This window comes from Aulostomus chinensis, chromosome 2 (genome assembly GCF_037954235.1).
Source record: "Aulostomus chinensis isolate RoL2024-O1b breed Wild chromosome 2, RoL_Achi_v1.0, whole genome shotgun sequence".
NCBI lineage: Eukaryota > Metazoa > Chordata > Actinopteri > Syngnathiformes > Aulostomidae > Aulostomus > Aulostomus chinensis.
Window position 1 is genome coordinate 21,698,658 of NC_141321.1, and position 135,269 is coordinate 21,833,926.

General features: G+C 40.8%; 6 protein-coding genes and 3 long non-coding RNA genes across 13 annotated transcripts in view; 5 read left to right on the forward strand and 4 right to left on the reverse strand.

The window, feature by feature from the left end:
* The first annotated feature begins 2,074 nt into the window (after window positions 1-2,074).
* On the forward strand, window positions 2,075-17,766 carry fes (FES proto-oncogene, tyrosine kinase). The gene is made up of 18 exons (XM_086184689.1): window positions 2,075-2,384; window positions 3,055-3,228; window positions 4,184-4,280; window positions 4,392-4,575; window positions 4,715-4,852; window positions 4,958-5,077; window positions 5,184-5,306; window positions 8,194-8,389; window positions 11,142-11,222; window positions 12,550-12,759; window positions 13,084-13,206; window positions 13,348-13,401; window positions 14,429-14,547; window positions 14,678-14,772; window positions 14,903-15,026; window positions 16,395-16,552; window positions 16,674-16,796; window positions 16,904-17,766. The coding sequence occupies exons 1-18, from the start codon at window positions 2,160-2,162 to the stop codon at window positions 17,044-17,046; spliced, it is 2,487 nt and encodes an 828-aa protein (XP_086040815.1). The 5' UTR covers window positions 2,075-2,159; the 3' UTR covers window positions 17,047-17,766.
* LOC147269426 (uncharacterized) lies at window positions 10,695-18,343 on the reverse strand. 3 transcript variants are annotated; one of them, XR_015109996.1, is made up of 3 exons: window positions 18,028-18,343; window positions 13,093-15,000; window positions 10,695-12,669 (listed from the first exon to the last, which is right to left on the reverse strand). It is a non-coding gene; the product is annotated as an uncharacterized LOC147269426 (long non-coding RNA). The 3 variants fall into 3 exon arrangements; XR_015109995.1 differs by having other exon boundaries at window positions 13,054-15,000; XR_015109997.1 differs by lacking the exon at window positions 10,695-12,669 and having other exon boundaries at window positions 12,772-13,200; window positions 14,857-15,000.
* A 6,665-nt stretch (window positions 18,344-25,008) lies between these two features.
* Window positions 25,009-29,823, forward strand: rhcga (Rh family C glycoprotein a). The gene is made up of 11 exons (XM_086184716.1): window positions 25,009-25,308; window positions 26,196-26,388; window positions 26,741-26,891; window positions 26,977-27,124; window positions 27,222-27,388; window positions 27,513-27,650; window positions 27,919-28,055; window positions 28,204-28,328; window positions 28,780-28,853; window positions 28,965-29,038; window positions 29,124-29,823. The coding sequence occupies exons 1-11, from the start codon at window positions 25,083-25,085 to the stop codon at window positions 29,155-29,157; spliced, it is 1,467 nt and encodes a 488-aa protein (XP_086040842.1). The 5' UTR covers window positions 25,009-25,082; the 3' UTR covers window positions 29,158-29,823.
* Window positions 29,824-42,353: 12,530 nt separating this feature from the next.
* Window positions 42,354-52,659, reverse strand: LOC147269428 (uncharacterized). Its single transcript, XR_015109998.1, has 3 exons — window positions 52,387-52,659; window positions 50,836-51,050; window positions 42,354-43,441 (listed from the first exon to the last, which is right to left on the reverse strand). It is a non-coding gene; the product is annotated as an uncharacterized LOC147269428 (long non-coding RNA).
* Window positions 52,660-54,569: 1,910 nt separating this feature from the next.
* On the reverse strand, window positions 54,570-68,929 carry kif7 (kinesin family member 7). Its single transcript, XM_086184736.1, has 20 exons — window positions 68,752-68,929; window positions 66,904-67,312; window positions 66,067-66,264; window positions 65,568-65,967; window positions 65,124-65,471; window positions 64,714-64,906; window positions 64,090-64,257; window positions 63,311-63,469; window positions 63,018-63,148; window positions 62,748-62,869; window positions 62,280-62,435; window positions 61,863-62,068; window positions 58,692-58,889; window positions 58,246-58,371; window positions 57,882-58,058; window positions 57,566-57,781; window positions 57,229-57,435; window positions 56,870-57,068; window positions 56,082-56,243; window positions 54,570-55,288 (listed from the first exon to the last, which is right to left on the reverse strand). Exons 2-20 carry the CDS (start codon window positions 67,232-67,234, stop codon window positions 54,894-54,896), a joined length of 4,092 nt encoding a protein of 1,363 aa, XP_086040862.1. The 5' UTR covers window positions 67,235-67,312; window positions 68,752-68,929; the 3' UTR covers window positions 54,570-54,893.
* LOC147269430 (uncharacterized) lies at window positions 59,418-63,050 on the forward strand. The gene is made up of 3 exons (XR_015110023.1): window positions 59,418-59,925; window positions 61,956-62,088; window positions 62,213-63,050. It is a non-coding gene; the product is annotated as an uncharacterized LOC147269430 (long non-coding RNA).
* Window positions 68,930-72,226: 3,297 nt separating the features above from the next.
* Window positions 72,227-79,882, reverse strand: LOC147269431 (fibulin-7-like). Its single transcript, XM_086184810.1, has 8 exons — window positions 79,710-79,882; window positions 77,023-77,176; window positions 76,771-76,941; window positions 76,131-76,256; window positions 74,920-75,108; window positions 74,700-74,837; window positions 74,352-74,487; window positions 72,227-73,624 (listed from the first exon to the last, which is right to left on the reverse strand). Exons 1-8 carry the CDS (start codon window positions 79,776-79,778, stop codon window positions 73,261-73,263), a joined length of 1,347 nt encoding a protein of 448 aa, XP_086040936.1. The 5' UTR covers window positions 79,779-79,882; the 3' UTR covers window positions 72,227-73,260.
* A 2,172-nt stretch (window positions 79,883-82,054) lies between these two features.
* LOC147269432 (C-type lectin domain family 18 member A-like) lies at window positions 82,055-99,364 on the forward strand. 2 transcript variants are annotated; one of them, XM_086184790.1, is made up of 13 exons: window positions 82,055-82,215; window positions 83,141-83,232; window positions 89,541-89,774; window positions 89,903-90,000; window positions 90,395-90,516; window positions 92,426-92,533; window positions 92,645-92,737; window positions 92,974-93,080; window positions 93,623-93,752; window positions 93,880-93,976; window positions 94,103-94,194; window positions 96,689-96,722; window positions 97,575-99,364. In XM_086184790.1, the coding sequence occupies exons 1-13, from the start codon at window positions 82,101-82,103 to the stop codon at window positions 97,714-97,716; spliced, it is 1,464 nt and encodes a 487-aa protein (XP_086040916.1). In that variant the 5' UTR covers window positions 82,055-82,100; the 3' UTR covers window positions 97,717-99,364. The 2 variants fall into 2 exon arrangements, with proteins under 2 accessions (XP_086040916.1, XP_086040925.1); XM_086184799.1 differs by lacking the exon at window positions 83,141-83,232.
* Window positions 99,365-118,270: 18,906 nt separating this feature from the next.
* LOC147269433 (uncharacterized) overlaps window positions 118,271-135,269 on the forward strand; it is a 36,244-nt gene continuing 19,245 nt past the window's right edge. The window contains exons 1-2 of one of the 2 annotated variants that reach the window (XM_086184877.1): window positions 118,271-118,427; window positions 123,617-123,692. In XM_086184877.1, coding sequence (XP_086041003.1) covers window positions 118,406-118,427; window positions 123,617-123,692 — 98 coding nt within the window. In that variant the 5' untranslated portion in view covers window positions 118,271-118,405. The remainder of the gene's footprint in view (window positions 118,428-123,616; window positions 123,693-135,269) is intronic. The other variant, XM_086184870.1, reaches the window with a different exon arrangement.

Below are 135,269 nucleotides of genomic sequence, written 5' to 3' on the forward strand. Positions count from 1 at the left end.
TATGGATAAACACTCCATAGATCCTGCGTGACAACCAACTTTTGGTGCCAAAAATGTCAGAATGACAGACTGAGATGGCTGTCAATCAGAATGTGACCTCACAAGAAAAAAAAATACTGCGGACCAAAATTGAAATTGGTCCAACCAACCATCTTCAACCTTGGCACTACACTTTCTGGTCAGTGTCAGCAGTTTCTAAGTTTGCAGCCAATCGGATGAATGATTGCCGAGGTAACTGACGGACTCACACTCACACACACACACAGATTCCTCGCTTAATAGAGGGACAGCATAACAGACCTCAACATTAAAGCTCAGACTGCCTTTATTCTCTAAAAACTGTAGAGATGCATTGTTTGTTTTCATCCATCTTCTGTCTAATGAGGGTATTTGATGACAGATCTCTAGTGTAACTGAACCAAGGAGATGACCTCAGAAAAAGTTGCATTCATCAACAAATGTGTCGTCGATGAGAGTGATGACGAGAGAGTGCGTCTGCAGTCTGAGGGTAAAGTTTGGAGGTTTAATGCAAGCAGAACATTTAATGTGTGCATTTTATAAGATATTACAGTCTAAAGGTGATCACTGCTGTACTAAAAAAAAATAAAACGGCAGCCAAAGAGGAGAAAAGATTTCTCCTCACTAACTTTGATGTTAAAACGTACTGCAGTAAAACACTTGCATGTTAAGTTCATCAGTGAACCGGCGTTGAGCTTTCAGGAAGTTTATAGTCAGGCAAGAATATTCATACAGCATCGCTCAGACTCGAGGCTTTCAAGGGTCACAGAAATGCAACTACATTAAGAAGGCATTAAAAGACACTAAGAGCCAAAAAGCACAATCTAGCAGATGCAGTGTTACGGGTATAAATACTTTATTACTAGTCTTTTCTTTAAATGAGCATCATATAATGGAGCATATTAAAGGAACTTGCTCCACTTTTGGGAACCTATGGGAACTAAAAGCTGCTTCACCTTATTTACTTCTGATCTCCAAAAAATAAACGAGTTAACCTGAGGAGTCACGGTATGCATTTAGGCCCAAGACCATTAAGTGCTTTATAGACGGTAAAAAGACTTAAAAATCCATCTATCCTCAAACAGAATTGCGCAGCAGACATTGGCAGCATCTTGTTATATGTCTGTGTATACTGTACGTACACTAAAAGAAAAATAACGATTCATTTGAAGAATACAGATTATTTATATACCATAGCAATGCAACTATGTAAAAAGACTATACGAGTAATAAAAAAAATTACAATACTATTTTACATTCAAAAATATAGTTGCCAAAATGGTTTAAATCAAGGTGAACAGGGAAAAAATTGTCCCAAAAAATGTCCTAACTGGGTGTTACATTGTTATGTAATCTAATGAATTAGAATTGCTGCACTGATATAAAGGAAAGAGGACAAAGAGTAATTTAGGAGCCAACAAGTTCCACAAATGTCATGGATACAGTACGTTTTGTTGTCTGTGTAGGTTCTCATTCATCCAGGTCATCGTAGATCGAAGCGAAGTAAAATCTGGTCAACTGGACGTAAGTTTATCTTGAAGACGTTTCACCTCTCATCCGAGAGGCTTCTTCAGTTCTAGTGAAGAGTGTGGAAACTCCAGCTCATAAACCTATGTGGGAGTGGTCAGTGCTATTGTGGTGGAAACAATTTATTGTGGTGGATACGTTTTGTTGCTTCACTAAAAATATCTGTTGACGTTTCTGTGGCTGTGTGGTAAACTGCCTGTTGACACATACTTTAAGGTCTGTAAGGCAACATCCAGCCTGTGCTGGTTGGTGCGTTTCTATCTGATCTTGCTGGAAACATTCATTAATGCTGCATGTAATATTTTGGCCAATCACATTCCTTAATTTCAGGCGTGGATTTTATAGCTTAATCTGATCTGAGTTTTTGTGCATCTTAACTGTCCATGGACAGTTAAGATGCATGAATTGAAAGTGCAACTACATGTGCAAATAAAAACCACATTCAAACAGACATGAGGAAGTGCTGCCTCACATGAATGTAAAGCAGGGAAGTAACTGGTCTTTTTCATTGCAGCTGTTGCAACAGCTCTCCGCTCTGTTTCTGTCCCACTCATGAGTTGGGCTAACATTTGACAACAAACTGCGGGCAGGGAGGAGAGTTCACACAGTCAGGGATGAGTTTTGGGGAAGACTTGCGCTGCCCACAGGCTCATGCAGCTGTCCTGCGTTTGCTGGACTCAGAGCTTCATCTGATGGAGGTCATGAGGAAATGGATGGGTCAGCGGGCGAAGAGTGAACGAGACTTCTCAGTACAGCTGCATCAGATGACTGCCATGGCAGGGAAATTGGACCGGCCTCAGACTGGTACAGGACCGGACTACATCAGCCAGCTCAACAAGGTGAGAATAGCTCAGACCAGCAGCAGAAGAGGGAAAGCTCAATACAGGATGCCTACTGTGTGTGTGTGTGTGTGTGTGTGTGTGTGTGTGCGCGCGCGCAAGTGCGTGTGGCCCGAGCGCAGCCACAAGATGTAGAATGGGGTAGGAAATTGGCAAGAGGCCATTTTAACCACCCAGTTAACACCTCTGGCCCAAAATCGTTCTGAATCATGGGAATCATGGACAGGTTGTGATCAAATCTTGTGTGATCTGTGTAATGATGTAGCAAGTGCTAATTGCTAACTAACCACTACCTGCCACAACTGAAAAAGACAAAGTCAAATTGGGGAAAATACTTCCTTGACCAGTGCAACACTTGAGGATTTAATGTTTAAACACCAACATAGTTTAAAACAACAACAACAACCAAAACACATAATTTTTAGGGTCAAAGTGGCAGTTTATCATTTGTATTCGGTAAAAGCTCGATCCAGGAACCGTTAAGGGGCCTTGATCTACTTAGACCTGTTGAAATAGTTCAGTCCTATTCAAGACTGACAACCTTTTGCAAACATTTTTAATCACTGAAGAGTTTTAGCAGAAGTATTTGTGCTCCATTGACTTCCATGCATCATACCATGTATCATCATTAATTTCCTACTGTTTTTCTGACATCCCCCACGCTTGCCAGTCCTGGGGGGTCCTGGTCTCTCAGACAGACGTCCTCAGTCAGGTGATGAAGAGGCACTCTGAGGATCTGCTGAATGGTCCCATTAGCAAACTGACGCTCCTCATCAGAGACAAACAGCAGCTACGCAAAACCTACGCAGAACAGTGGAACCTGCTGAGACAGGACCTCAGCAAGGTGTGGGACTTACACGCACGCACACGCACACACACACACACACAAACACACACACTCATACATTTAGGCATCTAAGGCTAAATTAAAACAAAGTGTCTTAAATTCCTCTTAAAACCAGTTGAGCAGGACCCTGATGCATTTTTAAACAGTGATATACTCAGCCATCACCATCAGTATCTCAGTTTTTATGGGGCAATACATCTCCAACTTTCTAAAGAGTTGTGTGTCTGTTGCAGCAAACTTCAAGGTTTATTGCTATGTCTTTGTCTTGATTGTATTTTGGACTTAAACATATTACTATTATGAGGGAGAAAGGATAATGATCACAGTGGTAGAGAATTTATATGACGGAATTTTTATGGGAGAGCACAAGTTGCTGCTTTGAAATGTTTTGGTTGATTTTTCTCAAGCATTTTATTTTGAAATGCAAATGAGCGCGGTGCTGGCAGCTTTGGAAATAGACAGCAGTCAAATGAAATGAGGTTCAATAGACTGGAAAGAGGGAGTGCAAATGCATTTTGATGCTATCTCAGGCTGCTCCGCATTGCTTTTTATGACTCAATTACACCCAGCGAATGATGTGTTCTTTTCCAGTAGCAATCGGGCAGGTATTTGTTTGATTTACATTTTCCTCCTTTGCTGCACAGAGCTCATTTATCTGTTTGTGTGTGTGTATGTAAGGGAAACAGATTTTACAATGTGATGGCAGCTGAATACGAAAGTCAAAGATTTCATCAGGTATAGGTTGGAAACACTGTTGACCAACCAAAATCAGAGTATTTCCTCGTATTCTTTTTTTCACGTCCCTCTGCTCCTCTGTCTAATCACAATGATGGTCTTGTCCACTTCCTGTGCCTCACACAAACCCACGCTCTCATAATCTTCTGAGCTTAAGCTGCATAAATAGCTCTGAACTAGACGTCTGCTCGTTCTTATTTCCTGTGTTTGAGTGCAGGTGACCCAGACAGAGCTGGAGAGACTGAAGAACATGTACAGGCAGGCGGTGAGAGATGCAGCCCAGGCGAAGAGGAAGTTCCAAGAGGCCAGTAAAGGTGAAGATTCCTGCCTGCTCTCACTTCTCTCTCTGTTTTATCACACTTAAATCTGAAATATTTCACCAGTGAAACATAACGTATCATCTCTATCTGTACGTGTGTTTACAGATAAGGAGCGTGACAAAGCTAAAGAGCGTTACACAAAGGCTTCAGCGAAACTCTATGCGCTACATAACGACTACGTGCTGTCTGTGCGGGCAGCTCAAGTTCACCATCAGCACCATTACAGTCACCTCCAGCCTGCTCTCCTCGGAGCTCTGCAGACTCTGCAGCAGGAAATGGTGCTCATTCTGTAAGAGTAAATGTGCATTCGTGAATACGAGAAGCTTTCTTTACTTTCTAATCAATCTGACCGCTGCTGAAACATGCGCGTGTCCCGTAAGCTAACATATTCATTCTAAATTTTTTTTTCATGTTAACCTCTGGAGCAGAAAAGAGATCGTGCAGGAATATTTTGACATTTCTTCTCTACTTCATCACGAAGTAGTGCACATCCATCGGGAGATGTCTTCTGCTATAATGTCCATCGATCCTCACAGCGAGTATGAGAGCTTCATCCACCAGAACAGGTAGAGAGAGGTGCACCTTTCCCCTCAGAGGTCAGTCATGCTGTCAGGAAAGCAGAGCTGGCAGAACAATAATCCTGTGAGCTGTATGTGTGCTTGTGTTTGCAGGTCTGTAGGGGAGATTCCTCCCTGTCCAGAATTCGATTGTACGCTTCTTGAGGACACTGAGAAGCTCAAACCCGAAGAGGTTGAACTAAATGACTTAACTTTAGAGACAATCCAGCACAAGTGAGAACAAATCATGAACTATTTTACAGATGACTTAATTTCCTTTATTTCTGAAATACCTGAACAACTTCATCTCCCCTCCTATTTCCTAAAACTCCATCTGCAGGCTTACTGCAGTTGAGGAGGAGCTGCTGGAACTGGCTGGGACTCTGGGATCCCAGCAGTTATCAGTTGAACAGCTGGAGCTGGAGCTGGAGGCAGAGAAGGAAGGCGTCAAGAAGGGCCAGAGGTGAGCTGACCACACAGGCCAGAGAGAAGTGAATGAAATCACACAACCTTCAAATAATGAAGTTTGACTCTGTGTGCTAGGCAACAACTAATAACCAGTGTGGTCCCAGGAGGCAGTAAGAGCCTTATGAATTATAATACAGCAATATGGTCAGAGTTATGGAGCTCTGGCCCCTCATTTGTCTTGGTTGATGAGGCTGTCCAAAGGTGTTAGAGGTTTACAGTCCGGTGGGAGTGATGGGGTCATTAACAAGCTCCTGGAGGACAGCTGAAAACAGTGTGTGTGTGTGTGTGTGTGTGTGTGTGTGTGTGTGTGTGTGTGTGTGTGTTAGCAAAAAAGTTTGAAACTTTAACAGCAGCACATATTAACCTGGTCAGACCAGAGGTCGCAACACATTTAGTACTTGAGTAGAAATACAAATACTTGTGTTAAGGTACTTCATAAAATAAAAGGTATTTAGTCTTGTTAACAGCGATGACTTGTAGCAGGTAGAATGAGTGAACTTGAGGGAACTGGATATAGTGTCATAATATCAAAAACTCTCACATGAAGATTTGTCTTATTTGGATTTATTGACCAGGCTGCACAGTGGTGCAGTGGTCAGCACTGTCGCCTCACAGCAAGAAGGTTCCAGGTTTGAGCCCCGGCTCCAGCACGAGATCTTTCTGTGTGGAGTCTCCATGTTCTACCTGTTCCTGTGTGGGTTCTCTCTGGTACTCCAGCTTCCTCCCACAGTCCAAAGACATCAAGAGGGGACGAGGCTGATTGATACTCTAAATTGACCGTAGGTGTGACTGTGAGTGTGAATGGTTGTCTGTCTCTATGTGTTGGCCCTGTGATGGACTGGCGATCTGTCCAGGGTGAACCCTGCCTGCCTCATTCACCCTACCTCTCGCCTGAAGGCTGATGGGATAGGCTCCACCCCCCTGTGACCCCTAACAGAATAAGCGGAAGAAAATGGATGGATGGATGGATGGAGGTTTAGATTCCAATTTCTAAAGTAAAGATTAAAACGTCATCAAATAATCTGATCCCAGGACCCATTTATTCATTCATTCATTCTTTCTTTTCATCCAGCTAAATTACAGAAATCACCAATCAAAGACTTGAACTCTAAGTTCACTCCATGTTAAACTGTATTAATATATAGCGTATATATATCTATCTATATCTATATCTATATATAGATATAGATATATATAGTCTTTGTTTTCTCTTCTTTGCTATTTTTCGATAGGGAATCATTTATGTCTATTCTATGATAACAGTGCTGTGAATGAATGTTTAGGAGAGTGCAATTTCCCTGGCAGAACATCCAAAAGGGATTAATAAAGTAGTCTGTCTGTCTGTCTGTCTAATAATGTGATCAACTGCATTGTGTTGGGGAATTTTCACCGGTCAAAGATAATATTGTGTCAAAAATGTGTTTTTGTGATTCAAATGGAGTTAATTAAAACTAGATTTTAGTGCAGAGGATTTTTCTCCAGTGACAGGTTTTACAACAACTATTAGCACGTCTGCGGCCTACTTCATTGGTAGCGTTACGGCTATAAAACGCTAGAGGATTTTTTTTTTTTTGGATGTCACACAGCCCCTAAAATATGACTCGTTTCAGAATCTGATCGATCTGTTCTGATAACATTCACCAAGTCTAGAAGAACCGCACAGTTGTTGTTCATCAACCTTTAAGTTAGCAGAGGAAGTATCCAGTTCTGCCTGTGTGAGTTTCTGTAGCACAGCAATGTTCATTTGGATGAAAATAGGAATAACTTTATTATGCTGTGCTTACAGGAAAGATGTTCCTAAATAAAATATACTTGATCAAAGTCATATACAACTCTGGAGTGTCCATAGATTTTTTTTTTTTTTTATAGTGGGCAGAGATTGAAGAAATATATATTTACGTACAGTATTTTGAGGCCAGACGATGTAACTTGTTCCCTCAGTTTAACTTATTCATGAACATGAGGAAAATGTTGTGCTCTCAATTTTGTTATTTCACATTTTTGAACATGTTAAAGCTTGTGGTCACTAATTTATTAAATTGAGGGGAAACTTTCTCTCTTTTGGCCTCAAATAACAAAAGAGGGAGAACAGGTTATGTCTCATGGCCTCAAAATAACCAAACTTGTGTCTCGTCGCCTCCCGCAATATACATAAATATTTTCTTTATGCCCACATAATTTTTCTTTCTCTCTGTTGCTACAGTGCTCCATAAACTTACAGCAACAAATTACAGTTTTCATCGTGTATTTAATTACTAATGATATTTCTCTCTCATAAAACGGCAGAAAAAGTGGAAATGTTCAACGTTGATTAATTTCCAAGAGTCACGGGGGCTTTCATCATCGGAGCCCTAAAGCCAAACAGTATATCATTGTATATGTATGAATGCAAAGAACAGCAGCAAATCAGCACATGAAAAGCTGAAAATCTAACGAAGCGATTCATTGGCTGATCATTTCAGCTCCAGTTACCACAAACAGTAGTGTCATTCCAGGACAGGAGCACCGGTCGCACTCAGTAATTAAGCTGCCATGACTGTAGTTTGTCATCTCCATGGTTCCTAATGGGAACTTGAGGGTGACATCATGCACAATGCACAGAGGGAAGTTCACAGGGACCCAGTATTTTCTCTGGGGTAAATCCAGCCGTGCACTAACCATTACTGTTCTGCTGACCAGGCTTTTGCCGGAGAAGAAGCAGAAGCCCTCTTATTGATTGCATTTGTCAATAGGAACGTCTGAGAACCTATTTGCACAGGCTGTTTATTGACATCTGAGTTGTCTTCCGCCGTCTAACTGCATCTTTATTGACCCATTCAGCCCTTTGCGTTTCTTACTCTTAAAAAGACTGTTAGAAATATGTATCTGTCTGCTATGTCCAGGGTCTATCAGTTCAGCAAGAACCAGGCCCTGGAGGGATGTCGGCAGCAGGTTACTGTCTCTCAAGGTGCCAGAGCCAAGCTGGAGGTTCAGAGGGTGATCCTGAAGGAGAGGTTAGACCAGCTGGGCTCTGGAGATCCTCCCTCTGCTCTGCAGCTGGACATAGACATGCTTTCACCATCGGCCAACTCAAACAACGTACGTTCCCCCACAGTCTGTCATGTCTTTTACATGCTCTAAATCAAAATACCCACTCTGTCCAGCAGTGGAAAAAGGATATTTCATGAAGTGATGAGGTGGCTTTATGACTGGCAGAATTCATCTGCAGCACAGCTTCCCTCTGTTAATCAGACAGACTGTCGGTACTGGGCAGCTTCCCATGTGTCAGGAGGCCCGGGTCTCACTCACTTCATACTGATGAAATAATAATGGTTCATGAAGGCGCACCGCACTTTTTTCTTTTTTTTTTAACAAAAACATACAAATTATTTTTTCTTAGTTGTTGCATAATGTTTCATGTGATTATAAAACACAATGAGGGACTGCAAAGTCAGGATAAACTTTATTACTCAAACTGGGAAATTCAGGTTGATGCAAAGCAAACATAGAAGTAGATATGCTGTAGGTAAGCAATTAACAGACTTTCGTTTTACTTTTAGCAAAATGCAAACCAGTGTGTTCATGCAACAGCTTCTGGATGCAGGGGTGAGTGAAGGTGGTGTCCATAAAGAGAGAGATGGAGAAAGTTTATTCTTTTTATTGTTGTATATTCAGGACTATTCTGGGAAAGGAAATGACACAGCATGACAGCACTTTTGAGCCATTTGAATATGCTGATGACTTTGCAGATCACTTCTTTAAGAAAAGTGTACTATCTGATTACTTTGCAATGGTTTCTAAGTCGGAACAAAAGTGTAGGTTAAGTTAATTGTAAAAAAACAAACTTTTTTTTTAACCAAACAGACCTGTTCTCATTCTTGCTACTGTGTGACCAAGCTGTGGAAACTGTCAGCTATCTGGGAACACACACCTGAGTTCCACCTGATAAACTAGATTTTATTTGTGAGAAAGCTTGTCAGAAACCATTTAATTAGGAAATGGAGGGCATTCAGGGTCAGACTTGACGTTCTGGATAGTGTATGCCAGCCTGAGTCTGACAGAGGTCTTTGTTTATAGCACATCTCTGTCTGATCTGGCTACTTGGCTTCAATGAGTAGATACAAGCTGTCCAGGACTGTTAAGAGAGCAGAGACGATAATAACACAACAAAAATAATTAGATGACCTTTAGAAGCCATGTCAGTCGTCAGTGACACCCCCCCTCCCTCCAAACTGAGTTTGAGTTTTGGCTGATGCTAATACTCCTGCCAAGGAAAAAGTCTACAAGGGCTCTTTATCCCAAATGCAATTAACATAGTCAACAAACCAGAGTAAGCTCATAGTTCCCTCCACGCTTGGATTTTTGAAAATCATTTTCTCCTTGTTCCTGAGCTGTGGGTGGAATGGGGGTGGATGCCATTTTGGGGAACTTGCAGAGGTGATTGTACTTTGTCCTCTCTGGGTGTATCATGCCAGACTCACATGGCTGGTGAGAGTGGTTTCTTGCATGCCTTGACACACGTGTGGAGGTTGTATTTCACCTTTTTTGAGGAGTGTTTAAATGCACTGATGTTATTCAATTGTGCAACAGACATCTTGTAGGCATATTTATATCAATACTCATGTTTTCAGTGTGGTCATTCTGTCCGTTAACAGGATTATTCAAAAACTATTTAACCAATTTCTCAAGACTTAGAGGGAGGATGGGGCACAGACCAGGGAAGACCCCACTGGTTTGGAGTACATTCAGCATTCAAGAATACAAACTTGAAATTCTTAAAAATTGTTTGTTTGTTGGCACGATACATCAAAAATCAATTTTATTTTGATTAAACTTTCTTGAAAATGTTTCTAATAATGCAAGGAAAAATGTGAGTGACTTCCATTGGTGATCTGGATCAAATTGCGGATCCTGACACCTGAAGACCGTTTTAGATCATCAGCAGGATATTAGCGGTATTCTTCATGGAGGCATGTGTTCCCTGAGAGCTTTCTAATACTTTAATCCACCTGTGCGAGACCAAAGACAATATTTCAACTGCTGCAAGTGGACTGTATAATTTACTCTGTTCCATTCTAACTTTCCAAAATTTTTTAAATGATATCGTATCACTGAAGCTTTGACATGGATAGTGCTGCACGAGTGGAGGTGTGGAGTGTAAAACGAGTGCATACGTAGGCGGCACGAAGGTGTAATGAAAAGTGTAGGGCCCTTCCAAATCACTCTGGAGTTTGACTCGTACTGTATGGAGTAGAAGTACATGCCTCTTATGCCTCAATTTCAACCATTCATTTTCACAGTCATGAGTCACTGGAGTATCCTTGTCCAGTGCAACTTTTAATTACACATACTTCAATGAGGTATTTCCATTTTATACGACTTTGTTTAGTTTAGTTTAGTTTATTTAGCACATAAAATAAAATACATCACACAAATAAGTGCAATTAAAAGAAACTGTGCAGGGAGGAGCGAGTGTGTGCCATCACATTTCAAACAAAGAATGTAGGTATGCAGGTACAATTAAAGAGTCCCATCAGTGATAATGATCCAATGAGCCAATAAACCAATAAGTAGTATTACAATGTTGACAGAAGCAATAACACATCTGATGTAATTTACTTTTCAAAAATGCATTTACCTGATACTAACTTAGCTTTAATTAAATTAGCTTTTGTACTGCAGTAACTTCCGCAGCTGTCAATGTTGTCAACATTGAGAGAGAACATAATCAGTAATTCCAATAACACATTGTAACATGATTTATTAAATATATACAAGTTATTTTAATTATTTGCAGTTAATGTGTTGCATTTAAACTAAGCAGTATCCTGTGCTCTGATCTGTTTTACAGGACCACAGCCAAGCTTCCTCCAAACTCCTCAGGGACGGGATCATTAACAATCTAAGTAGCTGGTTTAAACCTAAAAGTGACGTAAGTTAAACACTAAATTACAAATAGAGAAATTACAGAGAGAGCTCACAACACAACACAGAAATGAATGACACCTGAGTGGGTGCCATGGTGACCTCACAACGTGATAACAAAAGGGTGGTGTTTAGCTCTCCTCCTGGGAAACCTGCTCTCATTTAAGATGGGAGTTGTATGAGAGTTGAAGGTCCCTCCTGTCCCACCCTAAATTCTATGTGTTGTATGAAATTTGTTGCTCTGAGAATGATTTCAACATAAAACATCGAAAATATAGAATATTTCAGAAATCATGAAAGCCTCAAAAGAAGCATAAAATATGGCAACTGGACTAACGTCGTGTAGTCCAGTTGCCATATTTTATGCTTTTTTGAGACTTACCATGACCTGGATGACTGAGAATATCCACAGATATGAAATCACTTTAACAAGCTTTTAAGCATGTGGTGAATTTTCTGAGAGTTTTGATGTTTGAATGGAATTTCTACGTTTAAAAATGTGCAGGAAGGGGCTGGCACAGTAATGAGTAGAAAAAACTTTGTATCGAGGCCTAATAATTACACCAAACAATGACTGACTAATTATGGCAAGACATTGTAAACGCAACATCTGTGGAGGTCTGCTGCGGGACATTTTACCAGGAAAAGCTTTTTCCAGGTGAAGGACGTTGCCACTGGAGTGCCTGTTATATGCACTGGTACCTAACAACATTCATCATGTTCTGGTGAAGGTGCCAGAGTGTGAACACTAAGCTCACTCGGGCACATGATCCTTCTTTGGGGTTGTGTGCTCCTGAAGGCACCATGGGCTTCAGATCGAATTTGTTGGTCAAAGTACTTCATTCAAAACTTCTTCTTAAACTAAAAGTTAATGTTCTTCTTGGGCAGCTTGATTACATTTCATCCTTTTATTGCTGCTGACAGATGATAGCACACACTCTTCTGAACAGAACAGAACAGAGCAGGACTTCTGCACAAAAGTCTGTGTGCAGTATGTTATTTATGTCTTGTTTTGTTTTTTTTTTATCTTTGAGACTGATAAACTCAGTCAAGGATCCAATATGAGCAAATAATATTCTGTAATATGCAGTTCTCCAATCCTCCATTATTTGCTGTTTTTTTATGTTTTATTTTTTGCAAAGTGCAAACTTCTTCTCGCTTTCCTGCCAGAATTCCAGCTCTGTGATGCCCAGGAGGCCTGGATGGTGCTGCAGTTTTATTTTAAAGAAGAGACTCTCCTTTGAAATATCTCTATATCCTGCCTGCAGAATCACCCTAAAATCCATCCACCAATTGTTTTATTATTCATGCCAACTCTGTCTTCCTGTTCCCAGGTGCTTCCAGTGCTCACTGCGATGCAGGAGCTGGAGCGCCCTCTGGGACAGCAGGACTGGTACCATGGCGCGATTCCCAGATTGGAGGTCCAGCAGCTGCTGAAGAATAGCGGAGACTTCCTGGTGAGAAAGAGTCAAGAAAAACAGGGGTATGTGCTCTCTGTGCATTGGGATGGCTCCTGCAAGCATTTCCTCATTCAGAATGCAGATGTAAGTACATCTGTTCAATAGCACTTGACCTTTGTGTGGAGGAGACTTGTTTAAGTACATTTGTATTTTTAGTCTCTACATGTTTCTGTGTGCATTTTAGATCAAAGTTTTATGACACATTTTTGACAGTAGTTCCTCAAATAATGACAATTACATATGACTTCCCTTTTTCATTTTAGAGTTCCTCCATTTTATGTATAGGTACATGCAAACTGATGTTTGACGTAAACGACCCAGCTATTTGTTTGACATGCTCATATCTGTGGATCTATATTGATGGGTTTTTTAGTTCACCTTTGTAAATGTTTCTCTGTGCGTGTGAAGAATCTGTACCGTCTGGATGGAGAGGGCTTCCGCAGTATCCCGCAGCTGATCCATCATCTATTCTCCTCACAACAAGGTATCACCAGGAGGTCTGACATAGTGCTGAAGAAACCTGTTCTGAAGGTACTGCATCATAAATGTTGCTCAATAAAATCTTAGCAGCTAAAATCTTTAAAAAAAAAAACTGTACGTTTACTAAAAATTAAATATTGATGTCATATGTATCATATGTAAAAAAAAAAAATTTCATTTGAACTCCATCAGGACAAATGGGTGCTGGAACATGATGATGTTATCTTAGGAAACCTCATTGGACGGGTGAGTGAGTGTTTTCATCAGGTTTAATTGAGTTGTTTTTGTATTTAATTGTCAATTTATTTGAATGAGACTTAGTTGGGTGTTTGGTTGCCATGACTAAAACCCATATAACACAACGGTCTGAGGGTTAGAGTGACTCATTAATAATAGATTTGGTTTTAGGCAGTTTACATGTAATCATCAACCACTGCGCATGTAGAGCACGAGAAAAAACACCATTTCCATGTTTTAAGACAGAAAAATCATATTTGTATAAAGGCCAGTAATTCACATGTGGCATATTAACAGAGTGAGCATTCTCACTGGTAACTGTAATTAAGAAAGTCATCAGTCCTTATCTGTTTGAATAGTGAAGTTCAAATATTCGCAAATTAGCTTCCACTTAATGCACAGTCATATAGCAGCCCTCTGTGCTTAGGTACTTTCAGCTGATCTCTAATGTCAACATGCTAGCATGCTCACAATGCTAAGCAGATATGAGATGAGGATGCTACAAGTGATTCTAAACAGCTTTGGAGTTGTTGTGCTACAAATGAGTGAACATGATATGCAGTTAAATGCAATGCAATCTCAGCAAATGAAATCTAACTGTCAAACAAATTTCTGAAACGTAAGCAATCACACGGACTAAGAGTACTGGAATCACGATCCTTTACTATGGACTTAAATTCTCCTTTGCAGTATATTAATATAAAATAACCGCAGATGAAGGAACAACATCCATTAGTTTGATGACAATTAATTTTCTTGATGGTGGTGAAGTCCTAGTTTGATTGTCAATGTAGTAATGTTACTTAATTAGCACAAAAACACAGTATATCAGAGGCAGATGGGAATTATTTGTCATAAAGTTTTGGATAAATGAAATTTTTGGCTTGATGTAGAGTAGAGGTGGACTGTATCAATTTCATCTGTGAGTAAATAAAACTGTGAACACTTTGTAGAAAATAATTTCTAATCAGTCTGGATGTATCTGATTATTTTAGTGAGTCTTTGGCTGAAGTGTGCTGATGTTTCTACTGCATAGGGGAACTTTGGAGAGGTGTACCAAGGATGTTTACGCTCTGGTAACACTCTTGTGGCAATTAAGTCCTGTAAGGAGAATCTGGCTCCTGAGCACAAGAATAAGTTCTTGATGGAAGCCAGGTTAGCACACGCACGCACGCACGCACACACGCACACACACACACACACACACACACACACACACACACACACACACACACACACACACGCTGAACCTCACAAGCCTTCACACACCTCTCTGTACATCCAGGATCTTAAAGCAGTACGATCATCCCAACATTGTGAGGCTAATCGGCGTGTGCACACAGAAACAGCCTATCTACATCATAATGGAACTTGTTGAAGGTAAATAAGATTGTGTGAAACACCTTTACACCTTTTCACAGCTTGTTTACCTGACAAATCTAAGACTTATTGTACCTTTATTACCTCTCTGCTGTGCTCCTCCATCATCTCTCTCCCTCCTGAAATGAAGGTGGTGATTTTCTTTCCTTCTTGCGGCACGAGGGTCCGAGTCTGACACCAAAGATGTTGGTCAAAATGACAGAGAATGTAGCAGCTGGCATGGAGTACCTGGAGACGAGGAAGTGCATCCACAGGTTAGGCGATCAATCGCACAAATAATTCATGTTCCAAGTATACCCTTTGTGAGGACAGTTAGGTTCGTAGAGTGTTACTCTTTTATCAAGTGCGTTTCCACATTTTATTAGTCGCATTTGTCAGTCGAAAGATGTCACTCCTTTCACTATTTGCTCTTTTGCACATTTGGTATTTGACAACCATCTGCCTTCACTACAAAGATGTGAATAAGGGTTTTTTATATACAATCATTCAATCAAAGAGAAGTAAGCGTTCTTAATTTAATATACTTTATGTCCTGGTTTACAATTTTATGGATCTAAAGAGAAACCCCAAACAACAGGGCAGTGTCTTCCACTAAATCATAGTCCAGTGACAGGAAATGGTTGCATCATAAACATGGTCCGTACGTGGTGGGGTCTGAGCGTCTCAGGACTCTAGACAGCTTTTATTCTGTCTATCTGTAGGTCGCATTGTGATCTGATGGCTTGCGATTTTGGATTTAGAAACCAGGTCAAAAGGGAACGGAAAGGAAAAAAACAAAAAACAAAAATGCCATAGCCACAAATAATTTGAATACCAAACTGACTTCTTAAGTGGAAGACAAGTTCAAAAGGTGAAGGAATTTACTTGAAATTGCATTTCAGGTATTTGTGGGTGGTTTTGGACGATTATGAGAAAATGTTGTTTATCTAATTACTGGTAGTATCGAAAGGAAATGCTAAACATTCAACCTTGTATTTGAGAAATAAGATTCCAAAATCTTCTCTAAACTAAGACAGTGTAGGATGCTACAATGGGTGTGGTGTTCTCCCTCTCTTACCTTACTTGAAATTCTAAGTAGTTAAAAGTCTGCCTGCTATATTGGATCCATTTTACATGAGCCAAGAGAAACGTTTCCTTGGAGGTGGATCTCAAACCGAGTGGGAACTGGATAGAAAGATCAAAGATGGGGGGGATTTGCTGTCAAAGTATGTAATCAGAGAACAATGAGGAGACACCAACGATGCGTAAGCTGAACAACAATTTTCCTTTTAAAACAGAAGCGTGTTTGAAGGGATGTGCTGTTGAAATAGGGAGCCTTGAGTGAGTGAGGCATCTGCGGAGGTTGCTGGTGCTCTGGTGTGACATCCGGCTCATTATGGTGTGATTTGCCCAGCGGGAGCAGATAGAGGAGGCTGCTGGTTGCTGCTCAGATTTTAACATGTCAAACTGCCTTACATGCAACAGCAGAGACATGACAAGAAAGCATCCTCTGCTCCTTCCTGTCCTGCTTGTTTGGTCACTGTTTTTTGCTTCAGTGCGTGATGTTTTTGTGTCTGGTTTGTATCCATATTTCATCAACCCCACTTATGTCTTTCTCTTTCTGTCATGTGTTGTTGTTTCAGGGATCTGGCAGCCAGAAACTGTCTGGTTGCAGAGAAGAATGTGGTGAAGATCAGTGACTTTGGGATGTCCCGTCAGCAAGAGGATGGCGTCTACTCTGCAGAGGGCGGCCTCAGACAGATTCCTGTCAAATGGACGGCTCCTGAAGCCCTGAACTATGGTAGGTCACCAGTGCCCGACTGTCACAACCCTTCTCCTGCCTGTCTACATCCATCCAGATACCGTCCAACTGACAGAAAGCGCGTGTCTTTGTCAATGCTGCCCCCTGCTGGTGCTCACAGGTCGTTATACCACAGAGAGTGATGTATGGAGCTTTGGTGTCCTACTGTGGGAGACCTTCTCTTTAGGAATGACGCCCTACACAAGCATGAACAACCAACAGACTCGAGAGGAGGTGGAGAAAGGTACGGACTTTCATGATGGGAAAATAAGTTCCTTCACAACACTACAGAGGCCTTTTTCATACATTAATGATATGAATATATTCTAGCTGTTGTTTGGTGTGTTGCAGGGTACCGCATGCCGGCTCCACATGGATGCCCCACAGGAATCTCCAGACTTATGAGCAGTTGCTGGCAGTACGAACCCAGAAATAGACCATCATTCAAAGATCTACAGGCTGAGCTCTGTGTTATTTACAACAAAATAACATAATGCTGGCTGTGTATGCTGGTGATTTATAGTGCTTTCTGTTTGACAGGTCGCTTGTGTGTGTGGTTTGAATTTCAGAGAATATGATAATGTATCATCTTTTCACTGAAATGGATCTCCAGGAAATATAAACTAAAAATGCGAAAATTCTTTTAAAAAAGAAAAGAAAAAAATCAAACAAAAAAAAGTAGAATATTATTTATTTTGACTGTTGACTGACTGGAATTAGATTAAAAATGAGTTTCATGTTCCGCAATATCTGAAGAGCAGCTGATGGCAGGATTATTGTTTTGTTCCTCCCCTGTTACCTGTTTTTCATTCTTTTGAACAGGATGTTGTTGCTGTCTTGTCGCTGAGACGACACAAATATGTGCTTTTATAACACAGTATGTTTTGTCATCGCCAGTGAAATGTGAAGGCAAGGGTACCTGCCTCAAGAAAATTAAACAAGAAAAAAGAATCTACAGTACATCTGCCTGTTCAGCCAGCCAGCATAGAAACAACAAGGACATGTTTGACCTTTATGACCGGTTTGTTGTGTTTTAAGTCCAATTACAGACCTCTTAATTTAGGATCTTTGGTCTGCAGGTTAATGGGAACATCACTGAACATTTCTCTACTTCTAAAAAGGAGAGACATTCTTTGACATGCAATTCAAAAAGACAAGAAGAAACCTGTCAAAGTTTGTTTGGTTTTTTATTACACGGTATGTTAATATTGATATTTTTGTGATAAAAATGATTTTAAAAAATCTTTGACTGTTGACGTGTGTTATGAAACAAGAGTCACAAGAAAGTATGTTAATCTTGGTTTAAGAAATCAGTTCAGGCTAGAAAATGAATGATTTACTTCAGTGCGTATAAACACTTTGCAGAACTATAGCAGATAAAAGATGTGGTACGTCGTCTTGAGATCAGGAGGACGTTCAAAAGCTACCGGGTGGAACGTTTGTCCCCATCTATTACAAACAACCGTGGTACTTACATCACAGGCTCCATCAAGTCCATCGTTACAGTTGTGGCTGGAATATGATGAAAAGATGCATCGTGCATCTGCCCATAGAGCATGCTCGATATGCATCCTCCTGGCAGCGGGGGATGTCGCCACGGATGCAAACTCTATCTACCGTGAGATGCAGTGAAATTGTGATGAGCTTGATAAGCGTTTGGCGAAAATGTCTTGCAATGGCTTCAGTTTGAGGGATGTTTATTTGTTTGAAAATTTGACGCACTGAATTAAGTGTGAATCATGATTAAAGGAAAAACAAAGTCGTGATCCAGCCAGAAAACCATCAGTTCATGTGCTAATCAACGTGTTGTTCGGACAAGGCAGGTGACATTGTTGAGTGACAGTGAGGAGCCGCCTCATGACAGCAGCGTGGGTGTGGAGTGTCATGAGAAGGTTACTCCGATTTAATCTATCAAAACACCATAGATGCTACCGTCTGGTCCTGAAAGTCAGTGGCTCACCAAGACCTGTGCTGGAGGGTTATTGTACAATATAATGTGGATTAGTGTATTTAGCACGGAGAATCCCTCCCGTATTTCAGCGATAAGACATTTCTACCTGCTGATGCCACATTTGAGATTGATGCCACAGAGAATGAAAAAATGTAATTTTCCATTCAGAGTTGCTGTGAAAAAATTACTTCAAATTCTCACATAAGAACACACCTATATATTAAGGCATTAAGTTCCCATTAAAATTAGAGACCAGTGATCTGCGTGGGTGGAACACAGCAAAATATTTGCACACTGCGACCTCATCGATTCATTCAGGTGTCATGGATAAGAGATTGCTGTGCTGAGGAAGGTGTGACAGTTGACAAGCTTCTCCATCCTTAAAAAGTTGTCTAACATAGCATGATTAATTTCTTTAAGCCTTTGTAAGTGGTTGCTCAACAGTTCTGTAATTGAGAATGCTTTACCGGTTGAGCATGTTTTGTAACTTCTTGTTGTCCCATGAGTGGAGTCCCATGATAGACCCATTCACTTTTATATGACTGTGGCATAACTTCAACCTGCCACATCAGATCCAGTTTGGGTTGCAACTATAAAATGGAGCCTTTATTTTAGTTAACCGTTTGACCAACCAATGAGTACAAAGCAGTAACTGAAACCCAATTCATGTTTTTGATTTTTGTTCTACCTGGTTTGTTTAACTTGTTTGGTACATTGAGGCTCCGTTAGGTCAGAGATAATTGAACACACTGGCAGTTACAGATGCAAACTACTGGAGTAGCCATCCCTCCATCCTTCCATCCATCCATCCATCCATCTATATTCCAAACCATTTATTCATTAATGGTCTGGAGCCTATCCCAGCTGACATTGGGCGAGAGACGGGTTCACCCTGTACGGGCCAACAGTCCATTGCAGGGCCATCAGGAGCAGTTAGGGGCTCAGTATTTTGCTGAAGGATACTTTAACATGGTCACCAGGGGAAGTGAGGATCGAACCAGCTACCCGCCACTCTACCTTTGAGCCATGCTGCCACTCAATTTAAATCTAGGCAGAGCAGAATTATTGAACATGTGACTTCCTCCCCCCATTTTTTGATTTGATCCTTGTTTGATCCTCACTTCCCCTGGTGACCAAGTGTCTTTGAGCAAGTTACTGAACCCCTAATTGCTCCTGATGGCCCGGCAACAGACTGGTGACCTGTCCAGGGTGAACCCTGCCTCTCATCCTATGTCTGCTGGGATAGGATCCAGCCCCCCTGACCATTAATGAACACATGGTTTGGAATATGGATGGATGGATGGATGGATGGATGGATACTCCATTAGTTTGCATCTGTAACTGTTTAGGATGTGTTCCCCTCTGCATATTGTTAAGGTTGGGGAAGTCCCTGTCCATTTGATCAATGTGCAATAGACACAAGTCAAAGGAACATTGCAACTTTTTGAAAAACACATTCAACTTCCCTCTGGCTGAGCAAGAAGATAGAGCCCCTTCTCTCCTCCATAGGGGCTGAGACTCACAGACATGCTGACTGCTAATTAGCTTAGCACAATGAATGGGCAATGGATGCTAAGTCTTAGCAGACCTCTGTCAAATGTCATTGAATGAGGTTCAGGATCTTGGTTTGCCTAGAAGTAGTTATCCTCATTGTAGCTCACAAAGTCACGCAGAGTTATGAGTAGCAGTTGCTCTTCTTGTTGTCGACTGCTCGTTAACAGTGTTGGTAGTCACTTCAAGTGTTTGTGAAATAATGAGCATATATGACTGGATGAAGAAGATCTGCATTAAACCGGACTATGAATCAATTGGAACAATTTGAACAGTTTAGGTGTTGTTAGTAGTTGGTATCATCTAGCTCCAGATTAATAATATATGAGGTGATTTCTTTTGGAGTCATGGGGGGGTGTAAAAATGTCTGCGGGGTCGAGACAGTTTATGACGAGTAGAAAGGCAATCTAAACTTTTTGGACAAAATATCTTTTTAATAGTTTGGTTTTCTCTGAATTACACAAACAACAAATAATTCACAAATGAATAAAAACAGAATCATGTATCAGTAACAAAAACTCATAATCATATTTAATAGTAAGTCTGATAATTGTATTACTGCTTATGTCAGTATTATAATTGGAAGCAAGCAAAATTCGATTAAATCGGTCCGGAGGTGTCACACCGATCTGCACGTGCTTGGAGTCACATGATGGACCATGTGAGGGATGAAGATGCTGTGTGACAAAATGAAACCTGTGTCTTCTCTTCAGATTGTAACTCGGAAGGTGCCGGTTATCAGAGCGTCAAATCGCTGTTAGAGTCTGCAGTAGTTTTCTGTCGACTGCCTGACGCTTTCATATCGCTCTGGCATCTGGCTGTATGCACTCTTCTGTGCCTTCTAAGTTCTTGGAAATGCTTCTGTGGTTAGTCACTCCTCAAGTTGCACTTAGCAAATACCCTTGACTGACATTTTGACTGTAAAACCATAAGGGCTATCAAAAACAACGCAATTGTTTCATAAGACGCGGTTGGGTTCGCAGCTTCTTCCGGGCTCGTGTTTCAAACATGACCAATCACAGTACAACGTGGACTTAGAGTGACATGAATATGAGATCCTAAATGAATTGTCTGATGTCTTTTGGAGAATGAGGGGAAATTTTCATATTTTTGTGAAGCACACACTGACAAGAGGGCTCAGTCGCTTCCTCATATGAATGTTTGTGACAAAATGACATTGCAGACAATCTGTAGATACAATAATGGAGGTCAGTTTTCACCGACAGCCATAAACCTTCCACACTAATGCTTGTCTCTGGCCTTACAGGATGCCATGGCTACAATATTTTTTTTAAAAACAATGCTGAAGCAGAGCAAAAGAAACATACCTTAAAACCTTTGTTGTTTGAATAACTCATTTTCACTGATCTGTGTCTCATTTTCACTCTGATTGACAGGAGCTCACTATATCTCCCAAGGCATCGTTCCACAGCTCCCTGCAGCGAAGGCAAGGCATACCAAACCATGTGACAGAGAACATTACAGGAATGTGGACATTAGATAACATCTGAAACCTCCGTACAGTCCCGATGTCACATGTGCAACCACTCAAGGTCTGAAACATTCAAGATGGGACTGTATCATTTCCACATCGATTAACCTAACAGTCATACCAGTGCAGTTTCCTATTCTTGCAATTATCTTGGTTTTACTTGTCTAAGTCTATTTTAAATTTAGAAAACAACCTTATTATTCCCTTCTCAGCAGCATAAATCGCTAAGTCTGTTTGTTGAAATATTCCCAAGAGCAGCATGTCTTTTGTGCTCAGGGGTATTTCATCGGGCCTCCAGCTTTGTAATCTAACAACAATCTTCCTCCATCTGTGCCACCCTGCTGTCTGCCTGTCAGGTTGGTGCATCAGAGGTTGGTTTATTAATGCCTTTATCCTGGAGGCAAAGCTGATTCCTAATAAAGCTGTTGAACCTTTCACTTATGTGCCTCTGCTGATGTTAAATGCGCAAACTAAAATTCCCAGTAGAATCATTTCTCTGAGACTCTTCCATTGTAGAACAACAGAAATCATAGAGCCACGAATTAAAAAAAAACAACAATAAGATTGATACCTTGCGGTAAGCAGTGGCGTATATGATCTGTATCTTAAAGCTGATGTGTTTTTGAAGCCAGAAAAATGAGCAAGTTTAAGGAGGGACCTTGAGGAAGACCAAACAGTGAAGCGTAGGCGACTACGATTTTTCACAAATCTTTTACATGTTGTTTTTTTTCTGCCATCAGTGTGTTTTTGATGACAACACAGCATAATGCCATTCAACATCAAAAAGGATCGTTTTTGAAATGAAAACGAAACTTTTTAACTTTGGATTGAAGTAACTCATTCATCTCCTTAAAAATGGGATCTTAATTTAAACTTAAACTGAATCAACATGCAACATCTTTTCAACAAAGTACAGTTCAATTACGTAGTGCACTCGAGCAAGCCTCAATATCAGACTCTTACATGATCAGTGTGGAGAATCGCATCAGTAATGTGTTATGTAATTAGTTGGACAGCTTGACTGTATTGAATAAGGAAGCAGATATGATCTGGAATGTTCCCTGCAGTGGGGCCCTGACATATGATGTATCCTAAAACTGGAATCTCTTGTTAGATAGTTATCTAGAACATAACCAGAAAGCATTGTACAAGTTTCCCTGGAGGAGACAAATATCATTGGGCATGTGATTAGAATATCCAAAGAACAATAATTACCACTGTGACTGTGGCAGCCCATTCATGCGTCGTATTTATTTGGTACGTTTTCCAAAACTTTAACTTTGCTTCTGAACTCATTTGGCAGTGGTGGATTAAATAAAATGAGAGATTTCTACCAAGTACTAAGTCAAGCCACCTATGACATCTTATTAAAATCCTCCCCATGATAAAATTTTATATATGTATATACGTATGTATGTAATAATTTCGTTTCATCAAATTATTCTTTTTTTTTTTAGCCAATTTAGAAGGTATTTTGCAGTTTTTAATAATGACCAGGATTAATTGTTGTTGTTGGTTTTTTTCGCATCATTTTTGTTGTAATTTTGTTTCGCACAGCGCTCATGATATGATGATGTGACTTGTGGCCCCATTTTTAATGTTACTGCTTCTACTAATGCCACAAAATATTGTGATTTACTCTAAAAACTATTTTGCAAACCTGTACTTTCCACTCAGCAGCTGATACAAACATTTCAGGTTGTGAAATAAAGCCACAACATCACACAAGTAATGACCTGGTGACCTGTGCATATATCATGCATACTTTGAGTGACCCTTGGGGAAGTACTCCAAATATGCCTGCAGCTGCAGCACCTGTGTCAAAAACTTTAATCCTCACTTACAGGCCCAGACAATCTGCTGAGACGCGCCTGCTGGGACGCTGGGATTAATATATATATAAATATATATACACATATATAATCCTTTTTTAAAATGCTTTTTTTAACCTGTGCATTCACACCATTCTCACGAAGAAGAACACCAGTTCTCACTATTCATTCCACAACCTCCTCCCTCTCCCACAGCGAATCCCCTAATAAGCTAATAAGTAGCCGTGACTTGCTCATCTCTGCTCCTGTGTTCTTCTTTTGTCAAGTAGCATCAATTTTCTTATATATTGCATGATTCCTATCATCTCTGTTGCTTCAACAGTGTATGTATGTGTAAAGAAATTAGAGCCTGACCGGCTTGGATCAGTAATACATACACAAACATATGATCAGTTTGTTATATAACATATGTGGTGTAAAAGATGTCAAAAGATGAGTTAAAGTTATACTACTAATATAACAGTCTAAATAAAAGTATTACACAAGTCAAGTCAGTTTTATTTGTATAGCACCAAATCCCTACCAAAGTTATCTCATGACACTTTACAGGTAGAGCAGGTCCGGTACCACACTCCTTCAATAAATTCGCACCCAACAATTCTCCATCAACAAACACATCCTGCAACAGCGGCGACGAAAAACCTTCCTTTTAACAGGCAGGAGCGTCGAGCAGATCCAGGCTCAATGGAGACAGATAATGGAGAGAGACAAATATAGAGAAGGAAAGAGAGGGACAGCGATAAAGAGAGAGATAAAGAGAGGAAACTGATGGACAGACAGGTGAGCGGGTGCATTCTGCACTGTTAGTACTATGACTATTGATACTTTCAACGCGTTCTGCTGCAAATCTTTATGCCCTTTTCTTCGTATTTAAAGATAGTGGCCAATTCTCTGATATCTTAATATTTTACGCCTGAAAATCTAGTATTGGTTACTGGTGTGCAGATATATATAAGTGGAAGAATTTATCTTTGTGGATATAAAAGTGATTCAAAATGTAAATTCTTCCCTAAAAAAAACATTCTTGATCAGAATACATCGATTTAAAATCTATCTTTGTATTTTATTTTCTATTTTAGTACTTGGCTGCAGTGCTGCATCAAGGGAGGGAGACAGTAAAGAAGTTATGTAATTGCATTGGAAACTTATTTTTTCCACTTGACAACAAAGCTTTGCAGAAGAAATTAGAATTCTGAACATGAGGTGCAGCATTATGAACTAGTCTGTGAATGTTGGGAGAGAAAAATACACAGTAAAAGGACATTTGAGTGAAAGACTGAAAGTCTATGCTGCTATACCAGATAAAGACAATAAACACATTTTTTTCTGTCACAAAGCACAAAGCTGACTCAAAAGACACTGAAAAACAGAATTAAGTGGACAAGCAGAACTTGTTTCATAATTGCATTTAAGTCCTGACTTCAGTCTCCAAAGCAATGACACATCGTTTTCTGCAGATAAAGATTCAAGATTTGTTTGATTGTGTCAGTGTTATTTGCTGGAAGAAGAATGTTCTCTGTAACTGCAGAATGAACATAAGGAGTGGTTTGTGTCTGACAGGTGTGTCCACCTCTATGTTCAAGAAGAAGAGGGTCACACCCCTCAAAAACTCAATATATACCTGCTTTGATGCAACTTTTGAGGCAGGGCAGAGGACAGTTTGACTGGAGGTAATCAGAGCATCATCAGCGAAGAGTCGTCACCATGGGGAACTGCTGTGATACCCTCTGTAATTCTATCAGCCGGGGAAAGAATACTAATGTGCGCGTTAGTCTGCCAGCTGTCTGCTTTGTCTGGCAGATTGCCATGATCATCCTGTTTGGAGTTTTCATCCGCTATGATGAGGAGTCTGATGCACATTGGGCAGAGCACAAAAAGTCTCACAACATCACCAGCGACATCGAAAATGACTTCTACTTCAGATATCCCAGTAAGTATTATAATTTGTATTCTATAAATGAATTATTATTATTATAGTAATTTTCTTGTGCTGTAGGACACATTGGTAAAGTGCGGTTAATTATGGCTCAGCACTTATTTGTACTGTCTTACTCAAAACCTCCGTTTATGCTAATTGGATGTGAAAAAAGTAAGAAAAGTAAGAATTTAAAAAATACATGCATTTATATTTTTATATATATATATATATATTTATATTTATATTTGTCAAATATAACTCTTTCAACTTTGACCGCTATGTTCAGATGTCATGGGTTGCAAAAAATCCAAACCATATTAAATACTGAGATTGTTTTCATTATCTATTCTTCACAAACCATCAAATATTAGCACTACTCAAGACAAGAAAAGGCATTTTTGATCACTGCTCTTTTTTTCACTGTCATACAGTTTGGCAGCAATTCAGCAATAAAATCAATAAGCAGTTTGATCAAATCTTAATGTGCTAACATAAATTAAATTATTTCATTCCTTAGTTTATTATTTAAATATTATTCATTCAGAGACCACAAATCTGCAACTGAAATGCCTGAAAATCCTTGATATGAATAGACGATGAAATTCAAGATTTTCACTGATGCCTGATTTGTTTCAGTCTGTTATTCTCGGTGCAACACTTTGTTAATTTGTCTGCCAGCAGGATTAAAAAAACTACTTTGAATCCTGGTTAAGGGTTGAAGCAGCATGGGTCAAGGATTGCTTTGCAAAATAGACTTTTTAAAATTAAATGATCAGGAAATATGATCAACTTTATGAAAATAATCTGCATCATTCTAGTTGTTTTGGAAATATATCCAGATTGCATATGTTATGTGATAGAAGAACTGCTGTGCTCAACATGAAAACATTTATTTATAGGCTTCCAGGACGTCCACGTCATGATCTTTGTTGGTTTTGGCTTCCTCATGACCTTCCTCAAACGCTACAGCTTCGGGGGTGTCGGTTTCAACTTCCTGATTGCCTCCTTTGGTCTGCAGTGGGCTCTTCTCATGCAGGGCTGGTTCCACTCCCTTGACCACACAACTGGAAAAATTTATATTGGAGTAGAAAGGTGAGGCTCCTCACAGCAGGCCCTGACAGACAGCTCTTGGCGTGTTGTAAATGTGAAGTAAAAAGATGTTTGGTGACCCAGGAGGGAAATATTCTTACTTTTGTCTTCAGAAAGAGAGAAAGAAAGTGGAGCTTTTTAAGTCGTTACAGCTGTTTTTGGAAAAAAAATGGCTTTGTGATGGCGCTTGAGGCAAAAGCTCATTCCACTCATAGCAAAGCTGTGTACAAAGTACAATTCTTCAATGTAGAATGTATACCATCCAGTTTGTCAATTCAAATGACCTCCAGTGTTGCCAGTAAAAAGTTAAAGTCCAATAGTATAAATTCCTTTTACTTGTAAATTTCCTCTGCAGCCTGATCAACGCAGACTTCTGCTGTGCTGGATCTCTGATTGCCTACGGTGCCCTCCTGGGAAAAGTGAGCCCCGTTCAACTGCTGGTCGTCACCTTATTTGGTGTCACGCTGTTTGCTGTGGAGGAATTCATCATCCTCAGCCTCCTTCATGTGAGAAAACCTTGATGTCTTGGAATTCAAACTTTTACGTTGCTGATATGTGTACCCGTGATTAACAGTCCTAATACATCCACAGTGCCGAGACGCTGGTGGTTCCATGGTCATTCACGCCTTCGGAGGCTACTATGGTTTGGCCATCTCCTGGGTTCTTTACCGACCAAACTTAAACCAAAGCAAGCGCCTAAACGGCTCTGTCTACCACTCAGATGTGTTCGCAATGATCGGTGAGTGACCGCCCACTCTTATTATTCTCAAGTGTATTCTGTTGGTGATGTAGATGGCTTGTTGTCAAACCTGCTTGATTGTTCTCTCCCCTCGCAGGAACACTGTTCCTCTGGATGTTCTGGCCCAGTTTCAACTCAGCCATCACTGACCACGGGGACGGTCAGCATAGAGCCGCCATCAACACTTACCTCGCCCTCGCTTCCTCTGTTCTCACCACCGTGGCTATATCCAGCATGTCTCAGAAGGGAGGAAAACTGGACATGGTAATGCTTTGTCCTTTATATCCAATGAGGTCATGTGAGGTCAAGGCAGTCAAGCTTATCTCCCATCATGTGACATTTATATGTTTCTCCATTTTCCACAACAATACTCTATTTCACCCTACAGGTACATATCCAGAATGCCACCCTGGCCGGTGGTGTTGCCATGGGAACAGCGGCAGAGTTCATGATCACCCCTTATGGTTCACTCATCGTTGGTTTCCTCTCAGGCATCATCTCCACCTTTGGTTACCTGTTTGTGACGGTGAGCCAAGTTTCACTCTGACATGTCATATGAGAGAATATGAACCTCACAAAACTGCTGGTGTCATATTGGTGTGTTTGGTCAACACGTTGGATAAATTCATGTAAAAAAAAGAAAGAAAAAAAGCGCTACTTAGCCACAAGCAGGAAAAAAGGGAATATTGCCAGATTCTAACTTTTAAATGGGGTGTGTGTGCATCAGGGAAATCACGGCTATGGGAAGTAACATTACACTGAATGCACGTTTTCTTTTTATCTCTCATTTGTAGCCCTTCCTGGAGAAGTACTTGAAACTCCAGGACACTTGTGGAGTTCACAATCTTCATGCACTACCAGGAATGCTTGGTGGTTTTACAGGGGCCATTGTTGCTGCCGCTGCCTCCGAATCTGTCTACAGCAAAGAAGGGTGGGTGGATGAAACAGGAATTTGGTCAAATCAGTTTGGTCAAGCTCATAAATGATTGAAATGATTCGTTTTGAAGTTAGAAGCAACAGTGCAGGTTTGTCATGAAACTCTGGCTGAGTGACCTTTTTTTTTTTTTCTTCCTCCTTAGGTTGATCAACACTTTCGACTTTGAAGGAAAGTTTGCCAACAGATCACCGGGAACCCAGGGAGGCTTCCAGGCTGCAGGCACATGCGTGGCCATCGCATTCGGACTTGTTGGAGGAGCGATTGTTGGTCAGTTTGGACAATGTGTTGCTTACTAATATGAGATGCAGATTAAAGGAATTAGTACAATTGAATCCATGGATATGATAAGAATGTAACTCATTTCTGAATTATACTGCTCTCACAGTTCTTCTCCCATGTAAGACTTTAGTCCACATTCTAGTAAATATTTGACCATTGACTCTGCTGCAGATTGTGCATTATCAAATGGAAAGAGATCTTAATCTCATTTAACCCCCCTGATAAACCCGGCGAAGATGAAATAAAATTAAAAAATGTATAACAATCTTTATGATGTAAAAATCAGCCATTCAAAAAAAGAGCCATTCATAATCATTGTTACTGAAAATGGGGAATCTTTTCAATGTAAAATTGTTTTTAATGAGGAAACAACGGCATTGTGGCTGAGAAATTAGATTATAATGAGGAGAGAAGTAACGTTTACTTCTTGTGTTGCCAGGTCTCATTTTGAGGATCCCCATCTGGGGCGACCCTGCTGATGACAACTGCTTTGATGACGAGGTGTACTGGGAGGTAAGCATGCTTTTCTACCACTAGATGGTGTTGTTGCTCTTTAGATTGAGTGGAAACCTTCCGTTCTGGAAAGACTCGGGCTCCAGCTCATAATTTGATTGTCCATCTCAGGTTCCTGAGGATGAGGAGATCATCCCTCCTGTTTTGGAGTACAACAACCACATGATCCACAAGCACCAAGACATGTACGATCACTCACCGTTTTCCATTTACCTCCCATCTTCTCTTCCGTTCTCATTCTAATTTCATATGAATTTTTCTTTTTGACAGATCTGAGTCAAACTTTTCTGTGGAGCAAAGTTAAAGCCACCCTGATTCTGCCTTGAACTTGATACAGCTGTGAAGCAATGATGATGGAAGAGCCCTAAACACTACCAGAGCGGAGAACTGTTTTTGACCTGTTTTTGAAACACTTGTCTGACTCCACTGTAAATATTTGAGAACATGAAGTTATGAGAGGACTGCACAAAATGATTACATATCTCATGAAAGGATAAATAATTTTGAATCACAGCTGGAGAAATGTCATTTAAACTAACTTTATTTACTTTACTTCAGAGGCATGTTCATGTAATTTGAGGACACTCACTGTTAGATACTGAAACCTGTTAAGAATTCATAAACACTGTGTTAATTTTAAAAAGATTATAATGTACAGAAAAAAAGCTTTAAGGTTTTAAAATGTAAAATTACCATCACTAGTAGCACATCTTTTAGCTTTAATGACCATAGAGATCTCAAAGAATTGTGTCATATGTTAGATTGATGTCATTTGTGTTTAAATATTGTATATTTAATGATGCATTTAGTAATCAAATATATTAGAGTTGCAAAGTTGTATCTCTAATGTGGCTATTTCTTTGAACTTACATACAGGTCTTTGAAAGCTATATGTACATACTGTATGAGTGCTTATTCTAAAGATAGAAGTTTGGAGTGAGTGTAATAAATATAAAACTGTTTCCAGTGATTGGGTTGCCTGTGTTGAATGTTAACCCCAGTAATATGTGACTGCATATGACTAATGGCTGGTTGTATTATTATGGTTTCTAATGTACACATTCACAAAACATATACAACTGCATCTAAACAGGAATATTATAATATGATTATATGTCTAAATAAATAAATAACTATATATATATATATATATATATATATATATATATATATATATATACAGTATACACACACACACACACACACACACACACACACACACACACACACACACATATATATATATATATATGTATTTAAAATGGTCTCTAAAGGAAAATGGAAAGTGGGTGTAGAAGACAAAAACTGGCGTGACGTGAGAAGAGTTACAGTCTTTTTTACCATCGTTCAGGTGTGAGGAAACGAAGGCCCAATAATTGTGAATAATTTTCTGTGTAATAGCAAAATTTCACACTTTAAAAAGTCAGCATTAAGTTTGCGAAATTCAGACTTAATTCAAACATATGAGCGGATAATTATGCGACATGCGATATGATTAATATGATTAAACACCTGTGCATGAGAAGCTTGAAAGATCATAGAGGTGCTCAACTCTCTGATGTTTAGAGCGTCGTGGTGGAAGAAAGCAAAAGTTGCTACTAAGAGGTAAAATACTGATGACGACAGTCAGCTAAAAGTAGATAATCTTCTTTTTCATGATCAATTTAAACAAAGTCACCGGCAACAGAGCAAGAAACCTCTCATACCATCAATGTGGTGCTTTAAGTGACAATCAATGTTGCACCCAGTAGAGGGCCCCAAAACTGAATAATGGCTGACGATGCACACACACTTGACAAGCCCTCGACAGTGTGTTGCAATGAAACACTCCATATTTAGCTAAAAAGTAATTGAGCTGTGATAAACAGATGCTGAATTGGTTTAAAAGACTTCAGGTTTAAGTACAATGTGGTAAAACACCTGACAACTAAATGTACGAATCCTTCAGCTCAGGTCATTCCTGTGAGCACTGGAGCAGTTTGATGACATCACCACCTGTCTCCAAACATCCTGATTGTTTGCGCATGTCCTTCCTGCACCTCTTTCATTAACCGCACTGTGCATGATGATGCTAAGAGACCCATTTGGTTCCGAACCACTGCAGCTTTGGTCATCTGGCAGTTTCGATCTGCTTTCCTATCACACTCATGTATGCGGTGCAAACGTTTGGGTGGCTAATAATACGAGCCCAGTCTTCCAAACATCTGTGTTCCCCTAACTGATCGTAGAGAAAAATACAACCATGTATTTTCTTTTATAATATTGATTTGATATGAACATGATATGGTGGCACAGTGGTGCAGTGGTTAGCACTGTTGTCTTGCAGCAAAAAGGTTCTGGGCCTGAGCCCCTGCTCTTTCTGTTCCATGTGATCCAAGCGGGTGGAGTTTCTATTTGATTTTAATATAATGTTAATTATCAGACTAACAGGGGTCCAAACTGCCTTCTGGAAAGCGCAGATGTTGGTTTGTTTTTATACACACACACTATAATCGTAATGAAGCTGTGTATGTTGCTCATAGTCTCCCGGGTCACTGTTGCTAATATGGATTGCATAAACTAATGAAGCTCACAGCGCGGGTCGCTCTTTGACTGCTTCCACTGCTTCCACTGCTTCGATACTTGATCGAGGCCGTGCTCTGTTTGTGACCTTTGGGATTACAAGAGCTAAACTGCTGCACTGGGGTGATTTTTGTGTCAGTTTCAAATAATCCCATTTTCTGAATGAAACTTGACCTCTTTCGTCACCACAGACTAAGGGGACGTCACTGGGGTCATTCTCACCAGGACTGTCATGTGTCTTGAGGGACTCACCTGTGGCATCATATTTTATTGCTGTACTTGTCACCACAACAAGTGCAGAAACATCTTTACCTCTGAGGAGAGTCAAAGAGGGTCAGAGTGGGACCAGAGGGCGTCTGCCTCCTTGTGGACCTGCTTGTTGCCTCGAGGCCTCTCCCGGCTCCCATTATTCTGATGGTAATGAAGTCTGGACAGGCTGGTTAATAGAGTGATCTCCTGACCAATCACAGTGACTTAATGAACCTTTAATACACTGAGTGGACATCTGCTTGGAGCTGCCCTCGTCCGGGTGGCTGCATGGTGGCGGCAGCTTTATTGGGTGGAGAGGCCTCTAATGGGCCTACTGGGGTCAAACAGGTTAACTGTCAGGTTAAAACACTGGTGGGGTCAGACATTTCAGACTCTGGGTTATTTATTACAACATTTACAGAGGTCACGCTTGAACTTAGAGCTTGACTTTGATAATATATGTGCCTTTTATATATTACATTCAATCTGACCTAATCTTGAAGTGTCCTATTGCACCTTTACACTTTATATAAGGAGTTCTGATCTGATAACCACTTGTGGGCATTAGGGTGTGAAGTGAAAATTGCAGTCTAGTGATGAGATCAAATTATACATGCTGCAGGTGTAGACCTGAGTGGGATACCATGGAGAACAAGAGAACCCCAACGAAGCCTTCATAATTGAACATGAGCACAAAGAGTGAACCTAGACGTGACAGCTCTGAGAGTTCGACACCTACACTCATACAATCATATGTACATACGAATTTTTCCAATAACTTTTCCAGCCTGGCGTAAAATAGCCAAAGTGGAGATATAATGATCCATACACCTACCAGTAATGTGACTTGGAATTGACTTTAACTTCATTTGTTCAGCATCTTTCACACTGATAATTACAACTTTTCTCCCTCATAAATATAAACTATAACGAAAGGGGGGGAAAAAAAACTAAGAGATTATGAATCCAACCCCATATTTCTTATTTAAAATTGGTTTAAAGCAGTCTTCTTGATTCTATAATGATGAAAGTGTTCATCACTGTAAGAGAGATGTGTCTCAAATGATTCAGCAGACAGGCTGGGTCAGGACATGATGCTGGAGGAGAGTGGATGTGGCTCCTCTTGTGAATCATATGACCCTGGGGAGAGTGTTTGTGAAACCACTTGGTCTGCTATTGTCCTCCTGGGACTGGCCTCCTCTGAAAAGCTGCAGAAGGCCTGTAATCAGATTAAAGGTTGCTGGGAAGGGGAGGAGGGATTTTGAGGAATAGTGAAGAGGCCGTGGAAGTTCTTTAACCAGTACCTGGCATTGAAGTGCAGAAGAACGGCTAAATAACGCAGCAGGGGGGGAAGGCGGGAGCCAAGATGGAGGGACAAATTGGCCTGTTGTTGGAGGGGGATAATGGAACAATGAGGGAGGGGAGTATAATCAGTGAGTATAGAGTTGGAGAGAATAGGTGCAATGGGAAAAGGAGGAGACTGAAGAACTCCAAAGGCAGTGGCCTCGTCCCATCCTTCCTCTGCAATTATATCACCTTTGTGAGCTGATTTGAGCAGGCTGCACAGTCCATCTGGGCTCATGGGTGGACGGAACAGGCTACATGTTCTCACTGGAGCAGCCTCTGATGGAGATGCAGCGGTTTTGATAAAACTCACCAGCTTCCTTGTGGAAGTTCACAACTTCACAGATTGTGACCTCAGACAACCTGAGGTCCTCCCCGCTAATAAGGAGGCCTTTTCCTGATGATACTTGAGTCGCGAGAAGAAACAAACAAAGTTGTAGATATCTATTGTTGCTCATTCATGAAATGTTCAGAAGCACAAATTTATTTCTAAACATTACAGGACTTTTTCTTTTTATCCCCCAGTGCAGTCAACAGGCTGGAAGCGACGCCTAATCGTTATTTGTAACTCCAAAAGAGGTGCACAGTAGATGTCAGTAGCAGGAAGTTACAAATAACCCTCAGGCTGCTCTTCTTGTCTGTAAGACTAAATTGAGGGCTGGAAAGTCCTGCAGAATTTAAGAACAAATCTGTGTAGAAGAAAATATGATGAAAAAGACCACGTGCTGTTATACTGACTTAATAATAAAATATTGAATGTGTGAGCGTGTGTGTGTGTGTCAGAAAGAGAGAGAGGGAGGAGGAGAGAGAGATAGAGAGAAGGAGAGATAACCTTGTTATCTAAAGCAAGCTCCTCTCTGTTCGAAGCTTGTAACGCTGATGTCATATCACAAGACATCCCACTGAGCGCTGAGCTCCGCCGTGTCTCTGTAGGGTCCTTTCTGTCATTGTAGTTACTCATCAAAGGTCCGTTGGCCACCACTAAAGGCCAATACCTACTTTTTATTCAGTTGACAAGGGTCCATTTGGTGGGGTCAAAAGGGAAAGTCTCAGGGGGGAAATACTCTGTAAGCACTAGTGAGAAAGAGCACCAGAAAAATCACTATTCATAGCAGGGGAGTGCTTTGATATGGGCACAAAGGCCAGTAGTTCCCTGCCTGGTCTGAAAGAAGCAGAAATCAGAGCTGCTTTAAACATATGCAATCCAAACTGAATGGTTTAGATCATTAGGAGCCCCACCTGCCCCTGGTCCCTAATTAGTGGATAAGAGATAGTGTTTGATTATTGGAATATGAATTGGAATAACCATTTTTGATTATTTTATTTTAACTTGTTGCCAGCAATATGTATATTGCGTGTATATAGTATCGCAGCGTTAACACCAATATGAACATTAACTGTGTGATGGATGCTGCACCAGCACTCGGGTCAGAATTTGCATCATCGCGTCCTAAGCTCTGAAAGAGCCTAGTTTTCTTCAACAACAATTTACGGAACTTTTGCGAATTAATTACCTGAATATGTCAGAAAAGTTGTTAAAGCCACTGTTGTCCTGAAGGATTCAACCTCAGCAGGGCTGCCTGCAGGTGTAGATACATTTTGACAAGGTGTGTCCTCAGGTTGGATGCGTTGCTATGGCCAGCTTGGGATTTTACAAGTACTGTGGAGAGTGATATGTGTATCAAGGTATGAAAATTGTGACTAAACTTGTGAACACTTTTGGCTAATGTACACCTCATTCTCTCAACCAGATTCAGTTACTCATAAATTTGGCATCAATTAATTTAATGTGAATCAAGAGAAAAAAGCAGAGAAAAATCCCTGCACTACAAGATTTTGAACATGTGAAAATATGCATTGCGCACACACACACACACACACACACACACACACACACACACACACACACACACACACACACACACACACAAAGAATAATATTGGACCAAAATCATAAACATCAGTATATTTTTGTAACTCCTTCTCTCACATAAAAAAATGTTGTAACTTTTATAATTGTTTTATATATTATAAACCTACAAATAAAATCTGTAATTCAAAGCTCTAAAAATGCAGCCGGAGGAAAACAAAGATTACCTGGACATTCTGTCAAATGAATGACAGTCATGAGGGAATTAACTTACAGTTCAAACTAGCAATGAAACCCTGCCTGACAGTATATGTTCATTAGATTTATTATTCATTTTTAAAAGAGGAAATGATCCAGTTCCATTTATACTCATTTATGTACTCAATGTGCGTGGAAAATATAAGTGTTACGAAAGAGGGGAGGGAAAAGAAGCAAATCAATGGGGTAACACGGTTGCTGTAAATATCACACAGGTCTGGTCTTCATATACGCACATGGCCAACACATTAACATACAAACACATTCACGCACAGACCCCCTGTCTGGAGAGCAGGAATTAAAAAATGAAAACATACCAAAAAAAAAAGTATAATAGATGAATAGATTACTCAACACAAAATGATTAAAGCAGAACTAAAGATGGAAAAATGTACAAGAAACAAAAGGCCTGCAGTAAGAAACTGTCTAGACTGGAACAAGATTTCTGCAAAGGTTTTGTTCAGATGTTCTGTTTTGGCAACACTCATTCTCTAATAAATAGATACAATGAAAAAGCAATCGCCACTCAGATTAAAGTAGCATAAGGTTCATACTATTCTTTGAGGACAGGAGGTTTTTGTATGTTTTTGTATTTTTTGGGGGGGGTTGGAATAATAAGTGTCTGGGTTTTATCGAAAGAGCAATAACGATGTACATAATGGGAAATAATGACAAGAATTGTGGAAAAGAGACAGCATAGATGTACAGCACAAGAACACATGCATTAGTGCACCCTCCTCTGAAAATTTCACATATGTCATTACCTTTTAATTTCGATTTAAATCGTAGAGTTTACAAATTATATTCATATTCTATCGAAGCCAATAGAGCACCTGGGGTTTGGGGTGTTGCACGCGAGACCTCGGTGGTGTTAATGAGGGAGGGACAAGCGCTGCCTCTTCACTCTCCCAACCCGGATTTATCCTGCTGGTCCTGAGATTCACAGTTAAGCTTCACAAAAACACCTTTTATGAGAAAAAAGGCGCCAAAAATTACTTTTGTAAATAGAAAAAGAATCTCGGAAAAGTGATACACTACAGCTGGAATGCAGTAGTATGAGTGGACGGAGGGAGTAGAGTGACTGAAGGTATCTCTGCACCAAGAGCTTGTGGTCATTTTACTGCAGGTGACATATTTCCACCAGAAAGCTTCAGTTTAACACTGATGAGACACAGTGACAGCGAGGTGGCAGTAACCTCACACTCCATGCCAGGACAAGAAGAAAGACATGAGGAATGGGAGGGGATGAGGGGGAGAGGAGTGATTCTCTTGGGAGGGGAGGGTGTTTGGGTGAAAAGCAACAGCATATGTATTGTTGGAGGCCCTGACTCGCCACCCTGGAGAGCTCCCTGTTCCCACGGTTTGCTCAACAAACAACGCACCCCCAACCTCACACACACCACCATGCACCCGCACGCAGTAGTGATGTCATTAATTACCATCAAAATGAGCATGACAGCAAGCAAGTGTGCGTGCGTTTGCCAGCGAGGCTTTGTGTGTGTTAATGTGTGTGCGCGCGCGCACGTGCATTTGTGTGTGTTTGTGTGTGTGTGTGTGTGTGTGTGTGTGTTGTGTGTGTGTGTGTGTGTGTGTGTGTGTGTGTGTGTGTGTGTGTGTGTGTGTGTGTGTGTGTGTGTGTGTGTGGGTGTAGGGAATGAGAAAGAAAGGGACCATTGTCCATTATGAAATAAAGAAATCTCCACTGAAGCATTGTAAATGGAAAAGGCAGAAAAATGGACCAAATTCGGGTATCTTTGAGTGCGAGCTGTGCTGTCACATCTTGTCAGAGCCTCACAAAACCTGATGTGCACACATTGGCCTGCCTGGCTACAGACACACACCGTGGCCCTGTGGTTGTGAGTTCTCCCGTTGACATTCAGCCTTTCCCTTGCAGCAGCGGAGACACAGGCATCCTGTTTTTATGAACACTGTGTGTCTTTGTACTCTGTGTTTGTGTGCATGTGTCTGATTTTTTTTATTGTTTCAAGAAAAACAAAAAACATTAAAGGTGGTCATGCTTTACCACTTGTGTGTATATTTGCACAGGTATTATTGTGTTAACTTTAATACCATCACTTTCTTAAGATAATTGCCCAAGTCAATTTGGCAAAAATATATATTTTTTTTGCCTCAATCAACTCCTTAGGATGTTTTCTCTCCAGTTTTTTTGTGTTTTCTGAATACTTAAAAAAATGATTTAGGCGATTATTTCAAGAAGGCGACGTTATTACCAGACATTTGATGAATTTTGTATTTTGTCTGCTCCTGCCAGATTTGGTAAGAAATTTTACTTAAACAAACAGATTGAAAATAAATATTTCTTTGCTGATCAGTGCAGCAGGGAGGGCAGAGATGTAGTGGGTCGTCTCACAGCAGGAAGGTTCTGGGTCTGCAGGAGGTCCACAGGTGTGCGGCTCTGAACTGTTGGTGTGTGAGATGGAATTATTGTCTATGTTTTTTACAGGCTGAGACGCTCATGTCTTGTTCAGTGTGAGCTTGGGGGTGATGGGAGTGCAGGGGCAGCACTTTACGTCCATCAGGCTTTTATTTAGTGCGCAACGATCTTACATAATTGGCATTTAAGTTGAAATAACAAAGTTGAACTTGAAGGGCCTCTAATGTATTGGCTATATTTTCGTGACACGAGAGAAGTGAGCTAATTTCCGCTGCTCCTTTAAAGTTGAATTTAGATTTAAATCAAATTATTTCAGCAGTGCATGTTCAAAAGAATTTAAAGTGCAAAAGAGTCCAAGTTGAAGCACAAAGCTCCTGGTCAGCGTTCTTTCTGGTTTGGCTGAAACAGCAGCGACGTGGCTTGGTTGTTAAAACAGGAGAGAAGAGAATGGGACATTCTGCCGAGTGGGCCTCCCTTAACTCCGGTTATGCAGTGAACCGCTCCCAGGACTGAGATTATTGTTAAATGTGCAGCCATGAATGCTTGGGATCCACCTCATCAAGGTTTGCACTGATAATTGCTACTATTTGATGTGAACAGAAACTGTGTTAATTAGAGGCTTTGATTGGGACATGAGAAGAAACAAACATGCTTTTGTTGTGCTGAACAAATCTCTCCTCTCAGGGTTTATGGATCTGCATAGCTGGGAAGTTTTTGTGTGTCAAACTTTGATGAGGTCCTTGTTATAGGGCAAGTCTCAACTATGTGTTTGGGAAAATATCCATGTGTGTCCTGTGCTCCAGGCTCATCAGCCATCCCAGTGAACTAAAACAATGCCCTGCATTGAACTATTTAGACCAGCATGTGAAAGACATTTACGTATTACTTCCATTATCCTTCAAGAGTTTATTTGGACGGGGCAAACATTCAACACCACCCCCACGCACACACACGCGCACACACACACAAAAACACACGTACACGATGGAAAGCAGATATTGAACCAGGTTTCAAGACGCAACTCTGAATTAAACACAGAGCATCCACACTTTTATTGCTGAATTTATAAAATGTGAACAAAAGCACAACCATCAAATTAAATTACACTCATATAAACTGGACTTTTCATTTTCAGAATATATGACCGACTTTTTAGGATGGATGTCAAAGTTGAGCTGTGTATCGCTGAAGCGTGGCAGGAAACTACTGTGGCTCCTAAATCAGTGATGACCACAACCTCAAACTGAGACGACGTACCTGGTCGTGGTGTGAACGGCGTGTAGACGCAGAGGAAACGAGGGAACCTGAAGAGTCACTTTTCCATCCAGCAGATGGTGCCACAGCTACAACGAGGCGGCCGGTCATCCTCACCACATTAATTAATATAAGTGGTGAGTCACTGGCGATAACACTGACATATTTCAGAATTGAACATGGAACAGGTTTGGCCTTTGACGGGTTTGACTAAATACTCGTGTCAAAGAGACTAAATAACACTGAAATATGTTCTGGGCTCTGATTACAACCATTATGAAGCATAAGTGATGGAGAATCTAACCCTGCATAGGAAGCCTCTTGTTAACGTTGACTTGCACAGATATCTACTCTTGTGCACTCTTACATGTTTGGTTCTGTGTTTAAAAACCTCTTTGAAGGACATCATTTATAGAGCAATAATGCATTTTATTTGCAATTTTTGTCTGTCTTTGCCTTTATAATTGAAATTACCTTCCCAATGAGTAATTAAGATGATAGAAAATGAATTCAAATAAGAATAATAATCCAGTGACAATGAGTATCAGATTTTAGATTTGTTTTATTTAAATTTTACTTTCATACATCATGATCCATCTTGATTCTTGTAGGTTTCCTGTTCCCCTGTTTGGGAGCCACTGTTCTCCAACATCATCTCATTCAATTATCAGTTGATTTTTGAGGATGTCAATCACGCTGCCTTCAGAAATCACTCAGCCAAATTTAGCATGTCATAAAAAAACACAGTGTTTTTTTTTTTAATTGAACATGTTGCCCTGCTCTTTGCACCAGAATATTCAATAAAACACAGACAGTTTGTGTCACGATCAGTGCTGCAAATGTCCGAAGAGTATTCACTCTTTTCAAGAGTGAGGGAGGGAAGATGTTTCTCTAGCGTTGAAGCTAAGACTGATATTTACTGTGTAAGAAAGAATCATGTCAGTTCTTCTTTTTGTAAATGTCATTTAAGCCTTTCGATTAATTAACTGAATTCAGGAAAAAAAAAAAACCTCATGAGAATGTTTTAATGAATCAGTCAGCCTGGATTTTATGTGTGACACATTTAGAGCCGATTTAGTTTTGCTATGGGAACACACACATTTGAATGATAACCTCTTCCAGACATAACCTTGTTCTATTTTGTTTTTCCTGTGTTGACTCTCCTGAAGAGGTCACTGCAGCTCCTGCGCACGCAGGAAGCTGCACCCCACCTGCTCCAACAGCCACCCTGAGGTCCTAGGTGCTTCTGATGATGAAAATTAAGATTAAATAATGAGCCTCAGTCCAACGTAGAGCAGGAAGGAATGAGGAAAAACACATGAAGCAAAAGAGAAAATTGTTTAAAAAAACCAAACCAAACCGTAACTGACTTGTAAGGTGTTTCCAGCAGTGGGGGTGCTGCCATCGTTGAATCCTGGCACCTGAGAGAAAGCCACAGTTATTCTCCACTGATGTTTGTCTTCTTTCTTCTGTATAAAAAGAATACATCAACAAAACTTTTTGTAATTATATGGAATCGTAGCTTACGTAGCTGCTGAAAAGGGGCCTGCAGTGCTACTGCATCCCCTTAAATTTGCCAAATACAGAGTAGCGCTCATAAGGTGGGGAGCACTGAATGCCTAAAACAAACTGTAATGGGGCTCCAGCAAAACAGCCAGAAGCTTAAGATATATTAAATTACCATGATTGGGACTTAAGGCATGGTTAAAGCTTGTTTGAGAGGCTGGGGAGCCTCAAAGCAGCTCTATTCATGTCTGGGGAGCTGGGTCAATAGGTTGAGGAAGTTCACAGGACCTGATTCTATTCTTATGCAAACGCAGAATACAAGAGCTAAAGCTCAGTGAGTTGGAAGATGTAAATGACAGGACAATCATCTGCAGCCCTCCACAGACACAAACCTGGTCTACAGTTCAACTGCACTCTCCACAGTATAATACTTTCAGGTGACAGATACAAGAATTAAATTATTTAGAATCAGTCTAATGGGATGTCATGCTAAGTACTCGTTAATATGTTAACAAGATATCAACTTTTTTTTCTTGGCAGCAAAGTCTGAAAATTAATTTATCAGCTTTGGTGAGGAACGCCACCTCCAGCGCCTCCAAGCTCAATGGACAACATCCATCTCTATGTGCGGACAAGTAGAAAATCTGAGCGGCATAAATGAATGAATACACACTGAGTGGCGTGAGACAGAACACCTGCAGCCCACGAGTTGCTCTGGTCAGCTCTGTCCAACAGGAATAAATAAAGAAATCTAAAATATATTGAGCTATCGATGCTGAGATGTGATAAAGTCATATAAGAGAAACATGCAGCATACAGTATATGTGATGTATATCATGCATATGTGCGCTTCATTTGAAAACATGGGCATCGCTATGATTTTCTGTAAGATTTTAAACTCAGCATCCAGGATTTCTCTCCCACCAAGTCACAATAGTATCAGTGAAGTCATCTACTGAAATTATATTTGAAAAAAAACAAACAATTTCCTCACAGATCCCACTTTCCCCCTAAACTCTTACTTCGAGACAAACAATTGACAGCAATCTCTTTGATATCCTTTATTTGGAGGGACAGATGAAAAATGGTAACTGTATCAGACGTACATTACAAATGCTTTGTGCATTCAGTTTGTATTTTGATCAGAATAAAGAATAAAAAAAACAATAAAAGTAATAGCTTAAATTAGAAATAATCATTTATAAAGTTACGAAATAATAATAATTCTTTGTTGCTGATTGTATGCAAAGAAATTGGAAGAATGTGAACTTGACCTTTGACCCCCTGAAGGGCCCTGGAGACGCATATAACGTGCCTCTTTCACCATGCTGTTATTCCCATTTTCAGCCTTTCTCTTAATGAGAGTCTGAAGCAGCAGAGTTCCTCCTCAGGAGGCTGTAACTATGCAGTACGACTCCAGGATTTGATAGCGCAGCTTCAGTTTTAACAGCAAAATCTACGACTTTTAAAACAGGTTTGTTGTGTACTGGGACCCGAATGATTCTTAATATAAACAGTTATTTATCTTCTGTGTTGCATCGAACAATGCAGAGCAACGAAATGGGAAATTCAAAAAGTCTTTAACCTTGTCAGCTTGACAGCTAACTGTCGCTGTCACTCTTCCAGTGAAAATAATAACAAACTGCATATGATAATAGATGCATAAAATTATTCAGAAATCCCGTCCAATCAATTGATTCGACAGTACAGTGTATTGATTTAACTGCACACATCCTGCATCTGTGGAGACATTCGATTTTCAATTTATCAATAGAACTTATTGTGTATTTTTGTATATATTCATATTCAATTTCTTTTAGATATATAAGCATATCTTTAAATTCATATTTCCAGTATATATATATATATATATATATATATATATATATATATACACATATACGATACTGTTAAGCAAATAACCAAAAAAGCATTTGACTGCACATTTTATCTGAACAATGGAGGAACAAATGCACAGATTTATTTAATTTATATTAAAAACAAAAGACACAAACAATTAATTTAACTGAGATTGACAAAATGAACCTGGTACCGTTCACACTCACAATTTTAGAGCCTCAAAAGAATCAGACAGGCTGGCACATGAGATAAGAATGGGGACATGAATGCTGCCAAAATGGCAAATCGTTTTGTTTTTATGATAATAATAAATCATTTAAGTTGTCCCCTTCCAAAATTCCCTCGGTCCCAGAGTCTGACGGATGTACAGCATCTATCGGGGGAACAAGCACGTGTCTGTCAGCTTGTGTGGGGTCAAGCTGCATCCCAAGAGAGCGAAGGGTCACGACCTGGACAAAGGCTTTTCGGACATCATGTCGTCGCTGGCTGGCTGGGTGGGTGTGTGGCGCCTCGCCGCATCACGGACATTCCTGTGGTTTCATAATGACGTTTACAGCGTCACAACATGAGATTCCTTAAAGGTACAATTAAATGACATAAATGAACGAAAATATCTGCAAATGACGTCTTAGAAGAATTCAGTCGGATCACATGGATTTTACATGAGAACGTTTTTATTTGAACATCAGAGGAAAAAAAACACATCACCACATATTTTGACTCGCTGCCTTCTTTGGTTTTTTAATGGTAAAAAAATACTTGCATGAATGTTATGAATCCATTCCAATATTTTACTGTATTTGCGAGACATAGCTGTGCATAGCTGTGTATAACTGGCATGTTGCTGCTCTGTCCAAGGTGCTGGAGGAGAGTACTTCAACACAATACAGCACAACAATCACACTGATTTTCTTGTTGTTCAAGATTTCGGTGAAGTCCACAGCTGTAATCATTTCAAACCAAAATAATCACATAGGTATGAATAATACAGCCACCTTTTAACGATGCATTATTGCCTTTAAAACAAACAAACAATACGCACAGCATTGAGCATTTTCACAATAATAAGTTAACCTGTTCGTCTCTTTCAGTTCTCTGAGACGATTCTACGTTAATCTGAAGAACATCTTTTCATGACAAAAATCATATCTATCAATTTATTCTAAGCTAATGCTTCATATTTTTCGCAGCCTTTTCACACATAAAATTATTTCTTCATGTTAACGCGCTGATATGGACTCTGAAGGTGAATCACAGCATCGTGGCGTTGGGATCATGGTGGTCCTTTCTCTAAAAGCAAAATAAACAAACAAAAAAGCCAACATCAGATGTCAAATTGAGGATTATTTTGTATGCAGATAATGGCTGATGAATATACCAAGTAAGCAAGCATGAACATTTACATTGTTTCGTTTGAGTGAATGAAATTGTGGTGTTGACTGAGGTGAGATCAGACCTGAAGCCATGACGCTACCGGATTCACCAGATCATACATAGAGATGTTCCTGGACAATTTAATCCCACTGGGAGACATGGCAAGACCCTTCCGAAGCCATTTTTCACCCTCCTTCTAATTCACACCTCTTCTATCATCATGCTGCTCTACAATGCAACATCATGCTTTCTTTCCTCATGTCTGTTCTCAGTATGGCCGCCACCCCCCTGAACCCCACAGACGGCATGCAGTTTATGCAAATGATCAGTCTTTCATGCTCAAAAGTTGAATGAGACTCAAGCAAAATCTCCCTCTCTCTGTCTTCCTCAGACAGACACGCATACACACACACACACACACGCACGCAGGCACACACACACACACACACACACACACACACACACACACACACACACAAACCCAATTTTATTACTCAGTTGTGTTCAGGTACCATGTTCCCCATTATTCTTTTCATTCCAGTTGTTTTTCATTTTAAATCCCTCCACAACTACACAAGGAAGATTGACATAATTAAATAAGAGGAAGTACAGAGTGTGCATGTGCGTGTGTGTGTGTGTGTGTGTGTGTGTGTGTGTGTGTGGTGTGTGTGTGTGTGTAGGGGAAGACTGATGTTATGTACAGGACTGATACAAAAGTTAAGAGTTGGTTGGGGAGGATGAGCGAGGAGGGGGGGAAGGGGTCGAGGGTGTGTGAGGATGATGAATGTGAAATTCTTGGTGTTCCCAGGGTCTTGGTGGGGTTTGAAAGGCCTGAGGGGATGTCTGCGGGGGGGCGCTTGTGCCCAGCTGTTGGGGGACCTAAGTCTCCCCTCTCTCTGACAGGCTGTCCTTTTCACCAGCACATAGTCAGGCTGTCCAGCCTGCTGCCATAACAACGCCACAGCCCCTCTATCATAGTAATGCCCACAGCTCAGGGGGAGGAGGAGGAGGAGGACGAGGAGGAGGAGGAGGACCAGCAGTGAATAAGGAGTCCAGACATTTCTAGCCTGTGAACTTGAACTTGACTGGCAGTCTGAGGGACTGGCGGGGGAGAATGTAAATCCATCCCTGGGAGATTTTTGATCTGTGTTTTATTTCCTAAACACTGTTTCTTTTGTTTTAATCTTGTTAAAGTATCTTAAAAATCACCTTGCTTGTTATAATTCAAATTATGAGTTTGTCATAATATTACCAATAACTGTATGAGTATTTTTTTTTTTTTACTTTGACAAAATAAACCTTTCAGCTAAGATTTTGTTCCTCTGTTGTAAGAGTTTTCAATAGAGATAAGGCAAACATTGTTCTGATCAAATGTGACTATCAAGTAAAAAAAAAAAAAATCTGGCAGTGATTTTTTTTCTGTTAAAGAAAACAAAAAGAATGATGACAATGTAATGTTGCTTGGTCAATATATCATATTTTGTTCAGTAAAAATAAGTGACAGAAAGAGTAAATATTCAAGAAAAAAATCCCATTACAAAAAAATTCCACCGTGTATAATACATGATAATCATAGCTGCTTGAGGAAATTTTCAAATACATATTTCTGTCCAATCAGATGAGTACTAGATATTTGTTAACATAAAGAAACATCAGTCCAAGAAACATCTTTTTTGTTAATTATTCACTCAGGAGCTAAAGAGAATATAGACCCTCTGAGAGCTGCAGTTCCAAGTGTCATCATCTGGAGTTGATCTCCATCTATCTGTCCAGGGTCAGTGAGTCGTGCTTGTTTGCTCCAGTCTAAAGCTGATGAACGGCGACTGATCCACATCAGGGGTCTGTGCTGCTCCGACTCACTCGACCATGGGAAAAAAGGAGCAGTGAAAGGTCTCCTGTCACTGCTACAAAGCCAAGAACAAGCCATAGCAGGATAAGCGGGTTTATCCCAGATTAAGACACGGTCGCAGCTGCGGTTTCCTTGTGAGGGCTGCAGGAACCAAAAACACACAATGTGCTTCACTCAGGTCCTGATCACTGAACTGCTGTTTGGACCCTGACAGCCAGAGAGAGTTATTCTACCAGTAAAACTGTGGCGTAGTTTGAACTGAGACCTACACGCCTCTCATCTGTAGCTGAGTCACTGATGGATGATGGTTTAAAATACCAGTTTCAAAACACACTGATCATCTGACCTCCAAAAAAAACCCGCTCGGTGTCAAACCGTCGCCCTCTCAGACGCACTCACACATCACAATCAATACCAGCAGTCACAACGGGGGGTTGAATTCAGTGTTACTAATGTTATTAACCTGATTCTCTTGTCAGTTTTAAAATCCTCACAGTTATAAAAGCCTGTCTTGGTCAAATAGTATAAATTTGTGTGCGTGTGTGCGTGTGTGTGTGTGTGTGTGTGTGTGTGTGTGTGTGTGTGTGTGTGTGTGTGTGCAAAGATGAATTCTGGATTTCTGGAACAGCCAAACAGCTGGCGCCATCATCATGGTGGATCTAGAATAGTTTTTTTCTTTTCTAAATGTTAAAACAGCTCATGCTCAAAGGTTCAATCAACTCTGTGTGTCTTACTGTCACACTAAACTAATTTGATGGCTATGTTTTTAGATTTAATAGCAAACTGATTCCCACCTTAAACAAATAGAATCGCAGCAATAATGCTGCTTTTAAGTGACTGTGGGAATTCAGATGTCCAGGACATTCCTGTTAATCAGGTAGCGGGAATGAATGATCAATTAATCAATATTTATATCATGAATCACGTAATCTGCATATTTGACAAAGCGGCCATATTATTTTCCCCTGGCATGAGCAAACATACTCATACACATGACCCGCCCCCCCACGTTGGCAGACATAAAGAGGCAGGAAGACAAAGGGCTGACTTCTCCAGGAGACATGTGTGGCTGCAGTGTTAATGCAGGCATCTGCCACTGTCTGGTCTGGAGCCTCGTTCCCACCTAGACGCCCAGGCTTTTACTGCACCACCATACACTACCATGGTGCCCCTTTCACAAAGCCACTATTGTGGAGCAAAGCCAGGCTCAGAATGATAATGTGGACTCTGGCAAGTGTTTACCAACAGGTCTTCTGCACCGACCTGCAGCCTGTGAGACGACCCGCGATGGTTTTATGCAGCACGGGACAAATTGCACTTTCCAGGAGGGTGTAGTTTACAACACCTGTTAGACTTATTTTAGAACATACCCCAACAGTTGGCAGAGGGGTAGCTCTGTCATTCTCCTCATAAAGCTGATCAGTTAACTCATTCTTTACAGACGTTTTTAATTTTCCTGTAAAGCTGCAAGACGTGAAAATATATCACAAGGGTTGCAGCTATACAAGGGTTGCTTATGATCTGTAATCACGCAGCAGTGATACTGCGTTTATTGTATGAATCACACACGCGCGCGCGCGCACACACACACACACACACACGAGAAATATTGGGATCTAAGAATAAAGGCATTTTCAAGTGGCCTAATAAAGGCGACGTAGGCATGAGCTCTTTGTTGGCAGCATGTAGCAGCTCTGTTAGAGCTCAGCTTCACACTGGTCCCTCCCCCACAACGCTCCCCTAATTACAGCATGGTGCCTAATAAAGGAACAGTCACCCTTTTATTTTTCAGCTACTGGCCCATCATCAGAATTTGCCTTTGTTATGGCAGTGAAGAGTAACACTGAAACAATGCTATAATGTCATTTTTTCCTCTCTCTCCAACAAATACAGATGCAATGATGCCCACCACAACCTCTGCTTTAGCAGCCTGAGCGGACATCACCAATATCACCTTTCTCAGTTTCTAACCATTTCTGATCTAAGCAGGGGATTTTTTTTTTTTAAATCTTAAACTTTGATGTTTTCTTTCAAGAGGGGAGTTCATTGCATTCCGCAATTAAAAACTTACAGCTTTTTTTACATCTCCGCGCTCTATGATTGAATCATTTTTGTAATTTAGAAGAGTTTGATTGAGAGCTTTATGATCTTTTACCGAAAATGAACAGGTAAACCGAAAACATTCCAAAAATATTAAGAAATATATTTTGGTGTATGTGATCAATGTGTGGTCCCACTATTGATGCTGTCTTCTTCCTCCAGGCAAAAACGGAATTTTCAACTTGTTCTTGTTGAGGAATGATTGAATGATTGAATGATGTATGACGCTAAAAGGCTGTTTTTAGATTCACTGGTGGGAGAGGGAATTTTTTCTGTGCTAATTGAAAACCTGATTTTAAGACCTGGTCCAATGAGCAGGAGTTGGGACATCACAAATAATTTTGAATGGAAAGCTGATCCAGATGTCAGCAGACACAAGCGTGACGTGGAACTGTGACACCTCCACGTCACAAAGGGTGAGAAAATGTCACAACTCTTGTGTTGAACAGTTAAAAACAGCAGAATATTTTTAAGTCATGTATTTATAACTTCAAATGAGGAAGAAGAGGGTTTTTTTTATTGTTCTAAGCCACAGACAATGTGGGACACACATTAATGTATTTTGGGTTTTTTTTTTTATACCTTGATACAAATGAGTAAATCATCCAATATTGAAAGAACATTATTTTTCAAGATTTTTTTTTTTTTTACAGAAAATCAAGTTTATACATTGAAGACAATACAAATTTTAAAGATTTTGTATTTTTGCCTTGTGTATTCCAAATATAGTGACCCGCTTCTTTATGCAGCAAAAATAAATCCAGATCTGGTTGAATCTTTGGCCTTTTACACACTTTTGTCCGTCTTTCTCTTCATATAATCTGCATCATTTCCATCACCTTCACACGGGCCTGCATCTTGTTCCCAGATAAAGGATGGGGGACATGCTGGGTGCTGCTGCGCCTTTAAATACTCTCTCTGCTCCCCTCGTTTCTATGCAATTATGTTAATATGCAGAGCTTGTCTGCGTGCTATTCATTATCGGCTGCAATTGCGTGATTGTTTCCTTTATTTTCCATCTTTGTAAAGCCACTCTTGGTTTTTTTGGGGGGGGACCTGCTTTATCCCCACAGCTGGTGCGACGGGGGCTGAGGAGGATAAAGACTTTCTGTAACCTGCAAGGAGCGTTTATGTTTGCGCCACATTGTCCCGCGTCATGCTCTCACTTTCAGCACCAAACAGACCTGTGTTTCTTTTGTGGTGGCACAGAAGCAGGTTTGTTTTTCTAGTCTAGTCTAACATTGTTTTAACAGCTAAAGCACATCAAGTTGTGTAATTCAGTAACGGGGGTCGACGGTCCAGGAGCACCGCGTTTCCAAAACCAAGACGGACGCAAGATAGACTGAGCAGTTAGTTGCAGTTTGCACACTGACGAGGAGACGGTTAAAAAATAGCGAGTTTGCGGTAGTTTATTGGGAAGTTCATTAGGCCGAGAGTTCATCAGAGGTTTGGCCCCGTTTGGAAAACAAAAACTTCTTAAGCATTAGAATTCATGGGGTCTGTAACATCCTGAGGGTCTGCTTCATGCTCTTAATGTCGCAACTTTCCCACTGTAATTCATGTTAATTCATTCACAAATTCATGAGGCAATGATATATCAGCACCCCTGCAGTCAGTCCGACCGTTTTGATAGATTTCGTTACATTTAAATTATTTTTGTCTTTTCCATTTACAACAGGAGCTAGATAACAAACACAGAATAGTAATTATAAAAAAGATACTGCTCCTCTAGATACCGCTTTATGGTGCAATAAAAAAAAGTTTGATCCTATATTCAATTTGTATGATTTAAAACAAACAAACAAACAAAATCAACAAAGTCTGTACATTTTTAAATTTTGGACATTTTTTATTTAGATGGAGGGAATATATATCTGACACATTCTTAAAGTGAGGTTCATCATGTGTTTTTTTGAAATTAAATCTAGGTTCCCATCAAACTGACTAAATGTGTGATGGATGTGAGGGCAGGATCACGGCTCAGGGCCTCGCAGCTTGATCTTAACACTTGTTTATTTTTGATAAACTTGCTGAACCAGACATCTTTTCACACATTTGTTGGTTGAAACAATAAGCTTTAACTTGTAAGGCGGGCTTTTAACCAGGCTGTGGATTTGAATTTCGTGTGTGTGTGTGTGTGTGTGTGTGTGTGTGTGTGTGTGTGTGTGTGTGTGTGTGTGTTCAGCTTTATTAATTGACTTCATGCAGATGTGATGACCTCAGGATTTGCAGGATGTGGGGTTCCCTATACTGCCTGATTGAAATCATTCATTCATTCATTCATTCAGCAGCAGCAGCAGCAGCAGCAGTTTGACTGAGTGACGCATGAAGGGCCTCAGTAATGTGAGAGGATGAATCGGCTCCGTCTCCAGTTGCTGAGATCAGACTAAGACTGAAACCTTAAAGACGCTGCTGATGAGGGCCTAACTGCTAACGAGGGACCAATTACTGCCTTCCTTATGCGCCAACACAACCATCTTAGGCAGCACGGAGACTCCGTCAAGATGGCTTCCATGTACACAACATGTCAGCAGAAAGAGGCCGACCTCTCATCTGCTCAGTCGTCAGGAGGCTTCAGAATAATATAGTTGTAAAAATGTTGGACATATTTAACTGCTGCACAATCTGCACTGACTGTTGAATGCAGATAAATATCGATTCATTCATTTACTTGTTTTATTTGAGGGGAACAAGCAGTGAAAGCTGAGCTTTTTGAGCTTCCCTATCGCCTTCACTGAGATGTTCTGACTTAACTGATAACATGCAGGGTTTATGAAGCAGTCCGTATTCAGAGTTTTATTTTTGAAAACAGAAGAAACAAGTAAATGATTAAAACCTGCAGTGGTTTAAGGGTAAAAGTTACAGCGATATTGAATTTGACTATCATATATAATATTATGAAAACAAGAACATCTTTTACACTTTAAAATGTAACTTTTTTTTTTAAACTGCTTTACAGTTTAAAATTAAAAAAAAAAAAACTTTCCGAGAACTATGGTGAGTAATTGTTCAGCGCTGCAGGGACAGATTCAAAGTTTGTGTTGGAAGGAAACGTTAATCTCCGTAGATTAGAGGGCCTGTTGGAGCCGCAGCCTTCAAATGTACCTTCCTTCTCCTCAGTGGCAATTCTGTTTACAGATGTGTGTAATTTTGAAGAGAGGTAACTCATCGCGAGCTGGGTGATAACGTTTTCTGTTTGAAAAAGGTTGAGTAAAGGATCCACTTCAATAAACGGAATCAAGAGGATAATAATCAATCAATTATGCATGTGCAGAAAAGAAGTTCAGGCAGGATGTGGAAATTAAAAGATAAAAGATCAAATCCATTTGAATTCATCCCATTTTACAAAGCGCAGACCTACCTGAAAAAGACTGCTCGTTTTTTTTCTCGATTGTTGTCTTTTTCCACTTTCTTTTTTTCACGCCATTAACTCGGGAAGCTGAGGGTTTGAAGGACATTCCTACTTTCGGTTATCTAGCTTTATGATGGATGTTTAACACTCATACAGCTAGATAACCAAAGACAGGAACAGGCTCTCTTCTTTGCCATAAAAGCAAAAGGAACGTATGTTATTTCCTGGGAAGAAAGAACATTATTGAGGGGTTAGAATTCATTACAAACACTGGAAGGAAATAAAAAATGCCATTGATTTTGGCAGTAAAAGTGAAATCACAATTCTCCTGGTGGTCTTCCAGAAGCAAACAGCCTGTAATCACACTGACACATCTCTCTCTCTCTCTCTGTCTCTAGTTTTGCACCTGACAGACAGAACAACTTGGTGCATTTGTTTTGGAGAATAAAACTGCTGTTCACATCCATACCCTCTACGGGAAAAATATAAATCCAGGCAAATACAGTTACGGCTCCAAAACAAGTCTTAATCTGGGCGACGGTACAGTGAAGCGAGATGAAATTATTTAGCACGAATAACTGAATTTCTGGATTACGTCTGCATGCGCCTGTTCTAATACTGATGTCTTTCCTGATTCCTATTTTTCTAATAGAGACGAAAACTTAATCACCAAAAACTCATAAACCAAAGAAATTTTTTTTTTAAAGGATTTGCTTAGAAACAGTAACAAACATGACAAAACTGCACATCTTGGGAAGTAAGAGAATGAAATGGACAGAGGCCTATAGGTGCAATTGTAATTTACTGAACATTTCTTCCAGTGGTTTCTTGTTAATTTTATGTACACTTTGTACTCAATAATATGTATAAATATACATTAATATTATTAAAATATTATCATGGTAGGAAGGCTATAATTTTCCCACCAAAAACAAGTTACCACTCTTTAAATACTATAGGCTAATAATAATAATTCTGAATGCAAGGGTACTGCTATGATACTGTTTTTAAAAAGAAAGACATCATCTTTAGGATAAATCAAAAATAACCCTGAGCTGAACCCACGCTTCTATTGGCATTACGTCTGACGTAATTGGCAAATAAATGCCGTGACGAGGCATGCGTCACCTTCTTTGTATATCGGAGCGATAACTAACAAATGTAAATACCAGAATAGACAGAGAATTGTAAGACATTTTTAATTGTTTACATTGCAAGAAAGAGTAGCATCGCACGAATGAACCTCTGGATGTGAAGTTGCCTTTATGAAGTCAATATTCCAGGATTTTATGTGTCTTGATTAAAACGAATTTAAATTGCCAGAGAACATGGTAGGTTTACTCCGTGTGGCAGTTTATAGGAGAAAGGTGGGTTTCAATCCGTCACATGCGTCTATTGGCTCTTTTTGAGTCATCAGAGTTGATAACATCACGATGCTCCACAGCCCTGCTCCTGCATGTGTGATCGATGTTGCATTCATGGACATGCCTATAGATACGAGCAGATTTGATCTGAAACTTAGACGAGGTTAAGATCATATTGAATCCACAAGACTCTTACTTTCCAGCATCCTGATGCATCCACAGACACCAAAACATCCACATGTGGACGTCGGGCAGCATCATCCAGGCTGCAGGTGCGAAGGTGTGCAGCCTCGGGTTGACAAGCAGCTGATCAGATCGATAAATCACACAAACTAACGGCGGATCACTGAGTCCATGATGGGATTGATTCCGATGTTTGTATCCGTGGTCCGTTCCGTGGACGACGGAGGGATGTTGCAACACGAACGAGGCTTTTATCCGCCCCGTGTCTCCCTCCTCCCGCGGTCCTGATGCTGCTGCGTCCCCTCACGGAGCATCCAATGCTCCCCTCTCCTCCTCTCTGGCCTTTTTTTTTCTAAATGCGTCCTCCTCCCGGCGGCACTGACGTCACTCCGGAAAGTCGCTGAAGAACCAATCACAGAGGTCTCCCTGCATGACTGTGTCGCGTTTAAATGCTTCGTTTTAATTTCACTCTTAACGATGGTGGATGAATTATCTTTTGTGACGAGCTCCTGCATCAACATCCTTTTACAATACCATTTTTAATGATTCTGGCGCGAAAGAGGCAAAAACAGATACAAGGCATCTTAACAATCCAGTGATTGTTCTCGTAGGTGTAGAAAGTAGCTGAAATACCCGTGAAAACTCAAATGACGATGGGTTTCTTGTTCTTAAATCATCTATCGCTCCAAGTCTCATTTACAATTAGAAAACGCCTAAATGTAGCGCCCCCTTGTGCTCGTAAGAACAACTCACTATTACATTGACTGTTGCATCTGTGTCCTATAATTTTAGATGTACGATGAATATAAAGTTTTAAAAAATACATATGCACAACATTCCAAAATTAAAGACCGAATCACACCAAACTTTAATTTCTGTGGGAAAATGTAGTTCGATTTAGTTCATTTTATGATTTAATTACTTTGTTAAAATCGCGCCTGCTGTTGGCTGTGTGTTTGGGTTTATTTTAAAGTTGTTTGGATGACGGTTTCATTAATTAGCAGCAGTTATTTTCCCCTGTATCCTGCATTAAAACGCCGGGCCGCTCCGTTTGCCCTCCGCCTCCGAGGAGCTGATTCATCTTTGTTCACGCTCCTCTTTCACCCCCTCAGATACTTTGCCTGCCACCTTCACACTCACCAAGCCTGTGTGTTTCTTAAAATCCACCCAATTTCTTTTTACCCCAAAGATTTACTTTGACGCCATGTAGAATTCTACTTTACTGTGTTTTTGTCAACGAGCGCCTCATTAACAGTTTATTCTGTTACATCGGGGTAGCAGGAAGAAGCAGTGAACACAGCCAGCACTTGTTTATTCTCCAGTATCCACTCTCTCCATCACTGCCTTCTTATTCTAATTAGGGAAACAACCAAGTGTCATTTTTTTTTACAGCTTTGTCTTGATACGCTGCTTGTTGAGTGCAAAAATCGCTCCAAGATATTGAGGAAAGCAGATCGAAGCAGTCGCCTCAAATGCTGACTGAGCTGCACTTGCATGGATCCACCACTGAATAATCAATAACAAATCAATTGGATTTTTGAGTATCACAAAAACCTGCAATGAATTTATATCCTTGCTTAAAACCTCTTTTTTCAATTTGGCCTCTATCAGTAGACACACTGACATTTCACTGACTCTCCAAAGTTTCAGGACCCTCGTGATGCGCTGAGGTTATGTCGCCCCCTGCTGCTCAGATGGTTCCTCTACAGGGAGCAGCAGCATGCAACACAACAACCAAGAAATAGAAAATTATGTTCAGTGGAAGGAGTTCAGAAAGACTGTATTTGAACTGTAAATACATTTTACTGTAAATTTCAGTAAAATGTTTGCAGTTCTCAGGCACATGGTTAGACAGCTTGTAAAATACGATCTGTAATACTGATTTAGGCTTCATGCAGTTTTCCTTGAACATTGAAACATGTATTTAATGATTTCATAAATCTTTTCTATTGAACAGGTGCAGGTCGTGAGTAGGTCTCCGTCCTTCTCTTGACATCTCTGTCCCAACTACGGACCTATCACAGAAACTTCAGGTGTGTAAGATATTTTTGACAAATGCTTCATTATCTTATGTTTAAATTGCTAACTGGATGAATATAGCAGATGTCTCAATATAAAGTATTCTTCTTAAGGCAAATATTTCACTTAAATATAAATGGAATCAACAGGCAGATGTACTTTTCAACAGATTAAACATTTTAATATAAAATACTGCAAAAGGTCAACATGATAAGAGAGCAGAAGAACCTCACTTTGTAATAATGCAAATGATCGATTTGACTTTCAAGTTGGCTAAGGCCTCATACCTGGCACGTCTCCGACTGCATGACATGAAACTAGCTTTACTTTAATCAAAGTGCTTTGAGTACACATCAGTGGGTGTCCTTGTTCATCAAAAACACTACACAAGTACAAAAAATGAAATACAAAATTTAAAAATTGATTACAGAAAAATATTTTATAAACTACAGAGAATAATATGACAAAACTCTTCTGAATGAACACAAAATACATTTCTTTTCAGACTGGATTCTTCCGCACATCAATTAATGTATTGTTTGAAATCAGTGGTCCGATGTTGAGGCTGGAGCGGCGTGACTCCCTGCGAGACTTCACCACAGGCAGGGATGTGGGAGCACCCCAGGACCCCGACCCTGTTTGAACCACACGGTTAACGGGAACATCTCCGGCCGCTCGCAGCCAGAGCTCCTCCATGACAGCAGGTTCCTCTGTGGGGAGAGAAGAGCGCCTCCACGTGGATGGGAGAGGAGTGTTCACCAGCTCGCGCATTTCCTCCCTGGACCTGGGAGGTTTGTCAGGCTGAGGCGCCCCTCTGCTTCCGTGGACGTCCTCAGCGCAGCGGGTCAGCTTCTCCATGTTGGCGACACCACCTGGCTTAGCGTCGGACGATACGACTGAGTACACAACACGAGAGAAAGACAATTAGACATTTAAAAAAATTGCTGCCTGAAAGATACAAATAAAGATTAAAAGATTAAGAAATAGAAAGAGCAATTGAGGAAACGGCATTGAGGCTTGAACCAAAGTGAAGCACTGAACTTTCCTTGACAATAAACTCAAAACAATGATTTCCTGAAATAATCAAAGACAATTACTGTGTCTTTGTTAGTTTTAGCTGGATGAAAATATTTTGAAGAAATAAAGAATACATCCATTTAGCTGATAATTATCTAAAGCAAATCTGTAGAGATGTAATTTCAACAGACGTGGCTGGTCCCGTGTTTATTGTTCCAACAGTCCCTGATATCTGCCTCCAGCAGAGGTGCACCACTTACACTGTGATTATAAAAGGGTAGTTGAAATGAAATTTCTGCATGTTGATAAGAGAACAACTCAATTGATGGTCTTTGTAGTTTGCAGTTTTGTGTTAGTCAGACTTCCTGCATAGGAATTAAAACTGGACCACTTGTATGGTTCTGTAGTTGGACATGAGCTGACTGAAGCAGACCACGGAGAACAACACGCGGGGGAAGCAACAGTAATGGTCCAGTGCTGATGTCAAGGCGGAGACACGGCAGAAGAATCGAAAGAATCTGGGAATCTGTGCCATTGTCTGAGGTACATGACTTCAGAGATTTGCCTGAAGTCGTTTCAGATGATGAATGACACCATTTTCAAGGTTTGAACACAATGACTATCAGAATAAGAGTTATTTAAAAAACATTCTGACTCGATGAAATAATTTACCTTTAGCGTGCTCTTTTGGTTGGCTGACGGAACCACAGACTTCCCTCAATTTGTTGCTTAGCTCCAGATTTGCCGCCTTATAGTGGTTGAGCTCCTTGCTGAGGTTATGAATCCAGCCCTCATACTGCCGCTGCCTCCCTGCCAGGCCCTCATCCATTTGCTCTGCACAGATCAGAGGCCACACACACCACGGTTAGCAAGTACCGCCACGAGTAACAGCTGACTGGAAACAACTTGATGAAAAAAAAAATGTAAAAATGGATAACGTGCTGATCAAACAAATTACTTCAGTGGGCCATGTCCCTACAATCAGTTCAGTAGGCAGTTTACCGCCACATCTGTCTGGACTCATAATCTATGTCACGTAGTGCAGACGTTAAAGACATTTCAGGGAAAAAAATGTAGCCGTCCTTTGGGGTAAATTGGAACTCATCAATATCCACTCAAGTCGTTACTGAAGTGACACATAATGGCCAAAAAAGCGGGATGTTAACACAATAGTACATCAGATGGACTTTTTGGATATAAAATGTCATCATTTCATCACTCCTCAGACATTTACATGAAATGCCATGATTAATGTTGGTTCTTGAGTCGAAACCCTCGGCAGTCACAGTGACCTTCGACCTTTGATCAGTAAAGTCATTTAGTAACTTACATTTGCTCTCTATTTCCATAATAACTTCACCAGTTGGTGCAATAAAAGGGAAAAACAAAACAAAAAATCCACAGAAGTACGCATGTTGCCATCATGAGACACTGAAGGGATGGCAACATGGTACACACACCTCGACACTGCTGCAGGAGGAGCTGCACACTCCTTTCATGTTCTTTCTGCTGCTGCGTGAGCCTGCGGTCGGTGTCCAGTTGTGTGCGGTCGAGAGCGTTCTCTAACCACTGCACCAGCCTCTGCTGCTCATCCAGTTGCATTTCAAGCTCTGCGAGGGCAAGTTGTAGTTTACGCTCCTCCTCACGCAGAGACACCACCTGCAGCAAGCATTCACATTAAATGATGATTTCCGACGCAGAGACTCTTAGCTCTGTTGGACCAAGGCAGCAGAAAGGATGAGCCAACATTTCTAGGAATTTTCCAGTGTTGAAACGCAACTTAAATCACAATAAAATAAAGATTGAAGCTGACACAAACCTTGTCGAAATACTTGCACAGCAGAGCTCTGGTCTCAGATGCTGACAGGTAACTGAGCTTGGCCATGAGATTCATCTCCCACTGAGAAAGCATGCTGGCAGAAGCCCTGAGCTGCCGCTGCCTCTGAGTGATGGCCTCATTCTTGTACTCAATAGCTGCGTCCAGAGCCTCGATGGCCTCATCCAGCTGGAAAAGGGTTCGCTCCTCCTGGTGACATCAAAGAGAGCAGATGGGGGGTGCATGAGGATGTGAACAGGTAGTTCCACATGTTGCTATGCTTCTCAACAGATTTTTAAATATTCTTCTTGTTCTCTGGCATGTTATGTCATGGTCTGACCTCCGGTGAGAGCAGGCTTCCTTGGCGAAGTTTATCATCCAGCTCGACTCTTTGTTTGAGCAGTGAATCTTTCTCTTGACGCAGGTTTGAGATCTCTTGGCGAATCTGTTGGGAGTCCTGAGCACTGCCGCTGCGAAGCAGACCGTTCCTTTCACTCAACTCTCGCTCAAGTGACTCAATACGGCCAGTGAGCGTTACCAGATCTTTACTCAGGGCCTGGATGTGAGAGAATCAATGAAAAGATGACAGCAGTTGCCTGTTGATTGTTTGCCTGTTGATTGTTCTACTGAACTGAGGTGCTTGTGTTTGCTCATACCTGACTGGAGCGGAGCCTCTTGGTCTCAAGGCCGCTACGCTCCTGGAGCAGAGCTTCCTTCTTAGCCAGGATTTCCTCCCGTTTGGTGAGCTCTCCTTCCAGATCTTCCAGCCCCCTCCTCTGTGCCAGTACACGCTCCATTTCCTCATCCAGCCAACGTTTCTGTTCCTCGATCTTCTGCTCACAGCAGACACAAATATTTAACACACAAAAAACAGAGTTAGGATGAGTTTTCAGTTTAGGTCAACAAAACAAGCAGATGCTGTCTTACACATCAATACTATCCTGCTAAACCTGAAGTCAGCAGTCAACGTGGCTTGTCTTTGAAAGTCCTACCAAGTTTAAGACTAAATATTAAGATAACCTGTTGTTCTTCCAATGAGATGACAGAGCCGTTACTGCCACTACGTCTCTGCCTCTGGAAAGCTGCAATCTCCTCAGTCTTGATCTTCAGGATCTTTTGCTGCTGCTCATTTTTTATCTCCAGTTCCTAAAGAGAAGATGGATAAGTGCAAAAGGGCAAGATAAAGATGAATTGCAATAGCAAGAGGAAAACAACTTTGCTAAAAGTTAAATTAAACACATACAAGCAAATACTAAGCAAACCTCGATCAAGCTAAATGCTAAAACTAAGCAGTTGGGTTTTTTTTGCACGGTTCAGAAATAATAAATCAGTGTCAAGATTATCTGCTAAAACTACTGCATTATGTATGACATTAATGAACTCAATTTGCTCAATGAAAGCAATCAAGCTGGATAAATTATGCATGCTTGACAGATGTTCTAAATACTTGATGTCCATGCTGGTACCTTGACTCTGTGTGTTCTCCGTTGCATCTCAGTCTCCAGACGTCGTTTCTGCTGACTTTCCTGGCGCAGCCTCCTTTGCAGCTGCTCCTGCTGCTGCCTCATCGACTGAACACTGCGCTCCAGCTCTAACACCCGACGTTCACTCTGTGCAGACAGATTAGCTATTCTGGCAGTATCCCTCTGACGCTGACTGAGAACCTAGAACACAACCATACAAGCATGGTTTCATTCAGTACAATGATCTATGTGTTAGAATATGTAATCTTTTGGTCATTATGTATCATGGAGCAAGAAAGTGTTTTTTAAATAGCATTTTAGCGATATAACAGGTTCTTTCAGATGACATACATTTAAGGATGACTCCATCTACAGTAGCCTCTCAAGATCGAACCCCTTGTTAAAGACATGAGAGGTGGAACAGGTGAGGTACAGGACTGCCAGGCAGGGTGAAGGTACACAGAGCCACTGAGACGGAGAACGTAAGGAAGAGCAAGTGGCCCACGTTCAATGGACAGGCAGATGAAGAATAATATACATGTATATTAGTGGTTATTTAAATTATTACAAATTATTATCTATGAATAGACGTCTATTAGACGTCCATAAATAGACTTATATTAGCGGTTGTTTAAAAGTCAATGTTGTACGACTGTTCTTCTGTCCTGTGATTTTGAGTTTGTTGTAGTTGCCACTGGGAGCCAACCAGGGGTCACTGTCGAGTTTGTCTTTTGCCTTAATGAGCGAAAAAGAAATGGCGGACTTTGTTCCCCAGAGAGCTCAAGTGGGAGTGACAAGTACACTTGTCAATCGAGAGTTATTCATCTCTGCTGCACGAGAATAGAGCCTTCCAGCAGGTTATTGGCCCAGGCTACGACGGATAAGAGAATTTGTAAGGAGTACGTGTTTAACGCAAGTGGAAACTGCGGCAGTTACCACCACGAGCTAAAGTAGCAAGCTAACATCGGCGAGCCCAGGAAACGGCCCGCTACACGGAGCGACTGAGATGGAGAACGGAAGGAAGAGCGAGTGGACCACATTCGATGGACAGGCAAATGAAGAATGAGATATACACGTATATTAGTGGTTATTTAAACTATTACTATATATTATTGTCGATGAATAGACGTCATTTGGACGTCTATATCTCGACGTCGTTTGGACGTCCATAAATAGACGTGGATTGGACGTCCATAAATAGACGTATATTGGCATTTATTTGGACGTCTATGTTGAGGTAGGACATGTTATGTGTATACTGTGTTTCTATACTGTAATTTTCAGTTCGATGTAGTTACCACTAGGGGCCCACCAGGGGTCGCCGTGGCACCGTGCAATTATTGTCGATGAATAGACGTCATTTGGACGCATAAATACTTATATTAGCAGTTATTTGCATATTTGGACGTCTACGTTGAGGTATGTGTCTGACTGATTCTGTACTGTAATTTTCAGTTTGTTACCCACCATGGGTCACTCTAGTTTTTCCTTTTGCATCGATGAGTGAAAAAGAAACGACGGATGTTGTTCTCAAGAGAGCTCGAGTGGGAGTGCTTCGTGAGATCAATGGTTGCGTCCGAATTGCCAAGTGGCAACCTACGTCCTACTGCTACGACCTACCGCTCCAGTCTACTCCTACAATTCGGGCGGCATGGCTCAGGGGTGGAGTGGTCGTCTAGAAACCAAAGGGTCGCTGGTTCGATCCTCGACCCCGGTGACCATGTCGAAGTGTCCTTGAGCAAGATACTGAACCCGTGGGTTCTCTCTGGTACTCTGCCTTCCTCTGACAGTCCAAAGACATCAACAGGGGACGAGGCTGATTGATAGTCTAAATTGACTGTAGACCACTTATATTATTCAGTCAGGGAAGAGGAGGAGATCACAACATGGAACAGGAAGCAGGCGATCAACAGGCAGAGCCACACCCAAGAGACCAGGAGGAAAACATTTTAAAGCCATCACAGCAGGAAGAGCCGTGGGCAGGGGGCATTATGTAATCATGACCTGTGAACATTTTGACAGGTGAAATGTAAGTCCAAATAAATGTTGAAAAAGAACTGTCAAGTGGTTTGGTACTTCTAAGACTCAGGGAGTGTTTCATTAAAGCATGAATTCGTTGTTTGTGGCTCACTAGACTCACTATATTCACAAATATATTTAGTGAAGTTTGTGAAAAAGGTGATGATGAAAAATCAATAAGTACAGTTACTTAGCTATTCTGTAAAATGTTTTATTCAAGTCGAATAGTACCAGCCATACTTGCAATTGTTGGTCACCACCACATTCTTGGAAAAAAGATTGAATTTTTCAAGTCTTACCACAACAATATCAAGAAACCACGGTCCATGTCATATTTCAGAAGAAATGAATTAAAATCCAAGGAGACAAGCAACATTGTTAATGGTTTTTTTTTTTAAACGAACACTCAGTTTTTATGAGTGTGACCCATATCTATTCATACAAAAATAGGGGGCAGATGTTTGCAAAAGTCTGTGTTCTTTTCTGAAAAGACTTCAACTAAAGAGATTTATTCAGTTTGATGACACAGTCGTCAACTCAGCAGGCAACACTTGCAGAACAAAACTGAGAAATAAAGAAGGCTAACTGATGGCAGCCCACTTTTTGCATCACATTTTGAGTCCTCCATGTTCTCGTAAGCGAGAGACATCCACCATGGACACTCCTGTAGTGTGCCATTTGTGACAAAGGCTCACATGAGAAAACAACTTAAGACTCTCAAGGACAAGGACAATCACTTCAAGTAAAGTTAGTGAAAACTGAGTGAGATCAAGGATGGTGCAGGATGTTTTCTTCTCTAATCAACTTGAGTGCTCCTCTCCATCAGTGCACTCATTTCTGTCCCAAGTGGCTGAAATTATATATATAGTGCAGCATTAACACATTTGGAGGGACTTTTTCCAACGGCCACTTGAAAATGTGTCTTGGGGGTGAACTCACTAGAGCCCCTTTCGCACCAAAAATGCGGGTGTTTGGGCACAAATCCATAACTGATCATTAATTTTACTTGACGGTCAATCAAAATTTCCACGGAAATTTCTTTAAATGCCCATCCCTACTTCCCCCAACAGCACAGGCGTTTATGCGAGTACATCTATGGTTGCTTTATTGCTCTATGTGCATTGATGGCAGAATGAAACAGTGTGAGACTCTAACCTGAACTTTGCTCTGAGCAGCAGCGATCTTTCTGCGGCACTCCTGTGCTCTGGTCTTATCCGTTGCGCTGATCTCTCTCTCCTGCCTCTCAAGATCTTGCAGCTGTCGTTGGGCTTCCTGCAATTCCTGACGTGCCTGCACAGCCTCACTTTCCAGAGCCGAAATCTTATGGCTGTACTGCTTGTTCAAGGACTGGGCATCCTTACCTACAAATCACACACAACAGGTGATTGACAGGTGAACAACAAGTTAAAAGAAAAGATGCAGCTACAGAAGATTTCAAGCATGATAAATCATACATACAAGTCTCCAATGAGTGTCTGTTTCTGTTTGTATTTATGTTGGGCTAGGATGCTAACAGTGCAGTGGAGTATGTCTGAAAGAGAAGGATCTTTCAGACTTAATGAGTGTGCCAACCTGTTTTGACCAGCTCCTTGATGAGTTCCTCTTTCATACGGATGGTGACGGACAGCTCCCTTATCTTCTGTTGAGCCTGAAGAAGACCCCACTCTGAAACGCCGTCAAAACCCTTCAGAGTCTCCCGCACAGATGCCTCACCAGTACTCGAGTTTGCTGAAATACAATTGAAGAGAACATTACCAGGGGTCAGCAGGGTGAACTACATAAACTTATAATTATTGGCTGCTGACTAAACCTTTCTTGTGTCTTGTGCAGAGAGGATTTTAACAGACTGCTTAGATGCATTTCTCTCTCTACTGACATCCTGCATCTTCTTTTTGTTTCCTGTTAATGTCTTCCTGTATTCAAATGTACTCATAATTGCTTTTGTTTTTTTTAACCATGTTAATTATTTTACTTTCACCTGACACCCCAGTCCCAATCCTCATCAAATCTGGTGGGGATCCTGAGGCAGACAGTACTTACATGCTTTTCTGGCTAAAACAGTGTGCTGGTCTTGCTCAGGCAGTTGAGATGCGAGCCCTTTAACACCAACTGTAAGTCCTACTGACAGCATGTCCCTCTTGGTCCACGTTTGGTTCACCTGCCTACAGGAAGATGAAGAATTACATTATAAATTACAAGTTTCATACAGTATGCATATACAGTGACACTGACATTTAAACAGATGTTCTTGTTTTTAGTGTCTATTTTATCAAAACTTGATTATTGTAAACTCTATTTCTGCATACATACTTGCGTCTCTCCCTGCTGTAACCGCCCTCTTCGTCCATGTCCTGCATTTCTCCTGAGATTTCCTGCTCCTCATAGAGGCTAACATCCTGATCTCCACAAGGCCCATTGCCAAGAAAGCCTACTGGACTCACCTGTAACCACAAACAGTCATGCTTTCATCTTCAATGCTTAGCAATGTTTTAAAGGTACTTTAAAACCAAGTCCTAACCCACTTGTGAGAGGACACTCCTGAGTGACAGTTTTAGCACGATATAACATCACAGCGAGACAAATTAGCTCTAGTGGTTGGTTACCTGTCTGTGTGAACCTCCATTTTGGCTGTGTTGCATGGAGCCCATAGGGGCAGTGTGTGGTCGTGACCTGAAGTTAAGGCCCAGGCCCAGCAGGCCTGGAGTGGACAGCAAAAACTGCAACTCTGCAATCAGGTCCTGTTGCTCCTGCAGCTTGTCACTCTGGCACAGAAAACAAAGATAATTAGTGACATAATTTAATGTAAAGAATGGTGATGAAAAATCAACCTGTGGCAGCATTCACACATGTAACACATGATGACTAAGCATTACATAGGGCAGTGTATGCTTCCTGCATGGAAGGTGGACAAAGTCATGGCCAGAATAAGGATTTAAGCTGAATACACTCCATGTAACAAGTAACTAGCTCATGCAAAATTCACATAACTGCTGATATCTTAGCACATGCGGTTCTGCTGCAATGCTGAACCACATTAATGCAGGTCTGTTGTTACTCCAACTATACACATCCGTGTGGCATGATTTGTCTTCTCTGTGAAATACTACACTAACTGAGAATATTGCCCGTAGATTCTGCCAGGCAGGGTGTTTTATTTTGTTTTTTCCTATTTTGATGCAGCTTCCGTAAAAACCTACTACTTTGTGCGTGGATTTTATTAGGCAAAGTAGCAAGCGCTTATGAGACATGCTGCAGTGCTTCCGGTAAAAAAACCCAAACAATATTTGTCTTGAAACTACAATGGCGATTACCAGCTCTGGCAGATGTGTCAGAGGGATGTGGTGCAAACAGATCCAGTGGGATCCATTAGTTAGAAACTGACCTGCTGCTTGTATTGCTCCATAGCATCCTCAAGAGCTGCTAAGAAGTCTGTGTTCTCTTTCTCCAACCGCAAGATCTGGGCCTGAAGCTGAACAACACTATCCTCTTTCTCTCCGTCTTGCTCACTGTCATGCTCATAGCTCCACCTCTCCTCCAAACTGTCTGAATCCTAGGTTAAAAAGAAGGAAGGATATAAAAACAAACAAAATTACTGACACACCATTCCTGGATCATTCTGCTCTACTCACCCGAAGCCTAACCTCTGTTTGGAAGAGAAGCTGCTGAATCAGATTCAGGAAACTTTATTTATCCCCGTGGGGAGTAATTAAGATGGCTTTAAAAGTGTTTTTATACAAATGTCATGACACTGAGAAGTCGAAAATGCTTGGCTTAATGTCAGGATTTGCTTGACATGCGTAGCACTGATTTAAAACATGCTGAAATGACAACTGTACATATTGTGAAAGGAGCGTCCATTAACCCTGGCATCATTGGATTTCATCCCAGGACAGTCATATGATTAAGTTAACTACTCAAAAAAAAGTTCCTTTAATGCACGCTGCTTCTTTCATGAAAACTGACAACGCAGGGTACAATATACATTTTTGTAGAGTGAGAGACATACCTGGTTATTTACAGAAGGCCTCCCCCTCCTTACTGCGAGACTGTCCTCTGTGGAGCTGTTCTCGATGCCGCTGTCTGGCCCAGAGGCAGTTGTCAGTCCACTTCGCTCCTCCTCCACTGAGCAAAGCCACTCTTTCACCCTCAGACTCTGTTCAGCAGTAAGCGCACCCTCGCTCTGCAGCTCCCGCAGCAACCTGTCACATTTAGCAATCTCTTGAACAATATTTCATCTCAAACACCACTGTTGTTCTTCAATCACTCACCATTCTAATTTAGCTCACATCTACTTATCTGTTGTTTCTATATTGTTCTTTCAGATCTTAATTTGTTTAAAAAGTTGAATCATGTCCAAGAAAATGAAGTCTTTCTAAAACTCATCTCTGTTGAAAGTCAAAACCTATGTGCTTTAACCTGTAAGCAGTGTCTGTGCAGGTCCTATAGTGGGCGCTCTGTGCTTGTAGTCTGCTGATCTCTCCCTCGCCAAGTCGAGGTCTCCTGTTTGGATCACCATGAGAAATGATGCGGGTCTCTGACCGCTGGCGGTTCTCAAGGGCTCTGCGAAGGGCCTTGATTTGTTGCTCCAAGCCTTCCACCCGATCCGGTTCACGTTTACAGTTGACAGTAGCACGGTTCTGAATATTTCGGGCCCGAGTAGCATAGTTTAGTGTATTTAGACTTTCATCAAAGTCTGATGACGATGGGCTGATGCAGGCAATCATCAGAGTTTTTGAATTTCCTCCCAGAGAGTCTTTTAGGATCCTAAACAAAGCAAATCAAAATTAAACCACAAAATATATATTCTACAGCAAATCAACAGCTCTAATTAAGTATATTGTGAACTTATTAAAAATAAACCTTGTGATTTTAGAATCTCTGTATGGTATATGAGATCCTCTCCTCTTGGGATCCCCAAGTGCCCCGATTACATTTCCCAGAGCTAGAAGACCGCTGTTAATCTGGATGCTCTCCTTCAGTCTTTCCCCGGTGTTCCCTGTCCGTAAAATGCGCTCTGAGCCAGCCAAATCAACAAAATGGAATTTGGAAGACAGCATTTGTGGTCCAGTGTTTGTATTAGTCCCATAAAGGCGTGAACTTCCCCGCCGCTGATCCATGTAGAGGGTAAATATTGTGTGAGACCGACTTGAGTTTGGATTCATCTGGGTTGCGCCCGTGTGCCTGGCTGTGTTTCCAGATTCCAGTAAACTCAACACCTCATCAAGACCCTCCACTTCACACTCCTTGACACCACACAAGACTAGCACACACACAAAATGTAAAACACAAATTAGAAAAACAGTCAGTATTACAAACACAAACTATGTCAAGGTAGAGGAACACAATTAAAGCTTCATACCAATGTTGCCCTTATCCTCCCTGATGTGGATGTCCTTGCTTGCAGTCTCCACCTCCAATAAGTCCTTAAAATCTTCTTTGTAAACTTCCAAATAGGAGACTCGAACTGAGAAGTCAGTTAGGTCATTTTCATCGAGTAGTTTGAAGACATCTGCAACAGCCCTGGGGATGATACCCTGCTCCTCATCTCTAAATGAAGCTACAAAAACATGCAAAACACAATTAGAGTACAACATGTACAGAATTTCACACAAATTTTTTTTTTTTTTTAAGTACAACTTTTAAGTACAACTTATCAAGAGTCTTGGCTTTCTGATGTCAAGTCATATTATCTGACGTTGACATCACCTACATAATTTTTTTTTTTTGATATTTACAGTTTGTACACACCTTAAAAAAACATGTAAAAATTGTGGATTAAACAAAGCTGGGCACTTCTTGATTTCTGAAACATCTGGAAAAGTCCATAAATCATCGACTTACTGCAGCATTGAGCAAAACAAGGTGAATATAAATACTGGCCATCAGATCAATACCAGTGTGATTAAAGAAAAAAAAGACCAACATCTGCTTATATTATTGTACATCCCTATGGTGTAATATAGTGTACTACAGTTCTTGCTAGGTACTAACATTCAGACAACCTGCAGGGATGGATTCATATAGAGGATCATCAGCCACTAATTCAGCCATGGAGGGTTTAAAGGTGAATAGATGTGAATTCTACCCAACCATAAGTGCGTAAAAATTTGCTTTGGCTACCCCGAACAGCAGAGTAAATTTAGCCTCCAAAACGTGAAGCAGACAATGGAAGAAAAGATAAAAGAAAACAGCTTACAAATATTAGCCTCTCCAATGGTGTAGGTCTTGCCTGAGCCCGTCTGACCATAGGCAAAGACAGTTGCATTGAACCCTTGGAAAAAAGCATCTATGAGTGGCTGGACACATACAGAATAAACATCCTCTTGACAGCAAGTCTCTTCAAACAGGAAGTCACAAAGGAAGTGTCTGTCGTGACCCAGTGTGACCCGATGAAGTTCCGAGTCCACTGTGATACAGCTCTCATGGCCGTGAAGAAGCTCTTTAGGCAGCAGGGGACGCACTCGAACCGCCACTTGCACTGCAGAATAATCCCCCCTGCCCTGTCCACCGGGCACTTTGGGAGACATTGCTGCTACACTGTTGGAGCCCCTCTGAATTCTTCTGCTAGGAACGGATCATCTTGGGCGCCACTGCTGGGCATCTGGCTGAAAAATGTAACAACACCATGCATAAGACCAGCACATATTGTTTATTTCCATAGGTCTTTTACAGTCAGTTACATTTAAGCTGGGGGGGGGGGGGGGGGGCGATCAATCCTCTATCAAAAAATATTAAGTTGTAAAATGTGGTATCAATATATTGTGATACAGTACCTATTAGACTCAATAACTGACATGGTGACAGAGTTATAACACAGGATTTTCTATTCTTGTGAGCGGTTTACCTTATGAATCAATATATCATATTGATGCAAAAACACTGTGCTGCTAAAACACATTAATTTCTTTCAAGCACAAAGAACAAAATTTTCAATCCAGAAAACGATCCACAATAATGATATTCCATTAAGACAATAATTGATATAAATCAATATCTTGCCTAGCCCTAGTAGAGGTTAGTAAATAGAAACATCCCCATCTTTTCCAAATAAGTAAAATAACAGCGCTTCAGCAAATCCATGACGAAGGTGACAGAGGACGAGGTTTCACATCAAATACCAATAAAATGAGGGCAAAATATGGTGTTTCTACAAATACTCATAGAAAGAAGGAAACATAATAAATGTGTTTTTATTTTTTTGTGACTGAATTCTTTTCCAATAAAAACAACATTTCGAATCAAAACCCTGTTTTGTTGTTGATCAATGAGACACAGAACAAGTGAGGTTACTAAACCTGTGTAATACACTGAGCTCCTGGCAGTTTTCTATTCATATTTGTTTTGTTGTATGGGGATTACTTTACACTTCGTTACACTGTGTTTTTCTTTAACACAAAACACAATAAAACAAAGTTATCACTAACTTTACCACACTTATTGAACAACGTTACTTATAAAACAATGATAGTTGGCTAAATGTGGATTCAGTTAAAAAGTATTAGTAGTTTATTAGTTACTATTGAATAAACTTTTTGCCTGCAAAGAAAAAATACACACAGCTCTCATGTTAGCCCAAGTTAAGAGCAATTTTAATTGATTAGGACCGGATAGTTTTACCAAAATGGGAAAATGCCAACTGTGGTTATCGCCGCTGGTAACTTTGGTCGGGTTTACACGCTAACTTAACCTAAACCGAGTTAGCGAGTATGCATCGTCCTAAATGTCCAACCAGGCAGTGAGAGGTAGATGTTTCTAGCTGTCTGTAGCTGTGAGGAAAACGTCTAGAGTGGTATTTCGGCTTTTCATTCCAACACAGTCAGATTTATCATCTCTTAAAATTCACACGCCAGCAGTGTTTCCTCTGTGCCACATACCTTAAGCTAAACTACAATTAGCTAGTTAGCCGCAGCAGTCCGAGGAAACAAAACCCAAACATGAGGCTGTAACGTCCCATAGAAGTTCTACTGCATCTCCCTGGTGGGATGGGGAACCTCAAACTGCATGCATGAGGCCAGTTTACGTAAACAAATTCCACATAACTTACTTTTATGTAGCAGAAGTTACACCATGGATGGGGAATAACACTGGAGAGGTTTTTGGGAAAATGGAAGTTTAGGGGGCAGTCATGGGGAGGAGACAGGAAGTTCGGGATCAAAGCTGGGAAGGTTCAGTTCATGGAGCAGGGGCGCCCAAATTTTTTTTCCCTTGGAGGGCAAAAACTGAAACTCAATGGTGGGCAGATAGCATAAAGACATTGTGTTGTTAAAAAAAAAAAAAAAAAGACGAACATCCCATGCCTTTCAAATCCTTTATTTAATCAGGTTTTGCATTTGTATTCTCATTTCGCAGAAACATACTGAGGGCCCCTTCTATCAGGTAATAAATCAAACCTGCCAAAGCAATCAGCATGACCACAACAGATAAACTCATCATTAAGATAATTCTCAGGTTTATTATAGCTGCATATTGATGTCTAGATATCATAAAAAGAAGGCTCCATGTAATAGAAAACATAATATTCAAATTGAGGTACGGGTCATATATGAAACATATTATACATCCAAATCAAATCAAATGGAAACTTAAAACTGTAGAATACTTTAACCACCACAAATTTCTCTGATGCTCTGAAGCTGCTCAAATTGCAGGAGGTACATTACTGAAGGTAACTGTCAAAATACGGCTCAATATTGTGGCTCAAAGAGTAACTCACTTTCAGAGTGCAGGACCCATTAAGTGCCTGTAGAGGGCAGTGTAACACCACTTTAGAAATGCACATGGACACGTTCTCCTTTGCAATGATAAATTCAGGACAGGCTCAACAAAAAAATGTTCATACATGCACTGGCTGGGACGATAAAGAAAAGAGAAAACATCAGCGTCTTTGCGCGATTTGCAAGTAATTTATTGTGTCAAGGAAGGAACAGACCAAACTCATATCATCCCATTCTGTCTCTGTGGTGACCTCCAGCACCAGATAGTTCCTCTGTGGACCTCTGCCATGCCTGAGGACCCTTTCCCTCATCTCTTCCATACCTGTAGGCTCATCTGAATGGCTTTTACTCAAACTGACCTGCATTGTCTGTACTCAGCACTCAGTCACACTATCCCCCGTTCTATTAAACTTGTGACAACAACAAAGTCTGCAAGTACTGATGTGATAACTTTAGCTTGTAATCAAAGAGATTATTGTGGTTTCTCATGATTGCACCAAACTCAGATCAGGGACTGACTGCAGTCCTACACACAAAGTTTGCACATTACAAAGTTTTTAACCAAAGGGGTGGTGGAAATGGTGGTGTGGGTGTAGAAGGATGAGTAAGTGGATGTAATATGATAAGGTGGAGGTGGGAAAGAGACCAGAGGACAGAGACAGGTGAATACAGCAGTCTAAACACTGAATATGAGACCTCTCAGACACAAACTTGCATGATTTTATCAGGGGCTATTGTGCAGTGCAGTCAGGACCTCACACAAACCCTACGGGTTGTATCATAGTGATATTACATTCACAGTCACACTTGAAGAGAGAGCAATTCTTTTTATTGATGTACTAAAATTGTATTTTGTGCCCTAAATCCACTTTCCTCTATGTGAACAAAGAGAAAAAGCCAGTCAAAATAATTGTTTAGAAGAAGATGAGACAAAAAAAAACCACAGCAGTATTTGGAGGCACTTGTTCAATAACAGCAACAGTAAGTTGGAATGAATATTTGACTTAAAAATATATAATAGGATCTTCCAGCAATCTTTGAATTGGTGCACGTTACACCAGTCATATAGCAATATCTGGTACTGATTTTGAGTCGCTGAGTCATATGACATGGAAGATACTGAAAAAAAGATAAATCTTGCATGAAAATATCACTGTAAAATAAAAAGTGGTGCAAAATGTAATAGCATAGGTGTTTCTGATATTCAATCAGTCCAGGAATAATATCTGGTACTGATTTGGAGTTGCTGAATCATACACCATGAAATCTCAGAGGGCTGATTTGGTCCATAAAAAAGAAAGAAGAACCCTGACAGAGCCACATGATCCAATTCCTTTCAAAGTGTCATAATTCTAGTTACCAGGGAGAAATCGACCGCACACTTGCAAATATGATTTAGGCAACCGGTTCCTTGGATTGTCAGCCAACCAAAAAAGGACAACCTTTCAATCCAGAATATAAACCACTTATATGACATGGCAGTCAACGCCTGGTTCATTAATATCAGAACATCATAAGAAAACATGATCAGGAGCTGACAGATCTACAGCATCTTATATGGACAACAGAAGGAAAACTATATGAATGGTGACCCTCATTAAATATATCATAAGGAAACCAAAAAAAAAACTATGAACAAGTAGATTTTGGAGGCCAAAGGTCAAGATCAGTGTAACTTGATATCTGTCTAAGAAATGTCTTGCGGGAATATCTCCAAATTTGCTTATCCACTGGGACTCAAGGATGAACTGAAAGATTTTGGTCAAAGTCAGTGTGACATGCATGCAGCTGTGATGCGGTAGTTTCAGTTTATTTAAACTTCCTGAAAGTCTGCACTACATCCAGTATGGGATCAGACAAACAGGAATATAAAATGCTACTGGATGGGCAGAGGCAAGATACCAAGATATGGTAATTTCAGTTCTTTCTATTACAAGGGTGGAATATATTGAAAACAAAAGAAAGGTCTGGTTTTATTTGCAGCTGCTGCTCATCATATCTCATATATCCTTGTGGGAAAAACACAAGGACAAACTGTCATTTTTGTGTACTCTTCCATTAAGTAGGGGTTGATGGAGTGAGGAGGTCTATTTAGCGACGGTAATACAGACAGCCATATGTAATTCAGCTTGCATCCCTCAGCCTGGTCCTGACCAGCTAGACTTGTGAGTCGTCCTCTATGCAGGTTCCTCGTCTCAGTCATCACTCTCTGTCTGCCTCCTTATCTCTGTGCATCTATTTCCTCACTCAGCATGCAGTTGTATTCAGGGATCCCATGGCTAAAACTCCCTAGCCTCCTCAGTGGTGCCATCAGTCAGCCTCAGCCACACTACGGATCCCCATCTGGAACTAAAGACACGCTTGTCTCAGGTGACACGCCCCAGGTTCCACCCATAGCCGACAGAAAGCTGGTGCAGCACAGAGGTGACGCAGTTCATTACACTTCTCCAGATCAAATGTAAGCATGGAAAGGAAAGTCAAGCACCCCAAAATGATCACACTTACATTGCAGAATGATTGCGAAATGGACCTTTTCCTGAGCAAGGTCATCTGTTTTTGTGAATGTAAAAGTTACTCACACACTGTAAGAACACTGGCTCTTTGAGCAGCTTGTCTTTGGCCGTCTGTCTGCTGAACAGCACTGCTCTGTACTATGAGAACTGAAGTGTTTCAGCAGCCACTGCTCACGTGTCCCAATGCATTCAACTTAAATTCAGAGTTCACCGTACAAGTCAAAACCTTTAAACTGTATCTTCTTCAAATAAAAGACCAAACTTTTTATGTTACACATGTTTTAATGGTGTTTAAAGAAGCAAAAAATATCATAGTTGCACCAAGACCAGAATATACGCAAATGTGATAGCACAAGAGACAATCTTACTGTCTGCATAACATTAATTCAACTGAGTGCATTTTGGAAAATAGCACTCTCTTTAACTGAGGACTATCTTCATCTTTTCTGGCTTCAAGTATCCTTCATTCAAATACTCATTTACAGTCTGCTACATCAGTGTCCTCTCCGCTAAAACATGTGTTGGATGTTTGAGTTTCACTAAGTGTGATGTGTAACGTTTGACAGTAGAAGACTGTTTTCACAGTCATCTGCTGAAGGAGGGAAAATGTTCTGTTCAGCGGAGATTTTAACCTCAGTTCATGAACTGAAGAGCTCTGCTAAACAACCAATCACGGTCCAGTAACTTAGATGTGTGTAATTTGTAAACTTGAAGCCTCCTGTGCTAATTTACTGAGCATTCACAAAACAGTGAGGAAGTAGACATCACAGTGCAAAACAAAAAACAAAAAAAACAAAAAAATGCAAATTTTTGAATGAGGGAAAAGGAGTAGAGTTACTCTGACCGTTGTTTTGGAAGTAATTCAACTTTTTCCGGCAGTAAAATCCTAGATTATTGTTCCAAACAGAGTTTATGTGTTCAAATATGGATTTTTAAAGTTGTTAATCTGTCGACTGCATTTATATCTCAGATATGCGTATATGCAATAAATATGGTTTAATTCATCCATACAACAATCTTGTTAATCCCTCAAACATGCATCACAATTTTCTACAGCTTGTTACAAATTCAACACAAAAACAAGTACCCATGTTCTAAAACATTTACTGCATGCAGCTATGTTGTGCCACCATCTTATTTACTTTAATATACCTCAAACATCTGGCTGCAGCAGTGGCCAGTATGCAGGTTTTTAAAAAAACGTCAAGAAAACATGTTTTTGTGAGAAAATTATGACAGTCAAATCCTAATAAGCCATTTATTTGACTCCTTGTGCTCTTTGGCGCAAAGTGAGTTCCCACTTTCATCCTCCTTCTTTTTCTTCTTTTAAAACTCATACTGGGAAACAAACATGGTGACTTTGGTGATGTATCTCCCCAGCTGGATTCGTTTCTCCAGCTCGCTCATCTCCACCTCAGCCTCCAGAGTGGCAGGGCCCTGCACCGGGCTCAGCAGCATCAGCTGACCTGTCAGACGGTCTGAACGCTGGACTGTGAAGTGGCGCCTAGCTTGCCTTCCCCCCAGCAGGGAGAAGCGAAGTGTGTCCCCCATTGGACGTATCGCTGAAACCCGGAACATGACACGAGGTGCCGACAGGTTGGATACAACAGCAAGGTAATGGTAGGAGAAGGAGTTTGGGGCCTGGGAACATAGCTTGTTATCCACAGGACAGGGGTTACGTTCACATCGCCTTTGAAAAAAGGAAAAGAGAAGATGAGAAAGATATGACTGAGGTTGTTCTTGGGTCAATACTCTTAAATATTATTAAAGTGTATTTTCAGTATTCATATTTAGGGGTTCCCAGCTCACAAAGATAGTTTTTCACCTGCTGCGTCTCTTCTTTGTGACTCCAGAAACAGCCACATATCATGAGCTTGCAGCTAACTGTGCCCCGTGGCCACGAACTACAAACAACTGCCAAACTGTCCCAAAAATGTCTGTCTACAGTCTCTCAAGAGTATCACAGAATATTATCCACATCTTTATCCAGTGGTACTCTCATTGTTTTGAGCTTAAAACAAACAATCACACTTAGAGCTGATCTATATACTTTATATCTAAAAAAAGAAAAGCACTGAGTGAATATGATAGCTATGATCTCAGCTGATGTTATACTGTGTAATTAGTAACACTCAAAAACTTTGAGATAAGTTAAAAACACACCACTTATAACCCTTCTGGATGGGTACAAGTGTAAGTTCACAGTAGCATCAAGCGTCATTTTTAGACTATTTGTTACTTTATACCTCAGGAAGAAATCAGTTGTATTTGTGCAGGGAGCAAAAAATATCAAAGAGCAAATATATTGGGTATAATTTCATAATATTTTATATTTACTTCTAAATTATCTACCTACTACCCCATTACTACCATGTTATTACAGAGCTTTAATGTAAAGTTCCAACAGCAATCCTTACATGGGTGATGTTTTGACATAGGTAGCATTAGGGATTTTCGGGCAGTCCACTCTGACACACTGGAAACCACCGTATGTGTTAATGCACATCTGATCCTTTGTGCAGTTGTTTTGTCTGGTGGCACACTCGTCGATGTCTGACAGGACGCACAAACAAAGTGACCCAAACAGAGAAGTTAGGACATCATTTATACCATTTACTGTATGTTTCATCTGGTTTGACACTGAATTGTAGACACTGCTGCTGTGTGTATGGTAACTCCACTATGTGTTGTGGAATACTATGAAATGTTGAATACAGATTTCATGATCTAAATAATAAGGAAGGGAGGAAAAAGACGGAATGCACCTTTACAGCTGCGCCCATCGCGGGTCACATTATATCCAGCAGGACAGGAGCAGCGGTATCCTCCAGGAGTGTTAACACAAGCATGTAAACACAGTCTCCCAGCCTGTCCATTGTGGAACAGCTCACATTCATCTATGTCTGAAATACACAACACACTCACACTTAACCTCACTGCTATGTGGAACCATACATGTGTATTTCAAGATCAGAGCAGTTATACCAGTGCATGTGTTACTATCTCTGCCGGAGATGGTGTATCCCGGCTCACAGGTGCAGTGGGTTGTCCCCTGAACCATGGTGCATCGTGATGGACGAACAAAGGGCCCGGCACTGTCAGCCGGCAGTGTAGTAGCAGCAGCAGTGGTGGCATGGGAGGTAGCGGTAGAGGTATTCGTCATGGTGACAAAGACTGAATAAGGTAGTTGGAAAAGATAAGAGGTAAGCAGTGCTTGTAAGTGGCCTGCTATGACATCTTGACTCCTGCAGCTCTGTCGCTACCCATGAATGAATGTCAGTTCATTCAGTCATTAAAGTAAAAGGGCATCATATTTTCATACATGCATATCCCTTATTTTCAATCCCAAACCAAATGAATTCTCACTGTTTTCATTAACCTCAAGCTCTGTGTTAATTTATGGAGTTTGAATCTGTTGTGACATTCTTGCGTGGCAGGGACGATGCATACTGCACATGATTCAGAGGCTTATACTAACTTGCTAGCTCCATTTAGCCCTGCGATGATCTGAATGTGGATAAATCATTTAAATCATGTGTCTCTTCTGACTTTCCAAATGTAATCAAACAGAGTGGATCAAATTGTGACAAGGGCTGCTCAAAACAATTTAAACAATGGAGAAGGCAACAGCGGAGTCATGATGTAACCTTCAGCGCTCAAAGTCTTAAATGTCCCCACACAGATAACATGTGACATCATGTCATCCCATTGCTTCATCTCTATATTGGACCACCCATGTGAGAGCGTCTCATCATGATTATAACAAGATGAAGTGATTCATGCAGATAAGCCAGTGTTCAGCCTCTGATTCACCTTCACAGTAGCAAACTGCTGAGGACATAGAGAAATAGGAAACAAACTGGGCTTCAAATATTCACAATCTCTTTTTGTATTCCACCAACCATGTCAGGCAGCCACTCAACCAGCACCGTACTAAAATCAACTCTCTGGTATGCAACATCGGCTTGCATTGGCAAACCAAACCACTAGCCAGCATAATCTCCTTCAGTAGACTTGTGGGGGATTTAGAGACAAAGCTTTCAGTGCTAAAATTGAAAGGCAGTATTCTATGAAATTCAGGTCTTAAGTCTGGAAATACATACAGTGTATTGGCAATACAAAACATCTGCATGAGACCTGTGCTGAGGATGCTGTAAATTATACTATATATTATGTTACATTTTTATTATACCTACATGTTGGCAAAGGGCTCTGGCAGGTTACGCCAGCCCAGCCTTTGGCACAGATGCAAGAAAATTGGTTCGCTTCATCCAAACACGTTCCACCATTCAGGCAAGGGGAAGACACACACTCATTGATGTCTGAGGGAAAAGACAGAAAAAGGCTTATATGAGGAAACTGAGTTTGAACAAGGATGCCACCCAATATCTCATCATGTGCACGTGTTAATGACATGGAAAAAAACAAAGTCGATAATTTCATCTTAGGTTCAGCCAAAGTTTAGGGGATGCCACGTCTGGATCAAACTGCCTTTGAGCTGTTATCTCAAAGTTAACAAGCTGTTGAGGACATTCAGTTTGGAATATCACATTTCCCAGGATTTAATAAGCTCTCTTGACAAAGTGCACAACAGGAAATATGATCATTGGCCTCCTTTGAAATGTATCTTTACATAGATATCTTTGGTGACATGCATGATGCACAAAAAAGATGAATATCATTGGAGAGCAGGAGTTGGTGGTGGTGGTGGGGTGCACAAAGAGGATGATGACAGGGTGAGAGGATTAGATAACAGAATAAGTGATTGTTAGGATGAGGAAGAGGAAAGAGGCAATGAAAGAAGTGAGTTGTGGTGAACCAACAGTGGTGCGTCACCTCGACAGGTAGGCTGCTGGCCGCTCCAGCTCAGGCTTTCTTGACAGACTCGACTCTCTGCACCCACCAGTTCATAGCCAGGGTCACACAGGAAGTGAACCTCATGGCCCACGCTGTGAGATCTGCCAAGTTTCCTCCCATTAATGGGCGCATCCAATTTTGGGCAGGTACCTGTTGTTAGAGGATATTAAAATGTTGATTGATTTTAACAGAATATCAATAAATGCAATGATTTCCTGGTGTTATGCTCACTGTTTCTTGTATTATGCTTTGCTGTGCTGCTCTGGAGCAGGTTTATTTTTTTCTTCAGGTTACGTAGACTTTGCAGGTATGAGGCCTCATGGGCAGAGAGAAGCTTCTGGACCTGCTTCAGAGATCCCTGTATTTCCTGTTTGCTGGGACAGTCCTGCAACATTAGTGAGAGGATAACACATTTAGGAAAATAATTTATTCAGACACAAGGTTCTAATTCACCTTGAACGATATTTAGAGTTTTTATTACTTGTAAAAATGTTGCAGTTTTATAAAAGTAATAATGATCACAACTTATGTAATATTTTTTAGATTATAGGATGTTACTTAACTTACATGTGTGAACACTATTTTTCTAAACTGGCAGCACGGTGGTGCAGTGGTTAGCACTGTCACCTCACAGCAAAAAAAGTCCTGGGTTCGACTCCCAGCTTGGGTAGAGGATCTTTCTGTGTGGAGTCTGCATGTTCTCCCTGTTCCTGTGTGGGTTCTCTCTGGTACTCCAGCTTCCTCCCACAGTCCAAAGACATCAAGAGGGGACGAGGCTGATTGATACTCTGAATTGACCGTAGGTGTGGCTGTAAGTGTGAATGGTTGTCTCTATGTGTTGGCCCTGCGATGGACTAGCGACCCATCAAGGGTGAACCCTGCCTCTCGCCCAAAGGCTGCTGGGATAGGCTCCAGCGCCCCCGCGACCCTTAACAGGATAAGCAGAAGAAAATGGATGGTTTGATGGAATTTTCTATACTCAAGGCATTTGCAGTTAGTGTGGAGAGTGACAAGTGCTCATTTTATGTGAAAATAATTTGTTGATTATCTTTGAGAAGGAATGTTATTGACATCATGAATATGGAAAAGCTTTGGCTGTAAATGTTTGTCCCTTTCACCCAAGGTGAGAACACACAGAACCCACAGTCACACACCAGTGACATCTTTGATTATTTGCTGAAACACTAACTTTCTTTTCAGTCAAACATATTTAATCATCCACTCAGATAATGCTGAAAATTTGCCAACAGGGTATGAATGTGTGAATGTGTTTCATTCAATGTGTTGTAAAGTGCTTTGAGAGGCTGGTAGACTCGAATAGTTCTATTTCGATGCAGTCAGTTTACCATTTGAAGGGGAGTAAGCTATAAAACATACATTGATACATAAAAAATAGAAATGCTGCAATCTTTTGAAATTGACATAAAAATTCGAATCCCTAGCCACCAGACTTTGCACATGTCCATAATCAGAATTATGAGAAAAGATACTGAGACCATAAATTCAAGAAGGTTCCTTTTGATTATGCAGGGAAAAGTTTTGAGAAATAAAATCACGCTTTGGAATAAAACCTGAAAAACATGTAAGCCATGCTACACTTGAAGTCTGTGCAGCACAAACCAACGCTGTTAAATGTTGAAGTAAATTACTGTCGGACCAGAGAATGTTTGGCCACTTTAAGTATTTACATGCAGGAATCTCCTCCCCTCAAAAGCATGCACTGTAACTCAGTCATAGACACAGAAAGAGACTATGAAAGTAGCCCGTTTACTATTCACGTGATGTGGGTTTTTTGGGCGAGGCTGGCGAGGTTAAAATCTTCATTACACAAAGTTATGTAACTTCCATGTGTCATTTGAGGAAAAGAGGATGAATCAGCAAAAAAAAAATATGAAAAAACATCCATCACTTGCTCTTTATGGTGTGTTGGATTTATGGTTAGGGGTCTGTCTGTCAAGTATATAAATTGCACTTAGCATAAACACCTGCGTTACCACCTCCCTGTCTGTTGACTAAAAGGGTGAGGGAGTGTCTTCAGCTTGTCTAACATCCTTGTCTACTCTCTCTCATTCAACAGCAACATTCTCCACCTCCTCCCCTTTACTCTAATACATGTTTTCAGACAACCAATTAGTGTTTTCGCCCAGCAAGAGTTATGTAAGCAGAGTCAATATTTGTTGAAAACACCTTTCTGAATTGGACAGAAGCGAGGTTTGGAGAGACTTCAGTCGGTGGGGAGGTGGCTGGTGTTTATAGTGTAGTTGTCAAAGGCCTCTTTCTGTGACATTTCACATGCTTCGTGTTGAGTGCAGGATGACGTTGAGCAGGAGGGATCAGCATCGGAGCTCAAAAGTTACAGTACGGTTGTATTAAAACTTGATAAAAGGGTCAAACTGACTCCAAAATTGCACTTTACACTAAACTTACTCCCCTGTTCACAAGTATACATTACATTCAAACATACTCACATACACATAGGCGTGCTGGCCATCTCCAAGTAACACAAAAACAAATATGCACAGACATGAAGGCCCTCTGAGAGCCATTCACAGAAACATGTAGCATTTTGGAAATGGTATTCAGGAACGCAGTGAAGCCCGGCACAGACCAGTGTTTTCATAGACCAGAGCCTCTGGGGTCTTGTTCGTGTAGCTTGCGTGCAAAGACAGGGTGACTCAGGGTTTGCTCTCTGAAAATTTAGTCTGGGATGCCAAGCAAGGACACTCATAGGACCTGTTTTATACCTCAGTCGAGAGTGAGGTCATTCAGTCTTGTTGCCTTTTAAGCCATGCAGGTACATTAAATCAGTAAAAAGCTGGTTTATGAGCGTGAGCAGCACACACCAAAACACAGCAACCTGAGCTCAGTTTCATTCTTTTGCTCGCTATCCAATAACATTCTCCCATGCACTCACTCACCTGTCCAAAAGTAGGATGCAGTGAACAGAAACCCAGCAAAGTGAGGACAGCTGCTGCCGACACAAACATGTTTCCACTAATCTGGATCCAGTGGGGGATGATCTAGTGCGTGAAGTTAGAGGCAGTGTGAACTTGGAGTGGGCAGCCCACAGAGTGCATGGACTTCAGGTGAGTGAAAGACCACACTTGGCAGTGGAAAAGCTGCTGCAGCGAACCACTGCGGAATGTTGGGTTTACTCCTGAAGAGCCAATCACGGAAAGAGACTTTGAGAAAAATGTGACCACATTATTATCCCTTTACTTAATTTGGAGTGCACTTCCTCTCCAGTCAAAGCAGCTTAGTTTATATCTTGCTCATAAAGAGGCGTGTTCTTGATCCGAAGGGCACACACTTACTTAGGCCACATTTAGCGATTTACAAAATGCAAACAAACACCAACGACTATAATCTGTAATCACATTTTAAATTTTCCTGATGCTGTTAGAGCAGCAAGGTCAGTTACAGGTGATAATTAGATCTCTGTTGTTTGTTTTTGTTTTTGTTTTCTGACAACTATCATGTTACACTGACAGACATCTGCCCACCACGAGCTCAGAAAGCTGCACTGCTATCACTGATGGAAGGACAGAGCCTAAAGACAAACTGTGCCCTCTACAGAGATACATCCATACATGCACTAGGAAGAATGAACAGAACAACAACAACAAGAATTTCACCTATGGTTGTCGCATTTTAATAAGAACTATGTTACCTGGTGATTTGACGGTACATGTTTTCCACTGAGGATGCAAAATGTCCTGGAAAGAAAGTCCGTTTAAACCGAATAGAGACTTAAATTTGTCTAAGAAGGACTTTGCAAATAACAGTGCACTACAGAAAATCTATCCACCTCAGATCTGTCTCAGATAGACTTTTGTCTCCGGTGTGCGAGTAGGAGGCTCGCTTCAAGACGCAACAGGAAAAAGCTTGCAGTCGCTCCTTTGCTTATTGGATTTACCTGAGAAAAGAGTGGGTGGTCTTGTCTGACTGAGCCTCGAGCAGACTGTGTTTACAGCTGTCATTTGGATCAGTCAGAGGTCAGATAGCCCCCCTGATCCAAAGAAATCAACAAGAAAAAAAAAATAAGTGAGCAGCCTGGGTAGTGAATCCTCGGGGCAGAGACACATTGAACCAACAGGGGAGAGGAATGTGTGTGATGCCTTTCACAGACACTGAATCATCCAACAAATGCGCAGGTAATGACTCACGCTTCCCACTCCAGGTCCTTCACAAGACACTGTCACCATGCCACCCATCAGCATCATGGTTAACTTTTCACAAACCTTTTGTACCCCTTGAAGTTCTCCCATGTGCTTCTGCTAAACATTATAAATCAGGAAGTATGATAAACACACTTTATTTGTCCATCCAATGAAGCTTCATCTCTTGATGGTCATGAGAGCGTTACAACAAAAGACTTCCTGTAGCGTAACAATGATGAAGACTCGAGCGCAACCATGCATCAGTCAAGCTTTTGTCTGGCTCTGTGTTTGGGAAGCGATGACACACCTGAACTCACCCGCGCACACATAAGCAATCCTAAATACACTGAGTTGAGTTTAATAAACGGTAGACGGACTGTGTTTTTTTTCCCCTCATAAGTCAAATTTGAACTCTATAATTGCAACATTTCACCTAATAACTATGGCTTTCACCACACAATTTTGACTTTTGATTTAAAAATTCTGAGTTTTTGAAATCTGGAAATCATGACTTTTCTCAATCGTTGTGATTTCTGCCTCATAATTATGACCGTCCCTTTCATAATCTTGGATTTTTTTTTTATTTCACAACTATCAATCTTCTTTCAAAATTATGACTTGACTGTGTATCTCATAAAGAGGGCTTTTCATCTGTTTTTATCTGAAAAGCTATGACTTCACATCTCATATATACATCTTGTAATTTTAACTTCACTGGGATTATTTTCAAAATCAAGGCTACATGCTCTGGTGTTCTTTGTTGTTTTACTGGTGGATATTGGCTTCCATAATATTTATCCTTGCATTAAAACCTTCAATGTTAAATTCATCAGAGATTATTCATGATGATCATGTTACCCTGCAGGCTGCTCCTTTGAGTATCTCCCCATAAAATAAGAATATAATAATTTTATGGGTTTAATGACAGATTGTCATCTGGGTTTAAAACAACAGCTCTGTCTAGATGCAGGAGTGGCTTTAGTTCAGCCTTGCTGATGATTGGAGCGACACTGATCCCCTCTGAATGGAGACGTGCTGAGCGCAGCTGACCGAGGAGGTGAAGGTGGAGAGGAGGAGGAGGAGAAGGAGGAGCAAAGAGCATCTGGTAGCGAGTGGCCGCTGTTGTTGTCGACAGTTCATGAGTTCACGATGGGCTTTTTAACAGCTTCCTGGGGTTTGGATGTGTTTATCGTTTGGTCTCTTCTGTCCACGTTAATCAACGCGAACCAGATTATCACCCCGGATGTTAACCCCATCAGCACCGGTAAATACACAGCAGGAGTCAGGGTCCAGAACTTGTGAAGTAATGTGGATTTGTGTTTAATTGTGATTCTTTCTGTAAGAATAATTTGTTGATACATTATTGGAAGCTGGAAGAGGTTTTGTGAGCTCTCCAAATCCACAACTAGAGTGCACACGTCTGGCTTGGTTTCATTCCATTGCATCTAAAAAATGTTCCACTTTATTCAACTCATCAATGTATGTTATTACTGGAAATATGCTTGATTTTTGTGTCTAAATGTCCATGCGTATGAAAAAATCATTCATCACAACAGTGGCTTTGCTACGGAAGTTTTGTTGGTAGTATTTTGCCAGCATTAATCCATCAAACGGGGATGAATTATTTCACCTATTTTGTGTCTGAGTAAACAAATAAATTGGAAACAGATTAATTCTAAAATCTCAGTATTGACTGAATGCATTCAGAAGTACATGCCCTATTTTGTTTCAGCTTGAGGTTTAAAGCCCAGTTTAATGGGCTTTAGGATTTATTTTGTTTGTGTCCAAGATTTCATGACGGTAGCCATTAGTTATGTGGCCCTGAATAATCCAGAATTTGAGTAATGGTGTGTTAGAAGTTAATTGATTAACAAATGGATTTTGTTAGACTTTTACATGATGCAAAACTCTAAACTTTAAACTGAAACTTTGTGCTCAAGTTTTTTCCTGTCAACATATAATGGTCTTGTTTTGTGTGTTTACCCGCTGTGATCTTATCGACACCTCGTCTAGCTGTCACACACACTCTGACAGACACACACACACACACACACACACACACACACACACACACACACACACACACACACACACACACTCAAAAAAACCTGTCATCAAGGCACTAGCATTCTGTTACCATAGCAACGACAGTAGAGGTACAGTAAATGAGCGTCTGTGTTGTCTTTCAGGGCTTCGTGTAAAGGAGCAGTCACAGATTGTTGCCCAGCACAATAGACTGCGTAGCCGAGTCAAGCCGATGGCAGCTAACATGCAAAAAATGGTTTGTGGCATCTATTGTCTCTTTTTAATCTGGCTGTGGGAGAATGTATGAATGCTGTCCACTTAAGGAGTTGAACATAGTGTGTGTGCTGACAGGCTGCACTGGAGGTGGAGGACCGTCGACACTGCAGATAGCGACTAGTTTCTGACGTTTTTTCATACAGAAAGTTTACTGGCTTTTATTGTTGAACTCTTTGCCTCTACTGGAAGAGCAAGATGGCTTTTGAAATCAAATGCATTTCAGTACTGGACAGGGAAAAACAATAATGTTGGTAGTCAGGATAAGGAAATAGGTTGAAACCTGGATAAAAACACAAGCGTGTTTTGTACAAGTGTACTTTAGAACCCCAAAATCTCCTGGGAAGATGTCAGCGTAGGTCATCTTTTACTGCAATCTCATGTAAAGGTTACATTTATTTCAATGTAATAACCACAATGCCTAAAATATATATATATATATATATATATATATATATATATATATATATATATATATATATATATATATATATATATGTATATATTCATTTTTCATGAATAAAAAGTTGCCTTCACCTGTAACTGCTGATATTTCTGATAATTTTGGGACATAAAAGCTCAACTTTGTGTCTCTTTTGATAATCAAACAAAGACATGGCTATCAGTGATTAATGGCTGCATTGTCTGCCTCTGGAGTACTGCTGGTTTCAATAGTGTGAAATGGTGTTAGTGCTGCACTGTGCACAATTTGTTCTGCTCTGCTGCCAGCTGCGCGGCAGTGTGGACAGTTAGAGTGGAGTCCAAATCAATTAACCATGTTGAGTCATGTGAGAGTCTCACAATGAATTGACCCTGATTAATCCAGATGAATTTGATTTTTAAAGCAGATTACAATCAAGCTAAATATTGTCATGTGATTGTTGTTGTTTTTTTTTAAGGTTTAGCATTTTTCCTGTACTGTTTATTGATATTTGACCAAAAAAAAAACATCTGCAGGTAAAAAAAAAAAATCAACACCACATACTTTTAAAGAATTTCTTCACTTCTGACATTCTTCCCTCACACTTATCTGCTTTTTTCATCTCCACTTCATTTCACAAAACCCCTTGAGCAAAACATATTGCGTCTGTCTGTCTCAAACTGCTTCACCATTTAATTTGCAAATGTTGCATTTAAAGGGAGAGCAGAGTCAAGGTGGATTAGTCCATCAAATTTGAATTGCAGGAAATAATAGATATAGCAAATACAGATGTTTAGTCCATATTTATAAGTAGATGATAGATTATTTCGTTATCTTTAATTTGGAAGGAAAAGAGAGGAAAAATACTTAATCTAAAAAGAAACATGAAATTCATGATACAACCCCCAAACAATATGACCTATGACACAGAACCAAAACACATAAACTCTCTGATGATTAAATTTACCTCACTTTCACCCTTGCACACTCAGGACCATGGGAGCTACAATGTTAAGTTTTGTCCAGAAGGGGATGCTAAACATTGTGAGAACAATTTTCTATGTCAATAAATGTATATTGAAGTATTTCCAAAAGAAGCATATATTTGCCAGATTTTGGTTTGACTTCCACTTCTGCCAAAATGAGGCATCTGGCCAGAGGCTACAGAGAGAAATGACAAATTTTTCATGGTTATTTATAGCAGAGAGGGCAGGAATAAAGCCAACTATAGTCGACAAGGAGTCTGGGGTGATTCTCTTGACAGCTTTAAATAATCAAATGAGTGACTAGAAATGAGAAGAAATGTTTCCGTTTTAACAAACACTTCCTGAAACATTGTCTGAAATTCAGATAGTAGTTTTTTTGGAGAACTGAAAAATGAATTTCTCTGCTCTCTGAGGTTGCTAGGTACTTCTCATTATTATGGTGTCGAAGATCTCACACCTGTGCAGAGAGATGCATGTTTGAAACGTGAGGAGACATATTTGTACGATTTTGAGTTGACGAGTGTTTCTTGGAACCAGATTGATCTTAGCCATTTTTATTGGCTGATATTTGCCTATCATAAATATATGAGTGTGTATCAGTGTTACCACTTCTATTCTCCAAAATACACCAAAATACAATTACTTTGAACAGACCATAATGCAGTAAAAGGTGTACAGGTAATTTTTGAGTTCATGTTATCACACTGTATGTCCAGCAGAGTGCATTCTCATAGCATCGTTCACATTATTGGAGGAAGTGGCCAAAGCTGTGGTTGTGACAGCCCTCCCGCTAAAGCGTCAAAACTTAAAACCTGCACAAACATGAAATTTATCAACGCAACAGAAGCCATCGTGTTGTGAGCTGTGATAACAGTGTTACCATGTTAGAGGGCTCAGTGGCAACGGGCTGATAACTCCAGCCCTCAGATATAAAGAAATGTGTTAACTGTTTTCAAAATATCAGTCCGCAAATTCCAGTATCGATCACTAGATTTTGGTGGAATACAGATTGAAAAGTGTTTCGTTGCTGTATTTTCACAGTAGTTTTTCAGTCATGATATAAACATGACAATAAAACATTATATATTTGTCATATCCTTACACAGTCTAAAGAGCCGTCCATACACAAGTATTGGGCCAAAAAAAAAACAACCTTAATCCTGACCATCTTAACACACTAGTTACTTCCAATTGAATTGGCTAAATTGGATTAAAAAAAATAGAACGAGAACTCAATGTGTCTCCTTCAAAAATGCAAACTACACCAAAATACTCGAAGGATTCGTGACCTATCACCAGCGTAAACACAGAGAAACACCTTTCCTCTGTAAAAGTACAAATCATATATATGTAGTGTGACTAGAGGCACATCATTAATTCCACTCATCATTTATCAGCCATCATAGGATGTTGCACAACCCTATAAGCCAAGCTCAAGTAAGATAAATACACAGCTATTATTAATATTAATTTTACCCAGGTTTTTCTAATCCCACTCTTTGCTCAACAGCTGAGCTAAATCCCACCATTATCTCTCTTCATATATTGCTTTGCCCAACAGTAGTTATCTGCACAACTGTCTGGGCTGTGTGTAATGATGGCCAAGAGGTAACGATGGATTACAAAACTTGCGATGCTCTGTTTATCCCCTGGGCGTAATAAGAGGTTTGTAGCAGGGCAAACTGTCACTTTGTCATAGATTACATCCTCACAGCCACCCGTGCAGACTGAACCCCTTTCTTCGACTACTCTTCAGCCTCGGAGAACTGTTCTCTCCTGATAAGGCAGTAATGAGAAAAAGAGGATGTGGATAATCATTCTGCATTCACAACTGGGCTATTACAGGTAATTTCTCTGTGAAAACCCTTGGAGGAGGCTCTGCCGGGCTGAAGAGGCATATTAAAAAGCTTTACTGATAAACCTTAAAAGGCTCAAGGCCTCGGCTGTGTTTGAGAATATCTGAATAAGGCTTCCTTCTTTTTTCCTCTTCTTTTTTTTACATTCACCCGAGACCCAACTACTAAGCATTGTAGGGAGATTGTGTTGAAGTGATTTTAATAGTCCTTTAGGCTTTGCTTTCTGAATGAGATAAAACACCCATATTTCTGCAATAAATGATGCTCCTCCTTTTCTTATCCAATGCATGTCTCTTTTCTTTGAGCTACTGACGTTAAAAAGTATGATGAGGCCATATCAACACTGAGAGACCCAAATTACAGTTCAGCATACTTGCTTTCTATATGGAAATGCTGATCTCTGATTTCATCTGTCTGACGCTTTATTTTAATGTGCTTGGCTGGGAAAAGGCAGATCTGCCGATCTTAAGGGTAAAAATACACCTCTTAATTAGAGTTAACTTAATTACAGTTTATAGCAGTTGTTGATGGTGCCACAAAGAAAGATAAAAAAGAATATGAACACGTTTCTTACCCATGGCTGACTCAACATGACATGCTTTAAAATGAAATGTCTAATGTGACCGATTGCTCAGTGACGTTTGACCCCTCTAGGGGCATCTGAGTGAGAGGATTGCTTGCATGACATCAGAGAGTGGAGTGAGGAATGAACTTTCGGGGGCTCAGCTTTCTCCTCCGCATATCGGTCTCATTCGTCTGACATTTATTTTCTTTAAAAAAAAAAAACACACAAACTATTGAGAACAACATTTTTGATATTTGTTTGGATGGACTGGAAAGTTTACACTGACCCGTTCTCTTATGAGGTCATTGAAGAACAATTTGAGAGACAAATGCAGCGTGCTGTTGCTCTTCCTCGGAGCGAGAGGTAACTAAAGGTCCATACTGTCTGTGATTTGTGAAAAACATGCATGGAAACCAGACTTTTCTTCTTCTTTTTTTAATAAGCCTTCGTAAACCTTGAAAAAGTGAAGTGTTTATACCTCTGCTGCATACAATGACTGCCAGACTGCATTTGTTGGCCCTGCCTTCGACTGGCAGCTTGCCCCAGGTGTTTTCCAGACTGTTGCTCACTATGATTGGCTTTGACCTCTGGAAGGATTAAGTGGGCAAAGAAAATCACTCGTGCACTATTAGGAATGATCTTCGTGCCAGCAAAGAGTCTTTCATCCAGTCTCAATCAGCATCTCCAAAGCACAAATGACTTTTATTTCAGATTAAAAGTGCAGCTCCATGTCTAAGAGACCCAACTAATTTTTTTAACAATGAGATGAGCTCATGGTAAAATGTCTGGTTGGTAATTATTAATGTTATTATTGCCAATGAATCAATTATTCATTGAACTTGAATTATTAAAATGTAAAATTCTAAAGATGGCCTTCAATACTTTGCAAAGAAAGGAAGTAATTAGGGATGTCTGTCGAGTGTCTGCAGGAAAAGTTTGGTCGACTTGATTGGCATGAAGCTGACAGATGACCTGAGACAGTCTTCTTTAAATATGAGTCGTCAAGTCAGATAGAGCTGAATGAGGAATATATTTGAAGATCAAATTGCGGACCCCAAGGAAGCACTGAAAACCTTTGATTTTCTTCAATTAATCTAAATTTAGTTAACATAAGCTAACACAAGGAAAGAAAAAAAATCTCACCACACAACGGAGCAATCTTAAAAATAAAGTTGCTCTTGTTCACATTAACACAGCCTTTATTGTTACTTCACCTCAAACAAACTAGCAGGGTGTCACCCCATGGAAGCCATACACTGGGGACATGAACTAGTGATAGATTTAAACATTTTTAATAATGAAGACCTTTCTGTATTATCTCTGACAAGGAAGTAATGTAAAAAAATTTAGGAAGGGATCGGGAATAAATTTGGTGGGAAGATTGGTAATATTATAAGAGACAGGTGACTATTTTGTGAGGTGTGATCCATGTGAAATTTTAGATTTTGGATGCTGATGATTGTTCAGGGTCAGTGGCATGATATAGCTAATTCCTTATGATATTATTTGTGGAGGGTGGCACGGTGGTGCAGTGGTCAGCACTGTCACCTCACAGCAAGAGGGTTCAGAGTTTGAGTCCCGGCTCCAGCAAGGGATCTTTCTGTGTGGAGTCTGTATGTTCTCCCTGTTCCTGTGTGGGTTCTCTCTGGTACTCCAGCTTCCTCCCACAGTCCAAAGACATCAAGAGGGGACGAGGCTGATTGATACTCCAAATTGACTGTAGGTGTGACTGAGGGTGTGAATGGTTGTCTTTCTATATGTGTTGGACTGGCGACCCATCCAGGGTGAACCCCGCCTCTCGGTCGAAAGCTGCTGCGATAGGCTCCAGCCCCCCGTGCGGGGAAGAATAATAAGCGGAAGAAAATGGATGGATTATTTGTGGACATTTCATGCATGAATTTCCATCAAAATCTTTTAGCAGATATGAAATTAGCTTTGCTTCCAATACCATCTTGATCATATTCTGGTCCTGTAATATATCTGGAATAATGGTCGACAGCTTTGAAACACTGGCAACATTTGATGACATTCGTAAAGGTGATGTGCTTGAATTAAAGGGATTGCCTGAATATTAACCTCCATCGATCACATTACATATTAGGAAGGAAATACATAAAAGGATTTCAGTGTTTTGTTCATATTGTGTATCTATGAAGTGTCCTAAGTGGAGATATGTGCACTCTGAGGGCTTTCATGTTACTGATGGATTATTCTCCAACCTCATCTTCATCTGGCTGCAAACATTGTTTCAGACGCTATCATTCGCCTGCTGTCTTATTTCTGTTCAATGCAAACTTGATTTGTACATTCACTGTCCAGAAACAAAAGATGGATAGCTAGAATGGCAGACCTCAGATACTTTCTAACCTTTACATCTTGAAAAAAATGTGAGCAACTCTTAAAAACAATGTACTGAAATGGCTGCAGGGTAGTCATTAAAGATATTGTTGTCTTTGTTTGTAGGAGTGGGATGAAGAGTTGGCCTCTCTGGCAAAGGAGAGGGCGACGTTGTGCCACACAGGCGACCCCCCTCAACAGCCCCCAGCCTTCAGTCACACTGGCTGGAACACACATCTCTCTGCTCCTGGTGTCTCTTCATTTTCTGACATTATTGATGTTTGGTTTAAAGAGGGAAAGGATTTTCTCTCCTTGAGTGGGCAATGCAGAGAAAACACCACTTGTCATCACTATACACAGGTATCCCGATCAGACAAAAATGATACATATGGCACGTTACATAGAGTATTTGTACAAACCGCTCACAAAGACCTCTATTTTCTGCTGAAAGTACCAATAAAGTGTGTGTGATCTTCGTCTCGTTATAGCTGGTGTGGGCCACCTCCAGGCATGTGGGTTGTGCCAGTCAACTGTGTCAGAGAGAAGGAGACCTACGGGACTTATTTGTCTGTGCATATTACCCTGGGTAACAATTTCACATATCTCACACAAATTTCATCCCATATTCAATTAAACAGTGTGTGAGCAGGATTTTTTTTATTTGACAAAACAGACCGATGAAGAAGTTAGAGTACAGCACATCACGAAAATACCAGCACTTAAAAGAAAAGATGCATTCTCTTCTTTTACTGTGCTCATGCAGTTTAAATGAAAGGGATCCAGCACAGACTGCATTGAAAACATGCAAATCTTCGAAGGACTGAGAACAGTTGTTCTTGAGTAACAGAGTGGACACAAACGGCGTGCAGTGGTCACAGGGGCAAAAACACACTATTTCCTTCACACTGATACAATTATATGGATTGAAAATGATAAACTAGTTGTGTTTAACTAGGTGATGTGAATGTGTTTTGCTACAGGGGTAACTGGGAGGTGAAAGGTCAGCTGGTGTTTCCATATAAACCAGGACTGTCCTGCTCGCTCTGCACCTCGTCTATGTCTGGCTGCTTCAGACTCTGGGACCATGCAGGTGGATTATGTGGTAAGATAATAATGGCACCTTAGAGCTGCCAAAACAAGAAGTTACTTTTATTCAACCAGCAAGTTTTTTTCTTGATTGGAAATGACAACGGCGTCTCCCAGGAGTTCATAATAATAAAAGAGGCATCATTCTGGAAAAAAATATTTTTTAGTTTTTATTTACATTTGAACAAAAAGTAGCATGTCAACAATTATTCATACCCTTTGCAAACTGTCACAGTCAAGGGAAAATCCAAAGTTCAACACATTCCAAATACTCCAAGCTGTTCTAAAGCATCCTAATTATCCTGATTCATTGGGAACAGCTGTTTTGATCAACTCAACAGTTTAAAAATAGTAGCTCTCTGCTGTTGGGGGACATCCATGGCTAAGAAAAAGGAGCTCACTGAGGACCTGTGGCTGCATGTTGTGGCTGTTCACAAGTCAAGACAGGGCTATGAGACCACATTTAAATGTTTTCAAGTTCCAGTGGCTACATTTGAATGTGTTACTAAAAAATACAAGACGTTCCCTTCTGTGGAATATCCCAGAGGACATGGTCACAAGCCAAAAGTGACACCTGTGTTGGCCAGGAGGATAGTAAAAGGTGAAAAAGAATCTAAGGATCACCACCAAGGCCCATCTGTCCATCCATTTTCTACCACTTATCCTGTTTAGGGTAACTGCGGGGGGGGGGGGGTGGAGCCTATCCTGGACGTGTTGCTAGTCCATCACAGGGCCAACACATAAAGACAGACAACCATTCACACTCATAGCCACACCTACAGTCAATTTAGAGTATCAATCAGCCTCGTCCCCTCTTGATGTCTTTGGACTGTGGGAGGAAGCAGGAGTACCAGAGAGAACCCACACAGGAACAGGGAGAACATGCAGACTCCACACAGAAAGATCCTGTGCTGGAGCCGGGGCTCAAACCTTGAACCTTCTTGCTGTGAGGCAACAGTGCTAGCCCCACCACCAAGGCCATCCTGGTGAATCTGGGATCTGCTGGTGGCAACGACTCAAGGCAGACAATCCAACGGACACTGCACACTGCTGGGTTTGTCAGATGCAGAGCAAGGAAGACACCACTTCTCCAGATAAGGCACACAAAAGCCCACTTGGCCTTTGCAAATACTCATCTGGACAAAGAAGAAGACTTCTGGTGTTCTCGCTTATGGTCAGATGTAACAAAACTTGATTTTTGGGCCACAATGATGTATCCTTCATTTGGCTTAAAAAAGAGAAGCCTTCAACCGTAAGGACACCACCCCGACTGTCAGAGAGTTGGAGCTCATCACTAAAGATGAATGGGCAAAAATACCAGTGGAGCCATGCCAAAAGCTGGTCAGTAATTATAGGAAGCCTTGGATTGCTGTCACGGCCAATAGAAGATTTTAGATTGATATTGAGAAGTGTATGAATAATTTTGGACATGCCGCGTTTTATTCAAATGTAAATAAAAGCTGAGAAATATTTTTTTCACAGCGATGCCTCTTGTACATTGTCTTATCTTTGGGGAGACGCCTTTGTCATTGCCTATCAAGAACAAACTTGCTGGTAGAATAAAAGTAACTTCAAATCAAAATTTGCCAGGGTATGAAGAATTTCAGGCTTATATCTATATATTATATTACATCTGTATGTGTGTGTGTGTGTGTGTGTGTGTATGTGTGTGTGTGTGTGTGTGTTTTTAATTCCATACAAACTCTAGTTCATGGACATGAAAGTCTGCTTTTCAAGGGCATTTTTGCAAATTGCTATTGTTGGAACTCCAATCTCTGATATACTATGAATTCTTTGTGCTTTTCTCCTTCTATAAAAATGTAAATTTAACTTGAACTTACCCTGCCCTGCTTCCTACTGCAACGTTGTGCTGTGATCTGTACGTGAGTGATATTTTTTCCCCGTTAAATGCATGTTTTTATCAGAGATTCCAAGGAACCCATGTCGTATGAGCTGTGGTCTGCATGGCCAGCTGAATAAATCATCCTGCAAATGCAAGTGTGACCCGGCGTTTACTGGAAGATTCTGCCAAGGTATCATCAAGAGAGTATTCGAAGTATCACGTGCCTAGTCTGTTTTTTGTGTCTTATCTAATATTCAAAGTGGAGTGATAGTTTTTACAGTGCCGTGTGTATGTTTTACAGTACGTTGCAGTGTGCGGTGTGTACACGGTCATTTCAGAGAAGAAGAATGTTCCTGCTTGTGTGATGTTGGTTATGGTGGTGCTGAGTGTGCAGGTGAATATCCTGTTTCTTCTTCTTCTATCTTCAAAAGTAACATTTACAAATAGGAAAACACAAACTGAGCATATTGACCTGATAGCTGATCCATTCTGTAATTATCTTAATGGAAATCTGTCGAAAACACAGTCACAGCTAATTGTTGAAGGTAGCATCAAAGACATCTTTTCATGACTATGTCAGGATATCAAATGATGAGTTTTATAATATTTCCATGGACTGTGTCTTGTCAGAGAAAGTGCAGTTTCCCTTCCACACTTGTGATGTCACAATAGATGGGGACTGCTTCACTGTCTCTCCAGAGGCTGACACCTACTATGGCGGCAAGAGTCACTGTCAGGTGAGAGGCAGGTGTGTGTGGCCTATTGATGGGCTTAACAACCCGGCATTTAGTCCGTTTTAATCAAACTATGATGTGGAAACAGCATGGACAATTGCAAAAAAAAATGCACACAGACACACACACAAATACAAGCATGCAAAAACAGATTAACACCAATCAGATCTTGATTTGACCCGATTGCAGGACGCAAACCAAAACACAAAGGATTATGGACTATTTGAACACTGCATTGGTTCAGATGTAAACAAAATAATAGGAAACATGACAGAATTGACCTGGACTGCTGCTTAAATCCAATGTTTGCTTGAAGAGTTAATATCTTCCAGCGCTAAATCTCTGTCAAATGACAAAAAGCTCTGTGAGCACATTTCCAGCTCAAGCAAAACAGAATACGAGCCAAATGTATCAATTTCAATTTGATTCGGATGAGTGAAACGGGAGAGCAAGGCAAGCGCCACAGCCATTAGACCTGATATGTATAAATAATCAAGGTTGATTCTACTTGCAGTGTAGCCCCTTTTTCTTTGTCTGATCAACAGGAAAAGGGCGGTGTACTCGCGCAGATCCACAATCAGAAGGTTCAAGACATCTTGGCTTTTTATCTCAGTCACCTAGAGACCAGCAACGAGTTGGCCAACACTGACTTTGAGACACGGAACTTCTGGATCGGTACATTTTATCTATATCCTCCATTTGTGAGGCTAGATGAGATTTCTGTGTTTGGTGACAGTTGGACTACCAAGTGCAAGTAATAAAGATGTTGCAGTGATATAACAGCAAAGATTTTGCTTCACAGGTCTGACATATAAGCCTCTGAAGGATTCATTTCGCTGGGACACGGGAGGGATCCCTAAATTTAGCAGCTTTGCCTTTGGGCAACCTGACAACCAAGGGTAAGAGACGCATTTAATAACATTGCAGACAATTCCAGTATTCTAAAGTAGAGAATTTGGCATTTGTTTTATTTTCACTTTTTGGATGCATACACAGTCTTTTACTCCTTCCCATTCTCCTCCCAGCTTTGGAAACTGTGTGGAGTTGCAGGCATCAAACGCTTTTAACTGGAACGACCAGCGCTGTAAAACACGGAACCGGTACATTTGCCAACATGGTAAGGTTCCTTCCAGCTCAGGTTTAATGAACAAATTGATGGATGAAGTTCTAGAATTGAGCAGAAGTCAGTGCAGCTTCCAACATATTCAGTTGAGCTCCATGATCGTCACCTCATTAGTGGTAATTTTGGTAATTTGACACTCCCAGCAGATGGTACAGTTCTTTTTCTCAGTGCAGAGAGTACATCTGACTCTTGGGTGAATCAGCCATGTGAATGCTTCCCTGCTAATGTATTTGTCCCACACCTGGATGATGTCCGATTCCAGTTATATAATACTGGAGTACTCCATTTTTGATAAAGGATGAGGGAGCTCTACGCTAGTCTGCTGCTTCAACAGGCAGAATAGAATTGAATAGAATGCCTTTATTGTCATTTTTCCAGGTACAATGAGATGCAACGCTGCTCCTTAGGATGTGCACATATAAATAGAAAAATATACATAGACACATGTGGATACATGTGGGAGTGAATAGCAGCTTTAGGTGGTGCTGTGGTGCATCGAGGTGCACAGGCACATTATAGTACCAGATTCAAGGTGGCTGTGTCATTCAACAGATTGAGGTGACATAGCATTTGCAGTGCAAACATGGCAGAACAGTCCTGGTGATAGTGCAAAACATATAGAGGTACTTATACAGTTCAGTCTTCACCCTGAGCTGGTTTTGTGTAGGAGGCTGGCAGATTTGGTGGTGGAAAAGATAGTGCCGGTAATTGTGCGGAGGCACTTCAGTTCCTTAGTACAAGCTTGCGTTGAGCATGGTGACAGCTTTGGGAAAGAAGCTGTCCCTGAGTCTGTTTGTCTTTGCTGGGATGGACCTGGAGCGCCTGCCAGAGGGCAACAGGTTGAATAGGTGGAATGCGGGATGAGTGCTGTCAATGTTGGATGAGTGCAGGAAGGAGAGTGTACTGACGAAAATGTTACACTTTAAGGTTGAACTTCATGCCAAGATGAAGATGATTACTGCAAGCTTTATTTTCTTACCCACAATTGGGTAAAGCCAATATGTTAAACCAGTAGTTGTGGTAGTCAACATAATCGACCACTCCACTGCCTGGGTATTTATCTCTATCTATCCTAGACTAAGTGGTCGGTATTATTTCATTGTAACAGCAAATAATTTTGGGTTTTTCAAAACAAATAGCTTTTTGAATCTTTGATGATGTTTTAAGGTCAACAAAGTAAAAGATGATTGCAAAGCCAGCAGACAGAGAACAAAATCAGCTTTATCCTTCGTTACAGGAACAGAAATCTCTCTACTCACAGAGTGTTGCTCTATTTTAAATATAGAGTATATAGATTGTAATAGCAGTTTGACAGTATGAAGTCTGGGCGAGTGCAAGTGAGCTCAGGTCTTTGTAAGCTCAAGAAACTATTTCTGTGTACTTGAAAGTAGTGGGTGACGTATCGCTTTAATTGTTTTAAAACCACCTACACAGACAAAGATTTATGATCTTAACTTGCCTGCAGTTTTATTTCTTTATGAGTACAAAGAGACACCAAAGATCTATTTTTCTTACATTTACAATATCTCCTTTTCTTACATACAGAATTGGCCTTGTCTATACACCAGCTTTTACCATGACCTTTTATTTCGTGGCTCCTGCTGCTGATAATCACTTCAGGGTGAGGAGTAAAACCTTAAACCACTGTACATTAACAACATACGTATAGTATTGAAATCTCTGTGGGATCCAGCCTTCACATTAAACATGGTACTCTGTCTAAATCAATGGCACTCAGTAGCTGCCATCCAGAGCCTTTGAATCGATCAATATTTGTCAGCTCCACAAAGGCCCACAGTGTTATACACACACATACCACTTACATTGATCGTAAGGAAAGAGATGGGGGCAGATGTTTAGTTTTGCCCAGTTAAGTGTGTCTTTGCAAGTGGATGGTGTATAATCTGGTATTGACCGCTCACAGCCGAATGACTGACCTGCTTTCAATGGCTCAGTGTTGCTAGGATGACATTTTTACAAACTTGAGATCTCTTAATGTCTCCATCTCTGTCGAGTTGAAGAAATCAGGAATATATGTGTGTGTGTGTGTGTGTGTATATGTTTCCACTTGAAATAAAAAGTTAATTTTATTGATGCAACAGAGAAGTTGAAACTTACACCTTTATCTGATCAAAAGCATGCAAAGACCCCAAGCCTTTATTACTGTGTTGTGTTAATTGGTAATTTAGTGGGATTTCAGAGAGCCTGAACGTGAGGAGCCTTCCAATGTGTGTGTGTTTATGTATGTGTGTGTGTTTGTGAGTGTGTGTGTGCGTGTGTGTGTGTGTGTGTGTGGCCATTGAAGACAGAATCAATTTTGATATGTTGTCTTGACAGTGTCACAGTCACATCCAGATAAAAACATTATATGTATTGGTTTCAGACACAACCTTTACCTGTGGTTGCTTTACTATTTCATCCAACATGTAGGCCAGAGGAAGAATTAAGCATACATTAACATTTTGCTATGTGTGTGTGTGCTCAACAGCTGCAGAGCGCATCGCCCAGTGGGATGTTGGCAGGTGAAGTACTGCACATGTTGGCTTTTTGCTCAAAAAACCTTCAGTTCTTTTGTTTTTGATCTTAATTGATTGACATTATGTGCACATGAATCAATGTTACTTAGATTTACTTTGAATAATGTAATATTTAATTTCAGTGATTCATCATTAAATGGTTGTATGTTACTGTCTGCGTTTTTTCCTTCTATGGAGCAGGAACTCTGTGTGTGTGTGTGTGTGTGTGTGTGTGTGTGTGTGTGTGTGTGTGTGTGTGTGTGCGCGCGCGCATGTGTGTGGGTGTGTGCATGTGTGTGTGTAGCAACTTGAATTAGAGAGAAAAATCTTCCATTTGCTGGCGCACATTCATGCTTGACTCTCTTATATTAGCTTATATATTCTCAACCCCCCTGTGACCTGAGAATAGATTTAGTCTGTTAGCAATGACGATGCTTCTGGAGAGAGAGGGCTTGTAAAATTGGTAATAATAGCAAGCTGTCTTCATTTTGTTCTCGTAAAACTGTGGGGACAAAACCAAAAATAGGACAGGAAAAGAATCTGGCAATGAAAACTGTTCCATAATTCTACCAGTATTATTGTTGTCATTGAAACAACACTCACAAATAGTGTGGGCGCATACAGGCAAGATATATGTTAGAACAATCTGTTTATGCCTCAGATGCATCATGATACATATATGTCACTTTTTATGAACCTTGGGGCTGAAGAATTTTCAGTAACTGTTTCAGAGTTTTAGTTCATCAGACAGTTTATGTGTTCAAGTCAACTACTGTTTTGATTCTATAGACTGTTTTATGCTAAATGCAAATTACAGGATTTCCATCCATCCATTTTCTTCTGCTTATTCCTGTTAAGGGTCATGGGTCGCTGGAGCCTATCCCAGCAGCTACGGGTGAGAGGCGGGGTTCACCCTGGACAGGTCACCAGTCCATCACAGGGCCAACACATAGAGACAGACAACCATTCACACTCACAGTCACACCTACAGTCAATTTAGAGTATCAATCAGCCTCGTCCCCTCTTGATGTCTTTGGACTGTGGGAGGAAGCTGGAGTAGCAGAGAGAACCCACACAGGGAGAACATGCAGACTCACACAGAAAGATGCTGTACCTGAGCTGGGACTGGAACCCAGAACTTTGCTGTGAGGTGACAGTGCTGACCACTGCACCACCGTGCCGCCTTACAGGATTTCCATTTTTTTCTTAAATAATCAATTCATTATGCATTGACGATAGAACACGATCATAATATGATACTGAAAAGAAAAGCAAACTCTGAGATTACAAACAAGATTTTTGTGTTTTTGTTCTATGCATTCAGATGTTTTTCAGATGAAAACTGAAAACATTTGTAAGAAGATCCAATGAGCTGGTAAACTGGTTCAGCACCTTGGACAGCAATTCTACTGTCAGTACAGAAAGAATGATAAATGATTAATCAAGGTTGGGACAAAGAACCACAGTGAAAATGATGATGAGTTCCTATTAAATGATGCATGAGCTGTGATTGTGATGCCTTCAGTAGTAAAGGGTGACTGTCAACCTCTCTCTAATAATAATATTCATCACAGAATTGCAGGTGCAGTATTTTTTGACCAGGCATCTGAAATGACATGGAAATTCAAGGACTATAAATGAATTAAATCCTGAAATATTTACATGTATGTACAAAAGAGTAGAGTCAGGCATGAGGAAAAAATAGAACAGGCGAGAATTTTTTTTGAAAATGACTCGTGGAAAATAAAGTCAAAATATCAAGATGAGCATTGAAATACCATTTTGAGAATGAATATCAGCTGATGTCAAAAGACCCTTCATGGAAGAAACAGCTCCCTTGGGAGGTTTTCCAGGCTTGTCCAACCGGGAGGAGGCCTCGGGGCCGACCCAGGACAAGCTGGAGGGATTATATCTCTCGGCTGGCCTGGGAGCGCCTCGGGAAGAGCTGGTGGACGTGACTGGGGAGAGGACAGTTGGCTTCTTTGCTGAGGCTGCTGCCCCTGCGACCCAGACCAACCAGATAAGCGCAGAACGATGACGATATCAGCTGATGAGGTTTAGAATGCTGGCAGCTGGTGGCACGTCATCGGCCTGAAGCCTCCATGAACTCAGTTCCAAAATGATTGCCTTATAGTATCAGTCACACAGCTAAAACCTATGCTCCAAGTGAAACTTTAACATTACATTTACTCTAAACATGTTTTCAGTCTGTACATGTAGACTTTGTTCTTGACATGCAAAATAGACATTTTTGGCATTTATGCTGAATTTATTGTTATATCAATTGAGTGATAACCAAAAAAGAGAACGTTATGGTTAACTCTTTTGTTATCCCTCGCCAGGTATCAAATAACAGTGTGTTTTTTATAACCCCACAGTCAGTATCAAGTGTGGAGTAGTTTGAATGAGTAGTTTTAAAGAAAGTTGCATACAGGAATATCAAAACCAAAGCGATTACCCTGTTTCTAACAGCCATTTTTTGAACAGTTATATGAAAAAAAGATGGTTTAAGGTGCTTACAGTGTTTGTGTTGCTTCCCCACAGCCAGGAGCACTGACGAGCTGTGACTCACCAGCCAGAAACAAAACTTGGTCTGTCTGCATGTGGAGGTCACAAGTCACTGATGCCGGAAAAGAGACAAAACTCATCAAACATTAGGAGTTAGACGTTAGATAGGTTGTATGTTTAACCAACATCAAAACAGAACCACCCTTTGAGATGCAACACATATAAGTTCATTGATTCAGCAATGTCTATTTCAGTTTTTTCTCCCTGTATGGCCAACATCAGGTCACAATTTTTGCGATACCGGTTTATCTGTGTGTGTGTGTGTGTGTGTGTGTGTGTGTGTGTGTGTGTGTGTGTGGTAGATGATGTTCGTGGGAAGAGCAGGTTAAAGGCTACAGCAATGAAGACTGACTAACCTGCGGAGCTGCAGTGAAACACTGCACATGAACCAAACAGAGATGAGGTCAGTTTCAACAGCTGAGAGCAACAAAAGCAAGGCATCACTTCCTTTAGTACAGCAAAGTTGACATTTCATACTAATCTTTTGCAATGTAAGTCCTTGTAAGTTCTTGATTTTAAAAACGGCTGATATCATCCTTTTTCTGTATCTGGCAGCATCACATAGATTCTATATCATCTTGATACAACTCTGAAATAATCTATACTATACTATATCTATAATCTATCCAGTACTGAGTGAGTAAAATGGAAACACTCTTTCTGGACATTTGTGCATTATTCGGAATACAAATTTCCCCAAAATTTAGACATATTTAGTGTCTTTCTTAAGTATTCAAAATGGTCATGGATGCCACGCTGCAAAGTGCTCATTAGAAGGAACTGGGGATCAAATCCCTCCGGTTACTATAGAAATGCTGCTAAAGACCAATGAAAAACAAGTATGTTCAGTGCAAACATGGATCATGTTGAGGAAAAGATAACATGGATTTAGAGTCATCAATTGTTGCTGTGCTGTCTAATAAACTTTTTTGCTGATGTGTTTGCCTCTCTGAAGAAGAATGAGAGTCCTGAATTTGTTATTGTGTGTGTGTGTGTGTGTGTGTGCACACGCACGCGTGATTCCTTGCCTCAGACGTGATGCTCGCATTGCTTCCTGCTGCTCTCATGGTGCCCCCTGATAAGCTGGTGCTGCAGAGGGTTTCAGAATGGCGCTAGTGGCAGTGGAATTAGCTTCCATTGTCATGATAATGACAATGATACTCTTGCCCCGTCCAAGTCAGACCAGCCATTGTATGGAAGCAGGAATGCAATTTCTCCTGCAGCAGCAAACGACAATCCTCTATGAGAGTGAAAGGTCCCTAAATGACTCTCCATTCAGGCAAGGCTGAGGGGCCAGTGGCCAATTAAAGTAGGAGCAGCAGAACAGTGCCATCCCACAGACCTAAGGCTGTCTCTAAACACACATATTAAGCTTTATAGACTCGCATATATACATATTTGTTCCAAAGAACATCTAATCCCTTAATTTTTCCTTTACAGAGCGGATTCTCTCAGGGGCACAAACTGTTTGTACTAATAAGTCAGGAGGTTTATTTGGCCAAGTATGAAAAGACTAAAAATGAGTATTGATTTGAAAATTCCCTCCCTCCCCATATTGGAGACGGGGGATCGTAAAGTGCGGACACCATCCATCATGCTTAGGTTTGTCAGTGGTATTTACGGTACCAGGCTGTCTCCAGTGGGCACTGAGGCCGAGTCATGAGCGAAGAAGGAAGGTTCAACCAATGTGGCTGTGTGAACACGGAGGATGGAAGAAGTCTATTGAGTCGCACAAATTTGTTTTTGGCCTCATCACTCATAATCAACCATCATAGTACTGATAATTGCCCAAAAATTCTCCTCAGAAAAAAACAAAGTCATAAATGCCTCATTTATTCCCCCAGTCACTGTCCCACCTAAACATATTCTCTGTCTTTCTTCCTTTGAATGCCCATTTGTAATCACACAGTTACACAACAAAACATGGTGCTATTAGTCGATTAAAATCAATTGTAGTATTTCCCACTGCAGACTTTGTTCATCAGATTTGCAGCGAGAAATGTTTCTGTGATAACTTCCAACATCCGTCTGAAAAAACGTCTATCCTTGCTCGTTCAAATGTTCTGCCATCATTGAGAACACGTCTGACATCTTTATACCGATGAAGTTCAAATTGTGTTACTCACTGACTGATGTTACATAAAACAGCTGAAAGCGGTTATAAACTTAACAGTCTCATGAGTATTCCATCCATCCATTTTCTCCTGTTAAGGGTCGCGGGGGAGGGGGGGGGGGCCTGGAGCCAAGAGGCGGGGAACACCCTGGTCGCTCGTCCATCACAGGGCCAACACATAGAGACAGACGACCATTCACACTCACACACAAGAGCTGCAGAGGAACTCCAAAGTCTCATGCAGGGGGTGGGAGGTGTTGTCCATGATGGACATCAGCTTGGCCAATATCCTCGTTTCCCCTACTTCCTGTATGGAGTCCAGAGGACAGTCCAGAACAGAGCTGGCCTTCCTGGCCTGAATATTCCCAGTCTCAAGTTTTTTGTAATCTCCAACAGGTTTTCTTTCAAGGTCCCCTGTGTTTGGCTCCTTCCATCTTCCCCTCAACTCTAACCATATTCCCTGTCCCTGCTAAAGAGAAGCACCCCCAGCGTACAGTGATGTACAGTGTAGGGCTGTAGCGATACACTAATCTCGTGATATGATACGATACACAATATTCGGCTCATGATATGATAAATATCGCAATATTCAGCTCACGATACAATTCGATACACTTACATCCTTATATGAAAGATTTTAAAGGGACAAAGTGATTTGGTGACATCTTGTGAGTGTTCCATTGACTTGGATTGAATTAACTGAACTGAGAGCATCAATTCCACAATATATGGCTCTGACTGGCGGCTTGCAAATGCTGGACAAAATGAATCAAAGATGTGGTGAGAAAATTAGTTTCATTTATTGAAACTGAGTGCAAATTGTATCTTGCAAGCTTTTGAAAAGTGAAGTGAACAATGGAGCGTTTAAGTGCAGCAAGTGGCCTTCTTTGGCAGCTTTTTTAGCTTGATACTGAACATATGAGGTAGCTACTAGCCAGTCTAGCCACAAGGTTAACTAAAAATAAACCATGGCAGCCAATAATTCAATTCGAGGTGACTATAGCATAGCGGGGCTCCATGGCGTTCACCATGCGCTCAAAGCCGGTGTTTTCCACCACCGAATAAGCTCTCAAATCCCGACAAATAAAGTAGGCAATGGACTCCGTAATTTTCTGCGACCTTGGCAAAGAAGATGAGAACTTGTGGCAACCACCACCATCACTGTCCAGCGTGGTTTGTTTCGGGTCGCTTCTTGGGCTCGGCCAGTTAGCATTTCCTTGTCCGGGTGATGACGTTTTAGGTGGGCTCGCAAGTTGGTGGTATTTCCAGAGTACTTAAGTTTGTGTGACACGGTTTGCAAACCGCCATACTTTTGTCACTTTCTTTTTTGTTTTTCAACCCAAAATGCTCCCACACATCTGCGTTTAAGCATGCAGGCGCTGGATTTATACTCGCCGCCAATGTTCCCTCTAAGCTGCACGCTTGTGCAATCGCGCACTGCTCACACATTCTCAGCACACAAGAAAATCTATGCTGCACATAGACTCGGTGAGTGACAGGTGTCCAGCCAATGATACGGTACGGTTCACTGAGGCTACGCGGCCAATCAAAGCATTGACAGTGCTTGCATGTGTGCCCTGCCCATACGTGCCGTGGCACCTTGGAAGTTAGCTAGCTAACAACAGTGTGGCAGAGATAAGACACGGCGATGGTAGCTCAGCAGCTGAGTTGTAAACCCCTGAAAATATTAACAGTAAACTAACAGAAATTGCTGCTGTAATTTGATTCTTATAATAAGCCATGTACCTTTCTATGCTCCCAGGTGTGGAACAGGTGTGTGGCCACAGCGTGCACAACTGATGTTGCTCATGTTGATCCTCAGTGTGCTCAGGGAGCTTGTGTGTATGCCCAGAAACATGAAAAATTAGAGGGAGCAATGCTCGCTGCCATTCTCCTGAATCTCTCAGTTCTAACCTGATGAGAAAGGCTTTGGCATCTGGATGACTAGAAACGGAACACGGGGGATTTGAATGGGGCTTAAAGTATTGATACTCACGGCTGAAAAATCGATACTCTCAGGGGAAACAAAACATTGATCAGCCCTGGTAGAGTGTTAGTTTTCCATCACGTGTAGCATTTTGCATTTAAGCCAAAAAGTTCAATTTTGGTCTCATCTGACAAGAGCAGCTTCTTCCATGTTTGCTGTGTCCCCCACATGGCTTCTGGCAAACTGAAAACGAGACTTCTTTTGGTTTTCTTCAAACAATGGCTTTCTTCTTGCCACTCATCCATAAAGGCCAGATTTGCAGTGCACGACCAATAGTTGTCCTGTGGACAGATTCCCCCTCCTGAGTTGTGGATCTCTGCAGTTCGTCCAGTCAACATGGGCCTCAAGAAGGTTCCAGGTTTGAGCCCCCGCTCGATCACGGGATCTTTCTGTGTGGAGTCTCCATGTTCTCCCTGTTCCTGTGTGGGTTCTCTCTGGTACTCCAGCTTCCTCCCACAGTTCAAAGACATCAAGAGGGGACGAGGCTGATTGATACTCTAAATTGACCGTAGGTGTGACTGTGAGTGTGAATGGTTGTCTGTCTCTATGTGTTTGCCCTGTGATGGACTGGCGACCTGTCCAGGTGCCTCTCGCCCGAAGGCTGCTGGGATAGGCTCCAGCGCCCCCGTGACCCTTAACAGGATAAGCAGAAGAAAATGGATGGATGGATGGATGGATGGATGGATGGATGGATTGAACAATGCTCCATAAGATGTTCAAAGCTTGGGAAATCTTAACCCTGCTTTAAACTTCTCCACGACTTTATCCCTGACCTGTCTGATATGTTCCTTGGACTTCATGATGCTGTTTTCTCACCAATATTCTCTTAACAAACCTCTGAGGTTGTCACAGAACAGCTGTATTTGTACTGAGATTAGATTACACACGGATGGACTCAATGCAGTCTTTAGTTCAACATTTGATCATTCAGGCAAATTGTGAAGGCAATCAGTAGCATTCAGAGAAAAGAGGGCTGAATACTTTTGCACACCACACTTTTCAGTTTTTTATTTGTAAAAAAAAAATCATGTGCACTATCCTTGGTGCTTCAAAATTGTGTGACACTTTTTGTTGGTCTTTTACATAATGTGACAAATGTGGAAAAGTTCAAGGGGTATGAATACCTCTGCAAGCTACAGTTTATGCCAGTGATCTAATGCACCCACTCTTACAATCAACAATGGTGTTCTGATTATTGAGAGTACTACTCTAGAGTACTAGGGCCAAAATACCGCATTGCTACAAGGATCGGGGTCATCTGTGAGCTGGCAGTTTATACAGAAGGCAAAATAGTTCAAGGGGATTTGCTTTATTCTTCTCCTTTTTTGGTTTGTCCTGACTTTCCCTTCGTGTTTTCACAGTAAGACATGACTGCTCACCGTTGGCAGTTGACCTTAACAACATACGCATTTATGAAAAAGTACCGTAGAAAACAGGGAAAATATGTAGGGAACAGCATCCATGAAGGTCAGTGTGCATTCTTTCAAATTAATTTTCAAATAATCTATTTGGACCACACTTTTATCTACATTATGTATCTGCACTGTCTCTTTTTAGCAGGCAATATAAGAGGGTGATTTGTTCTGAATGTTTCACAAAATCCAACTATGCACACAGCCGCATCATGTCAAATGATCTCAGAGCGAGTTCTGACATTTTCACCATGCTATAGTCAGAAGGAATGTTGGATGTACGCCAAAACAACACAATCATTTAATTCACAATACAAATACGGAGCAAACAGGTACAATTTCTAACACTGGGTAAACCTCAAATAGAAGATAACTGCCCTTCAGGTGATCCTTTTCGAGGCGAATTTAGATGAAACATCTCATCAGACAGCGGGTCTGTTTTTTCTCTCTCATTGTAAATGGGGCTCTTGTGTTTTAAGTATGGTGTGATAGTCATTGAAGGCAGCAATCAGGCTCCAATTATTCCTCTTTACATGTGAATGAGGGAATCCAGCTGCACTGTAGGATGTGATGATACAGGAGGAGGAGTGTAGATTTATAAGGAGGGGGAGATGATACTTACAGACAGAATCGCTGAGTGATTTCTAATCATCTGAACAAATGCAGGAAGGACTATGTTAAATACTCCCTTCATGTCTCCACCTGCTTATAGTCTGTCCCTTGTTTACTGGAACTGAGACCGCGTTTTCATCCTTGTAACTACCTGTGAGTTTTAGAACAGGCGAGTTTTTTTTCTATTGATGGTTGGACTGAAAGCAAATAAGGGCGTTCAAAAAGGCTCTATTGTGTCAGTAAGATTGGATTCTGATTATGAATTAGTCAATTTAATTATTTGTCTGCTTCAATTCTTTGTTCACTTAACTTCTATTCCAGCTCTCAAAATTCAAATAGACAAAGACAAGTATTGGTTATAGAAAAAAATAAATACTTATCAGAACGTCAGATATGATAATAACTTAATTTTATATTAAACCAATATTCAGTCTAGTTTGAGAACTTCTGATGATTCCGTTTGTCCTCAACCAGATTTAAACCATTATTTCTCAGCACATTATCTACTTGATGCTTCTCTCTTTCTGTCTCACTCGTTTTCTCTCTCTCTCCATATACTGCCTGCTTTGTCTTTTTCATTATCTCTTTTCAGTGCAGTCAGAATTGAGGGGCCCACAGCATTTGGATGCAAGATGAACTTTGATAAGAGTTAATGAGAACACAGCATTGTGCAGGGAAAGAATGGCTTGGGCTGCACTCAAGAGCCTCCTCAGCAGGAAATGGACCGCAAAAGAGTCGCAGCCACCCACTCTGGGTCTGGAGGAGAAGAGGAGAGGAGAGGAGAAAAAGCCACAGAGGACAGGAGAGACAGGATGTAAAGGGCAGGGAAATGAATATGAAATTAAAAACAGAATCATAAGAGGAACCCATGAACAAACATTCTGACGAAACACTGGCTAATTTAAACAGATTGTAAATCTGACTGCTAAACAACTGTGTGTGGTAGATTGTACAATAAACCAAAAAACATGATGTTACTATTTGTTCAAATCACATTTTGATGTTGTTTTATTGCTGAGCCCCATGATACTGAAGAAAAAGAAGAAAATGAAAAAAAATTGGCAGAAGTGGTATAAGGTAAGAAAAGATAAGATCAGCTAAGATCTGATCAGAAAGATAAGATGAGAAAAGATAACATAAGATAAGGTAAGATGAGACAAAATGAGACATAATAAAATGCAATAGAGCCAATAATGTAATAATTTGCTTCTACTGTAAAAGAAAAAAAAAGAGCCAACTGAAAGTCTCAATGGTTTTGATTTTATTTTCAATAAATCGCTTTACAAACCTACCCAGCAAACTTCAAACAAGACCAGCTCTACCACCGTCAGACATGCTCCTCTAGGGTTGAACAAGCTGTTCTTATAATTATTTATGACACGACAAAATAAAATCCAAATGGTGCTGAACTAATGAACACACCAGACAACAACAATGACCCTGCCTGGTTTGACTTATCAGTGTGCGTCTGGTTCATTCCCTATTAAACAATAGTAAATGCACAGTCTGGAGTCTTTACATTTTGACATTTTTCTAATATTTTATAGCCCGGGGTCTGTTTTTACAAGGTCATATCTTACAGCTGGTTGAACAAGATGAAAGATTCATGGTTCACAGCTGAGTGCTTAAGGTCTACACAGGCTATAGAAAATGAGGAGAAAAATAATTTAAAAATGGATAACACGGTTAATCTCATGATTCATAAGGACATTTCAGGCCCCATTAAAACAGAATTACACTGTGCCTAGAAAACGCAGCCTTCAACTGTTTTCTTCCTCAGTGTTCACTGTCGAAAAAGATAAACAGCCCTAATTCTCAGCACTGATTACCTACCAGTCTCTTTAAAGAAGAGCATTGTGTGCTCACAATCTTCTGTCAGTTTAAATAAGAAAGCAGTATTCACTCGGTCACAGAGATAGCTCACTACTATTGTGTTAGCCCCACAAAATTCAAAGCATCGAGGGAAGTCAGGGTGCTATTTCATCCTCCAGTTGTCTATAAACAGTCAATATTTCAAGGGTTTGGCTTCATCGGGACATTATGCAACACATTAAAAGGACAGTTCACCAGAAAAAAATGAAAACTCTATCATTTTCTACTCACCCTTATGTTGATGGAAGGTAGAATGACGTTTTTAAGTCCACAAAACACTGCTGGAGTTTCATGGGGAAAGATGTTACAGTCATGTGTTGTGTTTTTATGATTTTTCTCGCTGGAAGGTGAACTCAGAAACATCTCTGCATCTACAAGTCTGCTAACTTTCCCCATTAAAGCTTGGCTTGGTATTCTGTCTTCTTCAGGACAAAAAAAGGAAAAAAAAAATTTAGGAAGGCATCCAAAAGTGCTGGTTATTCCCTCCTCAAGTCCTCTTCTTCCATCAATGAATGACACTTGACTCTGCCAAAAGGGTTTGAATGTTGTTGGAGAAAACTCTCACTGAGCATTTCCTTTTTGAGCAAATGCCTTGTGGGAGAAGGCCCTTTGGTTCATCATGGATCAATATGACAGCAGACATTTTTGACCATTAATGTGCAGGCTCTTTACAACCTTTTGAAACTTTTGTATTTTTTTAACCTTTGTGTCTATTTTCAAGGTCTCGCTACTGATAGTTTTAATATTTTCCTTCAACATTTACGAGATACATAATTCATTTCCGGTATTTTGAGTTGTACTGTTTTCCACCAAGTCCAGAGAGTGTGTAGTAATGTCAATAAACTTATCACTCACAATGCCACGTGTAAAGAGTATAGAATGAGGATATAATGCTGTGTTTCATTTACCACTGAATTCTGAGGGCAGAAATTGGCGTTCCAGCCGCGTTCCAATAAAAGAAGTAAGGAAAAGAAACACACATTTCTGATATCTCAGCTGTCAGCAATACCAATTGACAATACTTCAGGGTTTGTTTGTTTGTTTTAAGTTTTGCAACAACCTGTTTACAGATAGAAGATGAACTCAGCTGTGTGCGTGTGACTGTTCTGATGTGACACAATCAAGGTGCAAGTGCTAAAAAGGGTATATTAACAGAGTATTCATACTAGCAGTGATTTCAGGGTTCAACCGATATCTGAGTTTCTGAGGAAAGAGTCAGATCCCATCGAAGGTTTCATTTCAAATTTCCAACTGAGAACTTAAAAATTCTATCTTCTGAGTTTAACTGGAACTCACCAAAAGCAGATGCGTGGGCAATATGAAAGACACCACAGAGAGAGCAAAATAAACTATAGAAATGCATCTAACAGGGCCGAGTACGATCGAGTAGCAGAATCTGAGAGTAAGCAATGGTAGATGATGGGTAGATGTGAGAGAAACTGCACATTAAAGACAAATTGAGTATTGTAGTAATGGGAGTGCTTTCATCTTCATCCACTCAACTTCAAGAGAAGAGAGGAAGAGAAAAGCCAGCAATAAATAAAGAGTGACGAGTAAGGAGGGCTTCTCAAGGATGTCATATCTTAATTGAAAATGACAGTTTCAATTAAAATTGTAATCATTCTGTCCGTTCTCTAATTAAAAGCGAAACGACTGATGGTTTTGACTCATTAACTTCAAAGAGTGATGCGGCCTGGCAGAGGGGGGATGTGTGTCATCTGCTGAATGCAGCGGGAGTGAGCAGATGGGAAGTGGTAGCAAGGATGGAGAGGACTCATGCGTCGAGTGAGGATCATCTGCAGTAATGACGTGCAATGAGAGACATGAAGCTCAGAGGATGAGTGGTTCAATGACATTAACCAGGAAGTAGTTCAGTTGTAGAGGACATTGGGTTTGATAAAAGGCATCGTCGTTCACTGGAATAAATGTCAGTTCTTGAAAGCTTCTCTGGCATTGCTGCTTTTCTCAATGAAGTGGAACTGCACTAAAACAACATTTTCCCTCATCATTGAGTAACGGCTCTGGGTACATGAGGTTGGGTTGAGTTAGCAGTCGTGGGAGATAACAGCCAAATCCTTTCAGCCTCACTGGTGCTACAGTTTCCACAATGTTTGTCATTTCCCAACTCACAATCTCCTGCCACTGATAGTGGCCCACAAGCCAATTTGCAGCCAAGTTTTTAGCCATCTCAAGTAGCACATGAGCACCGGAGAACTGTTGGTGGCTCGTGTCAGCAGAAACACTCCATTACAAAGCATGTGAAAGTATCTAGTACAATTTCAATTTGACTAGGTTCTAAACTCAGTCAGTTTGAAAAAGGACGCTAAATATCTGTTTTAGCGTCTGACGCATGTACCTCATTGTGTTCATGAGAGCAATCAACACAACATGCAGGTCCAGCATGAATACACAAAATTCCCCTTAACGTGATCATTCTGGTTAGCACACAGGTCAGACAGGTCATGAGGATAGTGGACAAACAGGTTGTAAAATCCCCAGGCCTATGTTGGAATGTAGGCAATTTAGATTAATTTGGCTAGAAAGAAAAGAAAATGAGTATTGGGAGAATGTGTGTTAGCCAACATTGTGAAGAAAGCTTTGTTTATATGTCTTTTTTTTTTATAAACCAATCACGCATTGAGACCATACCTCTTTTTCAATGGTAACGTTGCATACAGAGAAAAACACAGCTTGCAGTAAAAAGCAAATATAGATACAAAAATACCTCACCGACAGCAGATCCAGCCCATAAAAAAAACTGCTCCACTCCTCAGCAAAGCTTTGAGTGAGAGTTTGAAATTCCTCAGCAGGCACTCAAACAATGTGAAGTGAGCCTCAGCATGTTCCATATCTATTTGGTCCTCTGCGATATTACTCCCTGTGTCAAGTTATGAGTGACTGATTACTCTGTTTTTAAGTTACTTTCACAGTAACAGTATATATATATAGGGTACTTTGGAACAATATACCAAAAGCTTTGAATCCAACACTTGAAGTCTTGCGTGAAGAAAAATCCTTGTATATAAATCTCTTGCTTGATAGTTCTTGTCTTCCTCCGCTAATTCCTGGTAGTATCGAGGATTTATTCATTGTAAGCACTAAACTACGTTCAGATGATGGTGGTTGTACAACGGTAGACGGGATACGCTGAGAGGAAGTGCAGAGACGTGTAAGATAAATATGTGTTGCTTCATTACCAGCAGCAACCCACTTTCAAATAATGTATTATTTATACATGAATGAAAAATTCAGCTGCTTTAATGTACAAACACTGTCAGTAACCTCTTAATTTTACTTGACCTTTATTTAATCCTCTGAGAAGCTTATTAAAACACACATTTGAAGCGATGGCAACAGCAGAGTGAACGAGGCTTCGCTCTTCTTATGCTGCAGACAGAAGCACAAATACATGACCTTATGGCTGTATTTACTTTCAATCAGATAATTACAGTTAATGATAAAAAATCAATGGCAGTTCAATTATTTACAATAATTCTAATTACTGTTAATTAGATAATAATCACAGTAATTACAGACAATTACTCTCATAGCTATTTTGTCGTCCCTCTCTTCCATCTCTCAACCTGAATGTTTTTAAGGCAAATGAAGGTTATTCAACTTTTGTTTTCCTTGATCTGTTCCAGCACTGTCATTAGGGTGAATGGTCTGATGATAGGCTTCCTCTCTTTGTTGTCAGTCATTACGCATCAGGTTCAATTTTAGGTCAGAGGAAATTGTTTTGTTATCACTACCTGTGGTGGTTAATTTGCCCTGCTTTTAGAGAGATGGTGGACATGGAGCAACTGTGGGATCAAGATAAATTAATCTGAGAGTATCTATGTGATTGATGTTGATGATTAAAAGTGTTCCTTGATCCGAATATCAAATAGTGGAGAGCAACTTATGAATTGTCCTATGTCAAAAAATGTAATCTTAAAAATGAAGCTAAAGAAAGCAATGCATGACAGTGAATGCAATTAAGTGCAATGTGTTTTAATTATGGAAGAAGTCTGATATTGCCCCTGACCCCAAAAAACAAACTGAATATTATCATAACTTTATTACAGTATATTATGCACAGTATTTTTATGACACAATTTAACAGGAAAAGTGCGACAAGAATTTGTAAAACCATGGTCGTAGCCAGAAAACGTGTGTACATTCAAAGCAGCTATTTAAAAGCATAAATAAATACATAATTCATAAAAGAATACATAAATAAAAAAACAAGTGGCTTTTAATATGATTTTCTTCATAAAATCTTCACTGCCACCTGTAAAAATGAACAAATTTACTGTCTGATGTGGTCTGATTTGTAATTATAATTCAATATGAGCAAGCACAGTTCCTGAAATACCTTGTCTGAGTGTTCCAGACGTCTTTGTCTTGAGTCTCTGAACTTTCTCAGATATTTCTCAGAGTTCAGAGCCGCTTTTTTTTTTTTTTGCATATATGACATATGAAGCTGTTGTAAATGAATGCACACTCCTTGTCTACAGACACACATTTTCACAAGTATGAAAAATGTCTGTGACATATGCTGCTTCCGTGTTACTGAGCGGAAACCAAAGCAATCATGATTCATTTCATACCCAAGTCACATCCATGAAATATATATACATATACACATCTGTTACCCTTGGAGCTCCCATAATCCCTATTACAGTTGTAGGAATAGGTCAAATGACTGTGAAAGGGGTCACCCGTGGAGTCATACCCATAGCTAATGACGCTGTTCCACTCAGGTGTTCAGGGCTTCCTAGCAACTTTGACATAATCGCTTTGGTTTGACACTTCACTGCTTTGCCGTTTTGTTCACTCTCACCACTACCATAAGCATCCTTTTCTTTGATATGGGACAACCATTAATAATTTGCCAATTACCCACTGAGGGACAAATAAAGGTTTATCTCTTAAAAGCTGAGCACAGCCTGTACCTGTGATGTTTCAATGTTGGAGGCATTAACTTTATACCAGACTGATATAGACTTTATATTATTCCAAAATTATTATTACTATTAAGCCTTAAAAAACAGTTAATGTGTTCGGCCATGCATTAGACATCACAGGATTTACTTTCTTATATACACATATTATGAAGCGCTATTTAAATTCAGAAGATGATATAATGGCCTTCTACCACGACTTAATTCTCTAACATATAGATGATAATTAGTCAGACAAAATGAAATCTAATGTAACATACATTCTTAAAAACAGGATGTTTTGGTCGTGTGCCTCCCTCCAGCCTGGAGTCTGTCTCACTGGCTGACGCAGACACGTCTGGCTAGTTAAGAGAAGGTGGGGGCTCGTCACAGCTGGGCAGTTTGAGTGAACAAGGCTATTCCTGACGCAGAAAGATAGGGCTGTGGAGGATGATGAATGGGGCTGCTTGAGAATGCTACTCAGTTCAGCCACACTCTCCATTGTGTCTAATTGCAAGCAGTCAGTGCTCACAAGGAAAGGGGCGCTAATGCATTCACTATCTCAGAGCATAATTGAATCCTCCCTCTAATTACTCATCAGAGAGCGGCCAATTCAAGATGATTCATCCTCTGAGGAACCTGCTCTGTTCTGAGCCCAGACATTTTCTTTTTGTACAGTCTCACAAGTTTGGAAAAAGTCCGGTGTTCTGCGGAGATGGAGACTAAAATGGATGGAGACTCACGCAGCACTAAAGTCACACACATGATTTGAACTCGTCCTCAGAGGACTTTACGCCTCACTCGAACTTGTGAACAAACTTTATTCGGCATATTGATATCAAGGAACTATCTGACAAGCTGAATGTTACTCCCTCTTGTCATATTTGTACATGCAATCCATGGCGAGCAGCAACACCACACCATTTATTATCATTTTTGGCAAAAACATATTTGCTATTTTTGAAGTTTGTGATGTCCAAGGGTGCTTGTTAACGCTGGTGTTAGCTAATATATTTATGTTACTGTTAACTGTATCAGCTACATGCTAGCTTGCTACTAGCTCTGTGGGAGGCTAATTGTATTAAAATGATGGAGTCCGAGTTTTTCAGTGCTAGCTTTGTCATGATGACAAATCAGCCATGTTCCTGTGACAAAAGTTCTAATCACTGATGACACATCCATCCATTTTCTTCCGCTTATTCCTGTTAATGGTCGCGGGGGGCTGGAGCCTATCCCAGCAGCCTTTAGGCGAGAGGCAGGGTTCACCCTGGACAGGTCACCAGTCCATCACAGGACCAACACATAGAGACAGACAACCATTCACACCTACAGTATCAATCAGCCTCATCCTCTCTTGATGTCTTTGGACTGTGGGAGGAAGCTGGAGTACCAGAGAGAACCCACACAAGAACATGCAGACTCCACACAGAAAGATCCAGCGCCAGAGCCAGGACTCGAACCCAGAACCTTCTTGCTGTGAGGCGACAGCGCTAACCACTGCACCACAGTGCAGCCCTACTGATGACACATTTACACACAAATATTTTAATGACATGTTTTGTTGTGCTAAAGATTTTTTATTTGTTTGTTTGTTTGTTTTTGGAAAACTAGTGTGTGGGTAAAGTAGTGTCAGCAAAGTAAATGAGGTTTTGTTCAGACCAGCCTGTTAGCCTGTTATTATCAGAGCGGCCAACTTGCACCGCAAAACAAGGGAAATCTCTCCACCTGAGCCCTGTCACACTGGTGGACCCTTCCTGAGGGGCTCACCACTGATCACACATCCAGGTAACACCCGCAGACAGGCACTTATACATATGTGCATTTACACGACACACAAACACACAGACACAATGCCTAACACTCGGGCTGGAGCTGTCTGTCCAATTGAGTTTGCAGGTCCGGTAGCAGTACATAATGAGGTTTTCACACTGAGACACTCCAGCTAGAGAGGCAGTGTGTGTGTGTGTGTGTGTTTGAAAGAGAGAGAGAGAGAGAGAGAGAGAGAGAGAGAGAAAGAGAGAGAGAGAGAGAGCGCAAGACCGACAGAGAAAAAGCCCTCAATGATAATGTATGACCTGTCTACGGTGTTCATGGTAGAGGAAAAGAGTGCAGCGGTCCATTTAAAAAGAAGATTATCATGTCAAGATACAGTAATACCTCAGTGAACACTGATATTCATCAGTGTTGGTGCTCTGCTCAGCCTGTCTGGGTGTGAACATTTAGAGTAGCTAATCAGAAAAGGAGTGTGTGTGTGTGTGGGACGTGTTGGCTCCGGGCAGTCTCATAAACTGACCATCTTGACTTTGAACACAAATCAACGTCTGATGTTCTGTGACATTAAAGCGGCGATTTAAACACACATCTAACAGTATGTTTAGTATATATTTTGAACATATTGAAAAAAATGAAGATGAGATGTACAGCTTTAGAATAGATTTTTCAGACCAATTTGCATTTCAATCTTTATGGCAATTCAGCTGTGACTTGGCATTGAATTGCTCTTTTTCTGAACAAAGCAGCAGTTCCTGATGTCACTATGGATGAGTAGGAGCTTGTCAGCATCTTCATTATCAATCTACTGTAGGTGTGACTTCTCAACATCAGTAAGCCACATTCTCTAAATGCACATTCACATGTTTTTGAAGGCCTACTTACCCATAATCTTTTAAGCCTACTGACGCATCATCAAGGATCTCAGCCTACTGACGTCTGGGTATCTCTGGACACTAGACTGCTAGTAAACTCACAGTCATTTTGTCAATGACTCAGTCCAACCCACTAGCTTTTGAGAGAGAGAACTGCGATGCTAACTTCCTGTTTCACAAATCCCTGCAGTACTTTATATATAAAAAGTATATCTGAGGGTAAAACTATTCTTATTATTTCTCTCTGTTATATCAGGTCCATATTTGTTGTCTTGGTTCTGCTTTAAAACTCATTTGAGCCATTTCCAGAGCCTTCAGGCTGACTCCCTCCCACCACTTCAGCACTCCTCCTCTGCCATTGGTTCTTAGGTAAATCAGTCCACAGGCCTGCATCAGGCTTCTTCTGCTCTTCTACGCCTTCTCCTTTAATTGTCCTTCTGTCATTGCTCCCCTTGCTACTTTTCTGTTTCTGCTTTAATACATCTAATAACCCAAATATACCTAACTGCAAAAAGGACAGACAGAACACAGTTAAAGGAAAAGTGTGTTAAATTTATAATACGTGATACAATTGAACTTAATATTCATATTTATATTTTCATTAGTCGACAGACACCTGAAACAAAGAAATGTTTTGTTTTTGTTAGTTTAGCACTTCATGCTTCCTCTCGAGCAAGTCATTACTACTCATGTTGCATCTGCAGCAGCACAGAAGGGGCCAAATCAGACCCTTCAGATTTTAGTTTGCTTCTTTCCTCATTCTTTTTTCTTATTTTTTTCCAAATACATAATTCATGGTAAACAAGTTAAGCTCTCTAAACTGGCTCAAACTAGGGCAATACTTTTTGATTTGATGCTGAATACATTAGCTGTTTGCTACATCCTGCCAAAGGCTCATACAAGAACTAACTGATCCAGATCACATCCATAGGTGAGTTGTTGCTTGTAATGTTACCTTTATTGAACCTGTACGTAGCATTACCGTTCCTTGACGGAGGTGAGGAGGTTGAACAAGGACAGTCGACTGTGCAACCGCGTGGGGACACTTGCATCCTGTGAAGGAAGAACTCAGACCAGTTAAATTTCTGCATGAAAATGTTTGATCAATTACATGGGCCTAATTCATCTCTGTACACACAAATTTGCTCTTACACACATTAGTACTTTTTCTACCACCTAAATTGAGGCTTACAGACAGAAAGCCTTTTAGCTGTTTGTAACACTTTGCTCCTAACATCTGTCGTGTACCTCCTATAACACTCAGTCAGTCACCAAAGCTCGTAAAGACTCTTATGTTACAAGACGTACACAATAGAAGTCAGGAGAGTTACAAACTGCTCCCTGTTTGTGAGCTAAAAAAAAAAAAGTGTACAGTTTTTGGAGGAAATTTGTGCACAATAACATTTGACAGCTGAAGCTCAATATTCTTATTTAATCAGTCAAAATGACTCCTTCAAATGGTGGCTTGTTCACTGTCATTTGTCATACATATTGTAAATGTGATTGTTACATGATATCATGAAAGAAAAACAACAGACATGAGACTAATCATAGCATTTACATCAAAATCACGCAGCTCTTTATAGTTTAGAAAGCAACATGAACACAAACACTGAGTCAGTGCTATCAAACCTAAAAAGCCCAGGGCTAATTTAGCTCCTTGTCACACCACTGAGAGCACAGTTATCCAAGACTTATCAGTTTAATAATGCAATTGAGACTGGGTTAAGTGTAGTGTGAAAAGAGGTAATAATCATTTCAGAGTTGACTAAGATTAAAGTTTGGCTTACAGCCAGTCTTACCCCGTGTTGGTTGTTAAAGAAGCTAATTAAACATGAAAGCTTCTCCTCAGGAGCCAGAAAGATTAAACAGCCTCGAGTGGATTCTTTCTCCAACTAGAAAAATGTAATGATCGGATGACACCAGCATGCAGTATGTAAACATTGATTGTACTGAGTGTGCTTTTAGATGCAGTATTAACCATCGCCAAGGTGTTTGTGATGGATGTGACATGTAATAATAATGTTATTACATAGTAAGTATGTAACTAATCTGTTCAGTACAGCTCAGGATGAAAACTGTGACTGTGGGAGTGTCTTCAACTTATAATTGCATCAAATATAGAGACAGCCTTTACTGTACTTGTCATTAATTCCTTTGTCTCCTGTCCTACATAACCACATGAGGCCAAAGACAGTTTGTTCCTCTTTCTTCCACATGGTTGTGCTTATCCTCAGTGTGTATTCCCTGCAGGCCTCACATTTAGATAAGCATTAATTAATGCTTCAGCGCTGAGCCTCTTTTTATCTGCCAGTTTTCTTATGAGTGAGAGAGTGAATCATTTGTTGGTAGATATTAGTAAAATTTATTGTTAAGCGCTCAGGAGGAAGAATGGCTGAGTGGTTTGTATCAAACCTGCTCAGACTACCAGACCAAATCAGAGTTTTAGCATAACCAGATTTGATCTCGGGTGGTATTAAATCTTCTGCACAGCAAAAGAACACAAATGCCCTTTTGAAAATCGAATTCAATCATACTTGGTGTTGGTTTGAAATCTGATTCCAATCTGATTTCAAAGTGTTACCTGCAACCTTTTCTCCACAGATTGTCCACCTTCAACAAATGTCTTGACAGACAGGACTTGCTCTTAGAGGGCTACAGCACATTCTAAAACTGACATGCTACCTATCATCATGAAAGGACCTGAGGACTGCATGTTCCCACCATTCCTACTTTATTGATGGTGCCATACACCCCACTGCACATGACTGCAGCAGAGTACATGGCAATGTAAACGAACCTCCTCCCAATTGAGTTCTGCACTGTGATTTGACAGCAGGACTATATGGAGGGCGGAATGCTGGAGATCCATTTCTCATCTTCTGAGCGGGAAAGCCTTGTCACCACCCTGTATGATTACTTGTACCTCTGCATTTACCATAGCAACCCATGTAGATGGGTTCCAGATGTCTGGATACACAAAAAAACAAAACAAAAAAAACAGACAAAGATGGGATCTTAGAAGTATACCTGTTTGCCTGCAGCATTGTAAACAAGACCAACAGAAGCATGGCAGCTTCAGCCTCTATCAATGCATGACTACAACAGAGTGAAAACAGGGAACTTTGTAAAGGTAGACATTGCACTGTATAAATGCCAAACAATTTCAGTATAACATAAAGTGAGACAGCTGCACAGCTGTGGCTTCAGAGTGCATTAAGAAACGTGTATTAAGACATTCACTGTGGTAGCTTTCTCCTCGCCTGGCTGAGATTTGTCAGCCCTGAGCTGCAGCCAAGCTCCTGTTGCTGAGGGGAAACCAGCTGCACACTCATTCAGCCCTCCTGCCTGTTCTCCCACACATGGAACACCCCTCTCCACCCCTGCCACACACAGACATTTGGTACATCCCGCCAGATCTTCTCTAGCTGGTTTGTCACTGACTCAGTAGTTTCAGAGCGTTCAGCTAACCACGAAAGAACGAGGACGTGAAAGGAGAGAAATCCTCTGCTAGCCTCTGATATCTCAGTCTCCTGGTTGTTTTAGTACCCTGATATGACCCTGTTCAGCCCAAGATGTGAGTATATCCCTTTGTGTGGGCGATTGTGTGTGTGTGTGTGTATGAGAGCGAGCGAGCGAGAGAGAGAGAGAGAAAGAGAGAGAGAGAGAGAGAGAGAGAGGCGGTGAGTGTGTGTGTGTGTGTGTGTGTGTGTGTGTGTGTGTGAGTGAGTGTGTTTGTGTGTGCGCGCGCATGCATCACTGTGCTTCTGAAAAACAATATTTTCCACTGTCGCGTATTTTTCTTTCATTTTACTTCCTTGCTTTTCATTTCTCCGCGTTCGCTTTCGTCATTTTAAAGCCCGGGTTTACTTTCACTTTTGCCTCATGGATTTTTGCTGCCTTTCCTCGCACATTTCACATTCATTTAATTTCATTGAAATACAGGGAGGTTGGAGTTTATGACGGTAAATATTTGAGTAAGAGGTGTTCCTTCATGGAACTTCATGGCTGCACCAGTACGATCAAAAACCCAACCTGTCTCCCACTGGCAAGGTCAGCAGGCTCTCTGGCCATAAAGGCTTGTTCCACTGATCGCCACCGGTTTAATTATGTACTCCCCCCACTCTGGTGATGAACTAAAGCTTGTTTTTGTTTTAATTCTTTCATTTGTTTTACCCTAAGAGTGAATAGTCCGTCCCTTTGGGAGCATCGGGGCACATTTACCAGGCATGCAAGCAGCTTGCAAAAGCTTTAGCAGAATTTAAGGGTTGAAAGTCTAACTCATGTTAGATCATTTATCATTTTCACTGTCATGCAAAAGTTCCAATTTATCTCTTTCTTTCCAGCTTTGTTTGGCATACGGATCTTAACTTTTGGCGTCTTTCCATAGCTGCAGTTCCTGTGTCGTATCTGCTTAAATTCTATTATATATCATTATTTCTTCCCTTTTATGACAGTAATGTCTAATGTTTATCCTCACTTAGCCCTCAGAGTGGAAACAAAAATCCTTCCTTCAGCGTTGCAGGCTGCTTCTAGGTCTGAGGTCATTTGCCATGCAGGAAATAAAGATGCAGTATGACAGAGTGCGGACTCTGTCAACAAGAGTTTGCTCGCTATCTTGTCCACATTTGACTATGTTCATTTTATATGCCGGGTGCCTCACTGTTGCCTGAATAATACACTTTGCGGCAGGTCAGGGCTTAAAAGACACTACACGGACAAGGAATGGGAGCCGTATTTATTGAGTTGAACATTTGCAAAAGGAGGCAAAGAGAGAGAACAAATTCATCATATTATATAAAGCATAAAACCCCGCTAATTCTTTTTTTTTTTAAATAAATGAAGCAATTAATTGAGCACGATGAATCTGAAAATTCATGCCATATTGGAGTAAGTGCTAGCAGCTTTCCTCTAAGCTAGCATCAATCAGTTTTTCCTCCTAATTTAGGTTTTAGCTGTGTCATTATCAATTACATCAAAGCATGACAGTTATAAACGAGAGTGTACAATAGGCTCCAGAAAGAAATAGAGCAGAAAGAACCTTCCTGCAGCGTTTTTAACAAGGTACGAAGTAGTTCCTTAAGCCTGCCAAAGATGGTTAACGTGAAATATATTTTGTCGCCTCATTCATACTCTTTGAAATGATTGTGGCAGAGGCATTTAGTCATAATTGCTTTGTTATTAAGTGGAAAGCAAAAGTTTGAGAATAAATGCAGACCTGTGAACAGGATTACAAAATGTTTGTTCTTCTCTGAGAGGCATATTTCCATCCGTGATCAGCTCGGAGATATAATGCATGCAATTTAGTGTTTGCAGAATTAGTTGGTTGTAGACTGATTGAAAATTACACAGAGCATTTTAGAAATGGGGTTCAACACAATGCGTGAAAAATCAAGAAGATCAAACCAAAAAAAAAAGAGGACGAATACGGAAGATTTTTAGCCATGTATTGTTATCAGATCGTTTTATTATCAGTGACTTCAAAGCGAACAGATTAATACCACATGCAGTTGTAACTTGTAGTTTGAAATTCACATTACTCTTCTTGATGGGTCTACATTTTTAAGGTCCAAAATTCAGGAGGCTACTGTATTTGTGGAGGCGGATGTGTTAATATTGTGATTAGGTTGACCTGTTTTGGTGTATTCGGATCAATGCTAGCGACTGCTCGTCACAGGTAGTCCAGGCACTCGAGTCGCTTTATCCCCTCCTGCCCTCAGAAGGAGCAAAGCTTTACCTCAGTGTGGCTGTTGTTTCTAGCTAGTGTGATTAATCCAGTGTTCACTCTGGTCAGTATGATGCGACAGTCGGGCACTCAGCCTAACTTCCACTGATACAAAGCACAGTGACAGACTGCAAACCGCAGCGAAGGCTTTATACCTCATTACAGGGGATCGCGTGTGACCTTGATATGTCCTCTGGTGCCCTTTGCTCCTATTTTTTCACAACAAGCTGTCTGTTGAAATGTGTTTGAGGTTGTTGGTGTTTCTATCTGTACTTTGTCAGCTAGAGTGTATTATTTTATATATCTTATCTGTTTGGAGAAAACTAGCGGTGACCCTCGAGGCTTCTAGATGTATTGACTAGAAAACACTTACAACTCTTAGAGGGGAAGCCCTGAATACTGAATATGAACATGTTATCTGTGAAATTTGTTTATTAAAAATCAGTAGGTGTTCCTGATCACCGATCCAGACCGTCGTCCATTCCTCAGATTACCATCATTCGTACCTTTTTAAGATATGCTCTGATTTTTCAGATTATATTGAAAACTGATCATTTGGTTTTAGTAAATGCATTGATTTCCAGCAGCAGAAACATTCCTCTTTTGTCCTTTTCACACCGACTCAACAAATTTCATGGAGCTTGGTCCATGACGCGTCCAGAAGAATACAGCTTAGAGTCATATCCTGTCATATGTCCTATGTAGCAATGACTGCATTTGTGATTATCTGTGAGTCTTGTCCTGGTGCTCCATCATATACAGGATATGGTAACACAGACCACCATATACGGGAGAAATGCTGGTATATCATTTCCTGAGATGGCGTGCTGTATTTGTGCAGGCATCTGTGCTGTTTAAAACAAAAGTGGTAATTTGGAAATCTTTGGCTATTGAAAATAAAAGCTTTGGTTTAATAGCGGACCAAGCACTGTTAAATGGAATGAAACACTGCCAGTTTTGGCTTATCTGTCTTATTTCTAGTGACTGGAGAAGGGAGCAACAGCAAATATTGAGTATGTTCTCACCTTGGATCCACTCCTCCCCTCGCCTCCTAGTACGAGGAGGTGTAGATCAAGATGTTCCTCAAGCTTTTTCCTCTGTAACTTTACTTGATTCACTACGTGTGTTGGGAAATAGGTGTCCTGTCGTCTGAGTAGACAACCGACTTCAATAGATCAACATTTAGATTCTTTTGACCATCTAAACTGAACATATCTTTTTATTATTTCACCGCCAAAAGGTCAAATCCTGTGTCGCTCAAAGTGAGACATTCTCATTGCTGTCATCAGTGTTACATGGCTAAAATGGCGGCTGGGTGGTTTGTTGGTGGGGGTGAGAAACAGATTTCAGAGTACCTCTTTGGAGTATTTCAGCCTCTTTAGAGGAGTTTTTCAATCCAGGATGGGGGCATGCAATTTTTTTAAAGCAAACTCATGGTTATTTAAAAATTAAGAAAAGGAATTTGTGCATCCAGTCTTCGATTTGTATCTGGACAAAAATGAAATGCGTTATTCCTTTGCCTGTGTTCCACCCCCATGTTTGGCATTGACCTCACACAAGACAGATAGACTGGCAGCATGCAACTGGCATCACAATCCTCCAGAGGTCATAAAAAAGCACATATAAAAATGTGAACCAAAATCAGTCAACATCAACATGTCATCCCTCAGCGTCAAAGCCAGATTAATTACTGGGCACAATGTGGGTTCAGATTAAAGGATGGAAATGTGACCAATCTCTGGGATTTATTTTGTCCAGATTACACAAATTTTAAAGTAGGAAGTTAAAAGAAAAACTAACTATCAAATCCATAGGTGCATGTATGTCTTTTTTCCCCCCCGAGAGTGGGCGTTTTATACGAAGCCTTCACCGGAGAAGCTAATTGCAGATATACAATTGTGTTTCATAAATAGGAGTCTGATTACATCCTGAAGTTTTGCTCCTGTAGAGCGAGACAGCAGCGCTCAGAAGCCTCCACATTTGAAAAACAATATGGTTTCGAGCTGCCTGTCTAATACTAATCATCCTGTAATGTAAATATATTCTCATTCCAGGAGTGGAAGATGTTACTTACACCTGAAAGTCAAATCTGGTACAGGTGCAATAATTTAACCAAGATATGTTTTAAATGAATGAGTACTCTTGTCAGTTTTCTTGCTTCGAATAAAACACTCAAAGATTAGAATATGGACTGGGGTGAGTCATCAGTGTGTAAAATATTTCACAGTACAAGACATTTTGCATCATTTCTGTCTTCTTGCCAATGCGCAGGCATGTAAAAGTCAGAGAAGCCAACCAGCAGGGCTCTAACCTGTTAGAAAATTATCTCTGTGGTGCAGGTAAAAGCTCAAACACGTGTTTGTTTTTTTCCACACATTCAAACCCACACTTAATTAATTGTAGCTTCCAGCCATTTGACTGTCACGCTGTGCGAGTGCATGTGCAGCTGGCCCAGTCACACTCCATTCACCACCCATCTGTCCATGTCAGACCTCCTCTCTTCCTCTCCTCTCCTCTCTTCCTCTCCTCTCCTCTCCTCTCCTTTCCTCTCCTAAATCAATGCCAAGCCACCACCAGCTCGAGCATTGAGCTGTTGGCATGCCCTGTAATCAAGATGGCTCATGGTTAATTGGCCCGTTGGAGCATGTGCATGGAGGTATTTGTAAGAGAGACACGCAAAGATGGGGGAGGGCAGGGAGTTTCACTTAATATCTGGTGGAGAATTCTGATGTAGCCAACAAGAGACAAAAATGGAGGTGAACAGCTGTGAGAGGAGACATAAAGAACCGCCGCTGTCACTCTCAGCCGGCCTCCCAGTTATTAACATGTCAAATGATGCTAAAAAGTACAGCATGGAATTGTTCTCTGAATACCAGCAGACATTACGTTGGTCAATTTAAGAAGAGCAAAATTTAAGGAAGCGTAAATATACACAGATATGGGTTTGTTTGTTTTTCTTCCATTCTTTATCACCGGGCTGGGCTTTGTTACACTGCTTTTACCGTATCACTATAAAGTTAATTGGCTGTTCTTCCACACAGACATGAGCATGAGTGGAGAGTTGAAGTCCAGCCGCTCCAGGGCAGCAAGTAAGAGGGCCAGCAACACCACTTATGGGTGAGTAGCACACAGACATACACACGCTCACACACACACACACACACACAAACCCACTTTCACCCACACATGCTCGGAGAAAATCATGTGCTCTATTATTTCTTGCAGGTCTTTATCTGTAACTCGATGGCTGCACCTCAGCTTTTCAATCGATGCAGCATTATTTCTTATTAGCTGCATAACGGCTGTGTGTTGTGTGTATGTGTGTGTAGGCTGTTATTGATTTTACCCGAGTTGCTGTCTCTATCAGTCAGTGTTTTAATCTATCTGTTGATGAAGTGCGCACATATGATAAAATCTGATTACCGTGGTTTGCTTCAGGTTCAGTACAGTTGCATTCACATTAACTGCAGGTACTGTAGGTAGATGGAGGATGGAGTTCAGGGCAGAGCTAGAGAGAACAGTGTGTAGGCCTGTTCCTACTCCTCATCGCTCTTAGCTCTGTTGGCTTGAGCTATAATGATGAGAATAAACCACAGAAAGTACTCTAGGTGTGTGAAGTGTGAGTAGATTTGATTTTCTTGGCTTGTACCCTGCTGCCTCTTTTCTCCCATTTCATATGGAAAACTTCATAAAATCTCTGACGAGCCCACGGCATGCAAGTAAATCAAAACTTCAGGAGACGTCTCGACTGGATTTGTTTATTTCCATGAAAAAAATGAACATACCTTGGTAGAGATGAGTGCAGCATCCGAACAAACATGGGAGACAGGACTGCAGCTGGTTACACAACCGCGCGACAAAACCGTGTGTGACAGCAACATCAGTTCAAATAAAAGTTAGATTGACAGAATCTTTCTGAGATGAATCAACTAGGACTCTCCACCTGTAGTTAGAGGTTGCTTAGTAAGGCTAACTGATTAATTCATACTGAATGACACAAGAACTTTTACTCCGACTGTAACTTTATTACATTTTTTATATCCTTACGGACAGGAAATGGAATGTTGAACATAATTATAGAGTTATTTGTTTGTGTTGTTAAAATTTTGGGAAGAGCAGTGAGTTTGAAAAGTCTGTCATTCCCCCCTTGATAACACTGGTCTTCTTGGAGTCTGTGGGGAATTTGGAGGTTATTGGAGCAAAAATCTCTCTGCTCAGAGTTCCATTGTCTGACAGAAGATACATCTGTTGATGTTCGGGCTTGAAATTCTGTGTGTAAAGATTATAGTTGTGACGATGAATTGAACAGAATTTTTTGACAAACACCTTCTCCTGCTTTCCGTGTGATTACAAATCTTGCACTTTAATAAAAGATGGAAAAGCTGACTATTAACTGACTATCTCATCTACACAGATGCAAAAAAACCAAACAGAAATAAGAAGAAAAATGAAACCCCTGTGAGAATCTGTATCAAAAGAAGTGCACATGACTTGCGATTGAGATTGATAATGCGATTCAAATATTGAAAGAACTAGTGTAAGCTTAATCATAGACAATAATAGTTATAGTAGTAATGATACGCATAAACAGATGTAGTAATATGTATGCCGACCTGTTTGTCCAAAGCCCGATCAGTAAATCTCATCACTATTCCGTGTGTATGCAGAACTGGGACTCCCCATATGTCTGCAGCTCCCAAATAGCTGTTTCTACATTCTGGGCAGCTCAGCTCCTTGTCCCTCTCATGGCTTTATCATATCATAGAGAAGCATTAATATTGCAGTGGGACATTATATATTATATCCCCAACATGTCTGTCAGAGCAGTTAACCTGGGGAGGATGCTGCTCTTCGCCTGTGTTCCCTCCTCCATCGCCCCCGTCTCTGGCCATCTCCGTCTAAGCTATAAACCCCCAAAAGTTATTTGCCCATTCAGCCATGTAGTTATTCAACAGTGTGCGGCCATGCATTAATGAGGTTAGTCATACACATATACACACACACACACACACACACAATCAGCAAGCACAACTGGAACACACCTGAGGTCTCAGCCCTGATCCCATGGGCCCACCTGATGTTTCTCAGAGATGACATGGACTGGAAGCAGACCACGTCAGCACTCTGTGCCCCCTTCAGGTTTATGGACACACGCCAGACAAACTAAAGAGACAGCTATGGAACCTGATGAGTGGAAATGTGTGCATATAAAAAGTAATGAATATGCTTTCATGTTTATTGGAAGCCATCTTGCACCACTCGAGAGAAGAACTGATACGTGAGAAAACTACAACACAGCCAAAGCTAGGGATATAAGTCATGGCAAGAAAAGTACCAAAAATGTTTCTGTCCAGACTCGAATAATCCTGCTCTTTGACGCTGGCAGCTGTGTGCCCTGTCCCCACCCTCTTCCCACTGTTCTCACAGAGCTGGCCAACAAACACCACCAAGTCCTGCAGGCAGACCCCTCTAAACATAACTGTCTGTGGCCCAGATTACTCTTTGAACAAACTTTCTGTCACACTGATAAGTTTTCATTTTAAAATGCATAACTTTTGCTATGTTTACACATCCATCCACACAACTTGAGCATTTGCAGACCTCAAACTCTGCTGACCCCGTATCAATGTGTGAAAACTTATTTCAGTGGAGTAGGATTCTTTTTTCCCCATTCTCATGATAGCTAACACATTTCCCTTCATCTCGTCCCATCGCATTTTCTCAAGTCTCCCCATGGGCCGATTGTTCCAGGGCAACATAAGGATTTTGACGTCATTTATTGACTGTGTGACCTCACTATGACAAGTCTCCCCTTAACTTGGCAAGCCCCACTTGTGGAGGAAGGGATGGAGGGAGGAGGAAGAGAGAGTGATAAGTGTCTGTGATTTAATGTGCTCCTGCTCCAGTGCACTATTAAACTACATAAACACGGTACTATAAGAAGGCTCAGATGCCATGTGTGTGTGTGTGTGTGCGTGTGTGTGCACTTTTGAGTGTGTGTGAGTCAATCACCTCCTGACTTAGAAAACCCCACTGATCAGCTATGCCCAAAGCTTCTGCAGTTTGTGATTCTAATTATAACTCTGTAATTATGTCCTCCAGGGAGGTGATGTGATGTGTTTGTGGTTTGTTTGTTTTGCACATTTCTCAGAAATTTATAGAAAGATAGACGGAACAAGTGATTAACTTTTGAAGGTGATCCGGATCAGATAGTTGATCCTGGAACCTGAGGACTGTTCCAGACTTTTTGTGCGATATAAACATGAGCAATATTTTCCAGGACAATTTATAGATGAACTTCACTGTGAATGAAATGATTTCATGTTAAGTCGTGGTACGTGTCTTTATCTGATATGGTGAGGAAATGAATTGAGGCCATGTATTTTAATTAGAGAGGAAAGTATTTAGCTCTCTGGGATGGTATGGATCGTGTTCTGGAATGTTGATACAGCAGTGCTATTTTTACTGGTTGGGAAGAAATGTATGGATTTTGATGGATGGATTTTCATAATCTGTACCCATGTAGCCTCTCTTGCTCTCTGTTCCCTTCTAGTTCATTTATGTTTCTCTTTTTTTGTTTTTCCGAGTCATTACTGTGATGACTTGGCAACATAAAAGCTTAAAACATAGCTCCAAAAGAACGTGTAGTAATACCTGTCTCACATAAATATCCCATTTGTTTCCAGCTTTATACAGTGTTCATCTTTTCATCTGCTCCATTTTGCATCTCGGTGGAAGGGGTGGCCTGAACACCGAGCAGTAGAGCGTACTGAGCATCTGGTCTGATATTTTTGTCAGTTCACTTCATTCTCTGATCTGTTTAAATTATTAGAGGGGCTGGTCATAGAGGAATTCGAGTTATGGATGGAAACGATGCAGTGATCCCATCTGTCATACGGGAGCAGGAGGGATAGAGGCATCATGGCAGGAACACTGGATGACAATGGTCTCTCCGTCCTATCTAATGCCTAATGTGCTGAAAATCTGGGGCAGCGTGCTTTAGGGGGGCGAGGGGCCATCCAGTGATCAGATGGTGACTAGTTCGATCCCCCGGCATCCCAGAGTGTTGAAATCCCCCAAGTTGGCACCTTGCTTGGAAACCTATGCCATCAGTGAACGTGTGTGTGTGTGTGTGTGTGTGTGTGTGTGTGTGTGTGTGTGTGTGTGTGTGTGTGTGAGAATGAGGCAAAAGCACTTGGAGTACTACTTAAGTTGAGAAGTCACACGATAAATTAAGGTTTTTCCTTGATTGTTGGACTCATTTCTGGAAAGCTTATTTGCTGGAGCGCAACACCAGTGTTCACCAAATGTCACTCTAGGATGGAAAATTTCTTCATTAAATTGAAAGTCATGTATGAGACCGAATCAGACGCCAATTTCAACACGTCAAGGTTTTACTTTACACAGCAAAAGGACGCTAACAATTCTATGTGGATTATTTTTATTTAAAGAAACTGTTGTCTTGCAACTTGATACAGCGGAGTTTAAGAAAGAGAGAAGGACACATAGAATAATGTACAAAAAAGAGCCAAAACACACAAAAAATTTGCTGTTTAAACAAAAGTATGTATGTATGTAAAAGTAGGTATGTACTGTTTTGCTCAATTTGCACGTTTGTCCAAAACACTGAACACGCAGACTGTAACAAGGGGAAGAATGTCCAATTTAGTTGATCAACAATTAAACAATAGCAAATATAAAGAATAAGTAAAAATATAAGTAAATAATGGAACAAAAAAAATCACATACTCAGAAAAGTTATTTGACTGCAATAGATTTTGACATGTCAAGATCAACATCGAGGTGGCATCATTTACATGAATAAGGACGGAATTACTGAGTGAAGAGATAAGCGAAGGAGTTCCATGCAGCTGTGTTAGAGATTCATTATTGCAGAAGTATTTTCAATCTGCTGTGAATAGATGTTAACCTGCCGCTTTACACGTTTAAACCAACAAACCTCTGGTCTTTCCATCAAGTCTGTGTTCACTGTTTTGAAAAAATGGTGTAGAATATTTTGTTAAAAGGGAAATCACTGCAGAAGATCTTTGTTGTTGTGTCCGATCTGAGAAGACGACCATGAAGGTCAAGTGGATCCCTGTTTTATGAAGCACGTAGTAGCAACTGAAGAAAAAACTGCTGTATTGTGTAGTAACATAATAAATTGATTTATGTTGGTTTTGAGAAAAACTACCTTTTTAGTTCCACCCGTGTACCAATTTAGCAGATATTACAAAATTCCCATATCAGTGCTAGTAATGAAACATTCTGTATACCTGAGAGATTTTGATCAGACATATGAACTTGGGGACAGCACATTCTAGACAACTGTACACATCCCTTTGCATAAATGTGCTGAAACATTTTCACCTTGTCTAAAAGAATAGTAAATTAAAATCAAAAATTGAAAGCCCATTTACAAATCATTGGCTTATCTGATGGCACACAAAGTAGGGACAAGAAAAGAGAGACTCGGGCAAAAAAAAAGTCAAGTAATCCTGCATGGTTTTACTGTTGTAAATATTAAAAACTCAAAGTGCAGCAAAATTGTTTAATTTTAGTCACACCTGTCTCCCACTGATGTGTTCCTTTGCAACTCTTGTCATTTATTTGGACTCTTTTTATAGCCAGAGGCTCAGCTAGATGACCTCCGTAGAAGCATTGAAGCAAAGCTGAGATTCCTCTGCCTGCGTGGAAGACCTCAGACTGATGGACGTATTTCTGTGAGATTAGCCTGATTGTTAAAACACAGCTGTTGTGACACTCACCCGTAGCTAAAGCTGTACTCATAACATCCTGCTCATCTTTTAAAAATGGAAAGAGAGCCTTATTTCAAGAGAACGGGAATCCATGTGGACAGGCAGATAATGCCTCCTCTTTTGAAAGGAAATACAAAAATATAAACAGAAAGATACAGGCAACATAAAGCTCAATCCTGATCATGGGCCATTATTCCTGTGTTGAACAAATCTTAGTATGTGGCCAAGGGCAAACAAGGCAAAGAAAATCACCCTGCTGCAGTAATGGCTTTAGCTAGTGTTCTTTTTTATTGTTGTTCATTTGTTGAAAAGTGCAGTTCAGTCTGATGAATTTCTCACCATTTAGTTTCTCCCCACAAACGGCGAACCATTCTGCTTCCATCAGCACCTTGACAAAATGAAGTTAAATGAAGTGTGGATGGCGTTCTAGGCCTGTGTGACTAATACATCAGTGTTTTCATTCTGAATAGTAATGTTGTTCAGTCCATGTCAGGCTCTGTATGGCCAATCAGACTGACTGGAGAACATGCCACAGAAGCAGGAGGTTTTCAGCACTGTGGTGAATCAAAGTCAATCCAAACAAAGTGTAAACACGACGTCTCTACAAATTCCTGCTGCGTTGCATTTAAACAGTTGGGACAAAAAAGTAAGCTGCTGCAGATGTTTGCGGCTGCTCCTTTACAATCTGGTCAACTGCTGGCAGAAAAAGTTTGACCTCCTCTAAGCTGACAAGGCAATATTTTGATACGTTTTTTTTTTGTTTTGCTGGGGGGGTTTTTGCAGGATTTTTGCAGGGAAATTTCACCCAAACTTGAGCTTGAGTGTAACATTAGCCCAGGAAGAACGTCGGACTCCTTCGTGAATGCTCTCTGATTAGTTTCATACGTTCTTAGCATTCAGTCACTTGCCATTTTTTTCTTTTTTTATGAAACACCGCCAGGGTCATATTAATATGTGTGACAGAGTTTTTAGGCAATTACAGCAACTGTTGAAACATCGCAAACAACAGTAATTGATGAGGCTCAAAGCCGCACGATGAGCTAAGACATCTTGTGTGCTTCAAAGCCTCTGTTGGATTTAAACTTCAACAGCCTCCTATAAAAGCTCTTCGGGGTTAGAATGCGAGTGAGGTAATCTGACGAGCACGCCCCATGTGGAGTTTAAACTCTTTTTTTAGAAATTGTTCACATAATCTACTTCATGCTCTTGTGTGTGCAATCGAGTAACTTGTTTTTAACGTCTCACCCTTCTCCATAGCAGCAGTTTTATCCCCCTGTTGTCATAACCTCATATTTGTGAAGAGCTGCAAACAATTCATTTTAGATGGGTTGAGAAGACGCTTCACACACTCACTTTTGTTTGAAGCGTACCAAAACGTATAGGCCTCAAAGAGTCCTCACACACTGTCCTTGAGTGAGTGAGGGACCTTGATTGGAAAACATGCAGACATGTGGCTAAAAAAACCCAAAACATAAATCAAATATTCATTACTGTAACCTATTTCCTCTTTTCTTTCATCATCAATTTCACCATTTAATGTTTCTGTTCATCTTTTTCCTTTAGTCCTTTGTGGGCTTTGTCTCCACAGGGATGCCCAGATGATGTACTGTCTGTAGTCCTGTGAGAGATGACAGGGGCTGTACTGTGGGTAAAGGTCGGTGCAGTCAGAGGTGGATGTACTGCTGGGGAAAAGGTCAGACTGTGCAGAGAAAGAGAGAAGAGTGCATCCGCTGAGCCTCTGAGATAGCAGAGATTAAGAAGTATAAAGAAAGAAGGAAGATAGTGATGGGATGGCTGCACATATGATGTTCTGCAGAGATAAAATTATGAGCCAGTGATGGGGACACCAATAGCTCATGGCGTGGTGATGACAATGACCATATGACAAAGTAAATATTTCTTCTTTTCGGGTGTGTGTGTGTGTGTGTCAATCTAGATATTCTATGGCTGTTTACTACTAGGCGTGATGAGTTCACTTGTGTCCTGCAGGTGCGTCACTCCACAGGAGCTGGTTCCACTGCTAATGAAGGCATCTCTATCCCTGCTGATTACTGGGAGCAGAAACGTAAGGGAAGCAGGTGCAGAGACAGAGAGAGAGCAAGAGAGAGGGAGAAACAGGCTCAAATAATGCATAAGAGTGAAAGACAGATGGAGTGTAATACAGAGTAACAGCAGTAAAGAGGACAAGTGTGAAACAATTGCGAGAGGAGTAGATAGGAGAGAATAATGCAGAGTGCAAAAAGAAGTAACAACAGTCAGGGAGACTGAGGGGTGAAGGGGGGGGGGGCAAGTGAGCACTGCGCTGCATGTCACTTGCCCCCTGGCGTGAACAATCCATCTCAAATTGATCTTCCAGCTCGGCCCAGCAGGGCATTCTGAATCAATCTCAAATTGATCTCTGTGCCAGAGGTCGGGAAAACTAGCAGTGGAGCTTATCAGAAATATAGTGGTGCTGGGAGGATCTGACAGGGAAACTTATCACACTGCACAACAGGAAATGGGCTCTGAGCCCCCGGGGCAGCAAGAGGACGAGCCTACACCCCATACACACACGCACATGCACGCACACACGCACGCACACAGAGATTCAATGTCTCTGCATGTAACCAACACAACCATACACTGACACATGCTCCCCTGTGTTCAGCACAGTACAGAGGGGATACTGTGTACACATGCATACACACTGGCAAATAAACACACACAGCCCGGGCACCACACACTTAAAGGCTACTTCAAAAAATAAAAACTCTCCCAGAGCACAATATGTCAATATATTTTAAGTTAGACAGGTGAGATGTGAGGCCTGGAGCTCTTAATGACTTATAACACATTTAATGTGTCTTCAGCAAGAGTGTGTGAAAGGCCTTAGGAAGGACAATCAATACTGGCTTGCATTTAGAGAGTCGGTCGTCTTAAAGGAGTAATGTCTCTTCAGGCCCAATAAAAAACAGAACTGTATAAACAACTGTTGAAGAGTACCTTTCACCAAGCAGTATCTCTGGAAACTCTTTAAATCCAATTCTGCACTTCACTACGTACAAGAGCTTGAAACACACAAAATCACGATATGTTCTGTGTGTGTGTGCGTGTGTGCGCGTGTGTGTGTGTGTGTGTGATTATTGTGCGATGGCCAGTGTTCCCATTTATATTTCTGGGGCATTGTGGACTTTTTTTTGTCACTTCCCCTTGCTGCTCAACACACCAGATTGAAACTGGCACCAACTTCAGAGTGTACGACTACAGACCGGAAAAAAAATAATAACTTAAAGTTCATTTTGATGACAGAGAGAGCTGCAGAATGACAGAGAGATAGGATCGGGTCGACCAAAACAGGCAATGAAAGTGCAGCAGAAAAGAGGGAGGGGTGTGTTTGAGCATGTCAGGGTACGGCAGGCGGCAGGACAGGCTTTTCAGTGGCTTGGACTGGAAAAGCTCTTTGTCAGCACAGAGGGGTAATGGGGGTTAGCAGGGGGAATGGAGGGAGTGTTGGAGTATTTGAGTATATAAATGTGAGTGTGGGTACAAGTAGCTGTTCCCTCCAAATAATACTACATCAACAACTGCAGTAACCCTCAGGACTGTAGAGAAATAAACACATACATGTGCAAGCAATAGTCAACTGTTATTAAGTTATTGTAAATTCGCTGAAAAATATCCCACAGACTACTAGAAGGGCACTCTGTACTTCGTTTGTGCTATGTTGAACTGATCGGCCCCAAAACTGAATGAATTCATTCTTGGCCTTTGCCCCACCTGCCACCAAGTTTTTAATGAAAATCGTTCAGATTTTTAAACCAACAGAATGAATACATAACCTCCTCAGCGAAGGTTGCAGTGATGTGATTCATGACTTGTGCCACGCACTTATTCTTACAACTACAACTTTTTCTACCAAACGCATAGCAAATGTTCCTCCTGTTTTGAGCCGTGGCCCCGACCACATCCTCAAAACATCCTCTGGCTGTCGCACAAAAATATAATTTCGTGTTTACAAATGTAATTTTAGATGGTCATCATTTGAATCAAGAGAAATTTTTTAAAATGTTCATTGAAAGTTATATTTGTGTATACTCTCAGTCATCCGGGTCATCGCAATTCTCAAAAATAATCAATTTAGGCAACTGGACTCACCTCTTGTAAGTGAAGATGTTTCACCTCTCAACCAAGAGGCTTCTTCAGTTTTCCTCTTTTCTGCTGCACAACTGAAGAAGCTTCTTAGATGAGAGGTGAAACATCTTCACTTACAAGAGGTGAGTCCATTTGCCTAAAATGATTATTTTTGGGAATTCATTGAAAGTTGCACAAATACGAAATAGTGACACACACACACACATATAAAATATTACACACACACACACATATAAAATGTTAATGTAAACAAAATTGGAATCAGTAAATTTGGCCAATGTTTGGGGAGGGGGGGAACTTTCCCTACCGAGTCATTACAGTCATGGCAACAAAATAATTCCACTAGATAGAGAAGCAATAACTCAGCTCTCATAGTACAAAGATAGATGTTGATATCAAAGCTGACCATTCGGTGGAGATGAGTGGAGGCTTGATCTGCTTCCAGCCACAAAGACTGGTCTCTCTTAGCACAAACTTAATTACAGTGCAGTGGGGGTACAGCAGATAACAGGCCAGACCTTTGTTGGACTCTAACATCCATCAGGGTCACACCTGCACTCATCCTTGGGATTCTTCTTCTCCGTTATAAAGAAATTCTCTTGATTCATAATCTTCCTACACAAGTTATTGTTACACGTTGACATGGTAGAGTAGTGAAAGCGTGTGGCTGAATTGTATTATGGCGGCTTCATTGTTGGGATCCTGGTGTTGCCCATGCTGGCCAGCTGTCACACCGTCTGATATGAGTCTTATTCATACCAGAGGTGGCTGCTGTGGAAAAGGGACTATCACTTTTCTTTTGTAATATCACTGTCAAGTTAGCCTTTAGCTCCTAAGGTTGTTTTCACACAAAATCAGGTGCTGCAATGGTTGTGTAGCAGCTTGGATGTGGTCACTACATGGCCCATATGCTGTGAACTGTAACCCCCCCGATCCAGAGGGTGGCAGCCTGCACCTAGTAGCAGCTGATCAACCACCAAAAGGAGAGGAACCACCTGAAATTCCAACTGCAGTAGCAATACGACACCATGTGACTGGAAAACCAATTGAAATTCTCACCAGCGTGATGTTGCATTCTCCGAAAGTTGACTGTAACTTCTCTGGGCCTCTTCTACCCACTGCTGCGACCCCACAGCTGCAACCCACTTTCCCCATTCAAATTTGTATAACGCCACAGCATTTGATTTGGGGTGCAACCAGGCTTACACAGTTTAGATTAGATACCCACCATCACATTAACGTGTGAATAGCTGACATGCACCGATGCTAATACTCTTTATAATTGCCCACACTGACCTAAGACACCAGCAGATATTTAAACGTTAATAGCAGGTAATAGAATCATCCCTGACATTAGGACAATACATTTTCTCTCAATATATCATCATATGATATCACATTTTTGACCATTCAGAATTATTGGAATTTATTCATTTATTTTTTAAAATGCGTTATGCATATAATTTGATCCGTATCCCCTTCTCAGTGTCTGTATGGACACAAAACTGCAGCGTATAGCAGAAGGCTGTTTGACAGCGTCGAGCTAATGTTAGCTGATGTTAAACTTTTGTCCAGGAGGATCACAGGCTGAGCTTGACTGTGCAAATGTCAGTCCTGTCGATCACACTTAAAGCCACAAATGACTCTCGGGAGGGGCGTCTCTGAATGGCAGCTTATTATTTGCCCTGCATATCCCCCCAAATTCTCACATTCATTCTTTTTATCATTTTGATGCATTCTTTCCTTCATGGCTAGATGACACACGTATATATATATATATATATATATATATATATATATATAT

Excerpts from the sequence above, each read along its gene's own strand:
- fes (XM_086184689.1), top strand. The coding sequence starts at position 2,160 with ATGAGTTTTGGGGAAGACTTGCGCTGCCCACAGGCTCATGCAGCTGTC. Across the intron at positions 3,229-4,183 it reads TGAGACAGGACCTCAGCAAG|GTGACCCAGACAGAGCTGGA; the intron begins GTGTGGGACTTA and ends GTTTGAGTGCAG. Across the intron at positions 5,078-5,183 it reads TTAGAGACAATCCAGCACAA|GCTTACTGCAGTTGAGGAGG; the intron begins GTGAGAACAAAT and ends CTCCATCTGCAG.
- rhcga (XM_086184716.1), top strand. The coding sequence starts at position 25,083 with ATGGGGAACTGCTGTGATACCCTCTGTAATTCTATCAGCCGGGGAAAG. Across the intron at positions 27,389-27,512 it reads AGGGAGGAAAACTGGACATG|GTACATATCCAGAATGCCAC; the intron begins GTAATGCTTTGT and ends TTCACCCTACAG. Across the intron at positions 28,329-28,779 it reads TGTTGGAGGAGCGATTGTTG|GTCTCATTTTGAGGATCCCC; the intron begins GTCAGTTTGGAC and ends TTGTGTTGCCAG.
- kif7 (XM_086184736.1), bottom strand. The coding sequence starts at position 67,234 with ATGTCTCCCAAAGTGCCCGGTGGACAGGGCAGGGGGGATTATTCTGCA. Across the intron at positions 66,265-66,903 it reads CATTGGAGAGGCTAATATTT|CTTCATTTAGAGATGAGGAG; the intron begins GTAAGCTGTTTT and ends ATGTTTTTGTAG. Across the intron at positions 65,968-66,066 it reads GGAGGATAAGGGCAACATTG|TCTTGTGTGGTGTCAAGGAG; the intron begins GTATGAAGCTTT and ends TGTGTGTGCTAG.
- LOC147269431 (XM_086184810.1), bottom strand. The coding sequence starts at position 79,778 with ATGTTTGTGTCGGCAGCAGCTGTCCTCACTTTGCTGGGTTTCTGTTCA. Across the intron at positions 76,257-76,770 it reads CCAGCAGCCTACCTGTCGAG|ACATCAATGAGTGTGTGTCT; the intron begins GTGACGCACCAC and ends CTTTTCCCTCAG. Across the intron at positions 73,625-74,351 it reads TATGTCAAAACATCACCCAT|GCGATGTGAACGTAACCCCT; the intron begins GTAAGGATTGCT and ends CTTTTTTCAAAG.
- LOC147269432 (XM_086184790.1), top strand. The coding sequence starts at position 82,101 with ATGGGCTTTTTAACAGCTTCCTGGGGTTTGGATGTGTTTATCGTTTGG. Across the intron at positions 90,517-92,425 it reads CCATGCAGGTGGATTATGTG|AGATTCCAAGGAACCCATGT; the intron begins GTAAGATAATAA and ends TGTTTTTATCAG. Across the intron at positions 93,081-93,622 it reads GCGGCAAGAGTCACTGTCAG|GAAAAGGGCGGTGTACTCGC; the intron begins GTGAGAGGCAGG and ends TCTGATCAACAG.